A 144,179-nucleotide genomic window follows, 5' to 3' on the forward strand; every position below is an offset into this window, starting at 1 on the left:
TATTTGCTCATTGTTGCTGCTGTGCAAAATAAATCACATGACCAAGATACATCAAGCTGCTCTATTTCTCCAGACATTCAAAGCCATCAGTTTCATTGTGGAGCTTTGTTTGAACGAGGCAAGAAAAATAAAACACTGAAATTTCTATTCTGTTCTTGCAAATGAGCTTTTTAATGATTTCCCATTTGTTTAACATTTTGTATAATCTTTCTGGGGATTGTTAAAGATACACTAACCACAGTTAACCCTTCCTTCCCACAAACAATATAACCACCTCGTAATGTGAAACATATGTGTACATGTATAACATTTACTGATATTGTTGATCCTTAGGGAGGAAAAAACACAAAAATGAAAAGATGTATTGTGTTATTCCATTTAAGACGATGACCATGCCTTTGAAATCGATTCAATTCCAAAGTGATTTTTTTGTCTCTCTCGTGTTACCCTTGTTAGTAATTCAGTCACCATACTGCCCACAAACGTCCCTCCTGACCAGACTAATTAGCGCTCTTTGGTAGCTTACTAGTGATTCTGATGTCACAAAGTGAGACAATTGAACCATGATTGGATGACGGTGATGTTCTTCTTAGTATTGGCTGGAGCTCACAAAGAACGTGACATAATCCCAATGTAATTTTGAATAAACAATAAACCTTGGATATCTCAGCCATTGCTGAACTCTCATCATAGGTGACACATGATGAAAATGACATGACTCTATAAATGACCTGCTCTTTCTAATATGCAGCAGATATTACTTGGGCTGTGGTATAGATTTTCTTGGAAATATGGCAGCAATAAATGCATGAATAAATGTCTCTTGTCAACCATACAATTAGGTCAGTTTAGTTTACCTTTAACTGTAACATAATGAAATATATTTTGTTTACTTCCATTTAAAATAAATAAATAAATTGCAATGTCATAAAATAAATGTTATGGTTTTTTTTTCATTCAAGTATAGGATACGGTCAATCAATATTAGAAAAACAAAAACAACCTATATAAGGTCGTCTGTCATATTGATTTGGAATCATTGTGTGTGCATGAGACTTGCACAGCAGCTAAGGCCTTTGTTGTACCTCTTGCTCCATTCACTCAAGTAGCTTCTAGGCTACCTAGACACTATCAGTAAATTAGTGATAATATTACCCTTCCTATTGTCAGAAGCACAGCGGAAAGTGACAGGTCATTGAAACTGCTGGAGAGAATCAGCGTAAAACACAGTTGCTGTTTCAACATCAAAAGAAATGAGACTTGTTGTGCAACAGTGTATTATCTATGTAAATAATATCAACATATACTTATGCTGGTTATGTTTAAACATACATTGAAATGACACACAGTATATACATATAGTGTCACTTTAAAAGCATTAATAGCAAAAGGGATTGACAATAACTACCTGAACTTTTGTTTTATGCTGAGAGCATAATGGATAATGACCAGCCAAGCAGTAGGACTTCATAGAGGAGGTTTACAGAATTTACTATTATTAAACATTTGCTTGCATTGCTTGGAGTTTAATGTGTCCCTAATTTTTATTTATAAATTATAGTTACGATGTTTAGCTCTACTCTTATGTCTGACACAGATTTATTAACCAATTGTCAGGAATGTCGTTTTTGAATACATCAATCCATCACTAGCTTGTCTTGCTCTAAAAATAACATTACAATTACCCTTGGCACAAAACACTTGCAATGAATATTACACTGGGATGATTTATTTGACATGCTATTTATACAATTTATTTTATGTTTGGGAAAATTAAATTGAATAGAGAGGTAAAACGTAATGAGATATATTTGACAAAATTTGTCCCTCAGACTAATTTGTAAAGATCTTTTTGGCGGTTTTATACATTTGTCTATTTGAAATCATTACTCTTTTTTTTTTTAATCAAAATATTTAAAAGAATACTTTACCCAAAACTGAAAATTCATGGATGGCGTTCCATTAGTTAAACATTAATTAAGTATATTTCTTACCTGACTCTGAGGTTTCCCTAATCAGGAAGATCTTGATGTCTCCAGTAGTCTGGTGATGCTCTACTCCAGGGGTGGGCAAACCTGTCCTCAAGGGCCATATCCAGTTCATGTTTTTAGGATTTCTGTCTGTAGAAACAGGTGGGATAATTACTGACCCAGCCAAATAGATTAACTCAGCTGTACATGATTAAAGAAATCCTAAAAACATGAACTGTATATGGCCCTTGAGGACAGGTTTGCCCACCCCTGCTCTACTCGTTGACAAAACGCTGCCTGTATGAAAAAGCTAGCTTTGGTGGGAATAGGGAGAACATTATCATGCACAAACATTGCAGACCCCACCAGATGCTATCTAGGTGCATCAAAATGTCGGACTAAAAAACTCATTTTGGATAAATATTTAACTGATGGAATTCCATATAAATATATCTGAACAATGCAGGTGTCATTAGAACTGCAGTATACAGTATTAAAATAAGAAATGTTGATATGCAACTATAAACAACTAATACACTACATGTTCCAGTAATATAATAGTGTAGTTACTTACATCTTACTAGATGCCAGGAGCATATTGCTGCTGGGTAGGTGCAGCTAAACACATTATACATTGTGCTATCTAGGTGTATCATGTAACGGACATTGGGATACATTGAAGTTGTTGTAATATAATGTCTTTTTATTTTAATTCTTCTTATTTATGTCTATTTCACACCTTCCAACTTTGTTTCAGGTTTATATAATTTTTATTCAGTTTTATACATGCATATTTAATGAGCTGTATTCCAAATTTTTTAAAAACAATTAGTTGGATTTAAGACCCTTTTACCACACAGAGGTGTGTTTGATACCATAGGTTTCATGCACCAGTTTGAAAGGAGTTTTTAAAGTGCTTTTTTGTGTTGTTGGAAAACCTGCTCCAGTTTCTAACTGTGAAGGGCATATATAGGCAGCTTTGCCTTTAAAAAAATTGCCGTTTTGAACAGTTGGACATTTTTAAAGGAGTTGAACATTTAACCTTAATACATTTTTCACTTAGTACTCTATATAGCATGTGTGCACAAAAATAATACTTAAGTGTGCCATATATTACAGCTCTATTTCCTATATAATGTATTAAAGTAATTCTATAGTTTTCAAATAAGCATTGCATAGGCGATTGTATTGTGTTTCTAACACACAATACATTATTATATTATGATACAGTACAGTACAGCCAATACCAAAAGATAAATACATACCGCTATCGCATGCGCTCGCTGCGTACCCACGGGACCCAGTGGACAGTATATCTGTTAGAATACTGTGATCAGTGAAGACTGAGAGCTGGGTGCACAGTTATGATCAAATATACACAGTCAGTGTTACAGAGAACAATGCAAATGACGTGGCTTGCTTCTATAGGTCCAGACATCAGATGGGTCCAGGCTAAACAGGTCATAGGCTGATTCAATCTAAGGAATCCAAAGGTGGGTGTCGTCTCTCCAGGGGATGAGCTCCTTTCTTCCCGCCAATGCTCCAGTTACAATTAGCATTTCATAGCCAGCATCATACAAAGGTTTATACCCTAACATCAATAACTAGAGTATGCAATATGCGATCTCTTCGGCGATGGAAGCGAACAGCTGCTGATGATTAGGGTTTTAATATGATACTAGGCATGATACCTTTCCTATAACCTGAACCTTGAATATCACTGAAGTGTACATATAATCATTATATATATAGACTAATAATAAACCAAATACTAACTGCTCATAAATTACAGTGTAATGGAACCAATATGAATATGCATTATATAAATAACTAAATGTTGTAATGCGAGTGTGTGCGTGCGTATTTTACTGTGCCATCGCACCATGCCACGTGTTACGTGGCGTACGGATCGCAATCGCACGGCAAAACAATATTAACCAATATACTTTCGTTCATCCAATTATACGACTTCGACAAATGGACACCAGTTAGTTGGAGTTTACTATAGGAAAAGCAGCCTTAGAACTGGAACCAGTATCCATTTATATGGGAAATTGCTGAGAGATAAACTTCTTCTTTGAATAACTGTGTGGTGCACAACTGTGTGGGATGGCAGATGTTCTGCATAGTCAACAGCAGGGATGCAGGATGCACCAGTAATAATTGCAATGCAGCCCATGCAGGTATAAAGGTCAAACCTTGAATAAAACTTTTATATAATAAAATAAAATGATATAGTTCCCCTAAATTTTAACTGACACGTGATCAGATGTCAGAACACCGGCATGCATGCAGGGTGTTACATTGATACATGTGGATTACAATGGCAGAGTAAATGCGTCCTTTCATTATGTCTGCAAAAAGACATGTTATGAGAAGCTGTGACTTTAATCAACGAACATTGTGCTGCGATCATTTAAGCTCGGCAGCTGCTTCTTGGAGGACGTGCCCATGGGAAGTCTTAGTATAAGGCACATGGCAAAGACAGCTTGTTAGGATGTAGCAGTTCACAGCATGGATAAAAATAGCAGGCGTTTATAAACGTGGTGAGCTTGCCCGCTGTTCAGCCTGCGAGGCAGGCCGGGAGATTGCAACCTACTATTTCTTCAATCTGCGATTGTAGGAGGCAGAGACACTATGGTAGAAATAGATACATAGACGTCACTTTTAGATTCAGAAACGTTAGTCTTAATCATATCAATGGCTGATGATATTGACTATCTTATTGCAGATGAATAAATGACATTTTCACGTTTTCCAGAGACATTTTTATTACATGGTTGACAAATATTGTATAAAAAATATTAAAAATGGTCGCAAAATTACTTGATGCCATTTCATAATTTCTTATCACTTGTGTCAATGTTAAGATTATTTTGCAGGATCTTACTATGGACAAATTCAAAATGTGAAGCATTGTGGTGTTGAATCTTGCGCCAATTTACAACTCTAAGTCATTATACAAGTGTGAGCGACTTTTTCCTTCCCCTGTATCAAAATCCTGACCATCCTTCAAACGGAGTGACATGGTCATGGCCTGGTGTTTGATCAGCACATAGAATTTGTTACTAAAGAGACTGAATGTCAATCATTTAAATATCAGAGGTGTTATTAAAGCATCAAATAAGATGCTAACTGAGCTTTTGCAATGAAATTTTCAATGATTACCCTCACTGAATGGACTGACAGGCTATTTTTTTTTGTTTACGAAATAGAATGAGTTGCTTAGTGCAGACTGCTACATAAAAGCAATTTCTTCTGAAAAACTTTTATTATTATTATATATAATTGTAGCTAGGAATTCCTTAACTGTTTAATCAGATATGTTTATACAATTATCATAAAAATACTAGAGCACTAGATCTAAAACATAAGTAAAAACCAGGCACTAGAGCCAAAAAATGAGAAAGATCAGTGATGGTGGCCATTTTGCCGTGGGCAATGTTAATGAAAACAGATGAAAATGAGTCCTAAACTGTATACAATGTCCACTGCATTTGCTAAACAAGCATGTACTAGAAAGTACTTGCCAGTTGATCCTTAACTTAAATTTGGTTTAGTGTGTAAAGATAAAATGTGCTTTTACTTAATGTATGCAAATACATCTTTCTGAATCAGTCAAGTAGTAACAGAATAATTAGACCTGACTTATATTTAGTAGGTACAGGTTTCTATTTTATTCATAGGCTACTTTCTCATAAATATTAGTTCCAACCACAAAATGAAAGTCTCCACTCTGCACAGGTGACAGGTCCACTTTAAGATATTTCTTAAATGGATTTAAAGCTCTAGCATACTAAAACCAAACTGTTTAAGGCATTACATTCAAAATTACAGAGAACAAATGTCTCAGGCTTTGAGGTATATTTAGCAAAGCAACAAAACTTTTTTTTTTACCTTTAAAGGGCACAAAGTGTTTTAATAAGAGAATCTGTGCTTAACCCACTGAGTAGGACAAAACCACCCATCCATTCCAAAGGGTATAAATATAATCATTATACATAGGAACATAAAGGTCTATGCCACTTTCAGCCTCCACTACACAGCAGAGATAAGCACCGCTTGAAAGTCTGCCAAACATTTCAGATTTAAATATTGTGCCATTTAAGGAAAATAAGTTGACTTGGATAGACATACATTGTATTTATGCCTTAGGATGAAAGTTACTAATAAACCATTTGCAAATGTAACAACTATAGTAAGTGATTCTCAAAGACACATACAAGACATAGCATATCCACATACTAAGCAAATTAAATGCTGTGTCATCTGGGGGGCAAATTATAATGGGAAATTGCAGAGTGCTTAAGACACCTGCACACAGCTATTTTGTAGTCTGAACCAATGCTCCGAAGAATGCAACCTATCGATTCACTATGTGTACCCACCGCCCCACCTCCACGACTTGCCATCTTCAAGAAACCTCAAAGTCAGGATCTGTATTAAACTAAACTATGGCACATTGTATACAGTTTAGGAATCATTTAGATCTGTTTATTGAGCATTGATCACAACAAAATCGCCACGGTCACCAATCTTCTAGAGATTTATTTTGGCTCTAGTGTCAAGTGCTCTAGTATTTTTCTAAAAAATAAATAAATAAATAAATATATAAAGTAAGTGACCTGGGGGTGAATGTATCAAACAGCGATTTCTACAAAACGCCGTTATCCGGCAACTTTGCATGGTAAATTTACAGCAGCGATAGCTTTAAAGGTAAGTTTTGCCTTTAAAGCCATTGCCACTTTAAATTTAGCATGCAAAGTCACGGATATTGCGTTTTGCAAAAATCCCTAGTTGATATATGTACTATCCTTTGTTTCTGTTACAACTCTGTCTGTCATTTGTACCTAGCAGCAGTACCTCATACCACCAGAGGTGCTGCTGTTCTGCTCCTGAACTCTGCAACATACCTGAAGGAGTTAATTTCCTTACCTGAGACCTAATTGGAACTGCACCTGTGGCACTGCTTTAAGTACCTGCCTCAAGCTGTGCTCTGAGCAGTTCATCCTTGTTTACCTGGCTGCTGCTTGTGTTCCCGTTTGTTCCTGCTCAGTTCCCCTTCTCTGCCTTTGGATTGATCTTGCTGTGTATGACCTTGGACCGTGTACTGGACTCTGCTGTATTGCTTATGACCTCGATCTCTGCCTGTTTTCTGGATTTGTTGTTTGCCACCAGCCCTGACCTTTTTGCCTGGACTTCACCACCGCTGTATGCTATTTCACAATATCCCTGGACTCTATCTACTTTCCTGGACAGCCTTATGCCTTCTGGACTGGGGTAAAAACTTATATACCTGTTTATGAAAACCTGCATGTTCCTGGAACCATTCATTTCTGTGTACCTTCCTGCCATACCTGTTCATTATACCTGCATGTTCCTGGAACTGAATCCCTGTTTATATATTTTGCTGGAATAAAGACATTTGTATTATCCTTCCGTGGCTGCTTGCTGAGGTTACTAGGAATCATAACATGATGAACTGCCATACTATTTAGGCCTGCTGATTGCACGCCCTCTGCTTAGTCCTGGGATTCCTAGTATTTTTGTATTTGAACCGGGACAGTATAACCAGCCCACAAAACAGCTTTGGAGTCAGGTGAAAGTTTTGTTTAATTCTGGGACCTTTTTCTGCAATCAAGTTTTCATTTGTGTTTGCAACATGTCTGTTTCACCAGTCTTGGAATTGCCACTGCTACAAACTTTACAGATGGACATTATTTTGCTACGTTCCCAGCTGGCTAAATTCTCCACTTTGCTTTTGGACCCGCTCAGGAGACTGTCAGATTCTGTCTCTCCTAATTCAGAAGCTGCTGATCTGTCTAAATCCACCTTCTCTGCTGATGAACCTGTGCAAACAGCACCTCTTAAAAATACTTCTACAAATTTGCTGTTTTCTATGAACTATGGGGTAACAAATTCCCAGTACACAGGTGGTCCACGCCCCCATCTGACCGAAGAGGAACGGCGGCGCAGGATAACATACAAGTTGTGTCTCTACTGTGCCAGCAATGCACATTTCTTGCAGGACTGTCCTGTCCGTAGACCACGTCAGCTTACTGAACCATCTCCTGTTATTTTCTCTCAGCATTCCAAAATTATTTATACTCCACCATTTCTGTTCTCTGGGAAGAGACCCAATCTGCCAGCTCCAGCCGCCTGTGCCGAGGTGCCAGCCTCTGTCTCCAGCCCTGAGGTCACATCATCTGCCTCCAGCTCTGAGGTCACATCATCTGCCTCCAGCTCTGAGGTCACATCATCTGCCTCCAGCTCTGAGGTCACATCATCTGCCTCCAGCATGGAGTCTGCTGCCTCTACTCCCGAGTCTTCAGCCGCTGCCTCTACTCCCGAGTCTTCAGCACCAGAGGGGGCGCTACCCTTACAGTTCAGCCCGAGTCGCCTGTCCATGCGGTTCAGCCCGAGTCGCCTGTCCATGCGGTTCAGCCCGAGTCGCCTGTCCATGCGGTTCAGCCCGAGTCGCCTGTCCATGCGGTTCAGCCCGAGTCGCCTGTCCATGCGGTTCAGCCCGAGTTGCCACTCTATGCAGTTCAGCCCGAGTTGCCACTTGGTGCTGTCTGCTCTGAGGCTTCTCACAGTGCTGTCTGCTCTGAGGCTTCTCACAGTGCTGTCTGCTCTGAGGCTTCTCACAGTGCTGTCTGCTCTGAGGCTTCTCACAGGGCTATCCAGTCGGAGCGCTGTGCCCAATCCGGGCTTCCCGTCAAGCGTACTCAGCTTGCCGTCCCAGCTGGGGACCCCTGCCCTGCCGTCCCAGCTGGGGACTCTCCAGAGACTGCTGCACAAGCTGGGAACTCTTCAGAGTCTGCTATTGAGCCTGAACGCCCAAAGGCTTCTTCCGAGTCATCAGATCCTCCTCCAGTCTTCTTTGATGGAGACATCAAACAGTTTGGTTCAGTACTCGAGCTTTTCAGGAAACAGTCTCAAGAATGTCCGGATTATTTTGTTGACCAATTTAACCAAGTCGGTTCAATTATTGCGTGTTTTAGAGGAGAACCACAAACCTGGGCCTTCTCATTACTAAATTCTGATGACCCCATTATTCATAATACCATGGACTTTATTAATGCTGTTTGTCAGAAGTACACTCCATCCACAGTCAAGTCATCTGATCACGATTTTTCTGTTCCCATTCCAGCCTGTGCGTCAGCTCCTGCTCTTGTCCATAAGACCTCTATGAATGTGTCTTCCATCAGACAGTCTAGGTCACCAAGGGAGAAGGTTAGCAAGAACGGGAAAAACCTTGCTTTGCCACTTCAGTCACAACAAACACCAACCTTGGTGACTGGCTTTTTGGGCATATTACCATCCTGCAATAAAAAGAAGATGAAGAGGAGGAAGAAGACCTGAAGGGAGCTTGTTTGGAGCGTCTGGAATCCGCTCCTTAAAGGGGGGGCTATGTTACAACTCTGTCTGTCATTTGTACCTAGCAGCAGTACCTCATACCACCAGAGGTGCTGCTGTTCTGCTCCTGAACTCTGCAACATACCTGAAGGAGTTAATTTCCTTACCTGAGACCTAATTGGAACTGCACCTGTGGCACTGCTTTAAGTACCTGCCTCAAGCTGTGCTCTGAGCAGTTCATCCTTGTTTACCTGGCTGCTGCTTGTGTTCCCGTTTGTTCCTGCTCAGTTCCCCTTCTCTGCCTTTGGATTGATCTTGCTGTGTATGACCTTGGACCGTGTACTGGACTCTGCTGTATTGCTTATGACCTCGATCTCTGCCTGTTTCCTGGATTTGTTGTTTGCCGCCAGCCCTGCCCTTTTTGCCTGGACTTCACTACCGCTGTATGCTATTTCACAATATCCCTGGACTCTATCTACTTTCTGTTAGGAACCCCTCCAGCCGGCACAACACAACCCGGAGTCTACTCTGCCAGTCAGGTGTTCACTGGAGCCCCTGATGGTGGGGACAGACTGGGCTGCAGACTGACAGAGGGTCGTGAAGTGTGTACTGTGTACCGGCTGGGGAGAACCCAGGTAAGAAGAGTCAGGTCCACGCAGAGGTCAAAGGCTGGCAGCAGGTAACAGGAACAATGAACAAGCTGAGGTCAGAGGTCACAGGCAAAGTAGCAGAACGGGTAAACGAGCCAAGGATCAGGGTCACAGGAAACACAAGCGAAGTCCAATACGAAGCCAAGGGTCATACACGGGAAGTCAAAACGTAGATACAGGATACAGGATACAGGAACTGGAACAAGCAGGTCAGCAGACTGGAGCACAGAAGCTATAACCGGCAATGAGGCAGCAGACCTCATTGCCTTAAATACAGACATAGACCAATCAGGACTTGTACACACACCTGCAGAGTAATTACAGGTACAGAGCAGTACCAATCAGGGCTTGTCCCTGAACACACACAGTTGCAGGCTAATGCCTGATAATCAGTCCTAACGACTGACACCTAATGCGCATGCGCCCGGCTACCAGCACCGCCGGGACGCAGCGCTAATGAAGTAGCGTCCGGCCGTTGCCCTGGTGACGGCAGGACAGGAGGAGGAAATGACGTCCCGGTCGTCAAGGTGACGGCCGGGACGCTGGGGCGCATGGGAAGCGAGCCGCGGCGGCTGCGAGTACCGCCGCGGCTCGTGACAGTACCCCCCCCTTGAGGAGGGGTCAAGGAACCCCGACACCCAGGTTTTCTTGGAAATTTCTTGAAGAACTCCTTCAGCTGTTTAGGGGCATGAAGTTGTCTCCGAGGGATCCAAGAGCGTTCTTCTAACCCGCGATTTCTCCACTGCACTAAGTGCACTTGCCCTTGCACCTTTTTAGAATCCAGGATTTTCTGAACCACGTATCTTCGTGGCTTGCTTGCATTTCTCCCAGACAAACTCGAAGACTAGACTTGATTTGGATAAAGTACTGGTTTTAATAGAGAACAATGAAACGTGTTGGGGATTCTCAAGGAGCGTGGAATTTTTAGCCTGAATGCAACCGAATTGACCTGCTTAATGATGACAAATGGCCCGATGAACTTAGGACCCAACTTCTTGCAAGGTTGCTTCAGCCTGATATTTTTCGTAGACAGCCAGACTTTCTGGCCAACCTTAAGAGAGCAGGTGATACGGTGCCGGTCCGAATTTTTTTTTGCAACAAGTGAGGCTTGTCTTAAAGATGAGTGCACTTTCTTCCAGATAACTCTGAGATCCCTGGCAGTGGAACGGATTTCCTGGATACCAACGGACTGGAGAGAATACAAAGAGTTCGATCTGGGGTGAAAACCATAATTGCAAAAGAACGGAGAGGTTTTGGTGGACGAGTGACAGGAGTTGCTACAGGCAAATTCCGCCCAGGGCAATAAAGAGGACCAGTTGTCATGGAACTCCAACGTGTAGCATCGCAAGAACTTCTCCAAGGACTGGTTAACCCTTTCAGTCTGCCCATTTGACTGAGGGTGGTACGCTGATGACAAACTAATCTTGATTCCCAGGAGGGTACAGAATGATCTCCAGAACTGCGCTATGAACTGAGAACCCCGATCAGAGACGATGTCCGTAGGAAGTCCATGGAGGCGGAAAATGTGTTGGATGAATAGGACGGCCAAATCTCGAGCAGTAGAAAGCCTGACTAGTGGAATGAAATGCGCCATCTTGCTGAACCGATCTACCACGACCCAAATGGTATTGTGTCCCGCAGAGGGTGGTAGATCAACTATAGAGTCCATGGAAAGATGTGTCCAAGGTTTAGCAGGGGCGGCTAACGCAACTAACTGCTCTACAGGGCGAGTCCTGGGAACTTTGTTCCTGGCACAAACTTCACAAGACAGGACGTGACTTTTAACGTCAGCGGATAGAGACGGCCACCACACGGTACGGGAAAGTATCTCTAGTGTTTTGTAGATGCCAGGATGTCCAGCAGTCCGACTGTTGTGTGCTTCAGCAAGAACTGTCTTCCTTAGATGAACTGGGACAAACAAATGTCCTACTGGAGTGTTATCAGGAGCCAACCTCTGGAACCTTTGTAAGGTACAGCTCAGATCTTGAGTTAATCCGGCATGAACCATTGACACAGGAACAATAGGCTCTGGGTTAGTGACTGGAGCATGATGTGCCAGAAAACTTCTGGACAGGGCGTCCGCTTGAATATTTTTAGAACCAGGACGATAAGTAATAATAAAGTTAAATCAGGTGAAGAACAGTGACCACCGAGCCTGACGGGGGTTTAGACGTTTAGCTGACTGAATATACTGGAGATTCTTATGATCCGTGATAACGGAGATCTGGTGTACAGCGCCTTCCAACCAGTGTCGCCATTTCTCAAAGGCCCATTTAATTGCTAGCAATTCTCGATTTCCCACGTCATAGTTGGTCTCCGCTGAGGAGAATTGGCAGGAAAAAAAGGCACATGGATGCAAGCGGTGAGTCTGAGGATCTTTTTGTGACAAGATAGCTCCAGCACCGACGTCAGAAGCATCTACCTCGAGAATAAACGGTACCTTCAGGTCCGGGTGTCTGAGGACCTGAGCGGACACAAAAGCTTTCTTTAGGGTTTTGAATGCATTTATTGCTTGCTGTGACCAAACAGCCGGATCACCTCCTTTGCGAGTCAAGGAGACGATAGGAGCCACGATGTCAGCAAAACCGCCAATAAATCTCCTGTAATAATTGGCGAATCCTAGGAATCTCTGGACCGCCTTGAGGTTATTGGGTTGTACCCAATCCAGGATTGCCTGGACCTTGGTTGGGTTCATGGAGAAACCCTCTGAAGAGATTATATAGCCAAGAAAGGATACCTTCTTAACCTCAAACTCACATTTTTCGAGTTTAGCGTAAAGATGATGCTCCCGTAGTTTCTGTAGGACTTGTCTGACATGACTCCGATGTTCCGGCAATGAATTGGAATATATGAGAATGTCATCTAAGTAGACAACAACAAAGTGTCCCAGGAACTCACGTAACACCTCATTAATCAAATCCTGGAACACAGCAGGAGCGTTACTAAGGCCAAACGGCATGACCAAGTATTCATAGTGGCCCAAGAGCGTGTTGAACGCCGTCTTCCACTCATCACCTGCTCTAATGCGTATGAGGTTATAAGCACCACGAAGGTCAATTTTTGTGAAGACAGTTGCTCCTCTTAACTGATCAAAGAGTACAGAGATGAGGAAGAGGATAGGTGTTTTTAACCGTAATCATATTCAGTCCCCGATAATCGATACAGGGTCTGAGTCCACCATCTTTCTTGGACACAAAGAAGCACCCAGCTCCTACTGGAGACTTGGATGGCCTGATGAAGCCTTTCTCCAGATTTTCATCAATGTACTCCTGCATGGATTTGGTCTCTGGACCGGAGAGAGAGTACAAACGTCCCTTGGGTAGTTTAGTACCTGGAATTAACTCGATGGCACAGTCGAACTCCCGATGCGGTGGTAGAGTATCAGCAGCCTTTTTAGAGAAAACATTCCAGAAGTCATGATACTGGGAGGGAAGCTGCTCCGGAATGGACCGAACCACACGTAGAGGTAACGTCAAACAGGACTGTGAACAATGAGAGCTCCACTGGACAATCTCTCCTTTTGCCCAATCTATAACAGGGTTATGACGGGATAGCCAAGGGTGACCTAGAATCAAAGGCACTGACGGGCATTCGATGAGACGAAAGACTATAGACTCGGAGTGGAGAGCCCCAATCCGCAATTGTAGTAGCGGGGTCTCCCAGGTAACCTTACCGCCTGGCAATGGAGCACCATCTAAGCCACATACCGTGATGGCGGATTTGAGTTTAACCCGCGGAATTCCAGCAGAGCGGGCAAACTCGAAGTCCAAGAAGTTACCTGCAGCTCCACTATCAATGAAGGCCGCCAGACCCACAGAACAAGCACTGAACGTGAGCTGTGCAGGAACCAATACCGCATTATTCGGGGAGACAATTTGCAGGCCTAAGTGAACTCTCCCCTCATTCCCTAGGCATGCTCGTTTCCCGACTTGTTTGGGCAAGAACGGGAGAAGTGGCTCCTTGTGCCACATTATAAACATAAGCCTTGTGACCGTCTCCTGTCTCTTTCCTCAGAGGAAAGACGATATGCTCCCAATTGCATTGGTTCCTCACCATCCTGGGAGATAGGAACGAAGGCGGATGGAGGTGATGACGTTTCCTTTTCAGTTTTTCGCTCCTTATATCTCCTGTCAATTTTAATGGAGAGGTGCATCAGATCCTCCAGAGAGCTAGGAGACGGGTATTGCACCAGCGAATCTTTAATCTGTTCGGATAGGCCGACACGGAATTGACTACGTAAGGCAGGGTCGTTCCATCCACTGTCAGGTGACCATCTACGGAATTCAGCGCAGTATTCTTCTGCCGACCGTCGGCCTTGTTTCAAGGACCGTAGATGAGCTTCCGCGGAGGCCACTCGATCTGGGTCATCATACAGCAAACCCAATGCCTCAAAGAAGGAGTCTACGGACTGCATGGCAGGACTGGTCTGTGGCAAAGAAAACGCCCAGGACTGGGGGTCACCCTGTAAAAGGGAAATAATAATCCCAACTCGTTGCTGCTCTGAACCGGAGGAGCGGGGTCTCATCCGAAAATAGAGCTTGCAGCTCTCCCTGAAGTTCCGAAACAGGGTTCTATTTCCGTAGAACCGATCTGGTAAATTCATTTTGGGCTCCCAGATGGGATCTGAAGGAGGTTGTGAAGCTTTTGTGGCTTCTTCTTGAACAGACATACGCTCAGCCAATCCCTGCATCATCTGATACAAAGACTCAACATGGCCTGCTAGGGTTTGTGCCGGAGACGGTGTGGATCCAATTGCATCCATTCTAATCTTGTCTCCGTGAGTGGGCCGGTTATAATGTTAGGAACCCCTCCAGCCGGCACAACACAACCCGGAGTCTACTCTGCCAGTCAGGTGTTCACTGGAGCCCCTGATGGTGGGGACAGACTGGGCTGCAGACTGACAGAGGGTCGTGAAGTGTGTACCGGCTGGGGATAACCCAGGCAAGAAGAGTCAGGTCCACGCAGAGGTCAAAGGCCGGCAGCAGGTAACAGGAACAATGAACAAGCTGAGGTCAGAGGTCACAGGCAAAGTAGCAGAACGGGTAAACAAGCCAAGGATCAGTGTCACAGGAAACACAAGCGAAGTCCAATACGAAGCCAAGGGTCATACACGGGAAGTCAAAACGTAGATACAGGATACAGGAACAAGCAGGTCAGCAGACTGGAGCACAGAAGCTATAACCGGCAATGAGGCAGCAGACCTCATTGCCTTAAATACAGACATAGACCAATCAGGACTTGTACACACACCTGCAGAGTAATTACAGGTACAGAGCAGTACCAATCAGGGCTTGTCCCTGAACACACACAGTTGCAGGCTAATGCCTGATAATCAGTCCTAACGACTGACACCTAATGCGCATGCGCCTGGCTACCAGCACCGCGGGGACGCAGCGCTAATGAAGTAGCGTCCGGCCGTTGCCCTGGTGACGGCCGGACAGGAGGAGGAAATGACGTCCCGGTCGGGACGCTGGGGCGCATGGGAAGCTGCTCGTGACACTTTCCTGGTCAGCCTTGTGCCTTCCGGACTGGGGTAAAAACTTATATACCTGTTTATGAAAACCTGCATGTTCCTGGAACCATTCATTTCTGTGTACCTTCCTGCCATACCTGTTCATTATACCTGTTTATGAAAACCTGCATGTTTCTGGAACTGAATCCCTGTTTATATATTTTGCTGGAATAAAGACATTTGTATTATCCTTCCGTGGCTGCTTGCTGAGGTTACTAGGAATCATAACAGTTTCTTTGCCGTTTCTTGATGTGAAAAAACGGGTTATATAAACCTAATTTTAATATTTGTATTGGGTGTGAGGGGACATTCATATTGCTTTTGTATAATGGTATTAATTTAGTAAGATTGTGTGCTTTATGTATTTAATATTAAGATGGGGGATTTACCCTAATGTACAACTTACCTTATGCCTCCTAAGTTTTTAACATTTTACTTACATTAATTCTAGTTTTCATATCCGACTATTGCTTAGCTTCTATTCTGTATCTAATTCTGTATCGCATCGTTATGCTGTACAAATTAATAACTGCACAGCACCCAGGGGCAGGCTGGGCTGGGAGGCAGTGGGGCATCTGCCACCTGGGCCGGTCCCATAGTGGGCCTCTTTGGGCTGGGTCACTGGTCCACCTGGATTTATTTTTATCTTTAAAATGTTCCTAATAGGCTGCCGAGTTGAGTTTTGCCAGCCGGGCTAAAATTTGCCAGCCCCACTTCTCTTTGTGTAATTTTCAGCAGCTGTTTTCCATTACACTGTATATTCTGTCTGTAGTTTTTTATGTAGCGTTGTAGCACTATGGGTGGCTGCAAGCTTAATATTTTCATTAGAACCACCCCCTTTACTGTAATGCCGGCTCTGATTCGTCCGATTAGAATGAGGTATAGTCACTTGCTTCACACTCTGGCAGTGTTCCATGCCTATTCCACGTGATCACACAGAAACAGCCAATCACACAGCTCTCTACCATGTGGGGAGGTTGGAGAGGAGCCACATGACAAACATATCTATTACAGTTTCTCTCCTCTGAGTGACTAAAGTGACAGTGTGGCCAGCACATACTCTTCAATAGTACTTCTGGATGGACCCTATTCTCCAGATAAGTGATCACTAATATCATTTAACAGCTGTTACTAGCCAACAACTTAACACTATATAAAGAAGAAAGTTATTTAGAGTAAAACTCATTGACTACAACATCCTGAGTTTGTCCCTGTCAGTGGCATCACTGGACACTGAAAATGAAACCTTGTGCAAAGAGAAACATTTATACTTTGGAATCATATTATTCTTGTATGCAGCTAATACGCTGCATTCAATCATTTGCTATAGATATGTTCACAGCGAACAATCTGCATTTGAAATCGAGGCTAAGTAAAGCAGACCTAGGGAACAACGTTCCCAGGGAATCTATTCATGGTGAATAGTCTCCTCATTAGAAAACTAAGCATGCTGCAGCATTATAGATGAAGCTTCAAGTAGGAAGAAGAAATAACAAGATTATGTTTGATTATGCCATTTGTACTCTTTGCATAAATGGTGAGGACTGGATTCCGTTCCAACGTGGAGAGAAAAGATTGGACAACTGGACAAATTTGTAGTTGTAGTTGCTTTTAAATACCATAAAAGTGATTGTTGTATCGTGTGCCAGTTACAAGCCATAACAAACTCTGTTAGATCTTGTAATATCAAACAATACAGAGCTTAGTACACATGTACAAATGAAGGTGAACTAGGAAAGTGCTAATAATGCAGTCACCTTTCATTTTATCTACAACAAAGAAGTGCACATGCAGAAACATGCAACTATAAGCAGGGAATTCAACTGAATTCGGTAATAGTTTGCATTATTACCGCAGTTCTCACAGTCGTAAGCAGAAATCCGCCTTAAAATTACCGTTCTAACAGTAATAGTGTGTGGGTCGCATCAATTGAATTCCCCCTTAGAAAAACTAAACTTCCAATGCCAAGGACTTCCACTCAACTCAGAGTGAGATGGACTTTTCTTTAAAAAGATGCAGAACATAAATGGAAGCCATTTAAAATAATTTTTGATAAATACATTTACCACTTAATTCCTGTTGGGAACAAGTAAAAAAATAATAACATCAAAACCAATGTAGTTTGCTTCAAGGTTAAAAAATAATTATATGCAAAGATGAAAATATAAAAAACTTATGTATAAGTAATGAAAAAATGGAGAGAACATTGGCTAAAATAGAAAAAGCAGGTGGCTAAAGATAGCAAGATCAGACCCAAAAAGTTGTTTAATGATATCAATAGTACAAAGACAAGGACTAATATGAAAATGGTGATTCGAGCAATTAAATATTTTATTGGGGTCTTTTCTGGGCATCCTCTGGATCAACTGGGGCTCTTGAGGAGGAAAGGTTGAACTTCATGGATATGGAATTTTCTTTCAACCTAAAGAACATGCAATTTATACATTGAAATGAAAACAGTACAAGATGATTTTCTGAAATACATTTTTATTGGTTCTGGCAATATGTTTGAGACTTCTTAGCAACATAGGGAATTGGATTTTACAATAAACAAGCCACATGCTCCTCTAAGCTGAAATGCACTGACCATTGCTATGGAATGTAAAGGTGTGCAGAACGGTGATCAAACACAGTGGCACATCACATGGACAATGGGCGTACAAGTGGCACCAAGTGAGATACATAATGGTATGGTCATTTCTACCAATGACAAAATGGTGTTAAACTATAGGCAAGGCATGGTGGACACACAGAGAAGTGTTAAGGAGAATAAAAGTGGGTTAATATGTTTTGGATATAAAATACTTTTGGTGCAGTGCACAGTACGCACATAAAGTGCCCGCACACACACATCGCTAAATACACAAAGTCTACCACTACTCGTTGTTCTAGTTTAATATGGCAATTTACGTTGGCGAGGAACATCTACACATTGAAGAGTAATAAATATTTAGCCAAGCTGGATAAAATTTGCAAGCACATCATATTAATAAAGAAAACCTATTTCATGTCAATGAGTAGGAGGGAACTATTGGCCTGTATATATTGCTGTGTACTCATGTGGTAATTCAAGAGTTATGCAGCTTGTGCAACCATAGGCAGCCAGTACCTCTGAAAGCTGGTTGGCACCTTATCAGACTGGAGAGATTATAGATTCCTCTCTTTGTTTAACAAGTGCTTTCTCCAAATTCCCATCTGCTCCATTACTGCTAGAGCCTCTGACTTCAGAACTTTCAAGTGTTGAAATGGATGATCCAGTACATTATAAGAATGGAAGGGTAGAGCGAGACATTGTACATGAGAAGTAGTTAGCATACATCTATAAGAGGACAACCATCAGACCGTCATATTCAGTTCTTCAATATGGAGTCATAAACCTGGTATACATAATTACACACCTCCGGAGCACGGCATTTAAGGGAAAGCTGTGGGAGGCAATGAAGAGAGATTACTCTTGTATCCAGCATACAAATGTACAAATGTGAAGTCATCTCTGAAACAATTTATTATTTGTAACTTGTGCTGCTTCTGAGAACCAAATATTAATAGAAATAAAATAAAAGCAGATTATGGAGTGTTTATATCAATAATATACACAAAAGGCAAAAAGCACAAGATTTTCTTAAATATCCAAAACACACTGTCATCAAAAACAGTAACCATTAGATAATATCAAAATAATAAATTACCAATCTGTACATTTGTTTTCAGTAACTTAGGCAAATAAATTAAAACCCGATAGTTTGCAGCCGAATGCAAATTTTGCACACAATCATATTGGGCAATACCTTGTGTTATTTAGTAAAAAGTGATTAGTTATACATAGAATACCCTACATATGTCAAGCAATATTTAGAAAAAGCCATAAATTCGGAATAACAGTTTTTCTGTCTAAAGGCATAAAAACTTTGACAATATATGTGGTTGATAACAGCACAATACTTGATACACAAAAAGATATATGGACCAAATATAAACATTAAAGTAATGAACATTGCAATCACCTGATTTTGTTTAAATAGGCATAGGGAAAGAAAAGGGCAGTGAAGCAAACAGCCAGGGGCAGGGGGGCGATATTAGCCAAGAGGAGAGGTTTTGGCTAAAGAAGGACGATCATGGATGCCATTCAGCATTTTCTGAACTTTTACTTACACTGATCATTTACTCCAAATGATGGGTATGCCAGACTCTGTTGATAATGGTTTGGATATGAAGGGTGCAGGGTTGTTTCTAATGAGCTGGCAGCTGTGTCTTATAAATTTGTTTGGGTGACGAGTTGCTGCTGGGGCCCCAATGGAGAGGAAGAAACATTTAGGAATAAGAGGGATGTCCACCTGCAGAATGGTGGACATTAGATTTCTCATATTGAGAAAGAGACCCGAGAGCTTCAGACATGTGAAACAATGAGTCCTCTGTTGGACAGCCATTCAAGCATATATCTGAGCTGCTCCGGATGTATCTTCCAAAGTATTGCAGGCTCTGACTCCCAGGCTAACTCTTGTGGCTCTTAATGTCTTACAGACATGTTTTATAACATATTAGTAACTATATTTGAACAATATCAGCATTAGTTCAACTGAGATTGAAAAGAAGTTACAGCTAAGCAACACTAGTGTTTCATAACAAATAATAGGAGCAATAACACTGCATTGCCAAATGAGATGGAGGCAAATGACATAAAATATTATAAATATGGTAACCGAAGAACAGAAACTCCCCAGTAACATTAAGTTTTCTCGGGTCATGTAAGTCATTCATGCTTTCGTTGGGTACAAAAAGCCACCAAACTATAATAAAATATTTTCCTAACAGGAGCATCATGGAGTCTACATCTTAGTAGATTATAACTAGACAAGCTGTACCTAAAGCTAAAAGTTTCCTCTTTTAATTCCCTGCTTTCTCCATTAAACCAAACTCTTGATTGCCTCTAAAACTCCCTTTTCTGAATTGTAAAACTTGGACTAACACTGTAAAAAGCACCAAAGCAAAGGTGCCATTCAATGCATGGTGATACAATGACAGCTGGCATCTGACTGGATGGTCGTGGCCCCATTCACTCAGGAGCGAGCTAAGATTTGTTAATTGTGTGTCTAATCCCTCCTCTAATTAAGCACTACTATGGTGCAACACTAAGTCTCCAGCAGAGGTCCTCAGTACAAATGTGTACTGGGTGTGAAATGCCACACTTTGTAAATGGCAGACCCACGATATTGTACTAGTTTGCAGTGGGAGGGGTTGGTACAAACCCCCTTTAGAGGAACAGTAAACCAAATATACAAGTATTTTTTTTTTTTCTTTAAAAAAAAAAAGGATGAACAATTTTAAGTCTTTGGGAAATATTTTACAATTAAATTTATTAGTATGAGAAGCATTTGTCACTATACAAATCAAACCTCCTCTCTAAATCTTTTGATTGATAACAATAGCTTTGTTATGGACTTATTAAGGTTACCTACATACATGTGGGCCTCTAAGCCTGAATGACTGGAATCACACAAGATCCATATAGGGCAATAGGCCATCCAGAATACTGAGTGTTCGCAGCTTTTCATACATGTTTCTAAACACTAACATGCCTTTACATTTCTGTTCAATGCTTTCGGGTTAATGTAGTAATAAAATAGCTTAAAACTCACTGTGTAGTTAGGGTTGCCAGGCTGGATCCTCAGTTCTGCCAAAATCCAGATGCCATTGGTAAGTTTGAGGGACTGGTACAGCATATCCTGCCCTTCTACGTTCCTCTTGGCAATAGTATAAACATTGTTATTCTGTAGCTTGCTGGAAACTGTATCTAAATTTTAGATTGTGGAGGAAAAATAAAAAACAACAGTTTAATAACAAAACTTCTGCACACTGCATGTGTACAATACAAAGCAGTTCTGTCACTACAAATCCAAGCAATGACAATAAAAAGAAAGAGAGATCAAAAACAAAGAAATAATGAGCCCCAGGAATTGCACTTGGTCATCCAGTTTCTCCCTGGGCTTCAGAGTTGCTGTTGTGCAGCACTATGGGTATGACCACTCATACGAAAAGAAAGCAGCAAACACATTTCCAGTGCCCATCAAGCAGTACTCCCACAGCTAACCCGGAGCACCGTTTAACATTACACAGTATTAGTACATCAAAGCCAGTCTGATGTAAAATTATCTAGATGCTACATACTAGACCGTTTAAATGGCAGCATACGAAACAGGCGCAAATATTCAGGCATGTCAACCTTAAACAACAGCATGGGCTTTAATAAACCTAAGGGACAGCAACATATAAAATCTTAAAGGGTGGCTCACACACATGGTATACAGGCTGAATTACTTAAGAGGGGATAACAAACCTCCTTACTTGAATTTATTATATGCTAAATGTATCTGTTTGACAACTGCATTTGTAATTAAGACAATTTCAACAAGAAAATCATCCAGAAACCATTATTATTCCATGCTAAATATATTACATGATACGTCCTTTTCTTACCAAAGATACTCTTATCTTATCCATTGACTCCTCATGTCCTGCCTGGACTACTGCAACCTCCTGCTATCTGGCATTACCCACACCTATCTATCCCCAATCTTAAATGTTATAGCTTGTATGTCCCTGTTTTAGTTATGCCCTGTTTCCCCCACTGTACGGCGCTATAGAGCCTTGTGGCACTTTATATTAATAAAGAAGTTGAGAGCAGTTTGAAAAGTCTAGGGCTGCATTTCATTAAATATAATATATATGTATAAAAAAAACAACAAAAAAAAAACACATCGGCCTTGTCGGAAGACATCTAAATTTAGAAGCAAAAGGCCAGAGTGGCCTCTAAATTACAACTGTGAAGTGCCTGCTATAAGAGCATGTTAAGTCCTTCAATGCCTAAGAGGTATTGCTTGGTAATGTATTCTGCCATTATTACAGAGTTGCAAGTGAAAAATCTGAATGGTACATTATTATAACTTGGCCCTCATCAGGACGGAAGCTCACATTCTTCCCAATTAAATGTAACCTACAGAAAATGAAGGTTCCTTGTGTACAATAATTACAATCCGAATATTTAAGTATATGGGTGTAAAAAATGATACTGCACAGCATTTACATAAAACAGCACGGTGGCTAAGTGGTTAGCGCTTCTGCCTCACAGCACTGGGGTCATGAGTTCAATTCCTGACCATGGCCTTATCTGTGTGGAGTTTGTATGTTCTACCTGTGTTTGCGTGGGTTTCCTTCGGGTGCTCCGGTTTCCTTCCACACTCCAAAAACATACTGGTAGGTTAATTGACTGCTATCAAAATTGACCCTAGTCTGTCTCTCTGTCTGTGTATGTTAGGGAATTTAGACTGTAAGCTCCAATGGGGCAGGGACTGATGTGAATGAGTTCTCTGTACAGCGCTGCGAAATCAGTGATAAGACAGAATAGGTAAATTATTTGTAGGGGAGTTCAGTGGATTTGTAAACAATTGCTCCTAAAGTGAAGATCACGTAAGAAAGACTAAGAATCAATCATATGCAGAGTCTACCAACATAAATTAATAATCCAAACTTCAATGGTATATACCTATGTAATGAAATTGTGCTGGATTGATATTTAGGCACATAAGGCTCTGCTGCCTAAGGGCAACTCAGCATTACTAGCTGCCTTTATTTAACCACAAAGAGAAATCTATGAATGCCTGGTAACTGCTTAATTCACTACACTAAAGCTCTTTTAGTTTGTATTTTGTTATGTGTTAGCTGTACAAAGGAAACCGCGCAATGATCTGATAAAAGCTGAAAACAACGCTTACAGTTACCACTTGCAATGATCTGCGGCCTGTCCTAGCCTGGCCTATTCATCTATTCATGATATAAATGTGTCAACACACACTTGCACACATCCAGACTCGTAGAAGCATGGTGTAATTTCCAAGGAAATGCTACCAGGCACCCCTGCTGCAGGCTAACAGATGCTACAGCCAGCTAAAGGTTTGGATCATAGGCTTACTAGTACTTGAAACTGTTCCTATATAAGTGATTGTGTGTTAGTATGTGGGACTCTTACCGGTCAAACACTGCACTGATGTGTATGCCTTTGTTATTTGCTTCAAACCCTCTGGCTTCTTGCAGGATTGTAAAAAAATGCCTAGGAATCCATGGGTTAATAACTCTTCCCATTGTCACATGACCTGTGCTATTTTTAGCAGACATCTTGCTCTCTCTCACACAGAGTGGAGCTGCTGAACTAGAAACAGCTGTGATGCCTTCTCAAACGCTCCCTACGCTTCATATTTTTGCAGGAAAGGGGGCAACTAGGTGGAGATGAATTGACTGCACATACTTGTGTGAATGCCATAAGAACAACAGTGATATTTCCAGGGATTTAATAAAGTGACAATTGCTGACAACTGCTTAACAGCACAAGAAAAACAGCATCTTACTAAAATCAGACTGGAATGGTTATTAAACGAAGAGTGGAAGGACTGTAAAGGAGATTAATAAACTAAGCTTTTTTTTTTTTATTTTTTAATACAGCTTATTTTCATTTTCTTTCTGTAAATGACAGTTACAAATATAGAAAGCTTTATTCTGCACAGAAAATCTAATTTTCTACATATTTGCATGGGGGACACACTTCCGGGATCAATGACCCTTGTAAGAATTGAACCCAAGTCTAACCCAAACACCCAGCACTGTGAAACAACAATGCTAACCAAAAGGTCTATTTATGAATCTACAAAGAGGTTTTTACCCCAGTAAATCCCCTCATGGCAGTTTTCTGAGGATTAGCACATTTTAAAGTAACATGCCAATATACCGTATTTCCCCATGTATAAGACGCACCCATGTATAAGACGCACCTCAATTTTGGGGCCCAAAATTTAAATAAATATGTATAACAATAAGTTACTGAAGCAGAAGGCTTGTCTGGTTGTGATTTTAGTGAGAGATCTCACATCAGGTCTAGAGGAGCAGAATTTACAATAAAGTCCCACATTCAGTTACAGGAAGGCAGTGCTGATGCACAGCGCTGTACATACCATACTACATGCTGGGCTAAATTATCGGCAGTCAGCGGAGACTGGGAGGCGCCTGAATGACCTGATGGTCTTTTTACTATTATTAGAGATTGCAGCAGATATCAGCAATATATTCTAGGAATAACACGACCTGCACACTATTACCGTTAGTACGGTAAAAGTGTGCAGCATTACCGTTAATACAGTAATTTTAATGCTGATTTTTGCTTGCACCTTTCGGGGCCACAAGCAAAAATCTGGGTAAAAAATTACCGTATTAAAGGTAATAGTACTAGCGCCGCTTTAATCCTAGACTAACGTGGCCGAATTGAATCGGCCCGTTAATATATTGAAAGACACCAAGTCATGAAATTAAACAATAACAACATGAGAACACTAGTGATATTAATAAATTTTCTATTCATGGGCTGTGCAAAAGAAGCAACACCACATTAGCTGTATAACACTTTTTTTTGTAAGCCATAAAGTGTAAATGGGACATTTACAATGCTTTGCTAAACTCTGTGTGGACAAAAATGTTGTGGAATACAATTAAAATAAATAAAATGTTTTACAACAGACATGATTACTAATATCTAAGTAACTGTTACACACCACTGTAATAAGGGCTACAAGGCTTTTCTTTTTTAAATGAATCCAAAAGTGGTTTCTACACATGCCAGAAGTTCAAATGGGGACTTCAATATCTGGACCAATCCCAGAGGATGTGAGCAGGATAGCCAATCTGGGAAAGGGGGTAGACTGCACTAAGCCACCCGATCAGAATAAGAATGGACTGGGACAATGTGCAGGGACTTTCTGCTCATGTGCAGTTCATTCTCCTGTAGCCAGACATGAGGACAATGCTCTCTCTTGGTAAGCAGGAAGGCTGCCAATGCAGTTATATACTACCAGATGGCATTGTGGTGTGATTCTGAACTCAAAAACAACAGTGTCTACAGTTAAGTTTCTGGTACCTAACAATCGCATATGGTCACTAGTGTGATAAGAGATATATCAGTACATTTTACATTTATATACACAAGGTGGACTGTCAACATGCATAAAATATTTCTCATATTCTAAGGGGGTAGGGTCAATCAGACACAATGGGGCATATTCAATTGTCGGCGGAAACGCTGAATATCTCGCACTCTGCGCACTATTACGTTATTACGGTAATAGTGCGCGTAAAAACCGTTATTACAGTAGTTTTCTCGCTGGATTTCAGCTCGCAGCTCCCTGAGCTGAAATCCAGCTAACTATTACCAGTTTTAAGCAGCGGTAAACGGCGACAATTGAATATGCCCCAATATGTAAGAATAACTTTTACAGAAGAGATATTATGTTTATCCATACAGTATAGCATTAATGGATTGATTCTTGGTAGTCTACATATAAAAAACAAGGAGTGGTTACACAATGTACATTTTGGCTAAAGTTCTGCATTGTAGACACTGTACTTTCAATGGAAAATATTCTCAAAAGCTGTTAAGAAAAAAAAAATAACTTGAGGAATAAAAGAAAATACAAATTACTGCTTGATAAACTTTCTTCTGTACTGGTAAAACTGACTCTTTTGTTGCTCTTGGTATGAGACATTGGTAGAAGAGAGACGTTCCATAGGGAAAATCAATCCAGCACCAAAGAGACACAATGAGCCATATTGAGGATGGAACGGAGATTCCTTATGGTAATAGTTGGCAATGTGCACAGCTGGACACCGCGGTGATGTCTGGCAACATATCACGGCCAGCTGAATCCCCTCCATTAATGTCACATGACAGAGGAACTGGTGAGAAAGGGTCTTGAATATGGGCTGTAACAAACCAGGACTCTTGAGACAGTAAAGACAGAAGTTTGATATGTAGGCTTGTGAATGAAAAACAATAATAGTGCGTAGAACGGATGAGCGCATAGTTGTTTAATAGTTTAAGCAGAGGTTTTACTGAAGCTTGTGGGAGAAAGTGTAAAATGTTACGTCTAGTGGAATTTGTAAGGGTATTTTAGAAAGTGCTGGGCATAGGTTAATGTGTGGGGTATAGTCGTGTGCATAGGGGTATAACTGTTGGAAGTTGAAAATACTCTAAAGCAGTGGTTGGCACTAAAATCTAGTCAAGCCCAGGTGTGTGCCAGGTGTAGGTGTTAATATAATTATTTCTTAATTTATGATATTAATATCAAGATAATATTAATAGCAATGGGACCAAGAAACAAACGTTCAAATTATGTCTCACAGTAGTACCATATTCATATTATACCACAGTAGTGCCCCCAAATCATATTATGCCACAGTAGTGCACCTAATTCATATTATGCCAGACAGTAGTACCCCCAGTTCCTATTATACCTCATAGTTGTGCCCACAATTCATATCATGCCCCACATAGTTGTGACCCCAATTCATATTACATCACAGAGTAGTACACCCAATTCTTATTATGCCACACAGTAGAGCCCCCAGTTCATATTATGTCACATATTCGTGCCCCTAATTCAGATTATGCCTCATAGTTGTGCCTGCAAATCATATCCTGCCTCATAGTAGAGCCCCAGTTAGTATCATACCAAATAGTTGTGCCCACAATGCATAACATATCACATAGTTATGCCCCTTGTTCATATTATGCCACAGTAATTCCCCCAGTTCATTTTTTGAGACACAATTTTTGCCCCCAATTCACATGATGCCCCCAATTTACTTTATGCCACACATAAGTGCCCCAATTCACATGATACCTCACATAAATGCCCCCAAAACACTTTATGCCACATATAAGTGCCCCCAATTCACACAATGCCTCACGTAAGTGCCCCCAATTAATATTAGCCACATTAGCCAGCTCTGTGCGCAACTTAACTCTTACAGATGACTCGTATGTCTGCACCACAATGGAGCCCGGGAGGTACTGCTGCGCATGCGCACCAGTACAGTTTCAATGATGTGATGCAGTGAAAGCAGCTTCAGCATGAGACACTACAGAGCACTGTGTGCCATATCCCGCACACGTGCCGGGGGTTGCCAACACCTGCTCTAAAGTATGAGGTGGTGTGTGCAAGGGTACCCAACTGTAGCTGATGTGACACTGTATAGTGTGTGCCTTAGTGGCACTTGTAAGACTATTACTGTAAAGAGCTGAAGGCACAGTATAAAGTGTGGGGTGCTCTATTTTGTATTAGCGCATGACTGCTGACAGTGGGGACCCTAATGCAATGTGTTGAATTCATTGTTTTATGCTGGGAAGTACAGAGAGCAGAAAACACGGTGCAAAGTGTGCGGTTTAGTAGCATGTGTAAGGATATTAATGTAGGGAACAGGTACATGGTGTAATCTATAGGTGTTTAGTGCAAAGTGTAATGTTTTTGCTATACAAAGTTGGAGATATATTATAATTTGTGAGTCTAGTAATGTGAATGTATTTATTGTATGTAAGGTTGTTATTGTCCAGAGTAATGGACATGGCATATGACGTGAGGTTTAGTGGTACGAATTGAAGCATGCAATGTATTATGGTATTAATGTAGACATTGAGGGATATAGTATAATATGAGGAGTTTGGTGATGTGAGCAGTGGTGATAGTGTTAAGAATGAAAATGAAAGGTGCAGTCTGGTGATTAAATAGGTGTGTAGAATTAATAAAAAGGTTTCCATGTTCAAAAATTAATAAATGTTGTCATCCATAGTACATGTGTCAAAATTAATGGTGCATTATAATGTCCTTGACATTGCTGCACCTCTTAGAATTCCACCCAAAACTCAGCTCAGAGACAACGGTCATTTTACTCTACCACCAGTCCATTTTTTTTTACCTTTGTAAACCTTTTCCTGTAGCTTCTGATCCCTGATACTAGTGCCAGACACATTTGCAGTGATCTGAATGTCTGCCACAAAAATGGGCAAGGGACTAATTGTCGCAGCCATGAAGGTTGAGGGCTTAACATGGCGTTCACAAGGGGGCAAGAATGAACTCAGTACCCACTAGGTGGTGGGTTGGATCTAAGGCAGCATGCACAAGTGGTGGGCGGGTTAGTTGGCAGGTGTATTGGTGTAAGGACTGGAGGGGAAGGGAGTGGTGGTGAGAGAAAGCAGTAACGCAAGCAATGAGGGTGAATACTGCACATCACATGGGTGAGTAAATGTGTGTGCTTTTTACTGTTAAGGCAGTGTTTGTATTCCTATGTTAGTATATTATCTATATGCATCTGTGCCATAGTGAAAGTGTGGGTGTCATGGAAGTAATTACCTACTAAACAATAAGTTACTCCCTCGCAGAGCAGATGCTGTCTAGATAAAGTGTGCCCTGTGTGCTAATGTATAATGCAATCATTCTCTGGATAGGTCTGTCTCCTGATATTCTGGCTTAGTTTTGTTAGCATTCAACACGGTCTCATTGGATACATTTCAGGCACTTATTAATACAGCTAAGTTTCTTATGAATATATATCACACTTTTACATTATTTCCACCTATCCATCAGATTGGTGGCTATACAAAGCATGTCTAACTACCACTAACTGCAATTCCTCCCAAATTATCAAATTTTTTGGGTACAAAGTAGAATTCACCTTTTGTGTGTACAATACATCTTTAGGGAAGTGTTATGCGGCACTTTTCACTACACATGCAGCTTCTAAACTCTCTCAATGAGTTGAAAGCACTCCGTAAAAGCACTCTGCAACAATTATATTTGAGCACACCCTGTCACAAAGACGTTTAAGCGCTCATTATAAGCTGTGAGATTTAATAGTGTTGAATTATTTTCTTTTAGATGATCTCAAAATTAGGCATACACGAGTCTGAAGCTGGAAAACCCTGTGTAACACCACCATCATGCTTAAATTCACCCGTTTTTAAATCAATGCATATATTCAACTATGACTAACGGGATGACGACAGCATCACATATCAACTGCACACATGTACACAATTCGGAGTTGGCAATTATAACTAACCTGCATTCAGGTGGCATTCTTTGATCTGGAACTGTAGCTCATTCTCATTAGGTATATCTTTCCATGTGGCCAGGAAGACTTGACGCTCTACAAATAGAACGTGACAAGAGCAATTTATTGTACACCAGACCTGTCCAACACTTTTTCATTGTTTGCAAATTCTCCACCTAGCAGCTGCTCTCCATGGTTTATTTTACAGCTCCCTCAGTATGTTCACAAGCTGGCAAGGGGAAGAGGGAGCACTCGACAGGTCTAAGCTGTCAGTACCAGGTCAGAGCATCAGGACATATAGTAGTAAATTGTGCAGCAAGCGATTCATCCGACATCACAAAAGATAGATGATTGTTTTCACTTTAGATCTCCTTCAATGGAAGGGCAGTCTTGTTATTTATAATGAGATTTGAATTGAGTCATTTTAAAGTGACACATTACCATACAATACAGGATCCTACAACAAGGAGCTTTGTAGGCAGAAGAAGTGTCTCTTACCCATTTTACCATCTTCCACAAACAGTACGTGTAGAGGGATGAGGCAGCTAAAGTAGAACACATCAATGTTGTTTTTCACAGCCACCTATCAGACACAGGAAAGAGAACCAAGATCCATTAACCCTTCATCTCTATAGTGGCTCTACTCAACTCTTCCCAAATCATTCTCTCAATTGGGTGAACAGAAGTGACATTTGTACTTACACACGGTTCTATAAATAAATGAATGCCCTTTTTGTTGCTATGGACTGAAGTGGGTTATATAAGCACTTAGCCAAAAAAAAGAATACAATACTTTGAACAGAAGCTGACAATTAAATACTTTAAAGGGATAATACAAAGGAAAATCAGTATCACTGTGAGTATTTGCATTACTTCATGCCTCAAGTCCCAGTTCTATAATCTGCAGAGCTATTCTGAGACGCAGTGTTGGCATGTAATCCTACGAGGGGTTATAGCATCTGTCACTAAGAATTATAACAACTCCATATACTTATCGACAGTCATGTTTACAAAACCAGTGTACTGCCGAGTCCAGTTGGAAGGACATGTCCGGGAGGTAGCAGCTCTGTGGGTGGAGGGGATGTACTGCTGTCATATTACAGAACATATTTTGGTACTGTAAGCTGCCCCATATGATTTGCAGGTCAGAAGACCAAATACTAGAGACCAAAAACCAATAGTCTGGATGCATCTTCCAAAAAATATGACCCTGCTCCCATTTCTGAACACTGAAACAATCTTGAGTGTTCTGACTAACCACTTTAGATAAACTGCCATCCTACTTCAATAATGCAAAACGATTTAATCCCGTAATGTGATGCTGCAGAGTAATAATCTCCATGGTGCAAAGGGACCTCCTGCTAGTCTTAGTATATGTGCTGCTTGATGGTGATTAGTACAGCAGGATTCTGACAGTCTGTGGGGTAATAACCATACGTGGGAAAAATAGAGGTGCTGTGACTGCAGACCTAATCATGGAGGGTAGAAGGAAAGAGTCATGTTCAGCACTAACAAATGAGTGTGTGCAAAAAGAAAACACCCTCCCATAAAAAAACCAACATAGTAAGTATGTGCCTGCTAAAAAAACAGATGACATGCTCACACTTCTCTAAAATGTCTTGCAAATAAGAGATGAACCTAATGCAAACAGTTTTTTCTGCTTTGTTATTTTTATTGAATCCTCCTTCAGAGTTACCTGGAAATGAAAGAGTTAGTTTAACCTTCAATGAGAAAGTGCCATCTAAAGCAACCCTGCTGAATGATGTTTTGTATAGAAATGGGGTAAACATGCACAGTTTTCTCCGAACATGTTTTACGAGTGTTAACCTGTAAAAAGTGTACAGCTTGCCTGTTTCGCAGCCTCTTACGATTCAGCAAGTGGTATTAGTATAACGTAGCAGCAAACTGAATGCATTTGTACTAGACATGAAACTCCATGGTGACCTGTCATCTATAGCATGGCATATATTGCCTATAATGTTGTGTGTGTGTGTGTACACCTCTAGATATACACAATTACGTACTGAACAGCTCTTCTGTAAAACGGATGTGATCTAGAATCACCAGCACTTGGAAATATATTATTACAGTTAAAAATTGGGTTTTAAAGCTGGCCCATATTGCCACCTGCATTTGTGCCACCAACCTGGAATGTTGCCACAAAGAAAAAAGGAAGCAGAACAGTCTTGTAGGAGATGGCAGAGTCATTAATGACATGTCTGGCATGGGAGGTACATGTTAATTGATTTTGTAGATGAATCAGTAAGAATGAATGGGGTGAGCAGATGGCTCAATGGGAATACATGAACCAACAACACTCCCAGCTGAGCTGCTATTCCGCACAGTGAATATGCTTTAGTGGATGTGTGCCCCATCTTTGGACACACACAGCATTTCTTTATTGTTGTGTATGCTCACAATGTCTGTTGCTATCTGGCTTCTTAATTATGTAGTGAGTAATGAAAGCCAGAAGCACCACTGAGATCACTTCAGACAAAAAACTGGTTTAGTGGTGTAGTTACCACTGACGCACTGAAAGAAAAGGATAAAGGGACTGACAGGAAAAGTAGAGGTAGTTACTTACCTGGAGATTATTAAGTGGCTCCATTTTCATGACAGGCCCCAGAGTGTTGAGAGGGAGAGAAATGTCAATGCTTTGGTTTGGCATGAGTGGTGTATGTATAGCCAGTGGGGCACTAGGAATCACTCCAAAGCTGAAGAAATGAAATAAAGGGAAAAAGTGCATTAGCTAACATGGCACTTCTGAATCACCACCAATGGCTCTGCCCCCTGTAGCAGCTTCTGTTCCAGGCTGCCAGGCAAGTGTGCTGCCACAGACACTATGGGCACGATTCATTAACAAACGCAAAATGAATGGAATGTGTTTTTTTTTTTTTAAATGCACATACTTTGTGTATACACACGTCTGTATTCAACAAGGCGCCCATCTGAAGATATGTCTGTTGATGAATACAAGTGTAGTTGCGCTCTGCTCTAATAGACAATACACTGCAGGATATGTCAAATATGGAATATAAAGTCACAAAAAAAACCGCACAGGGGAAATTCAATTAATGTCCACTGTTAATACTACAGAGTAGACAAAACATTAAGAAAAAAAAATATATCACCCCCTCCATAAAATACATTAGGATGTTCTTAATAGCTACTATACATAAAATAAACATTTACAGTTGTTCCTAATTGCAAACAAATGTTTGCACACACAGCCGTCATCACTAGTAATCAGCGTCTACAACAGACCTGTAGCTGATGCAAGTGATACCACTCAAAATGAGAGGCCCTTAGCTTGAATCTGAAGCTGCTGTGTGCGCTTGAGCTTGGCAGGCCCTTACAGTACATTGACTATGTGCATACGCCCAGTCCCCTCCCTGTTCCGCCCCTGAATTTGTAAGCTGTCGTGAATGTCCTTTGCGCTCAATGATGAATTGGAAGCTGTTGCGCCCTGTGGCAAACGGTCCAGTTCTGGCCATGCACATAATGATTGAGCGAATTATACGCAACGTATTGCAATTTACGCTTCTTAATGAATCAGGCCCTATATGTCAATGGAAACTAGACGAGCCTGTATCCAGAGAAAACTGATTGCAGACATACAAACTCTGAGACCTGGTGAACCTTATGGTGAGCTGGCTGCACCAACTTACCCAATTATTATTCTCTATTTGTTTAATGTTCAGTTATGTCCTTGTAATCTAGAGTAACCCTTCTGCTCACTCATTGTAATTCATAACATATATGGGCTACATTTCATTTTACTTCAGACTAAGCAGATACTAGTCAGGTTACTAAACATTTTGTTTAAATATCATATTAAAAAATGCTTTACTTAACATCCATAATTAAACAAAATGAAAATAAAAAACACTTGTAAAAAGCACAGATTTCCCAATTTAAATGACACGTTATGTCCACTGGTTATCATTGCTTTGGGAATGCTGCATCTAGTGTCAGTATTAGCACTGTTTTACCCATGAGAGAACACTGTGAAATGTCAGCGAGATGTACTATTGTCAGGGGCTCATCCCTGAGCTGTTCACCCAAGATTATATTTGCTGTTACTATGGCCACCACATTTTTAAGCGCACTACTTACAGCTCACACTCATTCACTTAAGGTGATTTAAGACAAGTTGGGACACGGTTTAAGCCAGTGGGAGAAAACCATACATATAGCAATCTGTAAGCACGCCAGCAACTTATTTTATTTCCCCAACAATTTTATTGAAGAAGCTCGGATTCATATAATATAAAATTATACCAGTATTAATAACCAATTTCAAGTATAACGAACGTACATGTACTAAAATAGTGTTACAGCTGCAACATGAAGAGTATGACAGTATTAAGTTTTGTTTCCGATTTCCTATGCAACAATCAGTGTTCGCGAGTATGTGAATGTCCGTCATGGACAGGCAGCGAAATATAAGGAAGTTAGAATATGATTGTATTAAGATGTTAATACATATCAAGTAGGAGAGAGTGAGTATAGTTCAGCTCTCTTTATCCCATACACAAACAACCACATATATCCAAGGTGCGGAAAGACCAGAGTGACGGAACATATTTGCCTCTTAAAGAGAGACTGGGGAATCTTGGAGAAATACTCTAGTTTCATACCAGCAACTTATTTTTTATATGGGTAGAAAGGTATTTTACTTGCAAAAACATGGTGCCCTTTGTTCTAAAACATACAGTAGTACAGTAATGATTTGGCATTCATGAATATCAGCTACTGGAGGGTTTAGTAAAAGGTCTCTTCCTGCTGCCATTTAATTGTGGAACTACAAAGCAGAAAGAGAATATTTACTTTACATAAAGAATTCATCATGCTCTTCTATATGCTTCTCCTATTAATAGGTGCTTGTTTCTCGCTATTCTGTGTTTAAACCACACCCATCCTCTGTGGTAACCAAATGGTCTCTCTTGCTTTGTATAAGATACAAGAATTGCTACTTTACCAGAGAATATACTATTGTAAATAAATGCAAATGTATTTTGTAATAGTATGTAATTGCAAATTTGCACTAAAGCATAGCAACCAGTCACTTGCCTTCATTGTCTAACTTTCTCTAGACCAGGGGTGGGCAACAGGTGGCCTGCCACCAGCCCCCCGAGCCATCAACAGAGGTCTGCTCCTGACGTTAATAAGGAAGGTTGGGGTCAGCCGACTTCTGCATCACGTGACCTCCTCTGCACAATACAGTGAGGTTTTACTGCATAAAGGAAGAGGGAAAGGACGAAGAGGGAGTGCAATGTGCTCGCCCTCCTTCCTCTGTGCAGCCCTCGAAGAATGAGAGGTTGCCCATCGCTGCTCTAGACAGATAACAACTTACTACTGATTGGTTGCCATGGTTTAGTGCTAATTTGCATCGATATGCAACGTTAGTAACTGTCATTTACTCTGTCATAAGCTCACTCTTACCATGACAATGAAAACTGCTATATTGCACACAGAAACCGCTTGCAACTAAAAGAGAAATGATCTGAGAAATGATCTTCATTTACGTATACCAGCACAATGACAATAGTGGTATGCAAAGTTTACCTTATGCCGTATTTCAGACATGTAAAACGATTGAACAGAAACTGTGCAGAAAGCCGTTCTCACCTATTCTTGTTAAACTGGATGGCAAAGTCAGTCATGTGCTGCAGGGCCTTGTTGGTGAAGTTCATGTCCATGTAGATGTGCCCCTGTCTATGGGAAAATGTGCCCGAGATCTCCAGTCCCTTTGCTTTCACAGCGGGCAGCCAAATCTAAGAAAGAGCACACATGGCAATTACTATCGCATTACCCAACTAGCTGACTCAATGTTTCTTTTAGCAAATGTATTCAGCGGGAGGTGCATTGCATACCTATCGAGAATTGGGCTAAAAAATTAGGCACGTTTGTCATTAATAAATTGTATCCAAAACGTTTAGCAAAATATTTACCTTAAATATTCTGGTTTAAACTACCACGAAGGGGCATACTCAATTGTTGGCGTTACTGTCTAAAATAACGCGGTGCGTGCACTATTACTGTCATTACGCTAATAGTGCGCGTAAATACCGTCATTACCGTACTTTTCTCGATGGATTTCAGCTCGCGGCTCAGGGAGCTGCTAGCTGAAATGCAGCTTAGTATTACCGTAATAACGGTAATCCTTTTTCCGCGGCGGTAACCGCCAACAATTGAATATGCCCCTAAATGTAAAACATAAATGTCAAATACCCATTTTACATTGAGTGATTTGACACTTTATGCCAAATACACTATTATTCACCCCCCCACTGCTCCCTACTGCATTTCAATAGGATGATTCCCTTATTTTACATCCTTTTTTCTGGTATTTTGTGTTTTTTGTTGTGCGTTCAATACATTGGCTCATGTTTTAGCAAACGTTAAAAAATACTATACATACAGAATAAAGCACTATGCTTTTCTCATGGGAACTATGTGTCTTAACATGTGTAGTCATTTTGCATGCTGGAACAAACATTTGTTTGCAAATAAAGTTAACCACTGTGATCAACTGCAAATTGCATAGTGTAACTGACATTTGGGATGTATATACATGCCACACAGCTATATGCAAGCTAATGTTATCTGCCATCATTATATGCAAGAGGTATCTAAAATTGATTGGCTGCAGCAGCATTATTCAATGCAATTACTAGCAGCAAGTCTGCTGCATTTAGGAAAATATATTCCCCTATGATCACAACTTATGTGGTAGTAGAACATAAAACCAGCATTTGCCAATGACATGAGTAAACTGATATGAGAAAATATAGGTTGCTAGATGTACTTATTAACATGTTACAAAAATATTACAGTACAATTAAAAGTTTGACACTAGTAGACTTGTACTAAACAAATGGTTCCCAACAGAATCAAGAAAGAAACAAGCAATCTAAAAGTGGTTCCAGTCACACTTACAGCTTTCGGGGAAACAAATCCCCCTGGGGCCATCCCAATGCCGGTTGAAAGTTCAAACAAATCATTGAGTCCGCTGCTAACCACAGCTGGAGTAGGTGATGGTGCAAAGGTAGCAGGAACAGATGAAGGAATGAAAGTTTGCCCAACCTATGAGTCAACAATAGGCAGTGTTACTTATGTTTTGGAGAGCTCTAAACAGATCATGCATGTTGCTATTTCACCAGTTAATATGGAGAGATAGGTCACAGCAGCTCCAATTAAACGCCTTATACCTATTGTGGAGAATTTCTACTGCTAGAGAGACAAGCAGCACCAAAAGTCGACAAGAGGTGGTGAGCACGCTTACATCGAGTTTGCAAAATATCTCATACTACCTAAGCCTGGTTCCATACTGTTGCGTATGCTACACATATTAAGATCCAGACTTTTCGCCTGACTGCCAAACATCTGGATCACCGACCAGATTGGACATAGGCTGTTTTGCCAAACTGTAGCTGAAAGCATGCGCACAGTCCACTGGCAGCCCCGTTATCACTGTACAAACACAGCTGGAAAGCCACCACTTGTCTCTGGTCTAAAGTGCAAAGGCTTATGAGAGGCTTTGCAATATTACAAAGTCCACCCGATAGTGATCTGTATCTTGCCACAGTTCATAAATGATGTGAAAAAGAGAGTGGATAACTACTACTACTATAATTTCTTATACTTTTCCACAAATTGTATTTTTTGATGGTGCATGCGAATATGCTGGAGGAGATCATTTCAAAAACCATTCTGGTCATTTCAAAGTATGAACCTTGACACTATAAGCTTCAATAAGCAGATTGAGAAGACAACTGTTACTTTCTACCTTGAACACACCATTAATTATAGACCTACTGAACAGGGAAACAGAAAATAGTATGCATGAACAAATCCATTCAATTCCAATAAAAATAAAACACTAGTCTAAATAAGCTAAATTACTCAAACTACATTTTTACTGTAGAAATGTGTTTGGAAGTATTTTGAAATTTGTAACCCTGTATTAATTTCTTTAACATTCTGAGTGTTCTACACTTTTAGAAGGATTACTGGATGAAAGCTTGTACTGTTATTGCTTAGTATTATAGTGAACACCCATAATCAGTCATCTTCAGCAGAACCCATTTCCATTCAGCCACCATTCATCTTGCCCACGGTGACTTCATGTCCCCTATTCATAGCATCTGTGATAATGCCAGCTTTAGATTAACAATGGAAGCAGGTCAATTATACCAATGTAAGCATAAAACAGAGTAGAGGAGTTCACTCTAACATACAAAATTCCACTTTAACGATAGACTCATATAGCTTGCAGATGAAGACTTGAAGCAACTTGAAGCAGCAGGACAGTGGAATTGTAAAATGCATCAGTCTAATTAAAAATAAAAGTGATAATCCCCTGACCATGTAAACAGACATGTGTAAGCAGGAGGTGATCCAACCCCTTGATCTAGGTGATGAATGGTCGGAACCTGTCCAATATACCCACATTTGAAGAACCTCTGAAGCCTGGTGCTTGGGTTAGCCTGTGTGTAGCCAGCTTTAGATTTGTGTAAATTTATATTAGGCAGATCAAATGGAGGAATTAATATAATAACAATAGCCACCCCAGAAACTAAAATCAAGAAAGACGTCTGCATGAGCTGATGGTGTGAGGAAAAGAGGGATATAGTATATATATTATTTACAATCAATTCCTTATACCTGGTAGTTATTTACATTCAACACCACTAAAATGTGGTTTCTCTGGAACAGCAGATGTGAGATGATTTGAATATCAAATTAATATGTGTAGTGTTCCAAAAAAGTTTACTGACTAAGGGCCATTACACCAAAAAGACAGGTTGATCTAATAAAAATAAAAATAATAATAATAGAACTAATTGTTAAGAAAAATGGTGTTAACTGAAGCTTTAGAAAGAAAGAAATGTAGAGGCACACATATTCCATTTATAATGTGGCAGACGGTGTCCCTCTCCCACAAACAGGATCTTACCGCTGGACTTCCACCGATTCCACCTCCAAGGTCACTTCCCAACTGGAAGAGAAAAAATAGTGTTAAATGTTCAGCATAACAGAATTTACTACTAAGAAGAATAGAAGGTGAAGGTTGTTTTTCAGGGAAGGACCTAAGAGCTGTATAAGCTATCAATCAAAGTTTACTTTTGAATGCCAAGATAGATTTTTGGCAATTGCTTTAGGACACCCACATGAAATTAAATCAGTGCCCCCAGCTCCATGGTTGGTCTCATAGCCCTGCCCGAAAACCAGGGCTGTGTAAGTAAGAGGGCCAATCAGAAGTCATAATCATGGTGATTGTGTGAATCACGTTACTAATTCACACACTCCCACTGCCCCATCTAAATGTGGGGAGGTTGAGGATTGCAAAACAGCTGCATAAGATAGCACCAGGGTCTCTGGAGAGGAGAAAGAGTAGGCGATAAAATATAGCAATTACGTGATAATGCAGCTTTAAAATGAATGTGATATGTAAATGTTTGGACTAAATGCTCCAATATTTCAACAGCCAACAACACATTAATAAAAGTACCCCACCACACTGCTAGAAAATGTAAGAATGAACTTATGTCTTTTTGTTTTTCAGCCTTGCTAAATACATAGCAATATATAAATGTAACCCCAATGAGTGAGTGACTTTTCTGACAACTCTAATGAGCATAAGAGCAAGAACAAAACGGACACTGGGAGCCTTAACTATTATTTTGATGGTCTCTTATTGGCCAAATTTTTTTCGAGATGAATAATCAACATAATAGTTGTGTGGAAGTATTACTTTATTAAAGTAGCTATTACCAACATTATAATCTAGCACATACCACAGTAACAAACAGGGAAAACATTTATATGGCTGCTTCTTTAAAAACTATGTCTGGCACTTTAAGGTAGGCGTACACTTTTGAAGAACAACCTGTGTAACCACAATATATATGTCTTCTATTGTTCCCATAGGAATAGCTTAAAACATTCCAATTAGTTAAATTAATAAATTGTGTTCCTTTAAACTGACCTTATCATAGGTTAAGATGTGATATATTCTATGTACCACCCAAGAGAGACTGGACATAAGTCAAATCATATTTGATTTATAAAGGTTTAAATTTTCATGGTACTCTCATTAGTGATGCAAGCTATGACTACCCAATGAAATACCCCTTGTAATTATGTATTGTAAATATATATTTGCTACAAGTTTTGCTTGCTGTTACATACGTAATATCGAAAGTGGGAATGGAGATCATTGGGACCAACGGTTTTCACACTGTCACATGTACTAGTGTTAACAACACAAGCACAACCTAGGCAGGGTATGAGGCCTTTCCTGATCCGTTCCTTGTGGAATTCAAGAGTATGTAGAGCTGATTTACGTGTATTTTAAAACAAACGCACGTTGTGCTCAGTATGCGTGCCTTGATGAATTACGCCCTGAATGTCTAGTAAGTTTGTGCACAAAAGTGTGTTTGTGACCAGCAAAATGAAATCCCTGAATATGGACTAAAAATACAGCGATAAATACTACTCTGGTGAAAATCCTATTATCTGTTATACTGAAAATTCTATACTATATATTGTTTATCTCTCTGATCATTTTCTGGGTGAGATACAGAAGAGACTTTTAGAAAGAATTCTCTATTTTCAAGAATTTGTTCAAGGACTTCTAGATCCATGAAACGGGGAGTGGACTAATTACCTAAGGGCGCTTTAGAAGGGTTTTCTGGTTTTCTTTTTAGTTTATGACTATATATAGTATAAGAGTGAAACACAGAAAGCTGGTCAGTGATGAGATTATTTTCTGTTCGTCTTTTATTGGTCATTAGATTATTCGTAACTTATATTCTTTTATTTCTGGATGGGCATTTGCCTTTGCAAATTTCATTGAAGCACCAGCTCTCATTATTAGTTTAAGTTATTCAATGTCAGACCATGTTACAATTTATAATAGAAGGTATTGACTTAATATAATGTATGGTGCTAAGTCCTGGCTTCCCTGAATCTTGATTATCTATCAACACTTTTCTATGTAGTCAAACTAAAACCCCATTTAGAAAACTAGTAGTTTTTTCATTTGTTTGTTTTTTTAACACAAATGATCTGGTGGTCCTACCACATCTGCTGGGAGGCTGTCCCAAGTATTCTACCACACTAGTGGTGAAATAATACTTTAGAATAACTAAAACAACTTAAGATGCAGAACTGTAAGAAATGGCTAGAATGGCAAGAGTCACGTATGAGAAAGTTGAAGCAGGCACCATGGGGAAGTAATGGCATATCTATACAGTGCTTTAGAAGATTACAGGTTGTACGTGGTACCTCACTAATAGGTGCAATGAAGGAAATGGGTTGTGTTTAGTCAGGCTGATAAACTGGATACGGATGAACATTATGTTCATAGCGGAATGCTAGTGATCATGCATGTAAGCTGCCTGATGAAAGGAAAAGAGTGTCCATAATGGAGACCAATGGAGGGAGGAAAGAAGGATAATGTCAATTTATCAGAATGCTACTGAGGGAGAACCATTTACCCATTGCGTATCTTCTCCCATCTGCAAGGGTAGGCGGAACACAGGAGGAAAGAAGCAAAAAGGTTACTGTCAGCAGAGAGACAGCTGAACTATAGAAAACAACAATCAGTGCCTACAACAGTGAATGTAACGTCCCCAACAATTACCAGCTGAAAAGTGTTGCTACTGTCCTCAAGCCACCAGCATGAGTGCAGCTTTTAGTGTTTGGGTGAGGACAGGATGTTCCTGACACAATTAGAAACAGGATTCATTGATCTGCCAAATTCATGCTTTAACCCCTTACGTGCCAGGGAACACACTGTCGCTGTAATATTATGAAAAAGAACATCCATCTACTTCTGTGAGATGACACAAAGCGCATTTAGCACATTGTGATCAGATTTATCAAAGATTGAAATAATTGGTTACTTTGAGTTCAGTTTCTCTGCACTACAATTCATAGCTAATTTTGTCAGACACTTCCTGTATAAATACTAATATTAACATGTAACCCCTACAATCTAGGGGAGGATAATTCTGAAGACAGGTCTCCTGGATCCAATGAATATAAAACAGCAGGTGAGGTGTGTAAGCACCATTCTGTTATATAACTTTATCAATAAAAACAGTGGACCCAAGGATCAACATCTTCACTGGTAGTTCGTATTTGTGGAACAGTGAATGAAACCTCTTACCAGACTATCTAGACCTCCACCAAGCAGATCCACGGCTCCCATTTGCATTGTGGACACTTGTGGCACATTTCCTGGAGGTCCCAGGTCTAAATTGAGAAGATCACCAAGGAGGTCTCCTTGTGAGGGAATGACTTGCGGCTGCTCCAGAGCAGCAGCAGGAGCTGGTCCTACTGGGCTGTCTCCGATATCAATGCTAGGAATGAAAACATTTGTATTAGAACACAGAGATAGAGAACCACTACTTCGCACTTGTCTGCAGACCATACCTTCTGTTTTGAAATGACCAAAGCTCCCTCAGATTTCCGTCATTTCTTTTTAACCAAGTGTATAAAAGCGACAAATCAATCACAGGAATAGAAAAGAGGGCGTCTAGCTCTAAAATTCAATATAATGTTTTAATGTGATGTGTTGTTTACAGCTCTGTATGTCTGGCTGTGTTTTATGGCCACAAGGTTATTCAGCATTTACTACAGTTGCGAGAAAATTGCTAGACTAGCCTCAAAGATCTCACACTACAATTTTAGTTATTTTGTGTAATACAATTTTATTAAATAAAGATAAATAACAAAATAATATTTAATATATATTGCTGTTTCAATTCCAACCAATATGGAAAATTCAGTAGGTTGTATGTATAAGCCATTGACACTGAGGAACGTCATCAGATCTGCTTGTGACCTGCCAGACAGTACCAGAAGTAGTATGTCAGCAGAAGCAGTGATGATTAGTAATATGTATAGCTGCAATAATAGCACCCAACAGTATGACCGCTGGAACAGTAACACCCAATAATATGCCACTTCTAGTAATAATGTCCTTTAATGTCACTGGTGAAAGCAATACCCAGTAAAGAGACAACAGTAATCCCCGAAAACATGCTAATATTAATAGGAATGAGCAACAGGTTGATCACCAGTATTTATAACTCCATTCAAATGAGATTATGTTGGGTTTGTGAGACATTGATTGGCTGGACCACAGACAATAGCAGGGGCAGCAGGAGAGGTCTAATGGTTCTATACAAATGTTAATAATAGTAACAACAACAATGCTAGTGTATATACTATAACAATACTAGTGTATATAGAAGTCCTTACAGAAAGCATAGGGATTACATTTGCAGAAAAATACCTTTATTGTCTGTATTGCACATTTAACCCCAAACAAAACAACAAACTTAAGCCTTTAAACATACGTGGACAACATTTTCCACATGTAGAATATAACTGAGCATTGTGCATTTGATCATTGGGTTAATCTATTTTCCCCCCAAGGCACTTTAGAATAAGGGAGGATAACAAATGACTTTGGGTACACCATAAACCAAGCAGTAATTATGTCAGACATTGCCTCTGGCACTACTAGTAATACCTCTGTTTCACCTGCTAATCTGTACCAAGGTCTATGTTACTTTGGAAACTGAACACAGAACAAACTAACATCTTATTTTGAATATTAGAAAATAAGGAATTCTTGTAAAATACCAAGTGAAACAACCACTACTGCACTACACAGCAATATCCAACTGTGCTGGAAGAAAAGGTTCCAGGTCTGACTGCACTAAGCGATGCAAAAAGATTTCCCTTCCTAATATGTTTTGTCTTTAGTTGTATGTTTTTTATTCACAGGTATTTGTCATGCACAAAATGAATAGTGTGTTATTCTGCTGTATATCACTTCAGTGATAATATACACTTCAATTTAAAGACTGACATATTTTCAATTTATTGACTTCTTAGCTGATTTATATAAACTGCCTGTTAAAATGCAGACTGAGATTAGTTGGAAGATAACACAGCATTTAGCACCATCTTTTCTCGGACATACAGATGTGAATGAGAGTTTCCGATTGTGTCTAAAAGTGGCATGTTTTTTTTTGCACAAAAAATGTCTAAATATGGATGACTGACCAAATCTAAGATGCCAGCAGGGACCAGCGATTACACTAGATTAAGAACTTCATAGCTTTGTCAAATTGTGAGAGCACAGAAGACCACTGATAATATCTAAGTGTTCTGGCCTGGGAGGCTTTGCTTGGAGATAAAGCCACTCTTGTGTTAAGTGCCTTGTCATCAAAAAGAAAAGAACTTAAGACAATTCTCCACTGTTGAAAAATAATACAAATGATCTATAAATGCACGCTGCGTATTGTTTCTACAGTCATTTAGCTGGTGTTCAACTGAAGAAATGTAAAATTATTTAATTTGACATCTCTGTACTGTAGGCTATGCTACTGTAAAAATCTATGAAATATTGTCCTCTTAAATTAACCCATCACACATTGATAACAATATTTAGTGCATCAACATCTTTCATTTGTTTATGTTACAAAGCAATAGAAATCTGGCAGAAAAAAAAAAACTTGTATTCTGGAGAAGAAAAACAAAACAAATACCAAAAACATCTTTTCCCAAATCACACATTCAATTTTTGCGGTCCATACCAAAATACAGCACTTTTAAAATGCATAACATACAGAGTGGTATGTTAGATAGCCAAATCATAGTGACCGGTTTCCTGATTTTTGGCAAGAGTTTGATATAGTTATGCATAACATCCTGGTGAGTAAGCTTCCAAGCTCATTAAACAGAGATTGGTTCAGTCCAATTTACTGACAGCTGTCACTGTCATTTTCTCTACATAATTGCAGAATTTTACTCACCACTCACATGAGAACCTGCCCCAGTGAAATCTATTCCCCTACTAGAGGCACACACACCAAGCACAATATAGAAGCCAATAAATCTAACAGCTTGTCTTTGCATTGTGAAAACCAGGGCACCTGTAAGATATCAATGTTAACATATACACACGCAGTCCATACAGATAGAACCTTGGGTCAAAATCAAACTTCAACATTGAAGCAACAATACTAACCACTGCGCTGCTCAAGAGTCTACACACCACTGGGAAAGGCATTTGTAAAGTAACTGGCAACTCTTGGAGTCCAGACATACACTGCACCTCTTATGTTTAAATTAAAGTACTTCAAGTACTTCATGGCCAACCTGCCCATTTAAACACAAGCTGATGCAAACTCAATTATAACCTTCAGTCTCTTTACCGACATCTTTAAATTCTAAAGGTACATAGTGAAACATGCTCGAACCTTCTTCTAATTTATGCGGCTCTATTAAGAATAACATGGTCAACACCATCACAGGCTGTGCCCGCCTAAACTACTTCCAAATATGTTCAAAACACCTGTAACTGTCACAAATAAGTATTGAAATTGCAATATATGCATTTGCATTTCTCACCCAAAGTGTTTGCCCCACAAAATTTGGACATCAAATGCATTATTTAAATAGTAATATTAATGTTTGGAAAGCAAGCCAATGCTTTCAGAGAGTAAAAGATCCATTTATTTTTCTCTTAAAATATATAAGAGTAATTGCCCAAATACTTGTTATTCCTAGCCAAATGTGTGTCCTTAGTATGCAAGATGTTGTGCAGAGTTCCAATGTGAAATAATTTGCTGTATAGTACATTATTTCCTGGTACAAGACTCACCTTCCGTGCTGGATGGGCAGGTGTTTACGATGAACTCCATGGCTGCCTTCTACAAAGGCGTTGGGTGGTTTGTGATAAACTGAAGCTAGAGAACCAATATGGCAAATCAACTCATCTAACAACGTGGGCTCGATGAGGTCAGTCTCCTCAGAGATGAGTGGCTTCTCTGAAAGCACCACCTCTTTGGCAGTGACAGGGTCAGTAGAGAGTAAACGCCAGTAAATGTATCCTCGATCACGCAAGTCAGGGTTATCAGAATCCTATGATTAGAAGCACAGTTATACATGATTATCAACAGTGCTACTATTAAAATATATTTCTTAATACATTAACCTTAAATCAAATTACACAATTTGTCACAGTAAAGGGCAGAACAATTTGAACTAGATAATCAAATCAAGTTACATTTAGCTTCATTACTGGATAACATCTCAAATTGATAAATGTGTAGCTTCATTTTAACAATAAATTTAAAAGGTATTAAACAAAGTTTAAACTACAGGCGCAAGCAAGAATATAGTTTTCAAACTCCAGCAGTTCAGAAGCCTTCCTCACTGATGTTGGGACCAATCAGCAGATAGTTTTTTAGGGTCACCCTTTGTATTTACAGTCTTCAATGCGCTCCTCTGAAACAAACAGTGAGCATTACTACTTAAAGAACCGCCAGGCGTTTCACAGACACCCAGAGCCGTGTGCAGCTCTCTACTGACCAAGCAATAAAGAGAGCTCAACAAAGCACCAGATGTCATATATATATATATATATATATATATATATATATATATATATATATATTGCACCTGTTAACGTCAAACATTGATCCAAGCCGGGAGATACCACAAGCACTATTCAATAATAAAGTCAGTGACACTGCCTAATCACAGCTGTTAAGCCTGCATTTTACAACATAAAGAAGGATAATTACGTATCTGCTTATAACATTAATTGGTATATATTTTTTTTTTATTTTAGATATTAGGGGATAATCCAGACTTGTAACCACAACAATGACTGTATAGAATCACACAAAGGTTTTACAAATTATTTTAACTAGCATGTCATGAGAGAGCTCTGATCTCATCTCTTCAAATTCTAATATTATAAGAAACCACTTGTCAATGTACTTCGTCTATAGGACGAACAAGCTTCTTGTTTTGGCTAGCACCGCACTCTTGAAAAGACATGAGAAGCACTCTATTATTGGAATGCTATTGCAAGTTACTCGTTGGGTTTTACAAATCAGTATGGGGGATCTCTGTCCATTAATGTCTTAAATCGGATTTGTGCGTACAGATACATATGTACCCCTATCGAATCCCCTCATTTACGGAAAAGGTAACTGGGAGAAAAATCACTGCTTCCCATCTATATACATGTAATACATGAATTTAATGTATTTTTCGTACAGCAAACTTACACAACACTATCATACCACTCCAAATTTCTTTACATTAATGTACTGAAAGAGTCAGTGCTAATAAAAGACTACAGGGTTCTTAAACTGAATACAAGTGACTTTAAAGAAGACTAGGAGCAAAGATTTTTTTTTTTTTGCCAATGCCTTTCATTTAACTTATTGCTGCTTGTCAGTGTCTCTTTAAAGGCCAAAATCTGTGGCCTACGTAAAGCTGACTGAGCCTGATTGCTTATATTCAAAAACCTAGAACCAATTATTAGCTACAGCAGGGGGCTGCAAGTACAACACAGTTGGCACAAACAGTTCTAAAGGAGGCACTGCCTATCAGCCCACGCCGATCACCGCTTTCTATGTAACAGTGTGTGATCCATATACGTTATGTGGAGATCTCAGACTGAGCTAACTCACAGAGCTCATCTTACAGTTAGTAATTAATCCTTGAGTTGACCTGAACTTCCCATATGGTGACATGTCTAAGTTTTGTATGGTGTTGTTACCCAACATATCCAATGAATAAACTCATTTATAAGAAGGAAATACACGTTTGCTATATTAGCATTTTACAGATACTTTAACTTCACCGTTTTCCATTTCTAGTTCTCAAATTACTCTGTCCCGCTGATTGTCCCTCCACAACTGTCTATGCTGAATTCTGGTAGTTTCCCCTTAACTCACTGTCTCTCTGGTCGTGCGACCCGCTTAGCCTATCCCTATTATCAATCTGTGTTTCTCTAGTTTTACCTTTTTGTACCTGTACTCTTTATTTCCTCTCCAGACTGGTACAACTATATGAATGTGCAGAGCTTTTAGAGTTAAGTTATGCAAGTGCTTTTTAGTTCTCCAATCAAAGATCAATCTCATAACAGAGACTGCTTGTTTTCTAACTCATTGTGTCCAAAGTGTTTGCCACTTTGCAGTGCGGTGATCTCCCTCAATAATGCAATGCTGCAATTTAATTGCCTCACATGAAAGTAAGGTGATTAAATCGCCTCCATAGAGTTGGATGGGATAAGCGATTAATTGCTGATTCAGGAGATCTTAGGAAATTCTGTGCAGGAAATGCTCATTAAGATAGAGGACACAAGGAGTTCCCTACATAATTGGGCAATTAGCTTAAAAAGTGTTTTCTTAAGTAAATAACCTCATAAGATTTAAAAACAGAGGTGTTCAATGAGGAGTTGTTAACCCTAACCTTCGCGTTGTATTATAGTAGTACTGATCATATGATAAAATCTGCTTCATTTGTTAAATTTTGCTTTCCCCACCTAGTGGTGCTAGCAAAAATGAGCGGATTTAAGCATATTTTATCACACTGAGGTGGGATATGGTCATACCTGTGTAGCCAGACTTAGAACTTGTTGCACCAACTCTTGCGTCTCCGACGGCTTCTTCAGGAACAGTTTCACAATGGCAGTCAGAAGTGTGAGCTGCACCTAGAGAAAAGAAAATCACCATCTACATTAGCAGTTTTAATGCTACTGCAACAGAAGAGGTGTTTTTAACAATTAAATTATTGATTACATTAAAATAGTACATGTCAGATGAAAAAGTACTAAAAGCTTGCAAATCTTCACTTTCTGTAGGGCAACACACTAGACCACCCAACTTCAGAGCCCACGGCTCCCACCCCATCTCTGTCACTTACCTCACCTGTCTTCCCCCCTCAAAACATTTTGTATTGCATATTCACTATATTATCCATGCGTCTGTACATACATGAATCCAACCATCAAAGGATTTTGACCAGATTTCCTGCATGTGATTTGTAATTTTTAGATGTTATGTGCTCTTTTTAGCAAAACTGTTCTGGTACCTGTTATGACATCTTACTATAAAAAATTAGTAAAAAAAACCCCAAACAAATAAATTAAAAAGCAATCTTCACTGGCTAACTCCATCACAAACTCAAATAAAGTTGATATGATGGAGTAAAACCTCGCATGTGACCCCCAACTCCTTCAAAGGGCCACATATTTATTTTTGAATTGTGCTTAAATAGGGTGCAATGAAACTCTAATGCAGTAACATTACTAGTAGGTTAACTGGCTGTTATCAAATTGACGTATGTGTGTGAACTTAGACTGTAAGCTCCAATGGGGCAGGGCCTCATGTGAGTAAGTTCTCTGTACAGCCAGGGGCGGGCTGGGCCAGGGGGCATCGCCCCCCCGGGCCGCTCAGAATTACCGATGTTAGGGCCGGCCGGAAGGCCGTGCCCCGGTTTCAAAATCGGCAATTTTTACCCGCGGCCGCATCTGATGACACTGGATGCGGCCGCATCACATGACACGGCCCCGGGCTGAAATTGCCAGCTGTGTACAGCGCTGTGGAATTAGTGGTGCTATATATAAAAAGATGATGATGATGTTGACTGTCCAAAAATATGTACAACAGTATCTCCCAGTTAGATGTACAGCTGTAGCATTAATGCAAGCAGTAATGCCCAAGAATAATAGTTATATCTAATAATAGTCACCCATATTAGTAAAGTCACCACTAGGCAGTATACTACTTCCTCTCACCATCATCCTAAACCATAGTTTCCTTAGTAATTACCCCGACACCTCTTATTTGGTTGTGGGAGTAAACAAATACATAAAAGCAATCACAAAATAAATCCTCACTCTGCTGTCAGCAGTTGCCCGATATTAATTTTTCCCACTGTCGCAATCTGCCATAATTGGGACTTCATGGGGAATACATGGGGGGCCATGAACCATCAGTTTGGCAACAGAGACTCAACTAACGGACACTGATGTGCAGAGCAGGCAGTTACCTGTGTGCTCTCATCATGGAATCCTTCTAAAAAGCTCTCCAGCAGTTCATCAGCATTATCAATGCGCTCTGCATATTCTCCTACAATCCAGATCATAGCAGCTCGAGCGTCAGGCTCATCCAGGGAATCCAGATTCTCACACAAAGTGGCAATGATGCTTTCATATCTGCCCCACACAATGAAAGACAAATGGTCACACGTTAAGGACATTACAATTAATCAGCCCAATTCTTTCATAACATTAATATAATACTGCCTTTCTTTCATTTTAACTAAAATATCTATCCATCAATAAAATTCACCGTGAGGACAAACATACTTGTTGGGGTACTTGCGAAAGATGTCACGGATGACAACAATAGCTTCTTGTACCACATAGTTGACCTTTGTCTGAATGAGATCGAGGAGGGTGCTCACACAACGCTCTGCAGATTGCTATGGAACAAGAGGTATATATAGTATACTCCACACTCAACAATGGTGGTCAACAAACACATTTAAAATTTATGACATATGCAATAGAAAGATTTGCTTGGACATGTTTACTGTACTGTTCTTACTGTATTTTTATAGTGACTTCCAATTTATAATCATTAATACATAGAAAAAAAAATATAAAGGAAATCGTACCCATACAGTTCAGAAGAAAAGAAGAGGTTAATATATAGCAAGAGTCAGACTATATTTTTCTGAACTAAATCGTAAAACACACTCTAGGCACTAATAAAATACCTATAAATTATATTTGTGGTGTGCACCTTACCTCCACTTTGATGGCACATCTGCCAATGGCACGAACTGCCTTCCTCACAAAATCAACATCCACTTCAGTAGCGTATTCCTTCAGCTCAGCCAACACCTACCAGAACAAAAATATTTAAAGGGGGTGGACATGAAAACAGTGATTTTTGTCATTTATCCAACAAAAACATTAATCAATTATAATATGACAGCAAACGAAAAATATCCCAATATTATGTGGGATACCTGCATGTTCGCCCCTATTACGTTTCTTGAATGTGCAACAGCAAGTTGTCACATTGTGAGAGCCACTTATGTTTTCAATTCATCTGCAGACGAACTGAGATGCAATGGCAAATGACCGCTAAATTGAAATAGCAGGTTGACCCAATACAAACAGAAACCCAATAGTAATTGTGATTGGATCATTTATAAGTAACTTATGGTATAAGTTTATTTAAAGGAAATAGCGTAGGGCGCTTATGTATATATAAAAATGCACTTATTTTTAATATTGTGCATATTTTGGTATAGGAAATCTCTATTTCTAAGACCAGGGGAGAAAATTCGTTTTTTTTTCTGTTTTAAACTTGCTAGAGGAAATGCATTATTTCTGATTTAAATATCTGATACAATAAGCCTTTGTTTAGGAAGTCTTTTGTGTATTTTGGTGTAAGGAAATGCCTTGTTTGCTGTTTTGCAACTTTCTTGGGGAATTCTTTTCTTTGGAGGAAATGTGTATTCTGCAACTGTTGGAAGAAAGGATCCATGTAATTAGACTTTTTGATGTGTGGGGGTCTAGCACCTGAAGGCATGGGAAGATTTAATTAGACTGATGTTAGATTTTCTGTGTTTGAAACAAGATCCAGGAAATCACAGCAAGTGTTAGGATATCACTTAGTGTAAATATGGTATGCTTTGCATTGCATGTAAAGCCATGTTTGGGTAAACAAATTGCATCCTGATTCTACAAATAGCCTGTGAGGCTGTGTCCAAATCTGTATAAAAAGCCCTGTCTTGTATTGAAAATTGTTCTTCTGATTCCATTTGACCTGAGCACTGATACCTTTAATCAATGTGACTGAAAATAAACATCACTTGCTTCAAAGACCTGCTTGAGAACATCTTCCATGCTGAAAATCCTGTGACCTACAGATTAGACCCAAAATCTAATCCGTTCCTGGCTGTTTCTGAGGTTTGGACCCAACATCCAGTACTATCGCTCTGCCACTACCCAGTAGCTCTGACCAGTGTGATAGGCCAGGGGGGGATCCATCCACAACAACCCTGATCCATAGGAAGAGGTCAGGAGTAGCAGCCCATGTACACCAGTAACGGGGTACACTCGCAGCGTCAGTTACCTAGAAGAAACACGGTACTGGATGCCGGTAAGTAGTCCAGTGGTGGCAGCATTTGTAAGCCCCTCCCTACTGCGGTGAGAGGGCTCATTTGGGATAACGAAAGGGAACAGTGGCAAAGCCCATCCGGTTCCCAGCAACAACAGACAGGGTGGCATAGGCGGTCCATCCTGTCACAGCATAGAAGAATACAAAAGTCCCTACACAAAATTTATAATCCTATTTCTTGTCCATTTGACATGGCAAACTAAAGTTTGAAGCAATAAATCATATATACAAGGTAAGCATTGGGATTCCAGGAAAAATCTTGTCTTGTCTTTTATCCTCCAACGAAACCTGGTATTAGTTAGGAATATTTGTGCTTCCGTATCTTGCATTACTTTGGGGCAATACAGGACATGTGAAATGCTCCATATAGACTGCAGATTGAAGAACTCACAGCAAAAACACTGTCATTGGTGTTACATCTAGCACAACTGACATGTCATATCATCATGTCAACCTTTTGTCTTACATCTGATCCTTTTCTATATCAAATCAATATTTAAAACTTGTGAGATTTTCTATAATTGTGATGAGAAAGGAAATACTTTAACCTTACTTTTTAGCAAAGCTGCATGACAATCTTACACACTGTTTTACCTTCAATTTAAAAGGTTTAGTTGTAATAAAAGCAAAGTAGTTGATTTAGTAAACTGGGAGTAAGTGAAGAGGTTAGAATTTATTTGTGGGAGTGATATTGTGTGTTGTGGGTGTAGCTGTAGGGTATTGTTAACAATGACAATATCAGCAGTGCATTATGATCACAATTCTTTACCCTTCAACACACATTATTCCCTCTCACACAGTGAGAAATTACAGCATCAACATCAAATCACTGTTATTCACATTTTACCCACAGTTGGGAAAATATGCCACTGGAACCAGAGTAGTATAATTACATGAAGAAAAGAGGTACACCGTGACACTGACCTGAGCAATGTTGGCTTGTGATGCCAGCCGTATCATAATATCCAGTTTCTCTAATTTCACATAAATTGGATCATTGTATTTAACAAAGAACACCTTGATTTCTTGCTTCAAGATCTCTGGCCTGGTTTGATGAAGATAGCAAGTGATTAGTCATCTTCAATAGAAAAGTATATATCCATGCACCTACATGTAATATATTATATTGGCCTACCTGCTTTACTTCTCAAACTGCAGCTACTATTTGTAAATGTAATTCAGGGATCTAAATGGCTCCCCCTTTATTTACTGGGGAAAACCTGCAATTCCGGCATACAATGATGTCAGAACTTTGTCCTGACTGTCTCACTTCATATTGCCCTGCTGGGAAAGTGGGAGCCATGTGCAGCAAACAATGGTGCACGCTGCATTTCCATTGTGTTGGAAGGGGACGAGCAGGGGTTGAGGGTGGACTAGCACCTCAATAGCCACAACAAGATCAATAAGATAAGCCAAAAATTGGATGGGACCAAGGGAGTGGGTTGGAGAGTGGTCTAGGACCCCATAACTACTATAGTTTCCTCTTGCACAGGGCACTAAAATGTCTAGTTACAGCTCTCTATGAGGGCATCATAAAGGAAAAATATTGTGATATGTCGCATGGTGTTGAAAGTGGCTGATTGCCATGAGAATGTGTAAAGCTTCTGAAACAGAGGTGGTTAATTTATTTGCTTTATCAATGAATACACATGTGCATCTGGAAACCAACAATAAAACAGCATAGAGTTCTGTTAGTTTTGTGTTATAATATCCTTATTATATATTAAACTAAATAGATCAGCAGAGTAGAGGCAATACTAACAATAAACAAATAATATATTTAAGAAGCTATTAAGGCATGAAATACAGCGAGAACACCAATATAAACAATATACCATGCTAGAACACTTTTTCCTTTCTTTGCTTATGCTATCTTACAAAGATTTTTAAGAATTTTTTGTCATGATTATGGTATAATAAGGAGTTAAGAAAAGAGGATTTTTATACTTACAATAAATCCCATTCTTTGATTCTATCTGGGGAACACTGCTACCATGGGTTGTATGAGGGAACATGGAGTAGGCACTCAAATAGTTAACTAATTTAACTTCCTGCCAACTAGCTATATACCCTCTGAAACCCTCAGTTTGCAATACAAAAGCCCAAAGGAATGGAACTCAAACACCTGAAGAATAACCGCAGAAGAGGAGAAGGGAGGAAACGCAGTGTCCCCCAGATGGAGATGGAGGTGTAGAGAGTGAGATATAATTTGGGGGTATTTAATCATTTTTACAAATGACCAAATCAGGGCACTGTGGTCGGACTATGATCAGACATTGTTGGGATCGGGGTTTCATGCATGATGTAATTTGCAACCAATTAGAGCTAAAACTACGTAACATGTCGGCAGAATTGCAGAGTATACGGCAACCTTTAGCTGCAATGGCTAATAATAGAAAACTGTAGCTAGCACATGTAAAAGCAATTTCAAACATTTCACATTTGACAAGTTATGGGAATCCCAATTAAAATTTTCCTGGAATTAGTGGCTGTTTAAAGTGACACAAAATCAAGTATTCATTCTTTTCATTTACCTTTTTTGGACAATAAGGTTGATGTTTCTTAGAGCCACATACTGAACTTCAGGCTCCCCAGAAAGCAGGGTGACCAAAGGAGGTGCCAACTTTTTAAGAAGCATGCCATAGTAATCAGCGTCTTTAGGCAGCAGCTCCAGGAACTTCATCAGAACTTTAACAGCAGACAGGACGACAGCAGAGTTAGCATGTGACAGACGCGGAGTGACGCGCTCACAGATACTGTACAAAAGAAAAATGGGGTTACACAGGTATACTTGGGAGAACAACAGAGACTGGAAATGTCTAACACAACATATCCCTTGCCTAAACTCAGAAATGTTAAGCCCAATTATTGTTCATCAGAAAGCGCCCCTCACCTTTGTGCTTCCCTTTCATCCTTAGGATTGTAGTTAGACAGACAGTCCAAAATGAAGATTTGACCCCACTCAGTGCATTCATTCAGGGCAGTCAGCAATTTGTTGATGTTTTGCGGGTTCAGGTCGAGCAGGTTGCTATTAGGGTGAGACTCACTGATTTCAGAGAGAGCAGCCACGGCATTGGCTACCACCTAGTTAGAGAAGAAGGGAAGTAACTAATTATTAAAAATACAAAGAAAAGTAAAGCTCATGACAGTGTTAAATACAATATTTGCCAGACAGTAATGCATAGTGATGATTAAACCTGGAGTTTGAACATTTGCTTCGCCAAAGGCAGAGCAAATATATTAAAGATATGCACATCAGTAGAGGAAGAGATAAATGACTGATGTCCTGTATATTGTTGCCTTCCAAATTCATTGCTCATAGCAAAATAACTGCTGCCAATGTGCAATATGAACTGCAAACACCATGTTCAAGCACAAATCGGTCAAGGAGAAAAGCATGAAATTATTGAGCATTAAAATGTCTCCCTTATTCCCATAAGTTGTCCCCCCCCCCTCCAAAAAAAACCCCATATTTAAAAATGATATCACAATATAGCACAAACGTGGGAAAAAAAACCTATGAAGCCCTGAACACATCAAGCACAGAGTGTAGTTTAATATTAGGTTAACCACATAGTATATATTATATATATTATGATACACAGCCTTTATTAAAAAAAAAAAAAAAAAAAAAAAATATCAGTAAAAATGAACATTTTATGCCCCACACTCCTTTAAAATTACCTGATGCAAACACACAAGAGGCCATTCTGGAGATATTTGAAAATGAAGAAAAATGGTCATTGCAAAATACCTGCTTATCAAAGAAGCATGTGTTTGTTTGTTTGTTTGTTTTAGATGACCATATATAAAAAGTTGGGAATACTTGCACATAGAGGACAAAGGTCTCAGGGTCAGAAAATCTTAGGGGTGGACCCCAGCAGGCTGGTCAGGGGCAGGATAGGCTGGGGGTACTGGTCCCATAGTGGGCTACTTTGGGCTGGGTCACCTGCATTTTTTTCCCCTTTAAAATGTTCCTAATAGGTTAAAATTCGCTAGCCCTCCCCTGAGGCTGGTTTATAGTGCAAAGAAAACCTCAAAGAGTGTAGTGCTTATAACCAAAAATGAATATAAAAAAGCGTGCACAATATGCACATTCATACACAATTTTCATATAGCATGTGCAACACCACGTACATCCAAAACACAAATTATTTAGCCATATATCATACCAAAACATATATTATCACTGTAAAATATATATATATAAAAACAATAAATTCAAATATATGTCACAACACATGTATAATGACAAACTCAAAAAGTTGGAGCTCAAAAATACAGTATCTAAATAATACTCCTAGTGAAAATATACAAACATGGCAGAATATATCGTATATATGTCCAAATTCTCTGCTGTTAATCTGTGGAATCACACAATGAATGGCTTCAGATTTAGCACTTATCCACATAGATTAGTTGTAAACGTAAACAGAGTTGGATATAGCTGAATAATAGCACAATCATTATTGTCCAGCTGATATAAATGTGCTCTGAATAGACCAGCTTGTGGTAACTAAAGACTGTCTGTAATGTATGCTCTTTATTTGTATATGTAGAGCACTATGACCAAATAGATTTTCTACTTGAACTGCAGGTTATTCTCCAGGTTATAAACACATCATATGTCCATAATACATTTGAGTGCACTCTGTACTGTAGCAGGTAGATTTACTACTCACAGACACCAGAATAATATAGCAGCCTCCTCACTCTGGGTTTGAACCACATAGGCTCTAATGTTCTGCTGTATTGGTGAGACCCTCCAACAGGACCCTCCGGCGGCTAACATCCGCTCGTGGAAATCACGGACACGGCTCTCCACTGTTTCTAGGTGTGCAAACTCCTAATTCAGAGCTTTAGATGAGTGAGTAAATAGCCTGGTGCAATTGGTGTCTGTAATTGTGGACGGTCATGTAAAAGTGACTTGACCTGAAACCTGGAGATAGTAGTCGCAGCTCTGTCCTTCAAACTTCAAGCGAATGTCAGTTCAATAAAAGGTTGCATTACTGCATCTTCTATACAATCAGAATGAACTCCTTACGCATATCATTATAAAATAACTTCATCAGAGGAGAAAATTACCATGGGGTTAAATTTGAGTTGCTCATGTTCAATCCTTAATATAAAATTAAGTAAACAGCATTTAAAAAAAAGTACTTAATCTTGCATACTCTCTAAAATTGCAGTAGCAGAGAAACAGTTTATTCTGAAGTCACTAGAATATTTGCAGAATCTGCCTCCTTTGCACAATGACACTGGGATAAGACTGCCAGCAAAACTACATTTCTATCAATGGCTTGCATGGCTCATAGGTTGTTTAGACCAATAATTTTTGTAGAGTATGGACAAAATTGCTGAAGTAATGTATTCTCCTTTCCAATAACCCACATCTTGTATTATAGGTTTTACTTTCCATGCAATTATTAATGCAGATATACTATGTTTATAGAGGTAATAGAACAAACAGAGTGTGCTAACCAATAATTTACATGCTGCATTAACATAGTAAGTACACAGAGTGGAAAATTTAGATAATAAACAGAACACTTTTTGGAAAGACTCTCACTTGAGTGTATCACAATGATAATTCATAGCCTGACCACTGGTATCTCAGAAAACAGAAGTCTGGATTGAGCGAGTGAAGAGGAGGCTGAGAAAGAGGCCATAATTATATCTCCATACTTCAATATGATCAATGGAAAGACGCAGTAGCCAAGCATAGCGGCAGCCGATTTTGAACACTACACGCTAATAAACTCAATTACATGCACTTGCGCTATCTTAGGGCTTTAAAAACCATCCTCTGAAAAGCTGGTCTTTGATTCGTGCTTTTGTGTGGTCTGCTGCACAAATGGCATGATTTGTGAATGTTTATATACGTTCCATAAAGTAAGCAAGGAAAAGTCAGAAACTAGATAGAAACACATGGACAAATTTACAGACACTGGCTGCTTTTTTTAGAGATGTTTTGGGATCTTCTGTAATGCCATAAATCCTAATAACACCAAATAGACCATAATGAGTTCAAACACTTACCAGATTCTGCCCACTACCACAATTGTAGCATTTGTCCATGAAAATAATTCTAAGAATGCCTAACAATCTAAAGTTACAAACACATTATGTAGGGTAATTGGGGTCAGAGGTCAGCCCATAAAAATGGCCAGAGACATGCTGCATAATTCCTATTGTCAGTATGCAGAAAATTATGTGAACTAACTTCAATGCAATCATGAAACACGTCTTTCACATGTCCAATTCTGTATGGCCGACAGAACAAAGCTACTCATAACATACATTTATAAGTACGACGCACAAAGAGTACAAACACATTTACTTAAAGCACTATGGTAATGGTCTACAAGTGACTGCAACATTACAAAGGTGCGCTGCTCATTACTGCTATGCTGGAGGCTGTGCAGGCAGACTATAGGCAACAGAAACAAGCTCTGGAAGCCTGAGCAGGGAGAGCAAGATATATAAAAGTAGGTACATCAGGCTGCTTTGTTGCTGTCACAGGGTAATTAGGAAATTAACTGCGTGTTTAACACAGCTAATGAGGTGTAATATGCTTCTGATTAATATGAATCTCCCACTTACTAACCTATTAAAACATTACCAATGTGCCGATTAGGGTGAAAGAGCACACATTGAAATGAAATTAAAGGGTCTGGGGAAATAAATATAATAAAAGCACAGAGATGCCAGTGAACAGACACAGATGTGGTGGTGACATGCTTAACTACAGAGATGCCAGACCCGCTGCTACTTCACAGTACAAGAGCAAAACATAGATTTTACGCTTGCAAGAGCCGTCACTTTGCATCAAATCACTGTGGCCAGAAAACAGTATTTGTCCTGTTTTGCAGAGTTTTGAAGTTGTCTCTGAGAGTTCATCTATAGAAAGAATTTCTTAACCTATCTCAAAAACTGTGTATGATAATTCACAAGGTCACTCCTTGCCTGCATTTTGCACACTTACTGAACAAAAAGCAGTATGAATTGTTCACTATGCTGCTGTCCAATCACATAATAGACAATACTGTCCAACATTTATGTAAATGATTGCCTTGAAGAACCCATAAGCAACATCAAGGGAATTACAGGCATCTGTCAAAATAGCACAATGTTAAACTTTAAGACTATATTAGCAGAAAAATAATGACCAAGTACAGAATTTTTTGAAAGATAGGAGGATATAAAACTTAAGCTTGCAAAGTAAACTAGAAAATAACACAACAGAACTTATGTCTTATGGAACATTGTCCTATGGACAGATGACAAAGTGAAGTTCTTTGGTTTACAACAGGTGAAGCTGGGCTGAAATTGGATCATGCAACAGGACAATGACCTGAAGTACATCTGCAAAACTACAATTGAATGGCTGAAAAACAAAAGTATCAATGTTTGGGAATGACTAAGAGAAAGTCCAGACATCAACAACACTGAAATGCAGTGGCAGGAATTTAAGACGGGAATTCAAGTGGCCACGAGGGAACACGCCGTGTCTACGGAACAGTCCGCTGAGAAAAATTACTGCTCGTTTTCCCTCGTGTCCCATAGAGATGTGATGAAAAATTAGCTGATATTTGTGTAACGTATTGGCCGGCAATGTACGCAACAGCAAACTGAGGCGATGGCCGCGACGTTGGCACCTCGCGGCCAATTGAATTCCCTTAAAAAAGTGCTATGCATACATGAATGCCCTGAAATATATACGTAAAACTTTTATGTAATAATTAATACAATAAGCTCTGGTATTAGTGAATGAAGAGATTTTTTTGTGCTCCTTACAATGAAGTTAGCACAGATATTGCTATGGATGCTTGACTCTGTTAGAAGTACTGAAAACATAACCGACATATTGTAGTAGCTTCATGATTAGCAAGAAATACACTGTATAAAAGTCATAAGCAAAAAATAGGCCAGATAAAACCCATTAAAATATGAATGTATTAGTGGATAACTTACTAGGCACCCCTGCAGAATATGCTTTTTAAAGCAGTAAGACAGGTAACAATGACTCTTGTGAACAAGACACAGGGATAATAGGCACATGACTTTGAAGATAACATGGGAGTGTATCAGGAAAAGCCACACTGCAGGGGTTGATGAAAGAGGCTGTCCAATGTTGGCAACAAGCCCACTCGTGCTATTTAGTAGAGTCCCAACACTCACATAAAGCCATGACTTTTAAAGAACACTTTTTAGGGCAGGGCGTCTATATCTGCAGCAGGAGAGAACAGACACTCTATGGTTTTCAATGAGACACACACAGAAGCAGGGAGCGACAGTGGGCCTCAGTCATTAAGGAGAGCAAAGTAAAAAAAAAAAAAAAAAAAATTTCCTCCTGGACAAACCATGTTACACTGCAAGGGGTGCAAATTAGTTTGTTATTTTGCACATAAGTTAAATACTGGCTGTTTTTCATGTAGCACACAAATACTTTATAGCTTTATTATTACACTGACATTTAAAGTTGATCTAGGACATGCCCTATCCCAACTATAAATATGTCATCATATTTTAAATTTACCTCCCCTTCCAAGGTAACATGTTTTTGACCAGGTGCAAAGTTACTCCTTTTCTATGCTTTGCTCTCCTTAATGAGGCAGCACGGTGGCGTAGTGGTTAGCACTCCTGCCTCACAGCGTTGGAGTCATGAGTTCAATTCCTATCCATGACCTTATCTGTGTGGAGTTTGTATGTTCTCCCTGTGTCTGCTCCGGTTTCCTTCCACACTCCAAAAACAAACTAAGAGGTTAATTGGCTGCTATCAAAATTGACCCTAGTCTGTCTGTCTCTGTCTGTGTCTGTATGTGTGGGTGTACATTAGGGAATTTAGACTGTAAGCTCCAATGGGGCAGGGACTGATGTGAATGAGTTCTCTGTACAGCGCTGCGGAATCAGTGGCGCTATATAAATAAATGATGATGACGACTCAGGCCCAGAGAGAGAAGAGAATAATATAAAGGTACCTGGCACTGTAAAGTATAGGATATTAGAAGCTACTGAGATTAACGTCTAAGCATAGGTCAAGGAGAGCTCAGGCAGATCCCGATATCCTTATATTTCATAGTTCACATTACTCAATATAATACACAAATTTCAGTTTGAACACGTTCAAAATGGTTTCACATCATTTAAATGTTCAATTAGCATTTTCTTTCTTACATTAATGGCACACACGATTTGAACTAGCCGAGTGGTGATATTAAACAAAATGTGCCCCAAAAGGGGTGGAAAATGTCTTCATTCTGATGAACAAACCGTTTTGTTATTGTTCACATTTCATTTTTAAGTACTATGCTGCCCCACAGTGGTACACCGATACATTGCAATCGCTATTTAATTTGCATCTAGTCTCCTAATTAACTACGGTGAAAAGAATATGATTTGCAATTGCCTTCTTGCCACATTCACTACTTTCTTAAAAATAAATGTGCTTATAAGCTTCAACTAAAAAGGAGCCCATAACATTACATTTTGTTTTAAATTATATTGCAAAATACTGTGTTTAAGGCAGACTGAGAAATGCAATATGAACGAATGACTATAGCGGTTTCAAATTAACAATTTCCAAGTGCAGACTGCCACAAATGAACAATGCCAGATTCAGAAACTTCTGCTTTAGTAAATCAAGCTTTTGTTTTCTTGCTTTTAACAATGCCATAAGGGAACATGGACTGCTCCAGGCTGCAGGTAGTTGTACACAAAAGTCCTTACTCCTATGTTTAAATGTATATGTTCACATACACAGGGAATCATGCACTCATTACTTATACTGGGTCGCCTTTGGAATTTGTGACTTTTATAAATGTACTTAGCTAGCATTGCGCATTTCTATGGTCACTATCCTGTGGTATCCTTATAATTAACTATAATGCAACTTGCTTATGTAAAACTGCAGACCAAAATATGGGAAAATTACTGTTAAGTTTTAGGAGTGGCATACAGACAGCATTTACAGATAGCTGCACATTGGACAGAGTTAGCCTCTTTGCCACATTCAACTTGATTCACTGCCCACCTACACCACCTTCTCCTTCCGTTTCACTGCCCATGAGTTTGTCCCATATGTCAAAGGCAAAATCCAACTGTATTTGGCACAATATTTCCTCATGCCACACATATACTCCTCCACTGCCCAAGGCATCCTCACCACCATCATCATTAATTTATATATCGCCAGCAAATTGCGTAGCGCTTTACAATTGGAGACAAACACATTAATAAACAATACTGGGTATTACAGACAGAGTGGTGCTTGCAAGCTTACAATCTATAGGACCCTAAGTTCAAACTGCCCCGTTACCAAAAAATGAACTTTCTGCACTCACTATACAATCTGCCCTTTCAACCCTATTAACTCAACTTTTCTGCTTCCTCTCCCTCACGCCATGGCCAGCTTTAAAGCAACTTTTCAACTTGTCTCTCGCCACATGTACATGCCCATCCTCCTTCAAACACGCGCCCATATGACCAAACCAACCGTTTGACCCAGCCTCTCTCTTTAACTAATTCCCTATTTCCCTCCTCGCCTTTGCCGGCAGATTACTCAAGGGACCTGTATACAACTGCCTTTTTTCCTGCTCACTCCCTTCTTGACCCTCTCTTCCGATACCCAACATTCCACTGAGACGGTCCACGCAAAAGTAATCAATGATTTTTTTGCAGCAAAGTCTAATAGTGTGTCTCCATATTCATGCTTCTGGACCTCTTTGCGGCTTTAAACAATTCACTCCATTGGCCTATGTGTTACAGTTCTTTCCTGGTTCACTTCCTATCTAACCATCTACTCCTTCAGTGTCACAACCTCTCCACATCCTTCCATCCACTTTTGCTATCTATTGGGGTCCCAAAAGGGTCTATACTTGGCCATCTGCTTTTCTCACTGTACACCTCCTTTGGTCTCCATTACCACCTCTATAACAAAACCTACATACCCTTTTATCAACTACACTACATGGCCAAACGTATGGGGACACCTGATCACATCCATGTGCCTGTTTAACATCTCATGGACATTAAAATGAAGCCTTCCTCCCCTTTGCTGCAATTACAGCCTCCACTCCTCTAGGAAAGCTCTCCACTAGATTTTTGAAAACTGCTGCGGGGATTAGCATTAATTCAAGAGCAAGAGCATTAGTGAGGTCAACTTTACACACCAAACTCGGGAAACCATTTTTTGATGGCCCTCACTTTGGGCACAGGGGCACTGTCATGCTAAAACAAACTGTTCCCCCAAACTGTTTCCACAACGTTGGAAACACACAGTTCTCTAGAATGTCATTGTATGCTGTTGCAATAAGATTTTCCTTCACTGGAGTCCAGGCCAAAACATGAAACAGCCCCAGACCAATATTCCTCGTCCATCAACCTTACAGTTGGCAGTACACATTTGGGTAGAAATCATTCTACTGGCATCTGTCATACCCAGATAATCATTCAGGCTGCCAGATGGTGTAGTGTGATTTGTCACTCCAGAGAACACATTTCCACAGATACAAAGTTAAAAATTGGAATTGTACATGGTGATCTAAGGCTTGTGGGCTGCTGCTGGGTCATAGGAACCCAACCCATGAAGTTCCCAATGTACCGTTTTATGCTGACAGAGGCAGTTTGAAACTCAGTATTTTACCCTAGGATAGATGATTTTTATGTGCTACAGCACAAGGTGGTCGGTCCCATTCTGTGAGCGTGTGGCCTACTGCTTCTCTGCTGAGCTGTTGTTGCGCCTAGATGTCTCCCCTTCACAATAACAGCACTTACAGTTGATCAGGACATCTCTAGGGTTTTAACAAGCTTTTAAAAGGTAATTGGCATACTGTGCAATATGAACCATAAGTCCTTTGACTTATGGTTCAGAAATAAAGATCCTGTATGGATTTATTTTAATGACTAGAAACTGAACCAGGAAAAGGAGTTAAAGCCCTATGTAAAAAATGTGGTACAAAAATGAGGGAGTTGGTTGCCAGAATGAAAAAACACTTCCAAACATGCACTCTGGGCCATGAGGCCCAAGATGAAGATGAAGAAGTAGATCTAGTCTAACATGGTGAACAGCAACAAAGCCGCAAACTGCAAAACTTGTGTTTCTTTTTAAGGCGTTAACTAAACCTAACGTATAGGTTTTGATTTACAAATCAGGCAAGGCAATTGCCAACTATTGTAACTTTTAACCTCATTGCTGTTTCTTTCCTTTTGCCGTTTGTGTTGTGATTAGTGTGTTGTTTGCTGTGCCATGCCATGATTGGCGACACTGTCAAGTCATTTAAATTGAATATGCCCCCCCAAAAAAAAAATAATCTGATTTAAAGACAAAATAAAAAAAAAAAGCATTTTTTTTTATTTTGTTTTTTAAATTGTGATTTTTTCACACTCTGCCTATCAGTGCCACACTAAAAATCACAGAGCTCTTCAGTATGACACATTCTACTTCTAATGTTTGACTGTGGAGATTGCATGGCTGTATGAATGTTTTATGTGCCTGTTAGCAATGGGTGTGGCTGAAACGGCCAAATACATCATGGGCAGCACGGTTGCTAAGTGGTTAGCACTTCTGCTTCACAGCACTGGGGTCATGAGTTCGATTCCTGACCGTGGCCTTATCTGTGTGGAGTTTGTATGTTCTCCCTGTGTTTGCGTGGGTTTCCTCAGGGTGCTCCGGTTTCCTCCCACACTCCAAAAAAATACTGGTAGGTTAATTGGCTAATTATCAAAAATTGACCCTAGTGTGTGTGTGTGTGTTAGGGAATTTAGACTGTAAGCTCCAATGGGGCAGGGACTGATGTGAGTGAGTTCTCTGTACAGCGCTGCGGAATCAGTGGCGCTATATAAATAAATGGTGATGATGATGATGTGCCTGTTAGCAATGGGTGTGGCTGAAACGGCCAAATACATCAATTAGAAGGGGTGTCCACATATTTTTGTGGCATCTTATGTGACAACTGTCTCTCAGCTATCACCACACCAAGGTCCAAATTCTTCTCTTCTCCCAGACTCATCACCTACCCTCATCTCATCTTTAACAACAACAAACAACAACAACAATACAATTTCCTCAGTCTCTCAAGCCTGCTACCTTCACGTAGCAGAATATGCCGTTTTCTTACCAAAAATGCAACCAAAATCACTGTCTATTCTCACATCATCAAACACAGAAACCACCTTGTATCTGACAATTCCCTTAACCATATGTGCCTGCTTTAATCTGCCATAAATTCCACAACACCACTGATCTTCCTCTCTCACGGTTTCACATGTACCACACCACTATGAAAATCCTTACACTGGCTCCCCATATGCTAAAGAAACCAATTCAAATTATTCACCTTTACCTACAAGTCCTCCAACGATGCCACCCTTTCATAAACCGCAAACTTCACGTCAAAATACTCTCCCATTAGGTTTTCTTAGATCTGTCCCTGATAACCACCTAGGACAACCGCCAACAAGGTTACCCTTATGCCACTAGTCGCCTATTAAAGTTCCTGCCATGCCTGATCAGACTGTCATTCAACTCTGTAAACGCCGAACGCTTTATTTAAAGATTACACTATTCCCACGAGTATACCCTTACAACTGTGCCAACATCCCTGTTTTATATATGCTCTGTTTTTCCAACTGTCTGGCACTGTGATTTGTGAATTATAACAAATTTTCCTTCAAAAAGTTAACTCCAGATTAGTGATCAATTGTTCAAGCAGAAAAAACACTGGTTTAAATTTCTCTTAACATGATGGAATGACCTAAAGAGAACATGTCAAGTTGCCAAGCAACCCGTCAACATTGCCTCAACCGGAGCATCTCTTCATGCAGAGTAATCTTCAAAGGAGGCAGAATGTTGCTAGGCAACCAGCTGCAGATACATGCAAAGAAACAGAAACCACAGGCCAAGTGTGCAAAAACCTATTCCAGCCTAGTTAGCTTACAGAACAAAATAAATTAAAATTTAGCAGTATAACAAGCACCATCTCTGCATAGCTTCCACCACGACAACACGGAGAAAATGCAAGAATCCATCGTAGTCTGGACACCATTAGCTCATTAGTGATAGACTAATGAATTTAGGACTGTTGAGAATTGTAAAAAAAAACAAAAAAAACTGACTAATAATAAGTCATTTTTCTCAGACTCTGTTTAGCCTAATTTATTCTTGAACTTTTCTATTGCTCCAAATTGCAGTGTTATTAGTTTTAAGAAGACACATTTTGAATTTCTCTCTACACTGTACTTTTTACCATTCATTAATGTAACCTTCAGGTTTAACTTGATTAAAAAAAAGTCCTCTCCAAGCAAACTGTTATTTCCAATGTAGAGCTTGCATACAGAAACATTAACATATCTAAACATTGATTCCTACATTCTTTGGGGGGGAAACATCTCCTAAAAGCATCAAAATACAATTACCGCCTCTATCTTCCTGTGAACCTACTAGCTTGCTCTCATGTCTGGCTTCTTGTTTCAATATTTATATTTCAATGTTGCTTACTACATGAAATGACCGATACTCTTATTGCCAAATCTGACAGACCCAAATAAAAATGTTTTGTGATTCTCACATGTGATTTGTTATACATTACTCCGTGTAAACTGCAGGTGACAAGAATCTGTTTATTGAGTACTGCATTTTTCTAGAAAGCATTCATTGTATACTGAACGTGATTTTCCTAAACATGCCATGGAACGTCAGTATCCATGCAACACACTTTAAATAATAAAAAACAAACAACAAAAAAAACACATAATGTGACACACTGTTGTACAAGGTTATATTATTTAACACAAGTTTTGAAGAGTTTTAGGGGGAATTCAATTCCCCCCCGAATTACCGCTACGTTAAAGTTATTACCGTTATTACGGTAAGTTTAACCTGGCTTCCTGCTCACAGCTCAGGGTGCTGCCAGCAAAAAGCCGGCTTTAAAACGGTATTTACGCACACTGTTACCGTAATAATGATAATAGTGCGCAAGCCGCGTTACTTTTTCAAGTGACGAGGCCAATTAAATTGCCCCCTTAGTGATTAGGCATGCTCTGGGTTATCTTCCAATAATAACTCCTGGTCACAGAAAGAAATATAAATGTAAAGGAAGGCTTGTCTTTTCTTGCTCCGTACCATAAACAAAGCACATCATGCTTGCTGGTAAAGTGCCACGTACATCATTTTGCTACATACCAGTGGGTTGAACAATTCTATCATTGCCTTCATCCAAAGAAAGACTGAAAAAACAAGAAGGCAGTATCCCCGGCTAGCCATAATATGCCTCAACAGAGATACACCCATGTCACCATTCATCTACAGATTGTCCTCTTAGCTTTAGCTATAAAAATTGCTTTGAAGCCTCAGAATGGTATTTTGTAGCCTTTTAAAAATGACCATTTCTCAGCGAGGTTGAACAGGATGAGAACAGCGTTTCACAAAAGATGAAATAAGCTTTAGCCAGGTACTCAGGTAATCTATTTTCAAATTACAGATCTTAACCAATATCAGAAGACTTTATAGGGTTTTTCCCAAATAAAAACTAAATTAGATAACAACATACTGTAAAACGCTGTCACTGAAAACAGTAATGACATCTGTCGTCACTCCTGGCACCTATATTTTTCCACTGCACTTTACTGCATGAAAACAAGACTGAGACACCATGTGACTCTTTGTACATGGTTTGGACTGTTCTCCAAACTGGGCATAGAGGGGGGAGGGCTGACTAAGAGTGGATCAGACTGCATTTTGCTGTGCTCGTTTCCTCACAGGAAAATAAGCAGTGAGAACAGACACTACAAGGCACTTCTGTTTCAACCAAATACAGGAGGCAGCAGAGGTGAGCCATTTAATTACTTAATTCATTTTCACATTTAGGTGGATGAGCACTTAAATGCAATCCCAAACTGTCCTCAAGTTCAACAGGTCAGAAAGGACAGAATATACCAAGACATGACCATCATTTACAAATAATAACCTATGTTGTTACTTCGTTTAATAACTGTATTGGTCCAACAAGTTATAATATATGGGTCATATTCTAGCAATGTTTCAAGACTTAAATCAAGGAAGGGAGGGGGACCCTTAAGAAAACTGGTACAAAGAATATAATAATTAAAATTTGCAAAAGCCCACTAGTAAATGCTCATCACATCCCCCAATCTTACCATTGGGTTGGAGTCTGCTATGAGATCACGCAGCGAGTCCAGAAAGCCTTGATCCTCCACCATCTGTGCATTAATGTCATGAAGCTTGGCCACACACACAGCTGCTGTCTTGCGCACATATGGGTCTTCATCCTTCAGGCACTTGCGCAGAGGCTCACAGAGGTACTCTGTGATTTTATCTACACGGATACAGCCCATGGTGCGCACAGCCAAAGCCCGAATTAGAGGGTTGGGGTCCTCACAATCCTAAGAAATAGAAAATGTGGTCACTGAAAAAATATTCTGTAAACAGTGGTGGAGCCAGAACAGATCACATCCAGCCATTTCTAACAGAATTCAAGACACACAACATTATAATCAGATCATCATCATCATCATTTATTTATATAGCGCCACTAATTCCGCAGCGCTGTACAGAGAACTCACTCACATCAGTCGCTTACAACATACGCTTACAATCTAATTCAATCTTTGTGTTCAAATAACTTGACAGGCCAGAATATTATTAGCCTTTTGAAACCCTACCGGTACAATAGATTGAACATGTAGGTTTATCTCTAATGCTCTGTCTGCTATGGAGATTTGCATACCAACTAGTTAAAGAAGAACTTCACCCAAAACAAAAAACAAAAAAATTAGTTTTGGGTGGAGTTCAATGCATTAAGTTAAAAAACCATTTACTTACTATGGGACAGTTACAGTCACCGGAGATCCGCCCATATCCCCAATGGATGTAACAGTCCCACTTCCACTCCACTCTCCTCTCACAATTTTGCCTGTCAAGCAGGTGTCAATACCTTTCCTCCATGAACTTATCATGAGCATACTCCATATATATTCCTCCGGTATGAAATAGGTTGAGTGGTAAGAAGAAAGCAGCATGGGACTGATACAGCCATCACACTGGGCTATCTGGTAAATGCTGGAAACAGGTGAGCAGGAATTCAATTTTTAACTTAACTTCTTGAATTTAAAAAACAAATGTATCTTGTTGTGGAATTGTTATTACATTTTGTGTACTTTTTTGGAACACTTTTCTTATCATACACATTTTATATAAGGCATATACTGTATGTATTCACCAACAAGGCATTCCTGTGCTTTGCTGACACTCAAAGCCATTTCCTTCCATTTAGCTGCATGCTTTCTACTACTACAGTAGTGTACTACAGGAAACCATTGTGTTATGTGGTCTTTGGGATAGGAATAAGGTGAAATATACAATATATACACATAGAAAGAAACACAAGAACTCCTTCTCCTATTCTAACCCTGAAACATGGATCAACAGAATTAGCACTTAATAAATAGAAGAACATATGGTGGAAATATGCAAAAAGCCTAGAGAGAAAGAATACATACATAAAACTTAAAAAACTTTAAAATCAGGCACCTATATATTATAGACACATAAATAGAAAATAATGCATAAATTAGAAAGTAAAATCAGACAGCTACCTTGACAAAGCTGTTAACAGCCATAATAGCCATGTCTGGCTGGCTCTTGGCATAGTTCATCAGGTAAAGATATACAAGTTTCTTCAGCTCCAGGTTGTCTGTCTGCATGCAATTCACTACATCTGGAAAAAGGGAACTGCAGCACAGGAAGAAAAAAGACAGAACAGTGAACCTTTGAATTGGTTTAGACACATTTGTGTATGACACTATGTCCAGAGCATGTATTTATTACCAGTCTTCATCACCTGTTGATTTGTTTTGTCTGCTGTTTTAGAGGTAGATGGGGATATAACAGTGTGTAGGCAGAATGTTGGAATAGTCACAGCAGCACAAATGATTTCAGAAGACAACTGCTCTGATCTTCTGGGGTGCAATGACCTGTCCACTTGTGGATTATGTTATGGAAGACAGGGTGCACGTGACTGGAGCAGTGTGAAGATGTGAGGATAAATGCAGGCAAAAATGAAGTTTCAGACAGAGTTTACAAGTGAAGGAGCAGGGTCCCCCAGCAGCACAGAGTAGTGAGGGAAGACCCCTGTCAAACCGACATGGGAACACTGCAGTGACAAACACAACTCTATATGAAACAACTTGTTATCGGACTGGTGATTTTCACAGCTACACATAAGAGTAACTCCTTTCAAGCCAATACATAAAACCTCCCCGTTCCAAAAGTGCATTTATTATTTTGTGCACAATTAAATATACTGGCAATGCGAACATTTCTCTTTCTGAGAAACTATCTATATCTAAAAAAAACTTTAAATTCATTCCCAGACCCAGAGATGTTGCTTCTTCAGTACTAGACTGATCATAATATTTTTGGAATGCCTTGCTATAATATATTTACTTATTAGTCTCAAGTATATTTCATTAGATTTTTGTCAGATAGGGCTTTCTTTTTACTAAGTTTAATAAATATACACATCTTTTATTTTAGGGAAGTATGTAGTGATACACAGTCTCCCAAGATGCACTTGGCTGTGCTTTATTCTCTCCTGGTCCAAACATACACCATGACTCCCAGGGCCTCAAGGATGAGGAATCCCTGTGAATGGCTCATTGTATTAGTGCACAGTGAGCATGTGCAGTGGACAAACAAAAAGGGGGAGAGGGGAGACAAAGTATTAGTATTTTAGGCATGCTAACCTAACAAGCCTTCCTTTGCAAAGGAGGAGGGTAGATTTTTATTTCCAGAACATTATGTTCAGTATATACTATATTTAAAAAAAAAAAAGAATTAAAACACATATTTGCCATGTGGTCATTATTTACATACAAGTGAATTAAGCTAACAAGTTATTTTGAATTGTAATACACCACATACCAGTAACATTAAAACCTAATTTTTAACTAGAAGATCAGAATGTGTTAGACCAAGACACTCCAATCCACTGAAAACTGAAATATTAAAACCATCAAATTTTATTTCTATTACTTCTAAAAACATATTATATAGGGTATCAGACCCTTCTTAAATTTATGAAAGTACTTGGCAACAATATACAGTGAATAAAAAAGGAAAAAAGTGCTTGCGCGATATTAAAATGTAGTTACTTTACTACGACCCTGTTAGACCAGTTTGCTTTTAGTAGTAATAGAAACAAAATTTGATGATTTTAATATTTCGGTTGGTATTTCAGTGGATTGGAGTTCCTCAAACTAATACATTGATCTTCTAGTTAAAAATTAGCCTTGCTAATGTTGAGAGCACCACCTCTAATTTAAAAATAACTATAACAAAAAATGTAATATAATAACTATAGTAATATATTGATCATTGGCAAATAGAGGTCAATCTATTTCTTCCAGTACTGATTAAAATATACAATAAAATACTAGCACCAAAAGCCCCAGAATAAAATGTGGCCCTGAGGTTCAGGTTTATGGTACCACTCTGCACATTTTTTTCAAATTTGGTAAATGAATTGGAGTCTTCTTGAAATGGAGAACAAAACAGACACTTTTTCTGGCATTCAGGAAATATGTACAAAGCCTACAAATGCAAACAGATATTATGTAAAGATTTACAATATTTTTGCAAGATAAGGCTAAGCAACCCCCACCAAACAACCTACTGTATTATTACCACTGAAATTAAATTTAGCTTACACCACAGTAAAACGTTTACTTCTATACACCCACAAGATGGCGCTATTCTGAAGAACAGTACTCGTTACCTCACATCTTTGCCAACAGTCATGGCGGCGATGACCTTCTTCACCGCTTCCTTGCGCTTCTCTTTCTTCTCATTGTTTAATTCAGCCTTCAATTCGAAGATCTCCCCTGAAATCAGACAAAACTACCGGTTTGATATGCAGAACTGTCTAGTAAAAGCCTTGACTATATTTTTTCTCAGATTAATAGAACTAAAACATTCATGACAAATTAATATAGTAATATTCATACAAAGTCTATCATACAAGCTCATTCTACTCTGCAGTGGCCTTTGAATAGCTGACATGGATAAAAGCTACATATGATGGGGAGCAAAAATAATTTGCAAAAGAAAAATTTATTTCTCAAAGGATTTGCTAAATATTTGAACCAACCTTTTTCAAAATACAGTTTTTACATAGTTTACTGACTGCACATTAAGTTCACTAAGAGATTAAATCAAGCACAACTTAGTATAGTGGGGGAAACATATAATATTTAGGCTAAATTTTCTAGGAAATGCATAGTTGATGATGTCCTAAATCAATGCCGTTTCAGCACAAACATTTCAGACTACTAATATTTGGTTCACTGAAATTCCATGCTGTCAAGCGACAAGAGACACAGCTGATACACCTCCTTTTATATTTTATTTTTACTGGGCATATTTGTGCTAAATTTCATGGTCAAGTTCATGCGTCCATGGCCCATTTCAGTGAAGAGGCACAAACGGTTCTTCAATGGCATTCAACTGTGCTGTGTTTTGGTTTGTTTTATTTTCTATGTAGAGAAGGGAGCATTGCACAAGTTCCCCTATCAACTATTTGCCTCACACTACTATTGGCAGGGTCTTTCTTCTGAAAGCCTCACCATTTCTGGGTGCACTAGTGCCTTGTAGTCACTGAGGACCTTTGTTTGAGATTGGTATATCATCGTACCAGCACAAGAGGAGAGGAGGCATCCAACACACAGGGCTAAAAAGAAAGTCAACTCCTGGTTGAGCAAGCCGTGACCACCCAATCAAAGGGTGTCATTTTACCTCCATGTGCCAGATCCTTCCTCTCCTTTGGCATTATATAATGTTCTCCAGCAGATGAATGTTGCACCATGCAAATAGAGAAGGCCCCAGCTCTGATGTATTCGTCTGGTGTAGTAAAGAACTTGAGCAAACTCCACTCTGAATACCATTTAAAATTGAATACCCCATAAATGACATGATAAGGTTCCTTATACGATAGCAGCCATTTCAAAATATAATTTAAAGACTACAGATCATGTCAGTACTGCACCTTTCTTGTTTGTGGTGAAATACTTTGAATCTGTCATATTTGCAAGTCCCCTTCAAGCACCTAAAGAAAATAAACATATACAGTGTATAAGTAACTCAGAATAAAACTACAATAAACTATTAGTTGTTTTAACAGCTACATTGTAAAAAGTGCTATAATACTTCAATGTCTAAGGCAGAGACATGGGAAATTAAGGCGGAAACAACGAAACATGGAAAAGATTTCAAATGTTAGCAGACATGAACTGGTATAAATGAGGAATGAGCAAAAAAATAACAATTAGAAACCTGGACAGAATTGGGGAGATTCAATTCAGTGTGATATGTCCAAGGAACGTACACGGAGACACATTGCGCAGATGTTATTGCAGGAATCTTCACTCATTTTTCAATCACATCCCATAGAGCGGACCAGAAAAATGAGTGGAGATGACTACCGTAATGGCTGGCAACATGCTCAGCCGGACATTGCGTTGATGTCTGCGCGGCACAGCGCCAGCAACTGAATCTCCCCCTATAAGTGACGTTTAAGAGGGGGTCACACTAGAAAAAAAAAATACATTTAAGTAACAACATTTATAATATTATGTAGCTATCTATAGAGAATATTTTATTATTCACATCAGTACCTTCCCGGGTGGAGCTTACAATCTGTTTTCCGTACCACATGGACACACGCATACACGGTTAAGTTTGTCCATGTAGTCTGCCACTTTGTCTGTGTTTATATTTTTATTGTTATTTTTTAGGTTTTAGATCCAAGTCTTAAATTTAGCCAGACGTTCGTTCTGTAAAAAAATACTTCCCTATGTTATTCCACATCCCCCACCCGCCAATTTCAAAGTGTGTTCCCTTGTTTTTACTCTTATTTTTAAAAATACTGACTTTCTGAACTCTATTATATTTGAATATTTCTATTTGCAGCAAATCTGAGGCATGTTAATAAGAGGATTTATGTACTTACGTTCAATCCGTTTCTCTGATTCCGTCTGGGGGACACTGCTTACCATGGGGTTGTGGAGGGGAGCTTGGGAGTTGGCACCTAACTAGTTAAACTTTAGTACTGCTGACAGACCCCTCCCCTCTACAATCCCCCTGCCTCTTCCTGTTCAGTTAGTTTTAAAAAGCCCATGGATAAAAAGGGCAGTCAAATAAGAGCACACAGAAGAAAAACAGAAGGGAGGGATCGCAGTGTCCCCCAGACGGAATCAGAGAAACGGATTTAACGTAAGTACATAAATCCTCTTTTCTCTTTCATCCGGTCTGGGGGACACTGCTTACCATGGGGACGTTCTAAAGCAGCCCCCTAAGGGTGGGACTACTCTGAAAATCCCGCTCGTAAAGCATTACGAGCGAAATCTGCATCAGCTGATGCAAAAACATTAAACTGATAAAATTTTGTAAAGGTGTGGACAGAGGACCAGGTGGCTGCCCTGCAAAGCTGGTCTGCAGAAACTCCATTCCTTGCTGCCCACGAAGCCCCTACCGATCTGGTGGAATGGGCTGTAAGTCTCTCCGGCACAGGACGGTGAGCCTTTATATATGCTTGTCTGATGGTAGACGTAATCCATCTTGCGATGGATTGTTTTGAGGCTGGCCATCCTCTCTTATTAGCGTCATAAAGGAAAAACAGAGAGTCAGTACGTCTAATCTGGGAAGTTTTTTTAACATAAATGCGGAGAGCTCTAACCACATCTAACTTTTCCATAGATTGTTGATCCGCATGGGAAGAAGATGAAAAAACCGGAACTACAATTTCCTGGTTAAGATGAAAAGCCGAAACTACTTTAGGGACAAAAGAAGGAAGGGTCCTTAACACCGCTCTGTCCTCGTGGAAAACCAAATATGGTTCCCGACAGGACAGGGCTCCTAATTCTGAAACTCTACGAGCTGATGTGATAGCCAAAAGAAAAAGGACCTTCCAGGTCAACCACTTTAAATCTGCACTGCTCAATGGCTTAAAAGGAGGCCCCTTGAGCGTATCCAGTACCATGTTGAGATCCCATGGAGCTGTAGGAGGAACATAGGGAGGCTGAATATGCAAGACTCCCAGTAAAAAAGTCCTAATATCTGACAAATCAGCTAATTTCATATGGAAAAATACTGAAAGTGCCGATACCTGGACCTTTAGGGAACCTAATCTAAGGCCTGCTTCCAGGCCATCCTGAAGGAAAGCTAACAGACGAGGGAGACGAAAGGAGGACGAGTGGCACGTCCTATTTTTGCACCATCTAATGTAGGCCTTCCAAATCCGGTGATAGATGCGAGATAAAACTGGCTTCCTTGCTCGCATCATAGTCTGTACTACAGTGAAAGAAAAACCTCTAGCCCTCCAGAGGCCGGCTTCAACAGCCATGCTGTTAAATTGAGCTGAGGTAAATTCTGGTAATGGAATGGACCCTGCAGAAGAAGGTCGTCTCGATACGGAAGGCGGATTCCTGGTCCTTCCGCCATAGATATTATGTCTGCGTAATATACTCGGCGCGGCCAAGAGGGAGCTACTAGAATTACTGGCAGAAGGCCCTGCCGTACTCGTCTGAGGACGCGAGGAAGCATGGGAATCGGAGGAAACAGGTATCCCATTTTGAATTCCCATGACATTGTCATGACATCCACTGCCAGCGCTAAGGGATCTCTTGCCCTTGCGCAAAACCTGTGAACCTTCCTGTTGTGTCTGGAGGCCATGAGGTCTATGTCCGGAAGACCCCACTTGTGAACCAGAGACTGGAAGACTTCCGGGTGGAGTGACCACTCCCCCGGCATCATCTGGTTTCGACTTAGATAGTCCGCCTCCTAGTTTTCTATTCCTGGAATGAAAACTGCTGATATTGCCGGAACACATTCCTCTGCCCAAACCAATATTTGGGCTGCAATATCCAAAGCCGCTGCACTCCTGGTTCCTCCTTGTCTGTTGACATATGCCACGGCCGTGGCATTGTCGGACTGAATTCTGACCGGGTGGCCCTGAAGAAGGGACTGTGCTCCCGGAGGGCCAAGAGAATGGCCTTCAATTCCAATACATTTATTGATAGGGTTGATTCCTGAACCGACCAACGTCCCTGGAGTCGGAGGTGCAGGATTACCGCCCCCCCAGCCTTTCAGGCTGGCGTCCGTCGTGGCTATGATCCACGACCATGGTGCGAAGGATCTGCCCACATTCATGTGATCCTGAAACAGCCACCACTGAAGAGATTCTCTCGCCCTCTGAGATAGAGAGATCTTCTGAAGTTCCAGGAGTAGTTGTGATCCTGACCACTTTGACAATAGATCCCACTGGAAACATTGAGAATGGGCTCGACTGAAGGGAATGGTCTCGAAGGAGGCCACCATCTTTCCGAGTAGCCTCATGCACAAGTAGCATTGAGGGGCTGGGAGAAGACAAAACCTGAGTAGTTACAGTCTGAATAGAGCTGATCTTCTCTTCTGGGATTAACACCCTTTGTTTGCTGGTGTCCATGATGAGTCCCAGGAAAACCCTGCGCTGACACGGAACCATCTGGGATTTTTTTGAATTTATCAGCCACCCCAGGGTGAGGGATAAGTGATGACGTAGGCAATTCTCTGTGGAAGCCTTGATGAATAGGTCGTCCAAATAAGAAACGACCTGAACTCCCTGCAGGTGAAGACATGCTGCTATTATTGACATAATCTTCGTGAAGACCCTTGGCGCTGTAGAGAGGCCGAAGGGGAGGGCCCGAAACTGGTAGTGGAATAATCCCACCGAGAATCTGAGAAGGGATTGATGGTGGATCTAAATGCGAACGTGGAGGTATGCGTCCTTTATATCTATGGACGCCATGAACTGATCCTTCTCTAGGCCGTTTATCACTGACCTTAGAGATTCCATCCAAAATCTGTCCACCCTTAAGTGAACATTGAGGCCCTTTAAGTTTAGGATGGGACGAAAGGAACCGTCCGGCTTCTTGACTAGAAACAGGTTGGAATAAAAACCCCTCCCTCTCTGGCAATCTGGAACTCTGCAGATGACCTTCTGAAGCAGAAGAGAAGCGACACAATCCTGTATAGCCTGTCTTCTTGATGGATCTCGGGGTAGCGGGGTCTGGAAGAAACGCTGTGGAGCCGGGCCCAGTAGTTCTATCCTGTACCCTTCTGAAATAATTCCCCGAATCCAAGGATCTTGGGAAGACGCTGCCCACTGTTCCTGAAACAGAGACAGACGTCCCCCCACTGGCGCCCCCTGCGGTACAGGGTGGTCGTCAGGACGCAGGCTTCTCCTGGGTCTTAGGGGCCTGGCGCTTAGTTGCAAACGAGGACCTCCCCCTGGTAGAGGAGCCTCAGGAATTTGATTGTCTGCCTCTAAAAGATTGTCCCCTATGGAAGGAGGTCCCACGAAAGGTCTGACGGAAAGAGCTGCCCCTCGGGGCGCGGCTCCTGTTAGATTATACTGGCAAGGAAGTGCTCTTGCCCCCCGTTGCCTGGGAAATAAGGGTATCTAATTCCGGGCCGAACAAACCTGCTGCAGAAAAGGGGATAGTTTCAACGGACCTTTTTGATTCCGCATCACCTTCCCAGGATTTCAGCCATAGCGTCCTCCTTGCTGAAATAGAGGCCGCCTGAATGGAAGAGGAAACCGCTGCCGAGTTCTGGGCCGCCTCATAAAGATACCCTGAAGCCTCCTTTAAATGCAAAGCTAGGGGAAGAAATTCGGAGTCCTGTAAGGCCTCTGCCAGCTGGTCTGCCCATGCCTCCATGGCTCTAGCCACCCAGGCGGAGGCAAACGTAGGTCTGAAGGCAGAACCCGCAGCCGCAAATATGGATTTGAGCTGGGACTCAACCTTGCGGTCATTGGCGTCCGGAAGGGACGCTGAACCAGGAGCTTGAAGTAAAGTATGTTTTGCCAAGCAAGCAATAGGGATGTCTACCTTGGGAATACTCTCCCAGCGAACCACTTCTTCCTCCTGTAAGGGATACAGGTAAGAGAACCTTTTGGGGATAGAGAACCTTTTCTCAGGTTGTTTCCATGCCCCTTCAGCAATATCTTTAAGTTCTGCGGAAGGGGGAAAACGGCTGGCTTTCCTTTTGGCCTTTTTAAAGAGACTTCTGTCTCTGGGAGTAATATCCTCCGGCTCTGGGAGATCCAGCGCCTGTCTTACCGCTAAAACCAAATAATTAATAAATTGGCTTTTAGGATACTCTACCTGTTCCGAGGGATGACCTTGGTCAGGATCCGAATAAATTTCTCCCTCTTACTCAGAATCTGAAAGGACCATAAGGGGATTAACAGATCTAGGCCTCTTTCTTTTAGCAGGCGGGATATTAGAGGAATCAAGCAACTGGTTAAGCTTGTTCAAACCCTTTATAAAGGCTGTAGACCATGCCGGATCTGTAGCAACAGGGGCTGGGTCAGTCTGTAATGATGAAGGTCCCGGCAAACTCGAACCGCTAGAGCCTGAGGAAGCCGGGAGGTCTAACTGCGTATAAGCATTACTACCATGAAATTTACAGTAATAAACAATACACAGAAATGATCTATAACACATTACATAATACATAAAAGACAACAAACTAATATAAAGACTAAACATCTACTATTTAACAAGTTACATAAAGATAACTTGGTAATGCAGTTCAAGTTATTTACGAGAAGTGAGCAAGAGTGATAGTAATGTCCAAATTGAAATAGGCCTGAGCTCAAGAAAACAGGGGTAGGGGAGCAGACTTGGATGTACAGAGTGTGATGCAATAGTATAAAGAGAAAACAAGGAAAGATGGTCCTGCTCATGAGAGCTTACATCCTAAAGGGAAGGGGAAAAGACAAATAGGGTGGCACCGAGAGGGGGAGTGGAGGTGATGGCCAGGCAAAGGAGTTAGGAGGAGGGCTGATAGGCTTGAAAAAAGAAACGAGTTTTAAGGGCTTGCTTAAAGCTTTGGAGAGGAGACACTTATCTGGTGTGGGAGATCGTTCCACAGGTGGGGAGCAGCCCGGACAAAATCCTGGAGGTGGAAAAGTTAATCAGTGTGGCGGTGGTCGTGGGCAGAGTAGAGAGGGGCAGGGAGTAGAGAGGGGCAGGAAGGAGAGTGGGTAGAAATGAGATTGGAGACAGAGTTTTGTAGGTGATATGGGCAACAGGGAGCCAACGTAGCGAATGTGAGAGAAGACTGCTGCAGGAGAGAAAAATAAGGCATGCAGGCAGCAGCATTAAAGATAGACCGAATAGGGCAGAGCCGTAACTTAACATTTTAACGACTGGGGCAAGAAGCAACTGCAACCTTTCTAGACCTTAATTTTAACCAAATAAACCAAAAACATTCAGAAACCGCACACCCCTTCAGCATTGCGCCCTGGAATAGGGGTAAAGCGGGAGTTGGGTAGACCAAAATAATGTAGGTTACAGTAATCAAGGCGAGAGATTACAAGGAAGTGAGTAAGAGTTTGGTGGCTTCAACAGTGAGAACGGAATACATCCCCAAGATCTGGTCCTGAGGCAGAAGCAGCAGAAATTGGAGAGTGACTGAATGTGAGGTTTAAATGAGAGGGAGAAGTTGAGGATGATCCCTAGGTAGCAGACTTAAGGGACAGAGAAGAGGGTGGGCATTAAGGCAGGTGAGAGAGCCATGGAGGAGAGATCTCAACATGACATATCTAAGAGTGGATAACAGAGTTTGTCATTAGGATGACAAGGTTATTGTTAGCTTAACATAAAAATGTAGTAGGAAAAGATATCATTATTTAAGGCGTAGCAATATAAAAACTGTTATAAATATTGTTTACTCCCAATTTCTGGTTCCTACAATGAAAACATACATGATTTTTGCTACTACCTGTGGAAATATGTAACACACCTTTTCAATATGAACTAAACCCGATTCTAATTTTTCAAAAATGTTTAAATCAAAACCCTGCCCATGATAAAAGTATCATTTCCGATAAATAAAATATAGTAAGGGATTTGAGATGAGGTGCTGATCATTTCAGATATGCCATATTCTGCACCCGCCACCTTTACAAGAAGCTTATGCATTCATATTTTCATATTAGTGAATTAACCTTTTAATAATATCTAAATGACAATGCATAGTCTATAACAGAACTGCCTGTGATACTACACTACTTTGTGGGAACGAGAACCGAACACGTAGCAATAAACGGGCAGCACAGCGCATCTGTAATGAGAGCCGGATAGCTGCTACTAACACAGGCGGTTCCCTGCTCCAGTCTCTGCCTCCCGTTACATCCGTAGGGGCAGGATACAGGGCAGCTTCTCACACGCACCTGCAAAGAGGGTTCGAAATCGAGATGTAATTGACAGCCGGAAACAAGGGAGCCCTGGAAGCAGAGAACAAGCTGTTTAGACAGCGGCTCCAGAAACCAGAAGATCCTCACCCAGCGCACCCACCTGCGTTCCAAGTGCCGGAAATACGTCACCCAGTGCACCCTTCTGCGTTCCAAGTGCCGGAAAACCGTCACCCAGTGCACCATCTGCGGCCCAATTACCGGAAATACGTCACCCAGTGCACCCATCTGCGTTCCAAGTGCCGGCAAACGTCGCCCAGCACACTCGCCTGCGTCCCAAGTGCCGGAAATACGTCACCCAGCACACCCCTGCGTTCCAAGCATATAACCCATTCGTAATACGTGCTCGGGCTATGCGGTTCAAGTACAGGAAGTCACTCTGCGGGCCAAGCATAGAGGCGATGTTGTAACTGTTTCTCGAGGACGCAGATTCTTTTAATGGTTGTTCTTCCTGAGAGCTGGAACAAAGACCCAGTGAAAGGACAGTAGCGTGGCGTGCAATATGGTGATTACTGCACTATCTGTTAATAATACAAGGTGTTAATAAGCTATGTGCAGCTGTCAGAGTGACATATACACGTGTGTAACTTTGACCTTTAACCCTGCCCTGTGTATTACTTTACTCGTGCAAGATCATATTCAGTATTTTGGCATCTGGTTGCCAGTGGTGGATTTAAGGTCCAGTGGGTTACCTTGTAGTGACACTGTTTATTTATCTCAATATTGGCTGATATTGCGTACTTCTTTTACAATTTCAAACAGAAGAAAGATTGTCAATGTGTTTTCATTGTTTTGTGTTGCTTTAGTGGATTGTTATTGCATATTTAAAACTGTTAAGTATTTTTCTATATAGTGAGTTGCTGAAAAAGAAAATATAAAGCCTGCAGTCCCTAAGATGCCAATGTTGATAATAGTGTCATTAACAGAAAAGAAAACCAAAACAGAAGGATAACTACCTGAAGTAAAGAGTAGCTAAATTTTGTCAGTAAATTATAAGGTGAATCATGCATTATTGTTGTTTTTATTTATATAGGGAAATCCAGGGAAAAGGCAAAGGCATAACTTTCTTTAATTTTAAAGAAGAGATTGTGAAAGGGAATCTTTAAAAATGGCTGAACGTGGGGCTCACATAACAACAGCATCACCAACTGATAATCGACCCTCTATTTTTGAAGTTGTAGCTCAAGAGAGTTTGATGGTGGCAGTGAGACCTGCATTGCATCATATTGTCAAGGTAAGTCCTTTGGTGCCATCAGTCATACTGCTAAATAATTAGATCATGCATATGAATCAACATCTTCCCCAAAGGGGTGAAACTTTTCTGAATAACGTAACCAATTGCCCCCTTCTCTCCCTCTCACCCCTGTGTCTCTGTCTGTCTACCCCTCCCCTTAGATTGTACGCTCCCTTGAGCAGGGCCATCTCTCCTCCTGTTTCCTACACTTCTGACTCTGCTCTCCAGCTACCTTTCCCCCCACCCCTCTGGGGGTCTCCCCGTCATCCGCGCCCTTCCTCTTGGGCTCCGGCGCTTGCTGGTCTTCCCTCCCCCCTCTCTCTAGCTGTGCTTTGAGCTTACTGAATTACTGTGCTTATTGTTTACTGTAACGTGCTGTCCCACCTTGTATTGGACTTGTTTGTCCCTGTACGGCGCTACCGACACCTAGTGGCGCCCTATAAATAAAAATTAATAATAATCTATTAAACACAAAATTCCTGAAAACTTAATGACTCCCAAAGTCTTTTTGACTCCTGAATGTATCGTAACATACATCATGGCTGGCATTCATATATTATGTGCTCAGAAAAACTAGGGTGTTTGAGCATAAGGGAAGAGCCCGTGCATGAGGTTTTTTTTTCCAGGAAATACATGTGGTTTTGTATGTTCTCTCTGTATTTGGGTGCGTTTTCTCTCAGTCCAAAACATACTGATAGACTAATTGGCTTTTGAGGAAATTACCCAAGGTATCATCATCACCATTTATTTATATAGCGCCACTGATTCCGCAGCGCTGTACAGAGAGCTCATTCACATCAGTCCCTGCCCCATTGGAGCTTACAGTTTAAATTCCCTAATACACACACACACACACGGGTCAATTTTGATAGCAGCCAATTAACCTACTAGTATGTTTTTGTAGTGTGGGAGGAAACCGGAGCACCCGGAGGAAACCCACACAAACACGGGGGGAACATACAAACTCCACACAGATAAGGCCATGGACGGGAATTGAACTCATGACCCCAGTGCTGTGAGGCAGAAGTGCTAACCACTTAGCCACTGTGCTGCCCATGTATGTGCGTTTGTTTGTGTCCTAGCGAATTTAGACTGTAAGCTCTACTTGGGCAAGGACTGTTGTAAGTAAGAAAACCACTCTCTGGTAAGCCGTTTTAATGTGTTGGCACTATAAAAAGGTTAATAATATTATTAATAACTGTTATATATTTGATAAATCCCCCTACCCTCCCAAAATGGGACTGGCCTCTTGTTCCATGTCACGTGTGCAAGACAAGCATCAGTTTGTTTACTGTTGTAATCCTTACTTACCTATGTATAAATATCGTGCCAAGGTAAACTGCCAATAAGCTCTGTCATCCTTTTGGTGAAGCTCCACCCTTTCTCAACAATGAATGTTTCCTACACACACTGCTTTAGTACACCTGAGTGCCACAATGAAAATTATTGTCTTAATCTGCAAAAGTGTTGTACAATTGCCCCTTTATCTGTGTAATTCTGTTTTTTTAATCACACTGCTATGTTTAGCTGTTTAGAGTAAATTCTGTTTTATGTGAATGTCGAGCTCTGAGCTGGTAGATGGAAAACTACAGCATGTGAACAGGACAGTTGAAGTGTGAATGAAAGGTAGGATTTATATAGTAGGCAGTCACTGGCAGGAACAATTGATACTTTTTGGCAGCCCATCAGCTGGCAATTTGCTAGAAAGGGTGAGAGGAATGCAGTCTACAGCTGTGAGGATTTAGTTAATAAAATTTATTTATATAGTGCTCAGTATGCATGATGGTTTGGTTAATGTTTGTGCATGTTTCACTTTAGATCGTATTAAATCATCATAATAACTTTGAATTATTTGTTATGTATTGTAAGAGTGGAGGCTTACAAGCAAAAGACTCAGTCATTCTTTTTATGAACAATACAAATTAAATATAGTATTTGCTTTACTTCCTTTAATATTTAAATATATATATCATTCTTTAATAGAAAAAAAACAATACAGAGGTATTCACTACCTCAAGTAAAGAGTAACTAAATATTGTCAGCAGATTGTAAGGCAATCAAATAATAAAGTAAATCAATCTTCCGTATGACTGCTAACTGGATGTCTATTTCACAGGTACTTGCAGAATCAAATCCTGCTCGTTATGGCCCCCTGTGGAGGTGGTTTGATGAACTTTACACCCTACTGGATCTTCTTCTACAGCAGCATTACTTGTCCTGGGCCAGCGCCTCTTTCTCTGAGAACTTCTATGGACTAAAGCGTGTGGCCATTGGAAACAACAGAGAACATCATACATTGCAAAGGAAAGAGTACTGGAAGTCCCTGATGCTGTTGGTGCTCGTACCTTATCTACGATTAAAGCTGGAGAAATTGGTAAAAAGGCTACGGGAGGAGGAAGACTACTCTATACAAAACCCAACGTTATTCCGTAAAAGATGTTATAAGGCTATTCTGGCATCCTATCCCTTTGTGAAACTGTCTTGGGAAGGTTGCTTTCTCTTTTATCAACTCCGGTATATTCTGTGGAATACAAGGCACCACTCCCCATTGCTCAGTTTAGCTGGAGTGCAACTTGCTAGGCTGACCCTGGAAGACCTACAAGCCATGGATACCAGACCTGAAAAACCAGACTCAACACAGTCTGTTCTGAGGTGAGTTGAAGTTGATCTTTTCATATCAAATTCACTAAATCCATACAAAAAAGGCCTCAAGATCATCCACGTTTATTTATATAGCACCAGCAGAATTTACAAGATTCTGATTTGTTGTGATATGCCTGGTATACCCTCCAATTATATACTGAGTGACAAGATATCCAAACTCTCCGAGTGCTGATAACATTCTTAATTCAGAAAATAATCCTTAAGGCACCAATATCTCTGTTTATTGCAATACATATCTATATATACATCTATTCAGCAGGAATCTTTTTAAGTATTGTAGGGGTCACAAGTTAAGGGGAGGTTGCAAATTCTTCTTGCATGTAGTACAGAACTGTGTTTTTTATACACACTGTCTCAGCATGCAGCTGGTTGTTGTGTGGCAGGATCGATGCAATAAGCAGTGTGTACCTTCCCAAACTGTGTTATTTGCTGGTTTTGATTTAATAGGTAAATCACAAATTATGCAGAAATAGAATATTTTATTTCGTACAAATGTGTGTAATTGCCCACATTGACATAAGAGAGCTGGCCCATATAAGCATTAATTGCAGTATTTCACAACTGCCCCTTAAAAGCGTTGTGTGACCTGTGACCTTGCCGATCCTGATGGAAATGTGAATGGTGGAAAGTCCAGCCACGCTAATTTAGGACCAACCCTACAGTGAAAAGCACGAAAAGAGATATATATATATATATATATATATATATATATATATATATATATATATATATATATATATATATATATATATATATATATATATATATATATATATAATGTGTGCTGTATATATCACTTATCAAACCTATAAAAAAAACATATATTTATACTTAAATTTAATCAGTGTTGTATGCTGATCTTTGTTTCTCCACCAGATTTTCTCTAATATGATGTATACAAAAAACATCAGTGTACTATTTTTTATACAATAAGGGGGAGATTAAATTCCCCACGTTCTTTCACAAAGAACGTGGGGAATTGAATCTGCCGGATTGGAAAAGTGGAGATGTTGCCTATAGCAGCCAGTCAGATTCTAGCTGTCATTTATTTAGTACATTCTACAAAATGATAGCTAGAATCTGATTGGTTGCCATAGGCAACATCTCCTCTTTTTCAAACCCGCAGCTTGATAAATTTACCCCTTGGAGTCCAACATTTAACCTTGTGAAAATTTCTTTACTAAGAAGTGTTCAAGCAGAATCAAACTTTCCAAGCATGGTGTTCCCCTGAAAGTGAAGAAAGACATTTTCTTTTACCTTTAAAATGGTGATCTTGGTGAAGACACTTTCTACAGGTGCTGCCCCCTAGTGTGAAAAGAGTTACTAGAATTTTTCTTATATTATAGTACCATGCTTGGAAAGTCTGATTCAACACTTCTTGGTAAAGAAATTGTTAAACATTGGACTCTAATGGGGTATTCAATTGTCCGGGATCGAGCGCGGAAAAACCATTACCGTTAATATGGTACTCTCACTGGATTTCAGCGAGTAAATTACCGTATTAAGGGTTTTTCCCGCGCAGGATTACCGTAATAACGGTAATCCTGCGCGGACCGCGGGATTTTCGGCAATCCCGCAGACAATTGAATATGCCCCTAATTGTAAAAAATAAAATTACAGTTATGTTTTATTATCCTTATACATCATATTTGAGAAACAGAAGATCTGCAAACAGCACTGATTCAATTTAAGTATACATTTGGTTTTTTTTATCAGTATGATAAGAGATATATACAGAGCTTGCTTTTTTATTTGTTTTATATGTGCTAAATCTTTGTATGTTTTTTTTTAAAGATTTTTGGGGGGCTACAGTTGATAGTAGAGCGCTGTAGGAGGTTTCTATTTATAAATAATTGAAGTGTTTATACATAGCTGTCTTACCATGCTATTTCATTGTTCTGCAACAGGTTGCAATATTATCTAACAGAGCAGAGACATAGACAGATCCAGGTGCTCAAATGGTTTTTGACTTGTATTGGTCCCCGCTAGGATACACCTCAGTATGCGTTAGTAGCCTCAGTTGTCCATGATGGTGTGGGGAGATAATACATCACTTTTTAAACAGAGCTGCAGTGAAATGTCACATCGAAACTAAGCAACGTATTTCATCTTCATAGTTCATATCTGAATTTTTTTTCACTCTCTCCTAAATCACTTGTTGATTTAGCCTCTAATGTGTTAAATTAATTATAACAATGGGGCTGCATTGGGATTGATTCTATTACATTGATTGAAGTGTGCTTAAAAATAGGCCTGTTTTCCACCAGTCATTTTGCAGAGATAATAATGCTTAGTGCTGCCTGCTAAACAGGTAACCCAAGCTTCAATGTACCTTCTCAAGCACTTCAATCTAATTTAAAATGATCAATTCCCACTAAAACAAAGTCTAATTTTTCCATTTGGGTGCATGCTTGGGCTCCTATGGGTCTCAATTTTCCCAGAACAGACCTTGCCCTCCCCAAATATAACTTCATACTTATTCTCCCATAATTCAAACTCCTGCTGGACCTAAAATAACAGGATACATTGAAATAGGTTCCTGTAATTGTTCTACCTTATTTTGGACTTAAAATGGAAGTATAGTATGGATTGTAGGGCACTGTGTTCATGAAACAGGAACACAGTGCCTGTCAGACAAAAAAGTCTGCCTGAGCAGGAGTAGGTAGAACAATGATTACCCACAGAGCATGTTGAATGCTGGACCCCAGCTACATAATTTTATGTGAAAATATATAAAAACTTATGGCATTCCATGACATTTTCAGGTTTAGGTGGAATTAGGACTGATAGCATAGGTTCTTAACTGGGCTGGTCAGCAAATATGTGGCATGTTCAGGACGCTATGACCGTCGGGGAGGCTAAATACTTAAACTGACCAATCAGAGAGGATGAGAGAGATTAGCCACAGGAGGCTTATGATGATTTATTAGTTTGCATCATTTACATTTGTGCGTGCACCCGGCTGTCCCCTAAGGCCGGAGCGCGGCATTGTGACACAGGGCATCCTGGCCATCACCATGGCAATGTGACGTCCTGGCTGTTGCCATAACAGCTGGGACGCTAGCAGGGGAAACGCTCGCAACAAAGTTTTTAGTTTTGTTTAGTCCTTTTTCACTCCACTTTAACCCTGTTACTATTTTAAAGGATTTTTCTACCTTTTGACTCTAATTGCTGGCTTCTGATTTATCTGATGCCTAATTTTCATCTCCAGTAAAAGCCTTTGGTTGTCACGCAAAAGGGCCCATTGGACATAAGTGGTGGAAAACCTAATTTTATGTCTCCACGTGACGAACGCACAATTGACTGTGTGTATGTATGTATATGTGTGTGTATATATATATATATATAAATTTATTTCGCTTTTTTTTAACCGAACCGTTAATGTTAATATGTGCAAAGTAAAATAAAAGCTATTAACTACATTACAACAGCCTGTAAGATGCTTATTGTACTTTTTCTTGTCATAATGTTACTCTCTCTCTCTTCCACAGTGTGGGCAGTATTTTGAAGAAAGCTCTTGGTGGTGTGTCTATGACTCTCTCCTCCAGCTTATCCCTTGGTGTGTTCTTTCTGCAGTTTCTAGAGTGGTGGTACTCTGCAGACAACCAAGATACACTTAAGTCTCTGAGCTCCTTGCCTGCGCCTTCTCCTCCTATACATTTTGACCTAGAAATTTACTCCCCCCTGCTGCCCAAACTAAAGACTGTGTGTCCACTTTGTCGTAAAGTACGAGTAAATGATACAGCTCTCGGCACCTCAGGCTATGTCTTTTGCTACCGATGTGCCTACTACTATGTGAAAAATCACCAGCGCTGTCCAGTTAGTGGCTACCCAACAGAGTTGCAGCATCTCATTCGACTCTATTCACCTGACAGCTAAGATAACCTTGGATAGACTACTATAAAGAGATTTTTTTGGCAAGGATTTAAAAAACAAACCATCATCTAGATATTAAGGCACAATAAAAAAATATTTGTCATTTCAGTGCATCATAAGCTGATTAACAATTGTATTATTTGCATTAGTAAAACAATGCAGGGTTTTATGAGTGAAGATTTTTTTCTGTTTCTTATTGAAAAGGTATTGACAGATAACAGGAAAAAAAATGCATTGTTTCAATAAAAGATTGTTTGTTTTAGCTATACCAAATTAAATTTCAGGATTTTGTTTAGTGTAAAATTTTTTTTAAAAAAAGCAACATACCCAAGGTCTGTGTTGACAGAAATATATAAAAGTTTTAAATACTCATTGATTTTGGGGGTTCCTGGCACTCCACACTGTCAAATGAAGGTTGGGTGCAGTTGTACTGCAATGGAATCACAATTCAAGTAGAAGTCAAACAAGAAATTATTATTGCATTATTAATTGGTTCTCTGCTTCTTACAATCATGTACATGGGATATGTCTGTTTTTCCAATAATATTGCTGTTGTAATTGTACATAGTACTTTAATGGGGGGAAATATTTTTTTTAATAAACTGTAAAATCATACAAACAAATTTTGGGGAGGGGCATTGGGTACTTTTTTTAGATGGTAGTGGATGCACTCCGTCTGCTTTTGAGAGAAAAGGACAAACACCTTTGTGTGATTGCTAAGCTCTAGGTCTGGACAGGGCAATGTTGGCTTTCTGTAAAGAGATGGTGAGACCAAGATGAGTGTTTTTTATTTTATTTTTTCTTCAATTTTAGATTGGGGGGTGGTAGAGATATATAGTGCTGTTTTATTGCACATAAAATATTTCCTTTTGTATTTTTACAACTTTGGAGAAGATCTGATTGAAGTATAGGTATAGTTGGCTGCTGGATATGTGTTAATGATCACATGTTTCCTGTACCGTTCATTAAACACACATACAAGATTAGCAAATGTGTTGTGTTTACGGTTTATTTTGGTTTCTGCCTTTGAGGTCAACAGACCTCAATCAATATAAAGACTAGAGAACTATAGCGAAAAAAAAAATAGTGCTAGAAGAAACGCACCAGACAAACTTGTGGGAAAACCAAAGGGAAAAAACAAACAAACAGGTAAGACAAAGGTAAATCTCTAACAAAGTCGTAACAAGTATGAAACTCTGAACAAACTGCTGACAATTCCACTTCATCTGTAAAAACACATTGGAGGTACAGTCATAGCAATGGGCATGCTTCGCTGCTACCTCTGGGACTGACGCTCTACACATCATTGATGTAACTAATAGATTTCAGCAGAAGCACTTCAGAATTTTACACATTCTCTGACTACGTACAAGTAAATCAATCAAGAATCATGGAGCACCACTAACCCTGCAGGGAGAATCGTCCAAATGATATCAAACAGACAAGTCTACTCAGGTGTACTTGCTGCACACCTTCAGAGTTGTTTGCCTTGTGGTAAATATTAACTGTTCATTAAATGTAATTGTATATTAAAGTGTTATAACTCTAAGCCAAAATACTCTTACATTAATAAAATTATTGCTTTATTTTTTATTCCAGTCTGCAGTGTATCCATTGCCTTGAATTAAACCGCACTAAAATTATCAAGGGAAAAAGCACTTTGAGCCCAATTTACAAAGCACTAAACAGCTGAGGTACAACTCAAATGGTGGTACGGTTATACTTAATACTCCTTATCTCCCATCAGTCTCATGATTAGCTAAAGCCATGAATACAGCTAAACTGAATAGCATTTGAGAAGAAAACAGAAGACTTATTTAATGAAGGGGGTGGTTCTAAAGTGGTAGTAGGTTGGACTTCAGGTGACCAACACTTTCACTTCCTTCTTGCATATTACTGAATGCAGTAGTTTTAATCAATAGGGAAGAGGACATAGTGAAAGTCCAGTGACAACCATCCTTGGGAGCTGACCTGCAAGTCAAATGTGACTTCACAAACATGGAAGAGGAACACCAGGATGGCGATAATTTTAGTTTGGCAACAATGGCATTAATCTGTGATGGCACTGATATTAACTACAATAAAAAAAAAAATTAAAAACCAGGTCAAGAGAAAGCTATTAATTTTAATATGTCAATGTCGAACGTAACCCATTAGCAACTGTTACAAGTGCATATGCGTAGATTAAGGGATGTATAACAATTCCACTCAGAAGCAGGGAGTATGCATTTCAAGGCTATTGCTGCTGACTTGAATATTTATATTGAATGAGATCTAGTGAGGTCTATACATTGTCACAGCTGCATAAAGGAAACAGACAGTTTCTACATCTACTAAGTAGATGTAGAAGCTTGCTATATTGAGACAGTATATTCAACACACACCAACAGCACTTTTTCTACAGTTTCTTAAGAACTGTAGCTCAGTGTGTGGGTGAGAGATTTTATATATATATCTATCTATATCTATCCTTAAAATATTGATTATGCAGTCATTTTTTTGGGTAATGAGCTGGGAAGATCTCATATACAAGCTCACAATAGTTTTTGCTATTACTACTGCTAAATCAAATCATGCAGAAAACATAACAATTGTCCGTTTAAAACAGGGGTGGGCAAACCAGTCCTCAAGGGCCATATAACAGTTCATGTTTTTAGGATTTCTTTAATCATGCACAGCTGAGTTAATCTATTTGGCTGGGTCAGTAATTATCCCAGCTTTTTCTACAGACAGAAATCCTAAAAACATGAACTGTTATATGGCCCTTGATGACTGGTTTGCCCACCCCTGGTTTAAAGACTGCATTCATAGATAAAGGTATAGGCTAGTCTGAAAAAACACTGAGATCTCGATGATATTTCCACAAATGGTACATGTTTCAGTACTTAATTGTATCGTTACATGTATGTATTATGGATATAATCTGTACAAATATGAAGGACATTAAAGTGAGTGCAATAAATTAATGGAAGTAATATTGTATCAGCGGGAAATGTTTTCCGAACTACAATGACTGAAATTTTGCATCACTGACAGGGTCAAATTTGGCACCATTTAAAAATAACCAAAAGTTTGACACAAATACAGTCATGGCCGAAAGTATTGAGAATGACACAAATATTGGTTTTCAAAGTTTGCTGCTTCTGGGTTTTTAGACCTTTATGTCAGATGTTGCTATGGTATACTGAAGTAAAATTACAAGCATTTCATAAGTGTCAATGATATTAAAGTTTATGTAAAGAGTCAATATTTGCAGTGTTGACCCTTCTTTTTTGAAGACCTCTGCAATTTGCCCTGGCATGCTGACAATTAACTTTTGGGACACATACTGACCGATGGTCGTCCATTCTTGCCTAATCATTGCTCGGAGTTTGTAAGAATTTGGGGGTTTTTGTTTGTCCACCCCTCTTGAAGATTGACCACACATTCTCAATATGATTAAGGTCTGGAGAGTTTTCTGGCCATGGACCCAAAATTACAATGTTTTGATCCCTGAGCCACTTCGTTATCACTTGTGCTGTATGGCAAGGGACTCCATCATGCTGGAAAAGGCATTGTTTATCACCAAACTGTTCTTGGATGCTTGGAAGAAATTGCTCTTGGTGGATGTTTTGGTACCATTCTTTATTCAGGACTGTGTTCTTAGGTAAAATTGTGAGTGAGCCCACTCCCTTGGCTGAGAAGCAACCCCCACATGAAAGGTCTCACAATGCTTTACTGTTGGCATGACACAGGACTGATGGTAGCGCTCATCTTTTCTTCTCCGGCCAAGCGTTTTTCCCAGATGCCCCTAACAATCTTAAAGGGGTTTCATCAGAAATGTGACAGAGAAATGACTTTACCCCAGTCCTCAGCAGTCTAATCCCTGTACCTTTTGCAGAATATCAGTCGGTCCCTTTTGTTTTTCCTGGAGAGAATTCTCTTCTTTGCTGGCTTTGACACCAGGCCATCCTCCAAAAGTCTTCGCCTCATTGTGCGTGCAGATGCACTCACACCTGCCTGTTGCCATTCCTGAGCAAGCTCTACACTGGTGGTGCTCTTATTCCGCAGCCGAAACAACTTTAGGAGACTGTCCTAGCACTTGCTGGATGTTCTTGGGCACCCTGAAGCCTTCTTCAAGGAGAAAGGTTCAATAGTTGTGAAGTTCTTGATGACCTGATAAATGGTTGATTTATGTGCAATCTTACCAGCAGCAATACCCTGGGAAGTCCTTTTTGTGCAAAACAATGACTGCATGTGTTTCCTTGCAGATAACCATGGTTGACAGAGGAACAACAATGATTTCAAGCACCACCCTCCTATTAAAGCTTACAATCTGTTATTCTAATTTAATCAGCATGACCGAGTGATCTCCAGCCTTGTCCTCGTCAACACTCACCCGCGTTAACGAGAGACTCACTAACTTGAAGTCAGCTGATCCTTTTGTGGCAGGACTGAAATGCAGTGGCAATGTTTTTGGGATAACATTCATTGTCATGGCAAAGAGGGACTTCGAAATTAAATGCAATTCATCTGATCACTCTTCATGACATTCTGGAGTACATGCAAATTACCATCATAAAAACTGAGGCAGCAGACTATGAAAAATAATATTTGTCATTCTTAAAACTTTTGGCCATGACTGTACAGGCTGAAGGAGTATGGGCATATTTGGCCATGACTGTACAGGCTGAAGGAGTATGGGCATATTTTCTAATGTGAAGCTGGGAAGATGGCAAAGCGAAATTATATTTACATGAATGGAGGGCAAACAAGCACTTCCACAGTATGCCAGCATACAGTGAAAGCACCACTTTGGGACTAAAGGCATGAGACCAATCTCTGGCGTGCAGACTAGAGATGGGCTGAAGGGAAAGCAAAATAAATATTTTAACTTAATAGGGCACACAAGGCATATAAAAACTTTAAAAAAAACAAAACACTGGTGTCACAGCTGTTTATAATCTTAATTGTCAATGCTGGAAACCAGTGAGACTCCCCGTGTGCTGTAGGATCCTTATGCTTCTCATAGGTGTTGAGGTCCTGTAGGCAGGAGGGGCAATTTCTTGGCTTCCCATGACGTTACCTGTGGAGTAGTAGTGGGAGAAATGTACAGCCTGAAATGTCCTTGCTCCTATGTGTGGAGGTATCTTGAAAATATAGAGTCTTCTAAGAGATCCTCCCTCTGCAAATTCGTCTGTTTCCTGTGACATTAAGTGGGTAACACGCACCATCAATTTTTGAGCAAAAGCGTCACTTTGCTCATGGTCCCGAGCCCTTTTTTTTACCCCTCTTGCCACTTTGATCCCTTTGTGACTGGGTAACTTTAACACTGTCCTGTGTGACTCCACCTGTTAGCTGTGTGTTTAGGTCTGTGCCTTCCTGGCTGTCTTCTGTTAGCTGGGTGACACGCAGCATGGCCCAACACTGCTCTGCCACATCCGGCATCAGATAAGAGCTGGCTGTGTAATAAAAACCAGAATGTAAATTAGTTTGTATAATACATGCATGTATTGATTTAACATTACAACAATCTTTCTCTTGCAGTATCCTGCGACGGTTGTGGAATTTCAACTAACTGTGCAACATTTTGGAATTTCCCAAATTCTGGCAGTGCCATAAATGGCAAGCATGCGAAAATGATGCCACCCTGAAAAAGTGGATCCTATTACTACAGTTGCAAAGGATTCTTCAGCATTATTCTAATGGCCATAGTGAATGCCAACTATGAATTTCTATTCATGGACATTGGTAAAAATGGAAAAGTGTCAGATGGTGGGGCACACTCCCATCCATGAAAAACTTAACCACAATTCACTGAGTTTGCTACCATGCAAGAAACATAATTTAGACTAAATTTTGTTTTTGTTGCTGATGAAGCCTTTGCACTGAACAATATATTAAAACCTTATCCCCAAAAAGGTCTCATCTGAAAGGATGATCTTTAATTACAGATTATCAAGAGCAAGGCCAGCTGTGGAAAATACTTTTGGTATATTGAGTAATAGGTTTATGATTTTCCAGTATGCCATAAACATGCACCTAGACAAAATAGACAAGGTGGTGATGGCTTGTTGTGTTCTACACAGCTTTATTAGGTGGAAAAGCCCCATTGTGTGCAGCACACCTATTATGGAGAACACCCTAGAATTGAAGCAGTAGGGTTGACACCACTGGTCTTCCCGGTCGAGAAATGCCAGCCACGTGGCAAAGTTAAAAAAAAAAAAAGTTAAAGGGGATGCTTATTTGGAGTATTTTAATGGTGAGTGCTGTGACCTGGCAGAATGACATGTTGCAGTGTATGTACATTAACAGTGCATGTTATACTGAAGAAATAATTGTCAGCTAACTGTAAATAAATGTTTCACGCATTAAAGATTTTGCACATTTACTTACTATGTCACTTGCCAATAGCTCTTTCGTTTCCAGAACGTCAGGTGAGGAACTACTCTCTGTCTGGAGCATGTTGCTAATAGATGGTCTGGATCTTCCCTTAGACCCACTCTACAGTAGACACTGGATAATGGGGGGAGGCTCATTGTCCCCAAGTCATCCAAAGCCAAGCTCCTCTTCTGCCTGTTGGGAGTTACACCATGTAATGAAATGAGGCTTTGCAGATATTATATACACATGTGCTTATATGTTTAATAATGGCCATAATAGGTATAACAATAAAACTAGACAAATATATATTTAAATCTGCCATCAAAAAATAAAAAGTAAACAGGTATAAGAAAAATATTTAATTAGTGTGCACATACCACACCATGTAATGAAATGAGACTTTGCACATATGTACTTACATGTTCCATAATGGCAGGTAGATAATACAGAATTGACAAAATGGACACAAGTAAATCTTTTAAGAATATATGTATTTTCACATGTGTTAACAATTCGTCATATACACTTGCAGAACACAAATTACATATGGTGCATGTAAAAAAGGCTGATTATTGATTCACCATTAAAAGATCTCTATTTTCATTTGTTTCACATTTTGACAACACATCACATGGGAGACAGAAAATATCTTAAATTTAAATATACACCCCAAGAAAGGAATCACTGCTGGAGGAACAATCAGCAGATTGTCATGGTTGTGAGTACCTATACACTGCAGAATTGGAACAACATCATTCCATTGCGGAATAAGATTTAGTCTGTTTTTAAAATCAAATGAAACGGAGCACTTTGAACGATAATCATTAATTGTTGGAGCATACAACCTACTGCAATATCAGGCCAACTGGTCATTTATCATGTGATAGGTTGGGTACACACTACAGGTTTTTCATCCAAATACTAAGGGGACACAGTGATATAGATACACACAACTTAAAAAAAAAACAAACAATATCTAATTATTCAGTTAATGTTTTTAAAACCTATCCCTTAATCTGAACAGACCCCTAAACCAGCTTTGTACATCTACGTTTGGAACATAACCAAGCTACTCCTCAGGCATCCCAAACATGTATAGTGGGCACAGATGGGAACTTTACACACCCCACTTACAGCGACTTTGCCCAGCTCTACAAAAGCTACACACACGGAAAGTGAGTCACACCTGACAAAGGGACTCAGTTTTAAGCATGAGCACCCACATGAATAAATCTGTTCCACTAGATGTTGCAGTAAGTTTAGAAGACACCACGAACCGTATTGGCAGCTCAGAGAGAAGATTAAGTGATCATTTCCTGGTCAGAGTAGATGTAAATCCTACAATACCAGGTCAGACTAAATCTTACTCATCATTGCTGAGGAAAAAAGCATGTTTGTTTTTAATTGCAGCTTAGGAGTTAATATAAAGCGGGAAACCTCACCATAGAGACTTGTTGCTTTAACAACCTGGAACCTGTCCACAACAACGCTTATACCTGAGCCACACAGCTCACGTACGAATCATACTGTACAAACCACTCATTTCTCCAGAGATCTGGGGCACAAAGCCACGGTCTAAGAGCACTATAATATAATACATCGAGAGCCATAAACTCACCAGAACAAGCAGCTGCAGCGTCCTCCACTGACTACAACGAGGCGCGAAGACTTTACACCAACACAACGAACCCTTTATCAACCAATGAGAAGATAAGCCTGGTTCCTGGGCCCGCCCTCTAGCAATCTGAAGCTCCTGATAGGGTTAGCAACATGGGGGCGAAACATTACGTAAGTACGTGCAAAACCACAGCTCCCAGAATGCCCTGCGAGTAGGTGATCATGTACCATTATGGTAGCGGTTAGTTTCCTTTCGTCGCAGGGAACCTTTGACTTATGTACGGGGCGGGGCGGTGGTAAGGGGCGGAGTCACAGACAACGTACCGAAACATAACAAGACAACACCTGAGCACCTAGTGGCTCGTGGTTCTCTGCCAGGGATTTGCTTAAAGTGGGTCTCTCGCTGGCGGGGTTTGCGGATAGTTTCCCTTCCTCTAACTCACGTACTTGCTCTTGTATAGGTTTGTAGTGATCTGTTACGTTAAACCACACAACATCATGAGGATATATACTCGGGAATACATTAGGATATATATTCGGGGAGACTTGGATAGATACTGGGGGTCTACTACCCAGTCTCTGATAGGCTGGTATGTTTACAGCCTATCAGAGACTGGGATCTGACGCAAAGCTGGGATATTTTTTTTTTTTTTTCCCAAGTTTAATTCAAAGGGGTGGGCAGGCGGGTGACAGTGGGCTCCCTTGGCAGTCTTGGCCCCTTGTCAGTGCCCCCTTGTCAGTTCCGAAAAACTGCTGTTTCTGTGATAAAAAAAATAATACTTACCCCCCTCTTCGGAAGCGCTGTCTCCGGATCTCCTCCTGGTGTTCTTCGTTCCTATTCATCCTTCAATTGCGCATGTGCAGTTCGAAGAACTGCACATACGTACAAAGATACCCTCTATGTGTTGCAGAGAGAGAGCTGTGAGTGACAGGGAGGGATCATGTGATCCCTCCACACATGCGCTGTCCAGCTCTGCTCCAAAGAGCAGAGCTGACAGCATTGGATTTTTTCAATTATGATAATGTACACAGATACATGGTCGCAAGCTAAGGTCACTTGCATACTATTCTGCACAATTAGACCCAGTCATATTAGTAATGGCTGCAGCGGCCATAGTGTTTGGAAAAAGTACAGATATTGTGCTAGGGCACCCAGTAACCCTAATGGTGCCACATGCGGTAATAGAAATTTTAAATCAAGCACAAACAAAACACTTCTCAGCAGCCAGACTAAGTAGCACTCTTAACTCCTTGAGGCGTTACACTTAAGTGGTGCACAATGTTGAATCCTTCTGCCTTATTGCAGCAAGTTTCAAAAGATGGGAGAAGTACCTGTGTATATCGGGGTTCCCCTAGGGATTTGGGGGAATCCCATCCCAGCTTGAACAGGAAGAAAAAAATGCAAACACACATTTTTCTGAATATGATTGTGTAGAACTAATGAGACAAGGATCTTTGGTTTTATCTGACATAGATACACCGCTACCAAATGCAGATATCTTACGCTACCACATAGATGGTGTTTCTTATACAGGGTGTGCTGTAACCACACACACAGAAAGAGTGATTCAACAGAATCTACCGAGTCACATGTCAGCACAAGAAGCTGAATTAAAGGCCCTGACACTTGCATGCATATATGCAAAAGGACAAAGAGTAAACATTTACATTGATTCAAGTTATGCGTTTTTAAGAGCGCATGATTATGGCCAATATAGCACACGAGAAAGTGCATCTGGGGAAAGATGCTATGGTTGTACTCACTAGCAGGTTATGGATAGCAGCAGGGTTTATCCAAGCAGCACAGGTGTTAGTAGCAGGATGCTAATCTGTGCATAGAATAACCCAGGTTAGTCTGTCCTATGGAAAAGCACACCCCAGACACATTATCCCTATAAGAGGATACAGATAGACTTTATACAACTTCTCAAATGCTCAGGCTTTGAGAATGTGCTAGTCTGTGTCGACTTCTTTAGTCACTGGCTGGAGGTGTGGCTGTATAGAAAAGCAAATGCTAAAGCAGTAGTCATGAAATTTACGAGTGAGGTAATCTGCAGATATGGGGTACCAGAGGTCATTGAAAGTGACAGAGGGATACACTTTACGGGGCAAGGATTCAAGGAACTGTTAAAAGACGGGAATCATATCTGACCTTCACACCCCTCACAGACCCCAAAGTTCGGGATGTGTGGAGCGCCTTAATGGTACTCTGCAATTGAAAATGCAGAAAATAATGGCTGAAACAGGCCTGCCATGAATCTTAGTAAGAAACACTGCTAGGAAAGACACAGGTTTAGCACCAAATCAGATACTGTTTGGCACAGCAAACAGAACAGGCTGTTATTTTCCATAGCAACTACAGTATGTACATGGTGATTTGTTGAACTATGTTGCTTTATTATAGAAACAACTAACTGAAATACATGGTCAAGTGATTTCTTCGATTCCAGGCCCTAATTTTGATGCAGGTACCCATAAACTGCAACCGGGGGACTGGGTGGTCGTGAAAAAGCACGTCAGGAAGAGTCTTGAACCCAGACACGAGAGTCCTTTCCAGGTCTTATTGACGACTACCATGGTAGTGGAAGTACAGGGACATGACACCTGAATACATGCATCCCACTGCAAGATCTTCAGACAAGGGGAGTCTGAGTAAAATATATTTTACAAGTTTTTTAAAGGTCCAAGGGAGACCAGAGAGTGGTGTTCATTGAAATTAGCAGGAGGAATATTGATTGCACATTATGTTCCTTTGCTGTAGGCTGTAGATGTGTACTAGTCTAGAAAGGAAAGCTAGGTCTGGAAGAACCAGACTCATGCCAATAGTAATGTAGAGATCATTATACATAATGAGAAAAATTCTAATATGAAAGTTTAACCCAACCAAATAAATAAAAAAGAGCAACCCATGACTGTAGGGGTTTACACCCAATACAGAACTGTATTTGTGAATTTTGTGGCCCAACACATTATTACATTTACACAAGATGATAGGTTAATATTGGACTACCTGACATTTTAGTCTGGAGGGTACTGCCTGACCCTAAATATGTAAATTTGTTATTGAGTCAAGAATTATTGGGACAGAGATGGATGGTTTTGATATAAAAAGTAGCATATCATCTGCAAATAGTGAAAGTTTTACTTCTTCTTTCCCTACCTTAATTCCTGTGAATTGATGGTTCTGTCTGAGTGCTAACGCTAAAGGTTCTAATGTTAGTGCAAATAATAAAGGTGACAGCGGACACCCTTGTCGGGTCCCTCTAAAGATGGAGAAGGGCTGCGACAGATACCCATTTACATTGATATGAGTTAGCGGGTTCAAATACACCGTTTGTATATTTTCAATAAACTGCATGGGGAAGCCAAACCTCTGAAGGGTTTCATACAGATGGTCCCATCCCACCATATCAAAAGTCTTCTCAGCATCTAGTGATAATAAAAGTGTTGGTTCTTCTTTATCAGTATTCCATTCCGACTGAAGTATATTAACCACCTTTTTAATCTTAGAAACTGCGCCATATAAATCCTGTCTGATCCCTATGAATAATATCAGGTAGAATCCCCTTTAAACGTTCGGCTAGAATTTTTATCAGTAGCTTATAGTCTGTATTTAGAAGGGATATTGGTCTGTAAGAACCAGGTACCTCTACATCCCTTCCAGGGTTGGGTAACACTTTTAGAGTTGCAGTATTGAAATGAGGGGGCAGGGTTTTATTAGAAATTATAGCATTGAAAAATTCTTGTAGGGATTTAGAAATTCGAGGAAGGAGAATCTTATAAAATCCCCCCATCAGTCCATCGGGGCCCGGTGACTTGTTGGATTTTAAATGTTTAACAGCAGCCACAGAAATCACTATTTTTAAACTACTTACTACCTAGTTCTTGCTCTAATGCTCCTCTTCTATGCCAATTCTTCTCTGGCCCCTGCCAATGATATTGAAAAAGTGCCAAGTATTTACAGATGATCTTAAGGCACAATCTCGCTTTTTAAATGAGCCAATTGATATGTGCACATTAAACTAGCATGAAATTGTTGTACATTGAATGTTTATTACCTTCAGCAAATAAATTAAATTTGCCCTCCAGAGGCAAGATCAAGCCAAGCGTTCTACTGCACTGAAGAGGAGGTGATGTTTATCATTCTACAATACAAGGAAGCATCTACAATGTGTCATGGGCACTAGGAGTTCTGCCCAGGATTCATGAGGTGACTATGCTTACCAGAGGGGCGGAGTTAGCAAAGCGGTCCTCTGGCAGCAGGGTGAATAGTGGAACGTATATAACAGCAGATGGAGAGAGGATGCCAATGGAATTGATGATAGTCAGTGACTTGCAGCTATACTGGTAGATGAGTCAGCGACTTGCAGCTATACTGGTAGATAAGTCAGAGACTTGCAGCTAAAGTGGAAGGCAGGTTTCAACAACGGAGAGCCGGGTGGACGTGAACAGGTGAAGGAAGGTAATGTCACGGGCACTAGGAGTCTTTGCCCAGGAAATCACCAGATGGTAACTTACCAGAATAATATAGGTGGTAATAGATACTCTGGTAGCAGGGTGACAACGGAACCGGAGGAACAGCAGATGGTGAGAGAATGCTCAGGAAAAGTCTATGACTAGCAGCATTGGTAATGAGTATAACTGTACACGAGGAACTAGATGGACAAGGAAACGTGAGGGTAGTCAGTGGTCTGCGAGTAGCAAGTTGTACCACTGCTATAGTGAGGCGGAATGCCCAGAGGTAACGAGGAGGCAGTGAAAGTCAGCGGTCTGCGTAAAGCAAGTTGTACCGCTGTCTAGGTGAAGGAATGGAATCCAGGTGGAGGTAGATAACGGGGTAGTCAGTGGTCTGCGGATAGCAAGTTGTACCACTGCTATGTGAGAGGATACTGGAAACTGGTGACACAGGGAACAGGAATCAGTGGTTAGCATATAGCAAGTTGTACCACTGAAATATATATGTGAGGAGAGCACGAGGAGATGAATGCTATGCAGAGTATACACGGGCACACAGAACTTGATCCCACGATGATATCACAATACAATGATAACAGAGCAGCACTGCTAAAGTATACAAAGTCACAATAACAATCCAGGCAAATAGGAAACACAGTCAATGGTAGCGACAGTCTCAGTGGATAAAGGACTCCGGAGGAGAACACAACTCAGTCCAGCAAGATATGCAATACAGGAACAAAGTCAATGAGAAGTATGCATACCGCGGTTCAGGAGAGCAGGCTGTCAGCGAGATGTGCAGGGATACCTGAACGGCTGAAGGCCGGCAGGAGGAGAGACCACTGGATGGTGGAAGCGGTAATCATGTTGGTGCAGTGCACGGCAGGTAAACCAGCATGAACGAGGCAATACTCTGGAAGCAGTAGTAAAGGAGCTGGAACATGAAGAACACGGGAGAGTTGAGGCGGTCTGAACTCCAGTAGCAGAGATGGTAGCAGCGGAGCGCTGACCCGGTGAACACCGGAGAGTTGAGATGAGCTGGAACTCTGTAGAAGCAATGGAGGCAGCGGATAGGAATCAGCTGGCTGCAGACACGATGAACACCAGGGAGTAGAGGTGAGCAGGAACTCTGTAAACACCACGGAGGCAGCGGATAGGAATCAGCTGTTGTAGACACGATGAACACAGGAGAGGTGGAGGTAGATAACGGGGTAGTCAGTGGTCTGCGGATAGCAAGTTGTACCACTGCTATGTGAGAGGATACTGGAAACTGGTGACACAGGGAACAGGAATCAGTGGTTAGCATATAGCAAATTGTACCACTGAAATATATCAGCTGGCTGCAGACACGATGAACACCAGGGAGTAGAGGTGAGCAGGAACTCTGTAAACACCACGGAGGCAGCGGATAGGAATCAGCTGTTGTAGACACGATGAACACAGGAGAGTTGAAGTGAGTAGGAACTCTGTAGAAACAACGGAGGCAGCGGATAGGAATCAGCTGTTGTAGTCACGATGAACACAGGAGAGTTGAAGTGAGTAGGAACTCTGTAGAAACAACGGAGGCAGCGGATAGGAATCAGCTGTTGTAGACACGATGAACACAGGAGAGTTGAAGTGAGTAGGAACTCTGTAGAAACAACGGAGGCAGCGGATAGGAATCAGCTGTTGTAGTCACGATGAAAACAGGAGAGTTGAAGTGAGTAGGAACTCTGTAGAAACAACGGAGGCAGCGGATAGGAATCAGCTGTTGTAGACACGATGAACACAGGAGAGTTGAAGTGAGTAGGAACTCTGTAGAAACAACGGAGGCAGCAGATAGGAATCAGCTGTTGTAGACACGAGGAACACAGGAGAGTTGAAGTGGTCTGGAAACCACAATGACATAACAGGAATCAGCAGGAGCTGAATACACGAGGAAACACAGGAACACCTTCAGAGGCTCATGGGAATGAGACTCCAAGATCAGGCCACGAGGTATTGACCTCAGGTGCTTTAAATAGGGAGTGTTGCCTGATCAGCCAATTAATGAAAAGCAACAGATACTGAAGGCTTGAAAGGGCTGCACATGCGCAGACCCTCAGGATGGCGGACGGCCACGGTTCCTAAACACACGAGGAGTAGCACTCACAGTCCGGTGAGTGACAGTACCCCCCCTTTTAAAGGTGGGCACAGAACACCTGGAACCGGGTTTGTCCGGAAACTTGGAATAGAACTTCTTAAGAAGAGTTGGAGCGTTGAGATCTTCTGCTTTGATCCATGAACGCTCCTCAGGACCAAAGCCCTTCCAATGAACGAGGAAACGAAGAACTCCTCGCGAAATTTTTGCATCCAATACATGAGTAATCTCAAAGTCCTCCTCTTGATGAATCTGAACTGGCCGAGGTGCTGAAGGAGGGACCGAGAAACGGTTGATGATAAGAGGTTTGAGCAAAGACACATGGAAGGCATTGGAAATACGAAGGTTCTTAGGAAGTAGAAGTTTGAAACACACTGGATTTATCACTTGAATGATCCTATATGGACCAATAAAACGAGGAGCGAACTTCATAGATGGGACCTTCAAACGAATATTCTTGGTTGATAACCAAACACGATCTCCGATTTTCAGTGATGGAATAGCCCACCTCTTTTTATCTGCAAAAGACTTATATCTGGCAGAAGTCTTCTTTAAACAGGTTTTGACCTGCGACCAAATATTTTTGAAGGTTTGGCAAATAGTCTCTACAGCAGGAACTTGGGTGGGAGGGAGGGCAAGAAAATCTGGAAAAGACGGATGGTGACCGTTAACCACAAAGAATGGAGTTTTAGAAGATGACTCATGGTACATGTTGTTATGAGCGAATTCAGCCCATGGAAGCAATTCTACCCAGTTGTCTTGGTTGGCTGAAGAGAACATCCTTATAAAAGTCTCAAGATCTTGATTGACTCTTTCGGTTTGACCGTTTGATTGAGGATGGTAGGATGATGAGAGTGATAATCGTATGCCCAAGGTCTTACAGAGGGCCCGCCAGAATCTGGAAACGAATTGTACACCTCTATCTGAAACAATCTCGGACGGACATCCATGAATACGGAAGATTTCTCTGATGAAATACTCATGGGGAAACATTCTTGAAAGGTTGGATGCAACAAGTAAGACTTTGCAAAAAACAAATGTCTATATGGATGAAGTAGTGAAACTCTACAGTTCACTAGAGAATTACGTGCAAAAAATTAGAGATTTGTTTGACACTTTTGAAACTGAAGCTAAACAAATGACATCCAACCATTTTTATCGAGGTGAAGGAAAGCGCAAAAAGAAACGGAAACATTTTCATGATGAGGGAGAGAGCAGCACTGAACCACCTTTTACAGCAAGAGAAAACTTCATTTTCAATACCATCATTGTAGTAATTGATCGTCTTACTGTGGAGCTGAATAAACTAAAGAAGTCCTATGAAAACATCAATAGGCGATTTGCAATTCTAAATTCATCTGGAATACCGATAAATGAGCTGAGAAGTTTGGCAGATAATCTGCAGAAGAATTATCCAGACGACATAGAAGATTCTTTTACTGAAGAATTTATCCAATTTTCTTCAATGTTGTCTGAGGAGAGTAACCCTTTGGCAATGAGGCAGTATATAATTGACCGTGATCTTATGGATACATTCCCCAATACAGAAACCATGCTACGTATTTTTTTATGTATGCCTATTGACAATGCCAGTGGAGAGAGATCATTTTCATGTCTAAAAAGAATTAAAAATGAAAGAAGAACCACCATAGGCCAAGATCGTCTATCAGCACTATCTTTGCTATCTGTGGAATCAGGTCTTGTTAAACAACTGGACTTCAATGACCTAGTGGATGATTTTGCCCAAAAAAAATCACGCAGAATAGCACTGTAGAATTGTAAAGGGATGTTATATTTGTTAAAAGTTATTGAATAAAACTGTGTCTAGTGATTAGGGATTTTTTCTTAGGACATAGTTGACATTTTCTCTGATATCAGACGTTTAAAGTTAATATATTCTATTTAACAACAAAAATTTGAATAGAAGATTGTTTGCAGTATGTTTTATATCAAGTGTATAGTTACAAAAAAAGTTTGGGGTAAGAATTCTTAGCATTTAAAGCTATATACAACATTATTTGCACTCTGTTTTATGTAAGGATTTAATTAAAAGTTAATATTTATTGGTATAACATTGTCTGCACTATCTTTTCTAGAACGTATTAAAAGTTAATATTGTTTCACAGAGGGGGGCACCAAACCAGTATCCTGCCTAGGGCCCTATGAGGTCTAAATCCGGCTCTGACTGGAGAGCCTGAGCTATGTACTATGCAGCACTGGCTGACACCCTCTACAAGCAATGCCCCAGCCTAGAAGGAGAGCAGAGGGCTCATTCAACAGGGAGTTCGAAGGTAGCTGGATATCTTCACTGCCGCAAAACCCAAGATGGCAGCCAGGACCTCTAGAGATGCGTAGGAGACTCATAGAATGTAGGAGATGACAAACTCAGGATATCTAGAGGGGGGAAAACAAACAATCTTTAATAAGCCTACAACATACACCTTTTTTTAGTGAAATTGGTTTACTGTAAATAACAATTAGAGTAAGATGTTATCTAATAACAAAATTGACTAACGGTATAAAACATGTGATGTGACCTTCCAGTGATAATCATGTAATATATATTGATAATGCCTCTGGTGTATTATCGAACAGATATATGATTAATGCGGACTTGAATAGCTCTTCCACTCTGAGCTCCCTCCTTAATGGGACTCACATATCCTATCCAATCCAGAGTCAGGCGCGGGCTGGCACAGTCCAGCCCGGGGGGTGCACAGGCGGCCGCATCACATGACAGGCGATGCGGCCGCGTCATTGATGACGCGACCGCATCGCCTGTCACGTGATGCGGCCGCCTGTGCTTTGTGATGCGGCCGCAGGGAATATGAAAAAAAACATGCATCAACAGTGGGGGGGGGGCGGCCCGAACAGGGTTCAGACTGAGCGGCCCAGGGGACCGATGCCCCCCTGCCCCCCGGGCCAGCCCGCCCCTGTCCAGAGCAGAGCACAGTTGGTAAATGAAATAGTGTTAATCACTTTCCAAAAGAATATTAAATATATATCTGTTTGATAAGCCATCAGTGGCATTTTACTTAGTCATTGTGAGATGCTCCGGACTGCACAGGGGACTGGAGACATGAGTCACATTAAGGATGGAGCTGATCCAAATGGACTGCAATTCTCACCCATCAAGTGGGACATTTAGGATCCTAATTTATTGAGATAATAGCTGCACTAAAAGAAGTGAGACTCACCACTGTCTGATATTTGAAATGTAAGTCAAGTATGTGGGAGGGGAGCTCAGGGCAACCAAAAACTTTCCCTAAGTGCACTCTTGAATTCTCTTAATATCCATGTTTTGGGTCTGTCTATTTAATATCATTAAGGGAAAAAGAAAAAGAGTTTATATTGAAAGAGGGTGCTGAAACAGCAAACAATGACTGACCAATATCACACAATTAATAATTACAAAGCAGTAACAATTATGAACTGTTGCAGACCTAGAAAAGAGCAAATGTCACAATGATCAACAGTCTGTTAGCCACTAGCCAGTGGGCAAAAAAAAATAATGATAACCTATACTAGTAATATGAATTAGAGTAAACCAAATCAAAATCAGTTGTATGAATACATTGTCCTGAATTGGCAGTATTAAATTGCAATACGCTGTGCATAAAGTTTAAGTGGCAATGATGACCAACATGTGCCACCGACCATAGAAACCCTTTTGTAAGGTGGCAAAAGACAATTATTAATTGCAATAGAACAGAGCAATTCTCACAATGATCAACAGGTGTCTTGTTATCAGAAAATGAATGAGTATTAGTAATACTAATTCTGTTACACCAAATCAAGTTCAATTGAATGAATATCAACTGCTGCACAGCTGGGCCTAGGCTGTCCTGAACTGGCAGTGTTAAACTGCAGTAGTCTGTGCCGATGGTTTCTAAAACCGCCGGCTACAATTGCAGTACAACTCTATTTATGTCCACAAGATACATTCTCACTGTAGCAGTCTGACCATCCTCACCTTCCAATCCAAATCTCTTTAGAGCCAATTAGATCAGGATCGGCACTTAAGTAAATAATTTAATGTAGCCCATCCAGTGAATCCTACTAACCCTAGGGGCTAGATTTACTAAGCTGCGGGTTTGAAAAAGTGGTGATGTTGCCTATAGCAACCAATCAGATTCTAGCTTTCATTTATTTAGTACCTTCTACAAAATGACAGCTAGAATCTGATTGGTTGCTATAGGCAACATCCCCACTTTTTCAAACCCGCAGTTTAGTAAATCTAGCCCTAGGTCTTTAATATCGATGCAACTAACAAGTTTCTCCACATATCCTTGTGGTTTCTACAGAGAAAGTGTAGTAAGGTCTGGAGCTCTCTTTTAAACAGATCCAAACCAATCAAAAGTTTTAAAAGATAATTAAACTCACAGAGACAATGTGCTAACACCTGGAGTCTCATTCCAGGCTAATCATTAATACTTCATTCAAACAGCCCTACCGCAGTATCAGGTTGTTACGGATAGACTAACCCTTTCATATATGCAAAATTTATAATATCAATACTCCATAGTTCTGAGAGATCTCCTAGTCGGGACACTGTTGATTGTCAACATACTTTTAGAATAACATAAGATTAACATATAAATACTACTTTACCATATAATTTAAATAAATATAGACATACAAATAATAATAATTACAGTCCCATCATGGGAATGAAACTTCTACCCTTCACAAGCGGTTCATTTACTATTAGAGCCATAGACTCTCATGTTCTGTAATCATACCTTTTAAACACTAGTACTTCTTCGCTCAATGTGTGTTATGAACTTACCTTGTCCCCGCTCCGCTGCGCTGTCAGCGTTGTCTGGAAGCTGTATCCGCTCTGCTGTTCAGCGCTTCTCCTGATGGCGCCCCTGCACTTCCAGGTTCTCCCTGCATCTAGTCATGTGACTCCTGGGCGGGGAATTCAAATCTCTATATCTACTCTGCTCTGCCACGCTGCCTGTGTCAGAGCAATGTGTTTCCTGTTCCTGGCTAACTGTTCCTGTGTACCTGACTCCTGTGACCCTGCTTCCTGTGTACTCCCATATTCCTTCTACTCCTGTGTACCAACCTGGCTGTGCCCTGACTATTCTTTGGCTTAATCCTTGGCACCGCGAATTGGAATGACCATCCCGTGTACCGACCCGGCTGTGTTATCGACTACTCTCTGGATTTCCCTCTGGCACCGTATACCTGATACCTCCTGTGTACCGACCCGGCTGTGTCTCTACTCCTCTGGATCCATCTCCTGCTACGCACTCAACCGACTCCGTTCATCTAACCGGTTACTGCTCCAGACCTCCAAACCCTGTAATTCACATAGGCTAACCTGGGGGCCACGACCTGCGGTTCTTCGGCAGCAAAGTCCACCCTACCTTGCGGTGGTTCTTGGTGAAGACCGGAAGGCCGTTAGACTCCACGCCCTAGGTAAGCCTGTGCAAATACTGACTAAGGCATCTGAACCGTAACAATGTGCTTATTGTTTCCAGAGACAAACTTTCAAGGGCTGTGTGTTATCACTTAAAATCTAACTCCAAACTACTCAGTATGCATTCAAACAATCCTCCCGTGATGTTGGGCAATACCAAATACATTAACCCCTTCAAATATATATGTAATTTATATTATCAATACTACATAATTTTAAGCTCTCCTAATCGGAACACAGTTAATTTCTGGCAACTTAACTAAAATAAACATAAAATTGTCAATAAAAAAAACTCCCTTAAAATATAATTTAAATAATAATAACAATTATAGTCCCATCTCAGGATTTGAACTTATAACCTTAAATGTTCCAAATGATTAATTTACTGTTAAAGCAATAGATTTACTTACCCTGTAATAATACATTATAGACCCTATTGCTTCTACACTCCATATTCTTAATGTCATCAACGAATAATCCATGAAGAGAACTTCATCATATCAATAGGCTTACACAAAATTATAAAATTACTAAATTATAAACACTAAACCTATTAGACAAAATCTAAGCTTAATTAAAAGATACCCACAGATTTGAACGCAACTTAAAACATATTCAGATCCACGCAATCATTTAGACCATTAGGATATCTAGAAGCCATAGCGAAAATCCAGAATGCCTCCCAGAGGTGAATCTGTTGCCTCCTCTTTCGGGTCTTTTGTTTTTTTCTATGGTGGTAACATGTAGTCTTTCTTGTGTTTTTGAATAAAATGTCTAGCCAAACTGTGTGTCCTGCCACCATTTAGAAAACTTCTCCTATGCTCCAAGAACCGAGTGTTTAATGTTCTAGTGGCCCTACCTATATATTGAGCTCCACAGTCACAGTCTATCAAATAGATGACATATTTAAACTGACAATTTAAAAATCTTTAATTTCATATCTCTCTTTGGTTACAGAGGATTGAAAATATTGTTTCTTTGGGGGGTGTAAATGTACAAGTAATGCACGATTTTCTATTGCATCTATAGAAACAAGATCACTAATGAGAGTTCAACTAAAAAAATGACATGTAGAGACTGTTATGGAAAGTCGTGGCGTGCTGATGTAAATAGATAAAATAAAGTCTTTTATTTTTTTAAAAATAGAATTAACTTCCAATTTAGTGGTACAGCGTGTAGGGGTCTGATTCATTAAGGATCTTAACTTGAGGAACTTCTTATTTCAGTTTCCTGGACAAAACCCTGTTACAATGCAAGGGGTGCAAATTGGTATTCTGTTTTACACATAAGTTAAATACTGACTGTTTTTTCATGCAGCACACAAATACTTGATAGCTTATTTGTACACTGAAATTTAAAGCTGATATTTGTGTGTTACATGAAAAAACAGTCAGTATTTAAGTTATGTGCAAAACAGAATACTAATTTGCACCCCTTGCATTGTAACATGGTTTTGTACAGGAGACTGAAATTAGAAGTTTCTCAAGTTAAGATCCTTAATGAATCAGGCCCTAGATCTTTATCCTGACACGTTTCATTACCTACACTGTAGTGAAGCTGGACTTTACACAGAGTGTTGCTGTATTTCTCCACTGAAGAAATTACCGTGTAGGTAATGAAGCGCCTCAGGATAAAGATCTACACGCTGTTCCACTAAATTGGAAGTTAATTCTATTTTCATTCATATCAATGACTGACCAGGACCCTTAGAAAAAATCACTTTGCAGAAAGCGTGCAAGGAGTTCTAATTTACGGAATTACAGACATCAATCGGGTGGAGAGGCCCAAATATTCTTTGTATTGTGCACATATTTGAAGGAAACAAAACATCTTATTTGCCGACTGGAACAGTATCTATGCCTTGCCGCAGCAAGCGGCAGGATGGACTAACTGCATGTCAGGTAAATCAAGTTCTTCATTAATGTACAATATCTGATTGGAACTGGATTATTATATCATATTTAAGTACTTTGGATCACTCATGACAAAGGGTGCATCTTTGGACAATATTGAAAGACTGATCAAATTTAATTATTGAGATTTTATCACTATATTTTTATATATTAATTTTTTCATTCAATTAGAATTACAGAGCGCCAATTAGATCTTTTTCTTTGCTGTGTATTTTATCTTGTTGAAAGAAAGCCTGGTCCGAGTTACAATTCCTTTGCAGTCTCAAAAGCTGGCCTTTTGGGATATTTCTCTTCCATGCACCAAATGACAACTAATAAAATTCAAAAAAATGGTTGCTGTCTACTTCTTCTTGGTATGTTTTAGTTACAATATTGCCTCCTTCAATCAATAGGGCAATATTCAGGATGTTGATGTCGCTCCTGCTTGGGACATTAGAGAATTTTAACACGATTAACAAAGTGTGTATAGAAATCTACATCACCATGCCGCACAAAAAATAAGTCATCAATATATAGCTACCATAGAGCACTAGCTTCGCCCCATAGCTGCTATCCCAGATGTACATCTGTTCAAACTAGAGATGGTCACTGACCCCCGTGTTTTGGTTTTGTTTTTGTTTTTGGATCTGGATTACCGTCGTGTTTTGGTTTTGGTTTTGCTTTTGCAAAACTGCCATTGCGTGTTTTGGTTTTGGTTTCGTTTGATTTTGTTTTGCTATTTTGTTGGAAAATCAATGCTTTTAGGCATAAAGTAACCAAATTTAGTGCTCCACCTGTTTCTTGGATAAGTAAGGTAATTCTAAAGCTAATAAATTAGGAAGAAAACAGTTTATTCCCTGGTAGGCCGTCCTTAATTCTGCACACGAATCTGATTGTCTTCCTCTCCATCTTAGCCTATTGGCAATGCAGCCATCATTTTTGGGTGTATATTTCACCCTGCACTTCTAGTTAAATATCTAAAGAAATGGACAAAGGCAGTTTGGTATCTGTCTGCATCAGCCCCCCCCCCCCCCCCCATCCACTTGTAGTAAAATAGAAAAAAAGCAGCCTGCATAGACTGTGGAACTAGAAATTCGAATATACAAAGAAATGGACAAAGGCAGTTTGGTATCTGTCTGCATCAGCCTCTCCCTTATCCGCTTGTAGTAAAATAGATAAAAAGCAGCCTGCATAGACTGTAGAACTAGAATATACAAACAAATGGACAAAGGCAGTTTGGTATCTGTCTGCATCAGATCCCCTCTCTACTAGGAGTAAAATAGAAAACTATTCAGCCGTTATATAATCTAAAATATAAATAGAAATTGAGAAAGGCAATTTGGTATCTGTCTGCATCATAATCATCAACATCCTCATTAGCGCCCTCGTCGCCTACACAAATCTCCCCCTCATCCTCTTCTAATTCCAAAGTGGCATCCTCAATTTGTGTATCACCGGCTACACTCGGGCTGCTCAGGCACACATCAGCAGAACTGCTGAAAGGGCCCCTCTTTATGGGTACACTAACAGAATGCTCATGATTAGACATCCCACTGTTGGATGGACTCTCCACAGGGATTTGTGTCATTTCTGATTCAGAGCAAACATTATCCTCTAATGCCTTACTGTTATCTTGCAGCTCGGCTTTGACGCATAAAAGTAGTTGTGCACCACTTGTAGGCTCGGTAACATTTTTGGATCTGCCACTAATAGAGAAAGGCGAAGGCCTCATTCTCTCTTTGCCACTGCGTGAGTAGAATGGCATGTTGGCAATTTTTTTTTTATCGGCAGTTAACTTTTCCTCAATTACACTTCTTTTTCGCTTCAACAGAGCTGATTTCAAAAGACGGTGTAGTTTGACATCGCCTTTCCCAGATGACGTACTGGGAACACTACCATCAGGACTGGTGACAGAACCTGGTTGCTCATTTTGCTCATATGTGGACTGCTTTGAATCCATTCCGAGCCCAAAGCACTTGTAGTGCTACAAATTGTTTTTGACACTGCTGCAAAATAGGACTTTTTGCACAGCCAGATAAATTTCTGCAAAAGAATGGGGGACACCCCAAAAGCAAATTTAAGTGCTAAATTTATTGTTTTTACAGTGCTGCTATATAGTTCTTTTTTCACAGCCAGATAAATTTCTGCAAAAGAATGGGGGACACCCCAAAAGCAAAAGGAAGTGCTAAATATATTTTTTTTTACAGTGCTGCAAAATAGAACTTTTTTCATAGCCAGATAAATTTCTGCAAAAGAATGGGGGACACCCCAACAGCACTTGCAGTGCCAGAAACTGAACAAAAACCCTCCTCTCTTCTCCTCTTACTGCTGTAACAACTGGTATTAAGCTTTCAATGGTATTGAATACAATCAATCACTGTCCCTGCGCTGATATAGCCTGTGTGACCTAACCCTGCTCTCTCCCTCTGTCAAATGGCGATGGATTGCTGTGGAGGCTGGTATTTATGCTTTTCAAATCTCGCGAGATCCGAGCTCAGAAAAACGAATACGTCACAATGACGATAAATTTCTGCAAAAGAATGGGGGATACCCCAAAAACAAATGGAAGTGCTAAATATATTTTTTTTTACAGTGCTGCAAAATAGTACTTTTTTCACAGCCAGATAAATTTCTGCAAAAGAATGGGGGACACCCCAAAAGCAAATGGAAGTGCTAAATTTATTGTTTTTACAGTGCTGCAAAATAGTACTTTTTTCACAGCCAGATAAATTTCTGCAAAAGAATGGGGGACACCCCAAAAGCAAATGGAAGTGCTAAATTTATTGTTTTTACAGTGCTGCAAAATAGTACTTTTTTCACAGCCAGATAAATTTCTGCAAAAGAATGGGGGACACCCCAACAGCACTTGCAGTGCCAGAAACTGAACAAAAACCCTCCTCTCTTCTCCTCTTACTGCTGTAACAACTGGTATTAAGCTTTCAATGGTATTGAATACAATCAATCACTGTCCCTGCGCTGATATAGCCTGTGTGACCTAACCCTGCTCTCTCCCTCTGTCAAATGGCGATGGATTGCTGTGGAGGCTGGTATTTATGCTTTTCAAATCTCGCGAGATCCAAGCTCAGAAAAACGAATACGTCACAATGATGTTTTGCCTCGATTTCGAAACCGAACGGGCGGGAGAGTACCGAGCCTGCTCGGCTCGGTACTCGGATACCCTAAATTCGGTAGGATTCAGATCTCGGGGAACCGAGCCCGCCCATCTCTAGTTCAAACAAACCTATATGAAGGTTTGCTAAGCTCTGGGCAATCCTGGTGCCCATGGCTGTCCCGTGAATCTGTAAATAATAATGGTGATCAAAAGTGAAATAATGGGTGTTAAAATAAAATGAATTGAATCTAAAACAAACTCACGTCGTGCCACATTCAAATTAGCATCTTTTTCCAAAAAGTGCTTTGCAGCACTTAAATCTTCTTCATGGGGTATGTTAGTATATAAAGGGGGGTATACAATTGTTTCTTTTAACGCGCTAAAACAAAAAAAAACGAGCGCTCGAAAAAAACTTCATATTATACGGTAATTTTGCGCGTGTAAACAGTTAATACGGTACTTACTTGCTGCCAGCGGGCTGAATTTCAGCTCGCTGCTCAGGGAGTTGCGAGATGAAATTTAGCGAGTAATTACCGTATTAACGGTAATATTTTTAGAGCGCTCGTTTTTTTTTGTTTTAGCGCGTTAAAAGAAACAATTGAATACCCCCCAAAGACTCAACATCACAAATTAGAAATAAATAGTCTTCTTTCCATTGGATTGACAAAATTCAGAAATTGTGTGGTATCCTTAATATAAGATCTAAGCGACACGACGTGGGTTTGTAAAATGGAGTCTACAAACAACGAAAGATTAGAATTGAGTGACCCAACAACAGAAATGATAGGCCTCCCTGGTGCTGAGATCAGTGATTTGTGTACCTTAGGCAAATAATAAACTGTGGGGATCAACAGGTGCTCAATAAACAGAAAGTTCATCTCTTCTCTAGATATTGCCCCATAGAGGAGGGCACCACGTAAATCAGTCTTAAGTTCCAGCAAAAACAATTGGTGGGATTAAGTTTCAATTTTTGATAGAACATATCATTATTTAACTGTCTTAGGGCTTCTTGTATATAGACCTCAGTATTCAACACTACTAAACCCCCCTTACTCTTATATTGTCTTTTGATTTACTCTTTTCTGTTTTTGAACAAGGATTACGAAACTCATTAAGTGTAGTGGTATAGACGGCATCTATAAAACCTGCCTTGTGTTGCATTGGGTTAAACTCAGATTTTTTTCTTGAGAATCCTTTCTCAACTGTCTCATTAATATCAAAAATAGATATTTTATCCATAGAGGATTCTACCATACTTTCACCTTTGAGAGACTCTAATATACCCACTGCTATTTCATCAACCTCGTCGATAATAATTGGGCTACCATCATTATTCTTCTGTTTCAGTTTTTTGTATGCAAAACATCTTTTTCTACATAGATCTCTCACTAATTTATTTAAATCAACAAAAAGTATAAAAAGTCTGGTTTGTTCGCCAGGGAGTATTTTAAACCCTTACTAAGAAGTGATAATTCATGTGTATCGATTTTTTTATTTGAGAGGTTAAACATGCGTTTCTTTACTAATCGTATGGTGGCTTAGTGGTTAGCACTTCTGTCTCACAGACTGGGTTCATGAGTTCAATTACCAACCATGGCCTTATCTGTGTGGAGTTTGTATGTTCTCCCTGTGTTTGTATGGGTTTCCTCCGGGTGCTCCAGTTTCCTCCCACATTCCAAAAACATACTGGTAGGTTAATTGGCTGCTATTAATTTGCCCTTAGTCTCTCTCTGCCTGTGTGTATGTTAGGGGATTTAGATTGTAAGCTTCATTGGGGCAGGGACTGATGTGAATGAGTTCTCTGTGCAGCACTGCGGAATTAGTGGCGCTATATAAATAAATTGATGATGATAATCGTGCCTTCGCCTTCTTACATACTTTTTTTTGCATCCTCTGTATTTGAATCTTTTTTCTTTTGTACTTAAATAATAGCATTAATATTAAAGACAACTGTATCATTCATTTCCCAAAAGGAAGAAGCCCAAGTGCTTCTCTAGATAACATTGCGAAACTATAAGCAACCTTAGCTTGTTCTGAGGTATAGCACTAAGTCTGAATTGGTGCCTCCTCCATAATGTTGAGAGGCAGAAATGTACAAATCAGATAATTCCAGAACAAGTGAGGCAACCCTTTGTTCTCAATACTCAGCTGGAGTGGAAGGCCAAAGCATTGTCCCACATGAAGCAACCACAAAATGTAGCTGTTGATCTGAAACTTAATGGAGGGTTGTACTGCTATTAATTTTTTTTGTTTCAAAACTTCTTCAGCTAGTTGCCAGGGGGCTGGTATGAGGAACCAGGTTTGTCAGCAGACTCCATGGCCTCATCAAAATGTAAGAGTACCTAGTGGTATTACAAAGTAAAATGCTAGTAAGGGGATTTGGGTTATATGCTGGGAAAGCAAGGTGTACGCAAAGACCAGGCAAAGCATAATCTATGAATAGGCTAAGGTAGGGCAGGCGGAAAGGATTCAGAAACGAAGAACAATTCCCAATACAGGTATTTTACTGGCAGAACTAAGTCTGTGCCCTGGGCATGTCCAAAAATACTTTGGTCCTGTTAATCTTCAGTCTGTTAATAGACTATACTAGTATATTTAATTTTAATGTCTAGGAAATAAAAAAACAATGTGGCCCCATTTACACTGGGGTGGCATGGTTTAGATGGCTTTGCACAGGTACAACAGGCCCTGGCTTTTCTCCAGGTAACTCAGGCTTTTCTCCCCATTTCTCAGGCTCTGTAGAGTTTAAGGGCCTGAGTCATTAAGGCATGTATACTGAGCACAGCATGCATTTGTTTTAAACTGCATGTATCTCAGCTCTGCATACTCCTTAAGTCAGCAAGGAACGGATCTCAAGAACGTGTGGTGTTGACTACAGGTGTAGGTTTAGTCTGCTCTACTAGATCAGACACTGCAGAATGTGTACAATACCTATGTGAAATATAAAATCTCAAAAGAATGCACAGAAAATATATATATTCAATTAATGTTGCATGTCAATATTATAGTCATTTATGATGGCCCTAAGTGTTCAGGGGGCCTTGCACATGCAAGTTTAATTACCAGTTTTGACACTTGATGTGACACAGGTGTAGATACAAATGTTTAAATATGAGCGCTAGATCCTTCCACATTGAATTCAAACTCCTATAATTATATTCACTCTTCTAGCACTTTACTTGGAGCAGGTAGCAAATATTTTCGGCAGTGGTTTGCAGATAAAGTACGTCTTAGTGCTGACACTTACTCACCTTAAAGATTGTCTATCTGTGTCTTGACCTGCACTCTCTCTCGCTTTCACTTTCTTTCTGTCACCTGGTGTCTCTCTCTCAGTCCAGATAGGCAATGCTATTTACAGGTACCTGGGATTTTACCATTATACTTAGGTATGATATGTGATCTCAGCAGCCAAATCAGCAGTGTCACACCTAGTGCACTATTGGTGCCAGCATGCTTGCCTTTACTCAGTCTCCAAATAGCTCTCACTGAAACCTGGACACACAGATCTCAGGCTAGCTTGTCTCCTGGACACAGGTCACTACCCCTATAAATATAAGGTAGGCTACTATTCAAGGGATGGCGCTGTCAGGTCAAATAAAACTCCTCAAGGTAACTTGAAAGGTAATGTATGGTAAATCTCTACCGAAGAATGAACTCCCTCCCTACACTTTTCTCTTCTCCCGTGACCACACATTGGAGTAGGTATGTAAAACCTTTACCCTCACCACAGATCACACAACATACCCTGAGGGTGGCACTCACAATTAGACTACACTGTCAGTCAAAGTGATGCTACATATAAAATACTCAACAGAACACCAGCATTGCCATGAGTGGGTATAGTTACTTATGATTATCAACATTGTGATTTGGGATATAAAGTTGTAGTATCAACTAAGTGGTCACACACTCACTTAACATAATACCAGTGTTTAATGATCACTATCAATGACAGTCTAACGACCACTCTTGGACAGAAACCATTTTTTTTTTTTTTTTTAAAGTAATTTTTATTGGGGTTTTTTCAAAACAAAACAATGAGATTGAAACATACCAAGAGAATGTATAAACATACTGTATACATATGAAATTCAATAGAGTTTACACATAATAATAGAAAGACTTAAAGATTAATTCTCTAAAATCCGGTATGTTATTTATGGAAAAGAAAAAGAAAAATTTTGTTTGTTTTTATTTTTCAGAGGGAGGGGGAGACGAACAATAGGGGAAGGAAAGCGAGGTTATGGGAATGGGGAGGGGAACAGGAGAATATTCTACTCATTGTATTATGCCTCAGATTGTAGGGTAGAGAGGCATTGACCCGTGTGGCTATATGAAGAACGAATTAAATCAGAATTTTCCAGAACTTATATGCGTAGTGATCCTTCTTAAACCTGACAGGGGTACCTATCCAAACCAACAGAGATTTGTCAACCGGTTTTCAAGGGAGGTTCAGCATCATAGTGATTCGTCCAGGAAGACCATGTGTTTTTGAAGTTCACTGGTTTGTCTTTGAGGAGAGCTGTGATGCTTTCCATCCTATAAACTGACCAAACTTTGTTGATAGTGGCTGAGAGTGAGGAGGGGAGAGGTGTTTTTCCATAGAGCGGCAATTAAACATTTAGAGGCATTTAATATATGATTAATATGTTTTTGCGTGAAGCGACTAATGCCTGGGAGCCGTCTAGGAAGAAGCGAGTATAGGGGGGACTCGGGCATTTTAACCAGTGTAATATCCTTGATGAGATTATGAATTTGTTGCCAATAAGGTCACAATTTAGGGCAACACCACCAAACGTGCAGCAGGGTACCCCGCAAACCACACCCTCTCCAACATCTGTCACTAGCAGTCGGAAAGATAGAGTGGAGATGAGAGGGGACCAAATACCATCTATAGAAAAGAGTTTTCCTTTATCCTAACTGATATAGATGACTTAGCTATATTAGCTCTTACCTTTGACCATTCTTTAGGAGTCAGGGTCTCCCCGGTGTCCCTCTCCCAGGCAAGCTCATCCTCATGAGTCTTTATCGGGTTGGCCAAAGTTGTTAATCAATTGATACAAAGTGGAAATTAAGCCTCTAGTAGTCTGGGAACAGCGACACAGAGATTCTAATGGAGAACAATTAACCGAGGGGGGGGGGGGGGGTTAGCGCGTTTAAGGAACGATAAAGGTGCCTAAGTTGAAGATATTGATAGAAGATTTTTGGGGGCAAATGAAATCTTCTCTGTAAGTCTGCGAAAGAAGGAAAAACCCTAGCTGGGACCAGATCCCAAATGAAGAGCAAATTATGTGCAGACCAGTAATGAAACATTTTATGATCTAACCCTGGCTCAAAGTTTTTATTATTCCAAAGTGGGACAAGGAGTGGATAATTAGATCGCAACTTGTAGAATCTGGTTACTTGATCCCATAATGAGACAGAAAAGGGCAGGAACCATTTCAATCAGTTCATGGTCCCTCTGATTGCTGTAGTTGGCAGAGTATGGAGGTCGATAATAAAGCACAAAGGATCTGGTGCACATTGCAAAATAAGATTGGTATTGCTGTATGCCGCAATTTGCACAAGTGAGTCTAGATTTCTGTCAAAGTGCATCAGTCTTTGTGGAACTAAAATTTGTAGAGGAGGAGAATGGTGTTCTACAAACCACAGGAAGGACTTGGGCAGAGTGATGTGATTCCTTGCAATGCACTGAGTAGCTGGAGCTTAGCAAAAATGACATTTCCTTTTGTAAAGCAAGGTTATTCCAATTAAATAAAGATTGTGAAGATGTCATTTCTAGGGGCATTCCTTGATGAGTGGAGGGGCAAACATCCATTTCCACTCTACAAAAAGACTTGAAATTTGCACCAGCTCAGATCTGAAGTCTTTGAGTGCCATCCTATACTTAGGAATTGGACCCTGATTCCACGCTACACTTCAGTGGAGCAGCAATTTTATAGGGGCACCCCAAGGAAAAACAAATTTGCAAAAAAGTTTCACACACACAAAAGTGTCACATTTATCAAAGACAGCCCCAAAGTGTCCTCGCTATTAATTTAAGCCTAAAACAAACAACATTATATGCAGAAAAAGTGAATTGTACAATTTAATTGTACATTTGACTAAGCATGTACCATGGTGTACGCTGGGTAGACCATCCAGGCACATCGGTGCAAATACTTTCTTCTTTGTTCTTCATATACTTTTGTTTTCTATTTTTACACCAGTTAATGTTATACTCTAAAATTATTTATAACATAATCAGAGGTCATATGAAAATAGGAACATTATTCAGATTCTATTAAATATCACATTGTTGTTTTTAATGTGTCTTTTCTTGTAAGAAAAGATTACCTCCTATCAGATTTCTTCACTGCTGGAAGTTCAATATTGTATTATTTTTACAAATCACTTTGACATCTATTCCTAGAAAAATATAAACAAATTACAATTGTTTGGCATTGATTTTTGTAATAAAATATAATACTTTCATACAGTATATTTTATTTTTAGCATTTTAAAAATGTTGAAAATTTCAACTTAACTTTCCAAACACTTGACATAGACTTGTAAAATAATGTGTTAGTGGTAAACTTGTTTTCCCACTATACAACCTAATTAATGTTGTAAAGATTTCCAGATTTGACCTACTGAGGTTTTACCTCCAGGGAAAAAATTATTTTTATTATAAATATTTCCGTCATGTACACAGTATATTTGGAGGTACATAATGTTGTTTGCTGAGGAGCTGGTACATTTTATGTTGTATCATTTCCTATAGATCTTGTAGAAAAGATGTTCGTTTCCCAAATCAAAAAACCATATTTGCTGCCAGTGGTAACATCTATATTGTCATATAAAGACAAAGTAATCTCTTTCAAACAATATTGAATTATTTTACTTGTTCTCCCTGCAGCTCTTAGCATATCTCTAATAATGGGTAAGTAGAAGTGTTTGTATTGCAAATAGCATCCATGCAAACTCAGTTTTGACCTAATACTGTCTGGGATAGCAAGGTTGGTTCATGGTGCGGGCTGATGTTTATAGTATTTATTAGAACATAAAAAGCATTGCACTAAAACTGGCACACACATACTATTGTATAGTCTTTGTTTAAAAATGCTCACTTTGGTGGAACGCCTGCATCTTTTAAAATGTCATAAATAAAACCTGATACAGATCATATTCATTCTTCCATACACAGGTACATTCACATGATACCTAAAAGAAAAATATACACAGATCTGACTTGTATCAGGATCGATTTATGAGATTTTATTCTAGTTGTAATAAATAGTTTTTTTCTCATTTCAAATTGCAGATTGCATGGTGGCTCATGCAGCAAGGTTATCATGATGACAGACCTTGAACTCACCTCTATATGGGAAGTAAAAGAACAGTGGCTGGTACACACACATATATATATATATATATATATATATATATATATATATATATATATATATATATATATACTTTCCATACTGGCACTTCTAAACTTCCAAATCCTCACATCTCAATTTGGTCCACTGTGTGTATATGTATATCTATATGTATATATATATAAATATGTATATATATATATATATATACATAGATAGATAGATAGATAGATAGATAGATAGATAGATAGGTAGATAGAAAATTCTAGTAGAAAATAGAAATGTTTATATTTTTTATAGCTAATTAAAATGCAAAGGTCTCGACCTTTTCATATTAACTTTTGTTCCATCTTACATAGGTTTATTATAAGACTTAAAACCTGCAGTTTAGTAAATATACCCCCTTGTGAATATAGAAATTAGAATTTTCACAACGTATCTGCAAATTGTGATGTAATTAACATAATATGCAATTAAATATAGGTACTGAAACCGTCATAGCGGGAACATCAAATTAACATTAGTTTATACCCAACGACTAGCAAGTGTTTACACAGTCACTGAGGCATGCATGGACGTTTTATTTGCACATATATTTTAAACTATACATACAATCATCATTATTTTTGGGGAGCAGATTTAGTAGGTAACTTACATTTAAAAATGTTTCTGTGCGCCAGATATGCCACGTAGGCTTGAGGCTTATTGATGGATCTCGTAGTATTGTTATTGGCAAATTTTACCTGTGTATACTGTTTGCCGGCCTCTTCTGGTAATAATTCTTTTGCCTTTCATAAATGTTATATGTCCACTTTACTACCTACATTTACTTTGTTTGTACTAGAATTTTTTGGGCACCTATAAGGAGCCATAGATGTAGTCTTTTCTATATACTTATAATGTGACATTATTTTACACCTTCCAGTTCCAGCTCTGCCGGAAAGTCCTTTTCTAGGCAAACTGCGAGCAATGTAATAAAACGCTGAAAAACACAAGAGTACCACATGTAAAAAAGACTTTTGATGTCTTCTCACTCTCATGAATAATTTAGAAGATAAATGAAACTAATCCAAGCAGTACAGTAGGTGAAAAACATAAAAGTTGAAGTTATTAAAGGTGGTGGTCCTAAAGTGATAGTAGGTTGGACTTGGATGCGAAATTGTACTGTTTCCACAATGTGCATTTTTAGATTCATCAACCAACGCTCTAATGTAGACACAAAATGATTTTTCAGGGGTGTTTCTAAAGACATGGCTGTGTACTTTGAAATGCCCTTCAAAATAAATTAGTATTTCTCAACAGATAGCATTATTATGGGAAGTCTGTATTACAACTTCTCCATGATCTCAAGTGTTTTCTTCTAGTGTACACATTTGAAAGTCTTAGATGCCAATGTTGTATAGTAGAGTTCAACTAGTAAGCCTTTCTCTTTCAATTTTCATAGGTAAGCTGGAAAAATGAATTTCACAAATCAGACAATGATCACTTACTTCATTATTAAAGGGATTTCAGATGTTCCAAAGCTTCAGTTTCTGATCTTCCTCCTGGTTCTTCTCATGTATCTCCTCACTCTTGGTGGTAATAAGACTATTCTTATACTGGTCTGCCTAGACCCTCGGCTCCACACTCCCATGTACTTCTTTCTGTGTAACCTGTCTGTCTTGGACATGTCCTTCAGTACAGTCACCCTGCATAAGATCCTTATCAGCTTCTTAACAGGGGATACAACAGTTTCTTTTCATACATGTGTAACTCAGATGTTCATCTTCACATCTCTAGTGTGCAGTCAACTGTTGATACTGACGGCGATGAGTTATGACCGCTACGTTGCCATCTGTAACCCATTGCACTATTCTTCAGTGATGAGCCCTTGTGTCTGCACTGGGCTGGCAGGTGTCTGTTGGTCGTTGGGCTTTGTTGCATCTATACCTAATGCAATTTTAATATCCAGGTTCACTTGTTATAAAACACAAGAAATAAATCACTTCTTCTGTGACCTTCTCCCTCTAGTAAAACTTTCTTGCAATGATACTTCACTTTCTGAATTCTTGATTTTTATTTGCAGCCTTTTCTTTTCCACCTTCCCATTTCTGCTCACCTTCACCTCATATGCCTTTATTATCCATTATCCTTTATTATCCTGAGCATCCGTACTGGGAAACATAAAGCCTTCTACACGTGTTCCTCACACCTCACAGTGGTCATTCTTCTCTATCTGACACTCATCTGTCAATACATGAGACCAGCCTCAATGGACACCCTGGAATCTAACAAGCTGTTCTCTCTATTTAACACAGCCGTTGTACCCATGCTTAACCCACTGATCTACAGCTTAAAAAATAATGACGTAAAATCTGCACTGAAGCGTTGGTGGGTTCAGATGAGCACTTAAACGGGCAAAGATAAAGAGGTGGTTAGTAGCTTTACAAACAGCAATGTTCTGTTATATACATTAAAGCAAATATATATATATATATATATATATATATATAGTGGTGAAACTGGAAATTTAGAGGTGGCGGTATGTAAATTTAGAATTGACTGTATGGAACATGTAATGAGAATGTTAGTGAATGGAACTCAATAGTTTTACAATTAAAGCAGTAGGCGAAGTGGTGGTATGGCATACTACTGTATACACCCCCACTTCAACCACACTATCATCATCATCATTTATATAGCGTCACTAGTTCCGCAGCGCTGTACAGAGAACTCACTCACATCAGTCCCTGCCCCATTGGGGCTTACAGTCTAAATTCCCTAACACACAGACTAGGGTGAATTTGATAGCAGACAATTAACCCACCAGTATGTTTTTGGAATGTGTTAGGAAACCGGAGCACCCGGAGGAAACCCACACAAACACGGGGAGAACATACAAACTCCTCACAGATAAGGCCATGGTCAGGAATTAAACTCATGACCCCAGTGCTGTAAGGCAGAAGTACTAACCACTGAGCCACCGTGCTGCCTATCTATCTATCTTTCTATCTGTATGGAACATTTTTGTATTTTCACTTTGTTATTATCCTTCAGACTAGCATTTTATACATATTTGGTTGTTGCTGTTATTACCAGCCTACAAAGATTAATCTACACACGTCAAGTCTGCTGTAACTGATTAATGGAGATATGTAGTTGCTTTGGAGGTAGTCAGTACAGAGTATTACATAAGATTCTGTTAGACATTTATGTGACTTTGGTATTCTAGGCACATAACGTACATCATGAAGAATATCACCCGCACTCCTGGTAACCAGGTAAGTGTCTGTAGTCAGTAAAACATCTGTAGCTGAGTAACACATGTGGAGCTCAGTAACACGCCTGAAGTTTAGCAGCACATATGGATCTCAGTAATATATTTTGGGTAGAACTCAAAAACACATTTTGATCTAGGGTTATTGGGATCAAAGTGTGCAACTGAGCTCCAGGTAGGGTTTAGCAGATTATCTATAACTACTATGTAATTCATTAATACATATGCTGTATACATTAAGTTTTTACAATGCAGTAGCATGCAGTGATCTTATTGCAAAGAAGCCATACAGCATGCATATTTCATGTGTGTTCAGATTTACATGACTGATCTTATCATGAAGCTTAGTAAAACATTTAGAGACCAGTAACACATCTGGGGGTAAATGTATCAAGCTGAGAGTTTTCCCTGCGGGTTTGAAAAGTGGAGATGTTGCCTATAGCAATCAATCAGATTCTAGCCATCATTTTGTAGAATATACAAAATAAATGATAGCTAGAATCTGACGGTTGTTTCAGACCCACTAGAAAACTCTCAGCTTGATAAATTTACCCCCTGCAGTCCAGTACAAGAACTGGAACTCAGTAAAACATATATAGCCCAGTGATGCACCTGGAGCCCACTTGCATGATTAGACTTAGTAAGACAGCTAACATGCTGTAACATACCTGTATTTCAGTAAAACACATGTAGACCCGACACACCTGGAACACACCATACAAAAAGAAATATCACAGCACCAGGTCAACACATCCCCGATTTACAGTTCCTTTTCATTAGTATCAAAAGTCAAAGATCTAACTAATAATCAGGTGGTGCGCCCAAAAAACATTAAGGAATACCTAAACTGAGATTCGAAGAGAAGAAGAACATGTTCTGTATGGGGCACTCTCAGGGCCGGATTAACCCGAGGTCTAACTGGGCTATAGCCCAGGGGCCTCGGGCATCCAGGGGGCCCTTCAAAGTTTTCAGCAGCATTATTGATCGTTCCGAGGGCAGGGGCGCCCCCAGCCCGATCAATGCTGCTGAGCACAGTCAGTTCAGTCCTCCATCCCTGGCGCTCAGTAATCTGTTTACTGAGGAGATCTCGCGAGTGAACTCTCGCGAGGTCTCCTCAGTAAGGAGCTTACAGCACACCGGGGACGGAGGACTGAACTGACAGGTAAGCGCTTGGGGGGGGGGGGGGCGGCAGGTGGCTCACATTGGGGGCATCACGGGGGAATGGAGGTGCCCCTAGCCCAGGGGCCTCCATTCCCTTAATCCGGCCCTGGGCACTCTGTGAATTTGTAATCACTGATTCCAATAAAAAACAATACTTTGTTAAGTTTACTAAAATAAATATCCTCTTAATCCAAAATCATATCTAGTAGCGAAATATTAAAAAACATAAAGTGAGAAGGGAAAAACAAAGAAAAATGTGTTTAAAATGGTGGATATACAACCCTTCCTCGCTATGTGATATAATATTAAATCAATATATTGTAACAATTATTAAACATTGTATACCTCCTTCTTGTTGTTTTAATAAACTTATAAACAACCACCTCAGTGTGTTTATTATCTGTGTAAATGTTAGTAGTATCTCTCACTACACAAAAATATCTTAGTTGTGTACATCATATAATAGGGAATATCACATCCACATTTCTAATAATGATACACTGCATCACCATCTGTAATTAATGCACCAAGGGAAAACAGGTAAGTATCACCTGATAGGAAAATTGAGTCTTAACCTTTCCATTATTCCTCAATATGATTTAATAATTAAAACCCAGATCTCTACGGTTAGTTACTAATTACTCTCATTACAGCAGTCTGCTTGTGTTCCTATCCATTGTTGGGAATATCAGTTGCACCTTATAATAAGACCAACTGCTGTTAAACTTTATCCTAAGAAATTATTATCTCATAATGGAAGGTCTTAATATCACTGCCTAATCTCAGTACAGTTTTATGATGGGATCATGGTCTCACTCATTTGTTAAGATAAAACCATATGATCATCAATGGCATGAAAGAGTATTATGCCCATACAGTATTATGATTGTATATAGTTCAATTTTATTACAGCTACTGTTGTAAAATGATATATATCTAATATTATGATAATCTCTCAGTATTTACTTCAGACACTGAGATTTATATTAACAGCAGCTATTGTTACATTCCATTGTACTGTTATCATAACAGTCCCATGGGTATAACCGTTATAAGCTACAGTTTTATAGATGCAGCTACTAGTGAACTGACTCTGAAGAACTGCTTTCATTCAGCAGTATAGACATAGGTCTCAATAGGAAATAATTTATCCAACAAGCATTCTCTGTTGTATCAAAATGCCACCCTAAATTGATATGAATCCCCCATCGTTTTACTAGCTGACTGACTCGATAAAAACTATCTAGGTCTAAAATGGAGGTTGTTAGTACCACATAGCGAGGCGAACATCGACGCGCGTTATGCTGCTCGCTTTTTCAAAGGCAAAACCTGAAGGTGTCACTAGCCTGGAGACCTCACTTCCACTCTTACATGATATACTACAGGAATTTGGAAGGGCCTCCTATTATAAATTAAACACAACTAAAGCGGACGCTCTCCCTATTAATCTGCCAGAACCCCTTCTATGTCGCCTCAAGATGGCCTTCCCGTATTCGTGGAGGTCCCTCTCCATGCCTTATCTTGGAATCATGATAACCTCACATTTAGACTCCCTCTTAGAGGCCAACTGTGGTCCTCTGTTGATTCAGCTAAACACCCTGGCAAAAGCGTGGCAACACTATGAGGTCTCCTGGTTAGGCAGGATATCTGCGTTCAAAATGTCTCTTCTGCTCAAAATGATGTATTTATTTAGGACTTTGCCTCTTAAGTTACCTAAATTCTATATGGATAAACTACGTAAGTTACTTACCTCAAATGTATGGAAAGGTAAACCTCCTAAATTAGTTCACTTAGATATGGCACGCTCAAAAAAGACTGGGGGCTTAGCCTTGCCGGATTTGGCCAAATAGCAGGAAGCGGCCATCTTAGCCCAGCTCCGGGACTGGTCTCTATCGGGTTCCCTTAAATCCTGGGTCGACCTGGAGAGAGGCCTTAATAGTACCACTTCCATTGGCTGATCTTCTTTGGATTCCTAGGTCCTGGAGACCCCCTCAGGCTACCCTCCCACATCTTACGTGTGATACATTGACAACCTGGGACAAGTTCCTAAAGACCTTTATCCCTGTTACCCTCCTTACCTCTAATCTCTTCCTTCTTGCAGTATCGAAACAGATCCCCAACCTAAATCTCTCCCTGTGGTGTATAAATGGGGCATTTCTAATCTCAAACAACTCTACTCTGACTCCTATCCTTCTCTGAATTGAGGGATAAATTCCACATACCTAATCAGGATTTTTACAAGTATCTTCAGGTTAGGCCCTGGCTACAGTCTGTGTACCCACGGGGCTCCTCCCCTCAACACCTGCCAGCTATTTTTTATCTAGACTTTCTACTGGAAGCAATAAAGCGGCTATCTCCTTCTGGTACTCCCACCTGAACTCAAGTCAATATCAGACTAAGGCCTCTTCCCAACTAGCCTGGGAGAGGGATATCGGAAAGGAATTCGACTCAAGTCAGTGGGACAAAATCTATCAGAATGTTCATAAGATGTCGAGGTGCTTGAACCACTCGGTGATGCTTTATAAGCTACTTTACAGACTTTATATGACCCCCGATAGGTTGCACAAGATATGGCCAGATCAGGCCAGGACCTGTTGGCGTGGATGTGGAGAAATTGGGGATATTTTCCATGTCTTTTGGACTTGTCCAGTGGTTAGAGATCTTTGGGCAGAGGTGTATGCATTCATTTCTAAAGTTATTCGAACCCCGATCCCTAACTCACCAGAAGTCGCTCTCTTACATTTCTTTCCCTCACAAGTGTTATTCGGGGATCGGTACGTCATAGGCCATATTTTTATAGCCACCCGGGCGGTGATCGCCCAGGCCTGGAAATCAGCCACGCTGCCTTCCATAGGCAAGATAATCTCTAAGGTACAGTTAAGTTGTGACATGGAAACCCTGGGTGTCCCTTACTCTTCCTCTGCCTCCTGTCCTCATATCATCATCCTCATCATCATCATCAACATTTATTTATATAGCACCAGCAAATTCCGTAGCGCTTTACAAATAGGAACAAACATTAATAAGACAATACTGGGTAATACATACAGACAGAGAGGTAAGAGAACCCTGCTCGAAAGCTTACAATCTATAGGACAATGGGAGTTTGAAACACAAGGGCATGTGCTACATCATATTGACAATGGACCAGCCAGACTGCAAAGGTAAAAGTACTGAGTGGGCTATGTGTGGTGCAATGTTGGTCAGAAGGTTGTTGTCTTGTGTTAGCAGTGTAGAGGATGGTAATAGGGTAATCTAGGGAAATTAAGATGATGGTTGAGGAATATCATAACCTTGTCTGAAGAGGTGGGTTTTCAGTGAACGCTTGAAGGTTTGAAGACTAGAAGAAAGTCTTACTGTGCGTGGGAGGGAATTCCACAAAGTAGGTGCAGCCCGGAAAAAATCCTGTAACCGAGAATAGGAGGATGTGATGAGAGTGGAGGAGAGACGTAGATCTTGTGCAGAACGGAGGTGCCGAGTCGGGAGATATTTCGAGACAAATGAGGAAATGTATGTCGGTGCAATTTTGTTGATGGCCTTGTATGTTAGTAGAAGAATTTTAGATTGGATTCGTTGAAATACAGGCAGCCAATGTAAAGACTGACAGAGTGGCTCAGCAGAGGAATAACGGTTTGTAAGGAAAATCAGTCTAGCCGCTGCGTGCAAAATAGATTGTAGGGGTTTAAGTCGGACTTTGGGAAGACTAGTAAGGAGGGAATTGCAATAGTCGATGCGGGAGATGATGAGTGCATGAATTAATGTTTTTGCAGTGTCTTGTGTCAGATATGTGTGAATTCTGGAAATGTTCTTTAGGTGTATGTAACATGATTTAGATATAGAGTTGATGTGGGGAATAAACGACAGTTGTGAATCAAGGAATACACCTAGGCAACGAGCTTGCGGGGTGGGATAAATGGTCATGTTATCGACAGAAATAGAAATGTCAGGCAGGAAGCTTTTGTTTTTGGGTGGGAATATTATTAATTCAGTTTTTGAAAGATTGAGTTTGAGTTGGCGAGAAGACATCCAAGAGGAAATGGCAGAAAGACAGTCAGTAACGCGAGACAACACAGATGGTGAAAGATCAGGAGAGGATAGATAAATTTGTGTATCATCCGCATGGAGATGATACTGAAACCCAAAGGAGCTTATTAGTTTTCCAAGAGAAGTGGTGTAAATAGAGAATAGCAGAGGACCTAGGACTGAGCCTTGTGGAACTCCATCTGATAAAGGAAGCGGAGCAGAGGTGGATCCAGTGAAAATAACACTGAAAGAGCGATTAGATAGGTAGGATGAGAACCAGGATAGAACAGTGCCTTCAAGACCTAGGGATTGTAGCGTTTGTATGAGGAGAGAGTGGTCAACAGTGTCAAATGCAGCAGAGAGATCCAGGAGAATTAGAAGAGAGTATTGGTTATTATTTTTGCTGTGATCAAATCATTGACAACTTTGGTCAGCGCAGTCTCTGTGGAGTGTTGAGAGCGAAAGCCTGACTGAAGAGGATCCAATAGGTTGTTTGCTGTAAGAAAGTGTGTGAGGCGTGTGTAGGCAATTCTCTCGAGAAAAGCTTGGAGGGGCATGGGAGCTGGGAGATGGGGCGGTAATTTATGAGAGAGTTAGGGTCAGAATTCTGTTTTTTTAAAATGGGAGTAATCACTGCATGCTTGAATAGAGATGGAAAAATACCAGTAGAAAGAGATAGATTACAGATTTTAGTTAGAGGGGGAATGAGCACAGGAGACAGGGACATACCAATTTGTGAGGGAATGGGATCAAGAGGACAGGAGGTAGAGTAGGATGATGAGAAGAGAGTAGAAACTTCCTTTTCATTTGTGGGATCAAATGAAGAGAGAGTGTCAGTGGGTGCTACAAAGGAATTGAGCAGATTGCTTGTCAAGGGAGATACCATTTCAAGCCTGATCTTATCAATTTTGTCCTTGAAATAGGAAGCAAGATCATGTGCACTGATGTTAGTTGGAGGATTTGGGGCAGGAGGATTCAGAAGAGAGTTAAATGTGTTAAAGAGGCGTTTGGGGTTAGAAGCCTGAGCATAGATGAGAGATCGGTAGCATGCTTGTTTAGCAGTGTCCAGAGCATTTCTGTAGGAGTGATAGATATCAGTATATGTGATGAAATCATTAGAGGCACAAGATTTACGCCAGTGACGTTCTGCTTTAGAAAGTTTTTGTAGAGTTCGTGTTACTGTAGTGTGCCCAGTGGCGGATCCAGGGGGGGGGGGGGCGATCGGGGCGATCGTCCCCCCTAGCAGACACTTGCTGCCGACGGCTGCACACTATGTGCAGGTCCGTCCAGCCGTGACAGGCAGGGACAGTGTGCTGCCCGGCTGCTCTGAATGTGTTTAAAACACAATCAGAGCAGCCGGGCAGCACACTGTCCCTGCCTGTCACGGCTGGACGGACCTGCACATAGTGTGCAGCCGTCAGCAGACTAAGATGTTAGAAAGGGGCGGGGCCTAAATTGCCCCCCCTATCTCGCCCCGGGTACAGCATTTTTCTAGATCCGCTCCTGAGTGTGCCACGGTTGACAACGAATTCTACGCAAAGTATGTAGTGTTGCTGGAGCCACTTGATCCAGGACAGTTGCTAGGGTTTGATGAAAATGGGGTACTGCCCGATCAGGGGAGGAGAATGTAGAAATTGGGGAGAGAAGGTGTTGGAGAGAGGTGGAAAACTGTTTAAAATCAATAGCGTTGATATTCCTGCGGGTACGAGGAGGCTTGGAAGAGTTTGACACTTGGGAGGGTAAAGAACTGGGGGTGAGCGAGTAGCTAATAAGGTGATGATCCGAGAGGGGGAAAGGAGTGTTAAGGAAATGAGAAACTGAGCATAGTCTAGAGAAAACAAGATCAAGACAGTGGCCATCCTGATGAGTAGCATATTCAATCCACTGGGAGAGGTCAAGTGAGGAGGTTAGAGAGAGTAGTTTGGAAGCAGCATTGGAACGTGGATTAGAAATAGGGATGTTGAAATCACCCATGATGATGGTGGGGATATCAGTAGATAAGAAGTGAGTGAGCCATGCAGAGAAGTGTTCAAGAAATTGTTGGTGTGGACCAGGGGGGCGATAGATGACAGCAACACGCATAGAGAATGGGTTAAAAATCCTAACAGCATGTACTTCAAAAGATGTGAATGTGAGTGATGGGACACTTGGTAGAACTGTGAATGTGCACTGTGGGGAGAGAAGTAGTCCATCCCCCCCCCCTCCTTGTCTGCCTCCTGGTCTGGGGGTGTGGGTGAAATGGAGACCACCATGTGAAAGGGCTGCAGGTGAGGGAGTGTCTGAATGCGTGAGCCATGTTTCTGTTATTGCTAGAAGGTTGAGGTTGTATGAGAGGAAGAGATCATGTACGGAGGTAAGTTTGTTACAAACAGAGCGTGCATTCCAAAGGGCACATCATAAGGACTTCGGAAGAGAGGGAAGACAGGTTATGTGTTTGAGGTTTGCCAGATTTCTGTAGTGTTCAGATATATGTGTGTGGGAGAAGTGAGGGGGACCTGGATTAGGTGATATATCACCAGCTAATAGAAGCAGGGAGGAAGAAAGGTAGAAAAGATGATTGTAAGATGTGTGTCCTTTTAGTTTCTGGCGGCAGGGTGAGGCTGTTAAAGTTATTGAATTTAAATAGCAAAAGAGTTCATGAGTGTTCACTAGAGGTGAGTAAAGTAATGAAGGGGCAATGTGGACAGAGGTGTGTGTTGCAGGATATGTGAGGGATGATATAGTCCTAAAGATAATGCCATGAAAAGAGATAAAGAAAAATATTTTGGCAAGCATTGGGACTAGTAGTCAAATAGCAAAAATGAGGAATTAAAGGAATTGCCTAATTGCAATGTCCAGTGTAATCAGATAAGTAGTGCAGAGCTATGCTGCAGCAAATGTAGTGTATTCCTGGATGTCTGGATAGTATAAAGTAATGATGTGGGGAGCTATGTGGGGGAGTGGGTGGAAGTGTTGAATGGAGAGTAATAAAGAGCAGGTAATTGAATAGCTGAGATTTTGCAGAGTTATGAGAGAGGAGAGTGGTTGAAAGACAATATAATTTCTTCCTACTTGTGATGGGAGACAAAGCTTAAATAGAATTGAAGTACAGTGCTGAGATAGGGGACTGAAATAACTGTAGCATGGGTAGGGAGTGGTTGAGCAAGTAGTACAGCAGTCTGATTAAACAGAGTGGATTTTGCATTTAAAACAAACTGATAAATAAAACAAACTTTCATGAGATGAGAAGAAAATGAGATCAGAGTCCAAAACAGTCCTCATGTTGCATGTAGCTTGTAGCCAGGGTGAGTTGAAAACATCAGAGGTAGAATGTGGAGTTTCAAGTGAATACTGACAGTTGTCCTTGTGAAGCTGTGTTATTAGGCAGAATGTTCTTCTCCTGTTTCCTCCAGTGCAACTCCGGTATAACTCCGAATTATGCTGTTTAAATTTTTTGTTTCACACTTGTATCTATACACACTTAGAGCTATACACACTAACTAAGCAGCCATCACTGGCTTTGCAGCCATTCTACTATGAATATATCTGGTTAACAGACACATGTGATCAGAGTTCTTCAATCAAGGCCACAATAAGCTCCCCCAACCAACACTAGCCATAAAAGTTTTAAACAAACAAACACTGAAAGGACAACTGGCAATAAGGCTGTAGTAATTACCATTAGAAATAACACTGCATTTTCTTAATTCGGATCAGACTGTTGCAATAAGGCAATAAGGCTGTAGTAATTACCATTTCATTTTACCATATCATTTGGTTTGATTGGAATCGATATGTAGCCAAGTCCTCAGCCCTGCCCGTCTCTGGGGGAACTCCGGGTAACTCCCCTCAGTAAAATCAGGGGGATACTACCTATGTTGTTTTTTGAATGACTTGTAAAATCTGTATAATGCTCAGAGTGGTACTGTCTCATGTTTTTGCTTTGTATTGATGTGTATTGCCTCCACTTCTTCCCCCCCCCCTCTTCCCCCGTGTACTTTACAATGTACGTTTTTCTGTTTTTTTTTTATGTACTATGTAACTAAAAGGAAAAAAAAACTTTAATAAAATTATTATTGATAAAAATAGTGTGCTTATGCGTATAGGATGAAATCACCATCTTCCTGGACACGTTTTTTAAATCTCAGGATTTTCTTACAAAAAGAGCTGTAACTCAAAATCAGAACCAAAGATGGTGTAGTATTCTCCAAAATGAAACTTCTTAAAAAACTAAATTTATTTTATCAAAAGGTATTAATATAATATAACATAAAAACACATAAGACAAGCAAATGCCCGAACATTAAAATCAATTATATGCGCTTATCTGTAATCCACCATTTCAGCATGGGATCTCTCAAATAGGGGTGAATTCCTGGCCAGGATGAGAGATGTCCCAAATCTGTGGTAGAATGGAGGATGGAGGTGCCATCTCTTCCCTAGGTAAACAAACGCACACACACCCGGCTGTCGATATGATGTAAAAAAAATATGACTCATCAGACCAGGCAACCTTCTTCCATTGCTCCATGGTCCAGTTCTGGTGCTCACATGCACATTTTTGGTGCTTTCGGTGGTGAACAAGGGTCAGCATGGACCCTCTGACCGGTCTGTTGCTAAGCAGTCCCATACTTTAAATGCCTTTAAGATATTCATAAGAAGATGACTGAATATTGTTTGAGATATTAGATATTACAGATACACTGAGTTTTTGATTGTAAAAGTTCAGAAGGAAGAGAGGATTAATGATCTGAAGCCATCAAAGAAATAGATGGAGCAAGTTTCATTTTATCCATTGGATCTCCCATAATTAACTGGAAGGTGTTTTTGGAGCCAAAGTAGTCTCAAGTTGTAAATTTACAGGAGCTGTTTTAAAACAAATTTACTCACCTGTAATCCTACATTCATCAATGGCTGTAATAGCCTCTTGAAAATGAATGTGATACTTTTTAAGCTGGGCTTGTTTAATAAAATTACCAGCAGCCCCTGACTCAAGTAAGGCATTGGAACTAAAGGACATGTGATGAAACGGGGTCCCACTAGACTGAGGAATTTTTATTTATCATCCGTTTTTCACAGTTTAATGTACTTTTTAATCCTTGGCCCAGTCTAAGTATATACACCAGAGCATCTGTGTATTATGTATATTGTAATTTCATGTCATTAGGTATATTTTGCCCTTGCTATTACTTGCCATATTGTATGTATTGGAAATATAAAGACTGTTGACATTTTTGGAAGAGTATATCGCACCAGATGACTAATGAAACCATAAAACAGAAAATTTTCAGTGGACAAGATAAAATCGCTTCATGTGCAATGTCAGGATCGTGTTTTTCCTCTTTTTCAGCAAGAGTGATGAGTGCATTATGGATCTCACTAATCTGATATTGAACAGCTTTCACATTGGACATTTTCACCTCCCAATGTATGTTTCTAGGTTGTTTTATGGAGAATAATTTTATATGATCAACGATTAATGGAGGCAGAAGAGAGTAATATCTTCCTAAAATTCCAAATGAAGAGGCAGATTTGACAGAAGATTTTACCACATCGTCAAACACAAGGTTCAGGTTATGGCAAAGGCAGGGCATACAAAATGCCAATGGATTATGACCCAAGATTCTCTTTTGAACACCCCTATTTTAGACTTTCATGTTGGCTTTATTGTCATAACCCTGACCTTGACAATGTTTTAAATCGATTTCTTTTTTTTCCAACAATTTCATTATAAAATCCTATAGCCCTTTACCAATGGAGTCAACTATTAGAGTAAATCACAAGAACAATTCCCAGATTTCAGCATTATCATTTGTTAAATCAACAAATCTTATAGTCAAAGACAATTGCTCCACGTGTTGATGGGTTCCGTGGTGCAAGGTGCGGTTCTGTGTTTGTAGATCTATATATAATGAGAAGAATATGTTAGTTAGGGGAAGGGGTTGGTGTATACAGGCTTTGGGTGAGAGTTGATGCTAAAGTATAAATGAAGGATGTAGCAATTGCCCTCATAGCGATGTACCGGTTCTCTAACAAGCCCCCAGTGTTCACCAGGAACCCCTGCAAGGAGGTATGGACTTAGCTGTATGGGACGTGCAAGTTGCGGCCCTCGATGACAGCCACTACAGAAGCAGCAGGTGAATAGAATGTTCAGTCGAGCCAAAGTCAAGCCGTAATGTGATGCTGGAGCTGAATCCAAGAGGGTGGTCAGGAACATCAGAGGTCAAAGTCAGGAAATCAATGGAGTCAAATCAGAAACCAGCAGGAATAATCAGGAATAGCAAGGGTCAAAACTAGGTAATCAGGAGAGCCAAAACACAATCCAAGAGGGTAGTCAGGAACAGCAGAGGTCAAACCAGGAATCAATAAGCAGGAACAAATGTTGAAGTTGGACAGAGGAATAAAAATCACATCCCACTGCCTAGCACCAAGATGTGCATGCATAGTGTGCAAGTACGGGGCCGGTTATAGAAAGCAGGGTCTTAGTGTCCCATTGATAGGCAACGGGCATGCCCGCCTGGCAGTGAGAAGGCAGCCATCCCTGCCCTAGAGAGGGGATGCAGAGATGGCATCTGATAGTTCCCTATGTGTTTTTGTATCCTTGTTTTTAGGTCTTTTATCGTTCATTCTATGTACTGTTGGCCGCATGGGCATTGTAGCAGATAGATGATGCCTGTGGAGTAGCAGTTAATTTCTTCTTTTATTTTGTAGGTCTGTTGGTTGTTGTTGTTCGTGGATTCTGTTATTGTCACGAACAAGGTAGTTGGAAGGCCTTACCTGCTGGTATTTGCGCTGCTACGCAAGTAGGCGCAGAGTCTAACCACGCCGCAGGTCTTCACCAGGGAACCCCGCATGGAGTTTTGGACTTAGCCGCTGAGACGTGTCGGTCGCGGTTCTCCTAGGTAGCTACCAGCGAGGTTGCATGAACAATTGTAGTAAACAATCCGAGGTCAAATCCATGCAGGCAACAAAGTGCAGAGGAGTCAGGCAGGACAGTCGTCAGGAAGCCGAGGGTCAGAACCAGGAGATCAAACAGGAACCAGGGAGAATCCGAGAGAGTAGTCAAAACAGGCAGGGGTCAGAATCCAGGAGATGCAGGCAGAATGGATATATATCACAGGGGAGCCAAGAGACAGGCTAGGACAGTGGTTCCCAAACTTTCTCAGCTCGGGGCACCCTTAGGGTCACCATAATTTTTCCAAGGCACCCCTAAGCAAAAATAATTACCTGGTAGTCCCGTTTTTTAAGTAGTTGGGTCAAAATGACTTAAGATGTATTTAGACCCCTTCACCATCACATTGTGCCCCTTTATCATATCACTCTGTATCCCTTTCGCCATCTCACACCCTGTGTCTCCCTCTTCGCCATCTCACACCCTGTGTCCCCCTCTTCGCCATCTCACACCCTGTGTCCCCCTCTTCGCCATCTCACACCCTGTGTCCCCCTCTTCGCCATCTCACACCCTGTGTCCCCCTCTTCGCCATCTCACACCCTGTGTCCCCCTTTTCGCCATCTCACACTCTGTGTCCCTCTTCATCAGCTCACACTCTGACCCTCCTTCAGCATCTCTCTCTGTCCCCCTCCTTCAGTATCTCTCTCTGTCCCCCTCCTTCAGTGTCTCTCTATCCCCCTCCTTTAGTGTCTCTCTCTGCCCTCCTCCTTCAGTGTGTCTCTGTCCTCCTCCTTCAGCGTCTCTCTGTCCCCCTCCTTTAGCATCTCTCTGTCCCCCTCCTTCAGCATCTCTCTGTCCCCCTCCTTCAGCGTCTCTCTGCCCTCCTCTTTCAGTGTCTCTCTGTCCCCCTCCTTCAGTGTCTCTCTGTCCCCCTCCTTCAGCATCTCTCTGCCCCCCTCCTTCAGCATCTCTCTGTCCCCCTCCTTCAGCATCTCTCTGTCTCCCTCCTTTAGCATCTCTCTGTCCCCCTCCTTCAGCATCTCTCTGTCCCCCTCCTTCAGCGTCTCTCTGCCCTCCTCTTTCAGTGTCTCTCTGTCCCCCTCCCTCAGTGTCTCTCTGTCCCCCTCCTTCAGTGTCTCTCTGTCCCCCTCCTTCAGTGTCTCTCTGTCCCCCTCCTTCAGCGTCTCTCTGTCCCCCTCCTTCAGCATCTCTCTGTCTCCCTCCTTTAGCATCTCTCTGTCCCCCTCCTTCAGCGTCTCTCTGCCCTCCTGCTTCAGTGTCTCTCTTACCCCCTCCTTCAGTGTCTCTCTGTCCCCCTCCTTCAGTGTCTCTCTGTCCCCCTCCTTCAGTGTCTCTCTGTCCCCCTCCTTCAGTGTCTCTCTCTGCCCTCCTCCTTCAGTGTCTCTCTCTGTCCCTCTCCTTCAGCGTCTCTCTGCCCTCCTCCTTCAGTGTCTCTCTGTCCCCCTCCTCCAGTGTCTCTCTGTCCCCCTCCTTCAGCATCTCTCTGCCCCCCTCCTTCAGCATCTCTCTGTCCCCCTCCTTCAGTGTCTCTCTGTCCCCCTCCTGCAGTGTCTCTCTGTCCCCCTCCTTCAGTGTCTCTCTCTGCCCTCCTCCTTCAGCGCGTCTCTGTCCCCCCCTTCAGCGCGTCTCTGTCCCCCCCTTCAGCGCGGCTCTGTGTCCCCCTTCTTCATTGTCTCTGACCCCCCTTCAGCGTGTCTCTCTGCCCCCCTCCTTCAGCGTGTCTCTCTGCCCCCCTCCTTCAGCATGTCTCTCTGTCCCCCTCCTTCAGCGTCTCTCTGCCCTCCTCCTTCAGTGTCTCTCTGTCCCCCTCCTTCAGCGTCTCTCTGTCCCCCTCCTTCAGCATCTCTCTGTCTCCCTCCTTTAGCATCTCTCTGTCCCCCTCCTTCAGCGTCTCTCTGCCCTCCTGCTTCAGTGTCTCTCTTACCCCCTCCTTCAGTGTCTCTCTGTCCCCCTCCTTCAGTGTCTCTCTGTCCCCCTCCTTCAGTGTCTCTCTGTCCCCCTCCTTCAGTGTCTCTCTCTGCCCTCCTCCTTCAGTGTCTCTCTCTGTCCCTCTCCTTCAGCGTCTCTCTGCCCTCCTCCTTCAGTGTCTCTCTGTCCCCCTCCTCCAGTGTCTCTCTGTCCCCCTCCTTCAGCATCTCTCTGCCCCCCTCCTTCAGCATCTCTCTGTCCCCCTCCTTCAGTGTCTCTCTGTCCCCCTCCTGCAGTGTCTCTCTGTCCCCCTCCTTCAGTGTCTCTCTCTGCCCTCCTCCTTCAGCGCGTCTCTGTCCCCCCCTTCAGCGCGTCTCTGTCCCCCCCTTCAGCGCGGCTCTGTGTCCCCCTTCTTCATTGTCTCTGACCCCCCTTCAGCGTGTCTCTCTGCCCCCCTCCTTCAGCGTGTCTCTCTGCCCCCCTCCTTCAGCATGTCTCTCTGTTCCCCTCCTTCAGCCTGTCGCTCTGTGCCCCCTTCAGCCTGTCGCTCTGTGCCCCCTTCAGCCTGTCGCTCTGTGCCCCCTTCAGCCTGTTGCTCGGTGCCACCTTCAGCCTCTCTCTGTCCCCCTTCAATGTCTCTCTGTCCCCCTTCAACCTGTCGCTCTGTCCCCCCTTCAGCCTCTCTCTGTCCCCCTTCAACTTCTCTCTGTCCCCCTTCAGCCTCTCTGTGTCCCCCTTCAGCCTCTCTGTGTCTCCCATCAGTGTCTCTCTGTCCCCTTCAGTGTCTCTCAGTGCCCCCCTTCAACGTCTCTCTGTCCCCCTTCAGCCTGTCGCTCTGTCCACCCTTCAGCCTCTCTCTGTCCCCCTTCAACTTCTCTCTGTCCCCCTTCAGCCTCTCTGTGTCCCCCTTCAGCCTCTCTGTGTCTCCCATCAGTGTCTCTCTGTCCCCTTCAGTGTCTCTCAGTGCCCCCCTTCAGCCTCTCTGTGTCCACCTTCAGTGTCTCTGTGTCCGCTTCAGCATCTCTCTGTCCCCTTCAGCCTCTCTGTCCCCCTTCAGTGTCTCTCTGTCCCCTTCAGCCTCTCTGTGTCCCCCTTCAGTGTCTCTCTGTCCCCCTTCAGTGTCTCTCTGTCCCCCTCCTTCAGTGTCTCTCTGTCCCCCTCCTTCAGTGTCTCTCTCTGCCCTCCTCCTTCAACGCGTCTCTGTCCCCCCCCTTCAGCGCGTCTCTGTCCCCCCCTTCAGCGCGGCTCTGTGTCCACCTTCTTCATTGTCTCTGACCCCCCTTCAGTGTGTCTCTCTGCCCCCCTCCTTCAGCGTGTCTCTCTGCCCCCCTCCTTCAGCATGTCTCTCTGTTCCCCTCCTTCAGCCTGTCGCTCTGTGCCCCCTTCAGCCTGTCGCTCTGTGCCCCCTTCAGCCTGTCGCTCGGTGCCCCCTTCAGCCTCTCTCTGTCCCCCTTCAACGTCTCTCTGTCCCCCTTCAGCCTATCGCTCTGTCCCCCCTTCAGCCTCTCTCTGTCCCCCTTCAACTTCTCTCTGTCCCCCTTCAGCCTCTTTGTGTCCCCCTTCAGCCTCTCTGTGTCTCCCATCAGTGTCTCTCTGTCCCCTTCAGTGTCTCTCAGTGCCCCCCTTCAGTGTCTCTCTGTCCCCTTGAGCCTCTCTGTCCCCCTTCAGTGTCTCTCTGTCCCCTTCAGCCTCTCTGTGTCCCCCTTCAGTGTCTCTCAGTGCCCCCTTCAGCCTGTCGCTCGGTGCACCCCAGGGAGCCGCGGCGCACAGTTTGGGAACCGCCGGGCTTGGAGACTAGATACTCTGGCACCCTAGTGGTGGTCTGGCTTAAATAGTGGCTTGCCCCTAATCATTGGTGGGAGTGGAGGTTGGCGGTCAGCTGGCCTGACCGCCGACAGGAAGCTGCTCAGCGCTGCCTAGCATGCGCCCGAACATCCGGTAGAAGACCGGAAGTGACGTCCCGTTGCTTAGCAATGGGACAAGCTACGGAGCAGGCGTCCGTCCCGGCACCAGGTAAGAGTGCGGGAAGGCGCCTGACAGTATCCCCCCTTTCTTCATCGAAGAGGTGCAGGTCTCGAGGATAGCTTCTTGATAAACTTAGCCAAGAGACGAGGGGCATGAAGATCCTCCTTAAATACCCAAGACCGTCCCTTAGGTCCGAAACCCTTCCAATGGACCAGGTACTGGGGACGTCCATGGAAGTTACGGGTATCCAGAATGTGGCTGATCTCATACTCGTCACCAGTGGCAGTTAAAAGAGGCTGTGGTGAAGAGGTCTTGCGGGAGAATATGTTGAGCACCAATGGTTTTAGTTAGTGAAACATGGAAGGAATTGTGGATTCTCAGAGAGGGGGAAGGAGTAATTTGTAGGTTACTGGGTTAATGACCTGTGTAACCGGAAATGGCCCAAAGAATCGTGGAGCAAGTTTCATCGAAGGTACCCAAAGTCTAAGGTTCCGTGTGGAGAGCCATACTTTGTCGCCAATATGGAGAATGGGAACAACTCTACGATGGCGATCAGCCGTCTGTTTATATCGTTGAGTTGCTTTTAACAGGTTTTCCTTTGTTGATGCCCAGATGTGGGCCAGATCCCGAACAAGAGAGTGAGCAGCAGGAACAGAGGGTGCTGAGGGACAGGAGAAATCAGGAAGGATGGGATGGGCACCAGAGACAGTAAAAAAGGGAGAGGAACCGGTGGAGTCGTGTATATGATTGTTATGTGTGAACTCTGCCCATGGGAGCAAATTATACCAGTCGTCTTGATTACCGGAGGAGAAACAGTGGATGAACATCTCAAGATCCTGATTTACACGCTCCGTCTGGCCATTGGTCTGGGGGTGATAACCCGAGGAGAACTTTAGGTTGATTCCAAGGTCCTTACAGAATGCCCTCCAGAACCGAGATATGAATTGTACCCCACAGTCTGATATAATTTCTTGGGGGCAACCATGGAGCCGGAACACCTCTTTAATGAAGACTTGAGCCAGTTTAGGGGCAGAGGGCAGACCTTTAAGGGGAACAAAGTGGGCCATCTTTGAAAATCTATCGACGATCACCCAAAAAGTATTGAAGCCTTCACTGGGTGGGAGATCGGTAATAAAGTCCATGGAAATACTAGTCCAGGGGCGATCAGGCACAGGTAGAGGCAGGAGAAGCCCAGAGGGATGGGATCTAGGAAGTTTTCACAAGACTCAATGAATTCCTTGAGATCCGATCGGAGAGTAGGCCACCAGTAGCTAAGGTAAGGAGAGAACAAGACTTCTTGAATCCGGCATGGCCAGCAAACTTAGTTGCATGGGCCCAGCAGAGAGCTTTCAAGCGAAGGTGGGGTTCCAAGTAGGAGCAGCCAACTGGGGGAGTCTTGGCTCTAGTTAGAGCGATTATACTAGAAGGTTCGAGGATGTGAGGAGGTTTGGCTGCAGGAATCTCATCAGATTCATTGAAGGACTGGGAAAGAGCATCAGCCCTAGAATTCTGAGCACCGGAGTGAAAGGTGAGTCTAAAATCAAATCGAACGAAGAAAGAAGACCATCTTGCCTGACGAGGATTTAGGCAGCGTGCCTCTCGGAGATAGGTTAGGTTTTTATGGTCCGTAAAGACCGTCACAGGGTGTCTTGCTTCTTCGAGAAGGTGACGCCATTCCTCTAGTGTTAGTTTGATAGCAAGTAATTCTTGATCACCGATTCCATAATTGCGCTCAGCGGAGGAAAATTTCTTGGAGAAGAACACACAAGGCCGAAAAACCCCAGAGAGGGATCTCTGGGAGAGAACAGCTCCTACTCCGACAGATGATGCATCCACCTCTAAAAAGAAAGGTTCCTTTTGATCCGGTTGGGATAGAACAGGAGCAGATAAAAAGGCCTCTCTCAGGGAAGCAAAAGCAGTAACGGCCTCCGGGGGCCGAACCTTCGGATTAGCTGATCTTCTGATGAGAGTTGTTATAGGAGCAATCAACGTGGAGAATTGGTTAATGAATTGTCTATAATAGTTAGAAAACCCAATGAAACGTTGAACAGCTTTCCAGCTCAGGGGTCGAGGCCAATTGGGGATAGCGGAAACCTTCTCCAGATCCATCTTCAACCCAGAACCAGAGACGATATACCCCAGGAATGGTATCTGAGGAACTTCAAAGATATATTTTTCAAGTTTACAGAAGAGTTTGTTTTGCTATAGTTGAAGTAAAACCTCTGTGACGTGAGAACGGTGGGCAGTGATATCGGAAAAAAAATCAGTATATCATCCAAGTAGACTACCACGAGCCAGAGGAGGTCCCTGAAGATCTCATTGACAAACGATTGAAAAACAGAGGGAGCATTTCATAATCCGAAGGGCATGACGAGGTATTCGTAATTTCCGTCTCGAGTACAAAAGCAGTCTTCCACTCGATGCCTTCACGAATCCGTATCAAATTGTAAGCACCACTTAAGTCAAGTTTGGAAAAGATCTTAGAACCACTAATCCGGTCAAAGAGTTCGGAAATAAGGGGAAGCAGATATCTGTTTTTAATAGCGATGGCATTAAGCTGTCGATAATCGATACAAGGACATAAGGTACCATCCTTCTTCTTCACAAGGAAAAAACCCGCTCCAGCAGGAGAGGTAGATCTCCTGATGAATCCACTTTGCAGGTTTTCTGTGATATACTGGGACATGGCCTGATCCTCGGGAAGGGAAAGAGGGTAGATTCTGCCCTTAGAAATGGGCTTCCCAGGTTGTAATTCAATAGGACAGTCCCATGGGCGATGAGGAGGGAGGAGCTCCGAAGCAGCCTTGGAGAACACAATCAAAAAACGACATGTCAGGGGCTGGAACCTCGAGATGAGGGGAGTGCTCCTGGCATGACGTGGAGGAGAGACATAACTTCTTGGGTTTGACCAAACTTAAACATCTTTGTGGCATTGGGGACCCCAGGAGGTGACCTGTGTGTCACGGGCACTAGGAGTCTTTACCCAGGGATCACCAGGTGGTAGGCTTACCAGAGCAATGTAGATGGTAATAGGCAATGGTAGATGATGAGATGCTCAGGAAAGTCTATGACTAGCAGCACTGGTAATAATACACGAGGAACTGTATGGACAAGGGCATGTGAAGGTAGTCAGTGGTCTGCGATAGCAAGTTGTACCACTGCTATAGTGAGGAGGAATGTCCAACAGAAACGAGGAGGTGATGAGAGTCAGCGGTCTGCGGATAGCAAGTGGTACCGCTGTCTGAGTGAAGGAATGGAATCCAAGTGGAGGTATCCGGGTAGTCAGTGGTCTGCGATAGCAAGTTGTACCACTGCTATGTGAGAGGATACTGGAACAGGTGATACAGGAAACAGGGATCAGTGGTCTGCCTTCAGCAAGTTGTACCACTGAATATATATGTGAGGAGGTGTACGGGGAGAGACTGCAACACAGGATGTACACAGGCACCTTAAACACGATCCACAATAATATGCACAATATATATAAATGACTGAACAGGTCTGCAAATATAGAAAGTCTCTTGAAGTAATCCAGCACAAGATAACACAGTCAATGATGGCAATAGACTCAGCGGATAGCAGACTCCAGAGGAGAACCAACACAGTCCAGCAAGATATGCAATACACCAGCACAGTCTATGAGAAGTATGCATACCGTGGTTCAGAAGTAGGCAGTCAGATAGGAGTGCAGCGATACCTGAGCGGCAGGAGGCCGGCAGGATGAGAAGTCCCTGGATGGATGAGGCAGGGGTCTAGTAGGTGCAGCGCACAGGTAAGTAGACCAACAGGGACACGAATCCACAGGAATCAGTAGAACGTGGAACTGGACTCATGGAGGACCAGGAGAGTGGAGATGATCTAGCAGAGGAGTAGCTGATGAGATACGAATCCAATGCTGACAGGAGGGTAGAGACCAGCGGGACACAGGAAGGCGTGGAGAGCGGATCAGCAGTAGATGGACGATAGCGCTGGCAGCAGCAGCAGGTCTCTGCGGACACACGGAGGTAACCAGTAGCAACCAACAGGTGCCAATAGCGATGGAACACGGGAGAGCAGAGTAGACCAGGAGCTGTTGATCACGGAGAGTAGCGGATGGCAATAATAGCAGCAGTCTCGAGGAAACACGGGAGAGATGAGATGAGGCTGCCGTGCACAGGAGCAGCGGATAGGAACCAGCTACCAGTCACGATGATGAACACAGGCGAGTTGCAAGCTGGAGACTGTAGTGCACGGAGGCAGCGGTTAGGAATCAGCTAACAGTCACGATGATGAACACAGGCGAGTTGCAAGCTGGAGACTGCAGTGCACGGAGGCAGCGGATAGGAATCAGCTAACAGTCACGATGATGAACACAGACGAGTTGCAAGCTGGAGACTGTAGTGCACGGAGGCAGCGGATAGGAATCAGCTAACAGTCACGATGATGAACAGGTGAGTGGATGTGGAGAGAAGGCTGTAGTGCACGGAGGCAGCGGATAGGAATCAGCCAACAGTCACAATGGAATATGATAGCGTTAAAGTGGTATAGAAGACTGTAGTGCACGGAGGCAGCGGATAGGAATCAGCTAACAGTCACGATGATACAGTTGATGGTAGAAGTGGTATGGGAACCACAGTAGTAGAAGTGGTTAGGAAACCACAGAGGTAGAAGTGGTTTGGAAACCACAGGAATCAGCAGCGCTGAATACACGAGGAAACACAGGAACACCTTCAGAGACTCATGGGGAATGAGACTCCAAGATCAGGCAACGTGGTGTTGACCACAGGTGCTTAATATAGGGAGTGTTGCCTGATCTGCCAATTGAGTTAAAGGGACATACACTGAAGTATAGGAAAGGGCTGCGCATGCGCAGACCCTTAGGATGGAGGACGGCCACGGTTCCTAAATGTCCGGGAAGAGGCACTCACGGTCCGGTGAGTGACAGTACCCCCCCTTTTAAAGGTGGGCACAGAACGCCTGGAACCGGGCTTGTCCGGATTTTTGGAATAAAACTTCTTCAAAAGGGCAGGAGCATTAAGATCTTCAGCTTTGATCCAAGAGCGCTCCTCAGGACCAAAGCCCTTCCAATGAACGAGGAAACGGAGGACTCCTC

General features: G+C 40.9%; 2 protein-coding genes, 1 long non-coding RNA gene, 1 other non-coding gene and 1 pseudogene across 7 annotated transcripts; 2 read left to right on the forward strand and 3 right to left on the reverse strand.

Annotated features, from left to right (window-relative positions):
- Window positions 1-17,961: 17,961 nt before the first annotated feature.
- AP2B1 (adaptor related protein complex 2 subunit beta 1) lies at window positions 17,962-79,890 on the reverse strand. 2 transcript variants are annotated; one of them, XM_075195150.1, is made up of 23 exons: window positions 79,738-79,890; window positions 72,505-72,564; window positions 71,239-71,344; window positions 69,059-69,194; window positions 67,601-67,846; window positions 54,339-54,529; window positions 53,980-54,201; window positions 52,370-52,490; window positions 50,062-50,157; window positions 49,618-49,733; window positions 49,299-49,464; window positions 47,860-47,958; window positions 45,109-45,368; window positions 41,596-41,788; window positions 40,922-40,942; window positions 38,377-38,418; window positions 36,357-36,503; window positions 35,046-35,191; window positions 31,999-32,128; window positions 29,913-29,997; window positions 29,424-29,510; window positions 21,128-21,282; window positions 17,962-18,916 (listed from the first exon to the last, which is right to left on the reverse strand). In XM_075195150.1, the coding sequence occupies exons 2-23, from the start codon at window positions 72,539-72,541 to the stop codon at window positions 18,842-18,844; spliced, it is 2,877 nt and encodes a 958-aa protein (XP_075051251.1). In that variant the 5' UTR covers window positions 72,542-72,564; window positions 79,738-79,890; the 3' UTR covers window positions 17,962-18,841. The 2 variants fall into 2 exon arrangements, with proteins under 2 accessions (XP_075051251.1, XP_075051252.1); XM_075195151.1 differs by lacking the exon at window positions 40,922-40,942.
- On the forward strand, window positions 67,178-89,130 carry PEX12 (peroxisomal biogenesis factor 12). 3 transcript variants are annotated; one of them, XM_075195153.1, is made up of 4 exons: window positions 67,178-67,272; window positions 80,792-80,992; window positions 83,109-83,644; window positions 87,148-89,130. In XM_075195153.1, exons 2-4 carry the CDS (start codon window positions 80,867-80,869, stop codon window positions 87,533-87,535), a joined length of 1,050 nt encoding a protein of 349 aa, XP_075051254.1. In that variant the 5' UTR covers window positions 67,178-67,272; window positions 80,792-80,866; the 3' UTR covers window positions 87,536-89,130. The 3 variants fall into 3 exon arrangements, with proteins under 3 accessions (XP_075051254.1, XP_075051253.1, XP_075051255.1); XM_075195152.1 differs by lacking the exon at window positions 67,178-67,272 and adding an exon at window positions 80,097-80,263; XM_075195154.1 differs by lacking the exon at window positions 67,178-67,272 and adding an exon at window positions 80,097-80,263 and having other exon boundaries at window positions 80,934-80,992.
- Window positions 89,131-92,386: 3,256 nt separating this feature from the next.
- LOC142138460 (uncharacterized) lies at window positions 92,387-95,587 on the reverse strand. Its single transcript, XR_012688041.1, has 3 exons — window positions 95,514-95,587; window positions 93,908-94,087; window positions 92,387-92,973 (listed from the first exon to the last, which is right to left on the reverse strand). It is a non-coding gene; the product is annotated as an uncharacterized LOC142138460 (long non-coding RNA).
- On the reverse strand, window positions 95,181-95,273 carry LOC142141860 (Z30 small nucleolar RNA). Its single transcript, XR_012688895.1, has one exon. It is a non-coding gene; the product is annotated as a Z30 small nucleolar RNA (small nucleolar RNA).
- Window positions 95,588-121,339: 25,752 nt separating the features above from the next.
- Window positions 121,340-122,274, forward strand: LOC142139877 (olfactory receptor 8D1-like; annotated as a pseudogene).
- Window positions 122,275-144,179: the final 21,905 nt, after the last annotated feature.

Source organism: Mixophyes fleayi, chromosome 2 (assembly GCF_038048845.1).
Source record: "Mixophyes fleayi isolate aMixFle1 chromosome 2, aMixFle1.hap1, whole genome shotgun sequence".
Taxonomy (NCBI): Eukaryota; Metazoa; Chordata; class Amphibia; order Anura; family Limnodynastidae; genus Mixophyes; species Mixophyes fleayi.

Excerpts from the sequence above, each read along its gene's own strand:
- AP2B1 (XM_075195150.1), bottom strand. The coding sequence starts at position 72,541 with ATGACAGATTCAAAGTATTTCACCACAAACAAGAAAG. Across the intron at positions 54,530-67,600 it reads TAGCAGACTCCAACCCAATG|GTGGTAGCCAATGCCGTGGC; the intron begins GTAAGATTGGGG and ends TTCTCTAACTAG. Across the intron at positions 21,283-29,423 it reads AGAATGCCACCTGAATGCAG|ATACAGTTTCCAGCAAGCTA; the intron begins GTTAGTTATAAT and ends TCTAAAATTTAG.
- PEX12 (XM_075195153.1), top strand. The coding sequence starts at position 80,867 with ATGGCTGAACGTGGGGCTCACATAACAACAGCATCACCAACTGATAAT. Across the intron at positions 80,993-83,108 it reads CATTGCATCATATTGTCAAG|GTACTTGCAGAATCAAATCC; the intron begins GTAAGTCCTTTG and ends TCTATTTCACAG. Across the intron at positions 83,645-87,147 it reads TCAACACAGTCTGTTCTGAG|TGTGGGCAGTATTTTGAAGA; the intron begins GTGAGTTGAAGT and ends TCTCTTCCACAG.